We start from the raw sequence: 119,215 nt of genomic DNA on the forward strand, positions 1-119,215 counted from the left end.
CAGGCGTCTCTCTCTGCCTTGAGGAAAGAAAATGAACTCACGATGTTAAAAATAGAGGACTCCTACAAATGTTTCGGCAGGCCAAGTGTCTCAGAGACAAATTACCAGACTCTGAGGAACGAGAGAGATATGATAAGCAATCGAAACAAGGCCCTGCAAAATAGGCTCAGGCAGCTGACGGTGCGACTAACCAAAGAAGAAGCCTTGACCAGGAGGATTCAAGAGCTGGAAACACAAAAGGAGTTTCTGAAACGAGACAATCTGTCTGTGCTTCACCAGATTCGGGAGATGCACAGCAGGCTCCAAGGTCTCAAAGTCTGTGTCCCGGTTTACAAGTTGGAGAAGCTCCTTAAAGACATCGCCAGTCGCAAAAACGACTTTCTTCACACTGAGCTGAGGAAGCAGAAGAAAAAAATTCAAAAAGTTAAAGCGCTGCAGGAAAAAGCTGCAGCGCTGAAGGCAGAGAAGGAAGATCTGCTTAGACGACAAGAGGCCTGGACGGAAATACGAGGGCTTTAAAAACTCATATTATGTTAGTTTTGCCATCTTGCCATCAACCTCTTCTAAACAGTAACTCGTCCTGGTTGTAGGAAATCATACATATGAATAAGGACATTTGCAAGTGAGACCTCAGAGCAATTAACATCGACTCTCAAATGCGGGGAGACCCGAGCTGACGATCACACCAGCAGGAAACACGCCATTTTAGCAGGGAGACTGGCAAGCGAGGAGCAAAGAGAGACCAGATGGGAGGAAAACTGGAAACACGGATACCGACGGGTTAAACCCGCCATGCCAGACCCGTTAACAGGCTATCACTGCAGCACATGCGACACACCTTGTTGTTCAAGGATCTGTTTAATCAGCCGCAGCAGATGGTGCAAACCAACACGCACTGACTGACCAACCAAGTCGCAACCCTTCGGCACTTTCCCTCAATAATAACTCATCAGTTGAGTTTAACCCAATCCAACAGACATGATGTTAAAGGCGGATTTTCTGGTGTGTGCAGCCGGAGATAACACGGCTCATGTGGTTCAGGAGTCGGTCTGTTAATTTTGTTACTGGCGTTCTTAGGACATACTGCTAAAAACATTTCAGACCATTTTGCTTACCGCTAAAGCTACGTGCTTCTGGAGTTGAGTTTAAACTCTTGATTTCTATACTCGTCTTGCATTAGATTTCTCCTCCTTTTAAAGTTTTGTACTTTTAAGATCTCCTATTATGTGTTTTCCTGCCGGATGATCTAGATCATTGAGCCATGTTTCATACCGGGGGAATGACTGATTTATTTCAGCTTTGGTTTCCCTCAACAACCAGTCACAGAGTAACAGATTAACATCAAATCTCCCAAAAAATAAAAGCAATCAGGGCATGATAGAAGTTTTTTTTCTTCCCAAAATGTCAGAATCTGTCCTTTCATCATTTCCTAACATAAAAATCAAAAAGACACTCAGAGCAGATGAACACAGAGGCTGACATTTTTTAGAAAAAAAAATGACATAAAAAAAAAAAAAAACAGCTTGAAAAAGTCATCTTCCCATCCTGATCAAAATTGAAAAAAGCACTTTTTCTAAACCAGCTCGAGGTACCCGAGCACTCCAATCTACATTTTTGTAATCATCTCATTTAGAGGTTATTAGTCTCTTGTGAACCGGCTCTACGATGCTCCGTGTAACTGGAATCTAGATTTTACACGGTTTCGATGGGAAGCAGCCGCTGCTCCACTTGCTTTTTTTTTTCTCCTTGTCAGTAAGAGTGTAGATGATTTGAAGTGAGAACCAAAGCTGACTCTCAGGGTTTTTTTCTCTCCTTTTTCCTGCCTTCAATGCAATTCATGTGCATGGAATGTTTAACTCTGGTTCCAGTTACTGTATTTATATTCCACTCTTATATCGCCCCCTAGTGGCAGCTACAAAAAGGGCCGGTAGAATCATACAGTACTTTTAGTCTTTTGAGTCACAAGAATCACATCATTTGCAGATTAGTGTTACTTATTACAACTTATTTGCCAAATGAATTAATTTCAGACAGGATATTGAATGCGGCATGAGACATTTTATTCACCACAAGACTGTATCAAAGTTACGTTAACTGGATGAACAGCAAAAAGACAGACACCAAGAGACCAGACAAAAAAAAGGAGGCTCCAATACAAGCAGTTTTTTGAGGTGTAAAACAAACAATACAGTTTGAAAGTCACATAAAGACAGAATTTCATGGACTTATTTCAACATAGAGAGCAAAATAGGTCAAAAGCACCACGCTGTTATTTGGATATCATCTACAAATCTCATTCATAACAGTCTCAATGTTTTCTGAAATGCTTGACATGTTAGGCAAGAAATGGCAGTTTTAATCCATGCAGGAACAAGATTTTGCACAATTGGAGACAGTGACTATGTAGACCCTTGAAAACATGTAATTTCATGGAAATAAAATTAGGAAAAAAAACAAAAAAAATGACAATGATTAAAGTACTAAACAAACATGTTTTGCATTTCACAACCAGTGGATCCGTATGGCTTTATCCAAGGAACAGCTATATCCATTGTAAACAATCACAAAACTGTTCCGAACATGATTATTTCATATTTGGTCTTTTTTCCCCACTTTTGTTTACAGCACGTCATCCAAACACAAAGTCATATTTACATTTTATCTTACAAAACATGTCCATAAGAAATTGCAGAATTTGATCATTCCTCTGTGTAAAAAAGTTTTTCAAGATGGTAAAGCCTGAAAAATTTAAAATCAGCTTTAAAATTTTCAAGGTTTGTGAAAAACTTTAAAACACAGTAAGTTGTCACAGTAGATACTTAGAATTCACACCATTGATATTTCATGTAGTCTTAAACAAATGATTTATATTTGGGCTTGCAGATATGTATGTGTAATATTGTATGTACACTCTTTAATTAGAGAATTATGATGCTTGAGTTTTGTAAATCAGAGCTCGAAAGGACATGGTAGTGTAGATTTCGCTAAACGATCATGGAAAATGCAATGTTTCGATCGATAGATTGATCTCTCATCATCACTCAGGACAACGACTATGGTCCTTGGTGGTTTAATGTACGATCTGGCTTTTCCATATCTAAGCAGATAATGTAATAATGTGATACAAACCAATTCCAAAATATGTGCTTTGGTTACTCATAATTTTTTCAGTGTCATCAGAGCTCTTAATTCAAAATTGACATAGCTTTGTCATTTCCTTGGATACACAAAAAATGTGTAGGGTAACATAATAAACTAACAAAGATGTAGTCTAAACCATTTCAGACATAATCAGATACAAGATTAGATATCCCTTCAAAAGTCTGATACTTATAATAAGATTATTGTTTTCCTGTTTTTTTCTTGTAACTGCAAAGTCACTTTTGGAGAAATGCAGGGTGTTTTATTTCCACATATCTTTCTGTTGATTGTCAAATTCTATTTACGTGAACTGACCGCTTACATTTCAATGCAATTTTAAGTGAAAGTTTGGTGAAAACTGCTAAAACATAAATAGCAGTTATGAGCAAAAACAGTTGTTGAACTTGAATTTCTCAAAAAAGGGTTTTATCAAGAGCATGATCAGTGTTACATGGACACAGTAATATTGTTTCAGTTTCTACTACCAGGGAGGAGAAAAAAAAAAATCAAAACACAATGTTACATTTGAAATATCAGTATACTGTCCTGACAAAATACAAAGTATCATCAGTGGGATTCCTGTCATAAAGAGTCAATCCTTTCCTCAACTGCTCACCACATGAACCTCTGAGTGGCCGAGCTGTCTGGCCAGTGGAAGGTCTTGGTAATGAAGATGTAAATGGTGGCAGCGTTCACTGCAGTGTACAGCAGGAACTCCTCGATGAGTCTGGGCAGGGAGGGGAGGGGCATGTGCAGCCGAAACATCAGGTATGGAACGATAAAGTACCGGAACTCTAGAAGCTTCTGTGGGACGGTGGCAGCAAAGAGGCACACCAGGAACGCCAAGCTCCAGAAGAGTGAGCGCGACTTGAACGAGTCCAGAAAGTTCCAACCGGCGAACACGTACGCAGGGACGAGAAGGAAGCGCACCGCCTCATGCCTCTGGAAGAGCCTCTTCCACACGTAGAAGGGAAAATGACGGTTGTCTGCCAGGAGGTATTTGTGGACAAATGTGAATTTCCACACGAGCAGCAAACAGACGGCAGTGATGAAGATGAAGAACAACGGCTGTTTTTTCAAAGCTTGCAAGAAGCGAATCACACGGTGATAACACAGTGAGACAGGGAGAGAAAAGAAGAGGGAGAAGGAGAAGAAATAAAAGAGTTGAGGGAAATTGAAGCAGGCTTCGTGGCTCATCCTGTCACCCACCACGATCCCATCATTAAGCACAACAAATGCTAGAAAACCCACCGCGACTGCTGCATAAGGCCAGGACACCAGCAGCACCGCCTTCACCCGGCCGATTGAGGAAAAGAACCCCAAGGTGAAGACCAGTATTTTCTTTGCTCCGCTCAGCGACAGAGGCACCTGTGATGTGGAAGACTTTTCATCTGTCTTTTTAGCTTGCTCCAACCTCCAGGCTTCGTCCATTTTGGCCGCCACCAGAGTACCCGCGCAGAATGCCACCCAGATGATGTTGGTCTGGCGGAAGAAGATCGAGCAGATGCCGAGAAGAGCCGAGGCTTTGTGGCAGCCATACAGTGTCATGAGGTAAGTGAAGAGGATGAAGAATGTAGATCCTGCATCAGTGTAATAGAGGAAGTTGAAGAAGTAGAGTACAGGAAAGGTAGATAGAGAGAGCGCTGACAGGACTCGGCGTGACGTGGTTCGTGTCTGGAGGAGCAGAAAAGAGGCAACATTAGATGGTCTCCTCTCAGCGGGTGGACATGATCTTCTCTGACACTGATCCCTACCTTCTCTCTGATGTGGAGTTTACAGATGAGCAGATAGAGCAGGTAAAGATTGCCACAGTTGAAGAGCAAGTTGACAAAGCGTAGCATGGCTGTGGAGCACACCACCTCGCCTGTCAGGTCAGCGAGCCACACTATGGGCTTGATGACTCCCACGGATATGAGGTAAAGCCCTGGTGGAGTGGTGATCATGGGGTCCCACTGTGGAAAGATGGAGACTGTGTTAGAAAAGGGTTAATTCAACCACAGAGCCTCATTCTTTCATTTTCAAAAGTGAAAATACAGGCTTTAGTAAAGATATGATATGAAGGTAGTTGGTGTGAGAGGAGGATACAGAGAATAGGGTTAGATGGAGAAAGTTTACTCAGTACAGCGGTACAAAAACTGTAATGCATCACACTGAGCTGTGATCATTGTATCCATTATTATGCTGTGGCTGGTCATACACCGTAGAAGACATGAGGGGAGAAATATTTAATACATTAAACCCCGGATTTGATCCTTTCAGCTCCACTTCTCTACAATTTGACGTCTGCCTGGAGCCTGACTGCATTAAAAGCACCAATTCATTCGCATCGCATCGAGGCTCATCTAAATGTCTGATAGAGAGATTAAAAACCTCCACAGGCTGCAGGCACAAAAGCTCCGGCAGCTAATCCCCTCATCGACGGGACAACGCTGAGTTTCGACGTCCGCGGACTCTTTACCTCTCCGAATTTTCCATGGCAGTATTTCCGAGCCTGCGGGACGTGGAAAATCTCGTCCATGTAAGGTTCCCGCTGCTCCCGAGTCACTCTGGAGAAGAGCAGGCAGGATACCAAAAAGTTGGTGCTGCAAAGCGCGGTGAAGATGTAGCTCTCGAATTTCTCCATATTTGATGACGAGACCGAACGAAAAATCCCCCAACCCCAAAGTGCCTCGAAGCTAGCGGTTACATTTGTTTTTAAACCGCATAACGGCGGGATTCTAGTGTTCAAACCGCTCTAACACATTCACACAAAGGGACGACATTTGAACTGTAGTCCGATCAGAAACGGGAGAGTTGTGATGTTTGACAGCTGGAATGTTCCCTCCCGAAATGCGCTCCGGGTAGAAACTGTGACAATAGCTATGGTTCTTAGATTCCTTGGTTCCTAGATAACACATTCCCATCAATACTTGCGGCCGTAATGGTATTTACGTTTAATACTTCAGAACACATAGCCGTTTAATTTTTTTTTTTTTACAAATCCTGAGTTTATCTCAGGACATTTTTCCTCACCTATTTAGTGGAAGCAGCTAGCGGTGTCACTGTATATATGATCCTCCATGTGGCGATTGGTTGTGTTGCATGACGATTACTTGTTGTTTTCTAACATTTAAAATCAAAATGCACAAGACACATGAGCTGGAACTTTTCCCCGGCTGCAGCGTGACATTGATACTATTCAGAGAGGTCAAAAATGCCGCCGAGTTGAGACAAAGTGCCGTAGATGGGAAAATAAATGCTGCTTTGATAAACCCAACGATGGTGAGTTTGTCTGCTGTGTTAGCAACATTGTTAGCTAGTCGTCAATAATACACACGGTTTATCTACGATTATAATGTGTTTACAACTGAGACTGTCGTTCTCATTTTCAGCTGGTCAGCCCTTTCCAAGCGTTGGTAGCTGCGAATAAGGCTGTCCACCTTCAGAAAATTGGCAAAATGAAGACGAGAAGTCTAAACTCAGAAATAATCTTCAACCTGTCTCCTACAAATAATGTAAGCAAACTTACCTCCCAACGTGTATTTCAGTGAAGCATTGAGCTTAACTGGGATAAAGACTAGGCATTATTTGATTAGATAACATCATGCTGGTTTTCAAAAAAGTTGTTCATTAAATTCAGGAAAAATAAACATCAAAAACTAAATAAAAACCAAACCTTACAATGACCAAACATTTACGTGAAAAATATAATTGTATCATATTTCTTAGTGATTCACATTTCATAGATCATACATTTACAGGGTTACACTGGCCTGAAATTTGGATTGCTGAGTCGCCTTTTTAAAATAAGTTACTTAGAACAGGCACATCAAGCTGTTCTTTTACTCATGCCTTTTCACTGTTGTAAGTCTGATACGTCGTATCATTAACACTGGTGTAATTGGTCAGAGAAGTTGTGTGCATTTTAAGACATAAATCCAACCGATTTAAATGAAACTGACTCTTATAATCCAGATCTCCGAGGCCTTCAAACGGTTCGGGATCTCAGATAGAGACGACTCTGTCCTGGTGGTCCTGGTTCATGAGAGCGATGAGTTGCAGCTGCTGTCAGACGTCAAAGAACAGGTGGATGGGCAGCAGGTTCCAGTAGAAGCGATTTCCTCGCTGTCAGACACTGCAAAGATCTTAAAGGTTGTCTATTATGTGTGTGTGTTTGTGCACGTGTGTACAAGTTCACTTCAGGTTACCAGAGGCATTGTACAATGACACAATTAGTCTTGACATGTTGGTAAATTTATGGGCAAAAGAATGAGTCACAAAAGAGTAAAGATTTTGTTATCATCTACTCTATTGAACCAAATACCAAGAGAAATATCTTAAGGTTGCTTTAAAAGCTCAAAAACGGTTCAAACAGCTTTTCAAATTTTGCAGAACTACTGAATAGTGACAGATTCAAAAGGGAATAAAACAAGAAAAAAAATCCGTTTTGTACCTTTTTTTTGTTATATATTTGTTGAATAATTCTGCATCTTCTTTTATTTCATCCAACCTTCTGTTAGTGTGGGGCTGCGTAGACAATTCATTTTTGGTACACTTTTCCATATCTAAGATCCTTAATACTAACTATTCTCTGACATCTCCCTGTCTTTTTTTGTAGCTGTATAAAGTCACCCCTCCAGAGGAGAAGTGTGGAACTCTGCTGGATGCAGTTGTGGGCAGAATGGCCACCAAGGATGTCATGTAGCTACCTCTAAATACATTTTTAAATTAAAAATGTTATTTTCGTAAATAAGAGTCGCTATATTTAATTCTTTGTTTTTTCCGCCTGCACTCCACTTGAACTGAAAGCACTGTCAGCTACAGACACAACTTTTGAAATGATTTGCTGTCAGTTCCTCTGGTTACATTAGTTTATCCAGGTCATCCGATGACAGATGCTGAAAAAGTTCAGGAGTTCCAGGGGAGTTTGCAGTTTTTTTTCCTATTGTTCAGCACATCCTAAATTCCCACAGTGTCTTTTCCTATTTGTCTTTCCTTTTGAAGTCTTTGTTTATGGTTCTTTTTTATCTCTAATGATTGACAGCGAGCTAAGTTTGGAAGGGTTGTACATTTTTAAGCGGGGGGCTCACGCCTGCATAATGAAATCAGTTACACAAAAGTTGTATCCTTGGAGGATAAAACAGCAATGTTCGCATAGCATTTGCCTGCATTGTTTAGTCAAATGTCAACTTCAAAAGATGTAAGCTTGAAGCATAGCGGCTGACAAATATATTCATAAAGTATGACTTCACACTAACACAGACATTATTTATGATAAACTTTGTGTCAAAATGTTTAATTTGACTAAAAAGTGACATTGTTGACATTTATCTTTGCCACGGTCACAGAAATTGTGTTCCAGGTTGACTGTCCCACAATGAGAACATTTTATACCCACAGTGCCAGGTGTTAAAGTCACTGTGGCATCATAATGTTGTGCATAAACCTTTCTCAGGTCATTATTACATTTCAAATGTCTGGACAGACATAAATGTGAAATGCATGTGGTGGGCAGAAGCACAGAAACTTAATCTGCTGTTTCTACACTGTTCAAAAAAATAAAGGGAACACTTAAAAAACACATCCGAGATCTAAATGAATGAAATATTCTTATGAAATACTTTGCTCTTTACACAGTTGAATGTGCTGACAACAAAATCACACAAAAATGGTCAATGGAAATCAAACGTATTAACCCATGGAGGTCTGGATTCGGAATCACACTCAAAATTAAAGTGTAAAAACACACTCCAGGCTGATCCAACTTTGATGTAATGTCCTTAAAACAAGTCAAAATGAATCTGTTGCTTCCTGAGTGGACACTATGATTTCACAGAAGTGTGATTGACTTGGAGTTACATTGTGTTGTTCAAGTGTTCCCTTTATTTTTTTGAGCAGTATAGTTCCTCGTGGTACCAACTTCACTGACAACTCAGACAGTATACGATAAACTTAGGGTCAATTGTAATATTCTACTGGGACAGTAAAAATTTCAATGGAAATGTATATTCCTTTGCTTGAGACTGTGGAAAGGATTTGATCATGAATAATGACGGCAGGTCAATATTTCATCTTAAAATCAGTTATGTCCATATACTGAATCTAAATGTCCACCCAAAGAGCCAAGATTTGTCTGGATTCTGTCACATTCAGTCAGGAAATTGAGCGAGCTCATCTTTGCCAATGTTTCCACCGCTGAGGATGCACACAACGCTCTTCCCCTCCAGCTCGGGGATCTTGTTGTTGACAATGGCGGCGAAGGCTGCAGATCCTGATGGCTCCACAACTAGCCCCGAGGAATACAGCATGGACACCGCCGTCTTGATCTCCTCATCACTTACCAGAACGATCTCTGCCACGTAACGTTGGCAAAGATTATAGGGCAGCGAACCTGAGAGAACAGTCCACATTATCACAGAATGTTCATCATCTAAAGCTGCTGAATGGCTTTCAATGGTAATTATGACAACAAAATTCTTCTTTGGTGGGAGGGGTCTCTCAATTTGGAGCCTTGCTGGATTTATTTTTAGTGAGTTGCTTATTTTTTTCACGATTGCTAGTAGATTTTCACAAGATCTATTTTAAGTAATGTAGTTTCTTAATGGCAGCTTATTACCAATATGTTCATGATGCTTTCACTAGATTTGGAAATATCTGAGTGAATTTTCGTAAGTATTTGCCAAGTTTGTTTCAGTTTTTTATTGGCCCAATATTGCTTGATAATATTTAAGATGTTTTGATATGATGTTCATCCCTACTTGACAGCTACTCTTTGCATCATTCATCCCAAAAGCAACATGCTACATCCTTCACTAATAAAATAGGCAGTATGTAGGCAAGTTAGAATTGCAGTGACACATGACTTAAGACAGTCAACTCCTCGTACCTGCAAAAGGCGGGGCCAGTCCTGAAGCGATGCTGTGAGTGTTCATGCCCACTGGCTTCTTCTCTACGAAGCTCTTATACATTGTGCAGGCTGTGTGGAAACACCAACACAAATCTCTGTTGCAGTGTTTCCCACTATCATTATCTGTCAGGAGTATTACCTCCATCTGGCTCTACACCGTAGATTCTGGTTTTCTTGCAGCCTGACAGTTTGATAGCGGCCGCTACTCCAGCCAGCAGCCCTCCTCCACCACAGCAGACCACCACCACATCAGGTTCAGGCACCACCTCCAGTACCTCCAGCCCCAGACTGCACACACAAACAGACATGCATTATAGCGCCATCAATTATTGGAAAATGTCACAAGTGAACAACAAAATAGTGTCCTAAAAAATCAAAGACAATCTGATGATAGAAGTCACATGAAGTGTATGAAATAGTGAAACAAAAGAAAAGAACAAGAAAAAAGAAGGAAACCACCTTGAAATGGGCCAATGTTTCATTCAAATCAATAGGGAAATTATCTTGAAATTGCAAGAGACTGTCAAAACAAGAAATCATCTCTAACAAGATGTCACGATTAAGAATGTAGAAAAACAAGCAAAACATTTTTTTATCAGAAATAAATCAATTACAAAATAATTGCAAAATATTTGAGCATCCGAGCAATTAAATACCCATTTTGTTTAACATTACCTTATTCTTGTGGTGGTCTTGTGTCTCTGGATGATTTATTTTGGGTGTTATGACCTGAGGGTTTGTACAGAATCAGGCTAGAGTACCTGGCATGGCCTGCAATCAGATCCAGGTCGTCGTAGGAGTGCAGGAAGGTCATGTTGTCCACCTCAACACAGCGGTTCACAACATCCATAAGGCAGGAAGTAGGAACTCGCTCAACTTCCACCCCGAAATTCTGAGAATTCAAGTGATTTTAAACAGTTGTTTCAGCCTTTCACTCACAATATTCTATCATTCCTTTTTTTTAAGTCTTTAATAATTTAGCTATTTCATTGTACATATTTCTTTCTTGACTTATTAAACTTAAAACTCAAAAAAATCCAATAAACATTAGGAAAAACACAATCATATCACTATCTGCAAGACATTTCAAACAGTTCACATATAAATTAGATGAATTAACTAAAGATTAGCAAAATACTATTTTAGAAATATACAACATGTTTCCTTAAATAAATGGGCAAATTCATGAAGTCTTATTTAAAATTGCCCAGAAAATTCCAAAGGAATTATCTACAATATACCAAAAAAATCCTAAAACAATCAGTAAAAGTTAATGTGAACAAAAGATTTTTAAACATGTATACTAAAAATTGGAAATTAATTACCCGAGGATCAACAATATTTTGAATACTAATTGGCCAAAAATATCTGACCATTTAACCCTCAAAAATGTTTTAAAGAAAAAAAGACAAAGCCAATTGTTAATGAATGACCAGAAAGTAATAAGCAATATGTATCCTAAATAGATTAAAAATAAATAAGGAAAGCTGACTTTAAAATTATCAGACATTATGTTGGTCAGATTGGGGAGACTGTGGTTTTTGTGTACAGAAAATCAATAATAATTTATTAAAAATGAATAAATAAATTATGTTCTCGTGTACTGGTCCTTTATCTATTTGTATCCTTTGTTGTTGTCTCCATCCTATTCTGCCCTGTGCTACTGTGGCACTTGAATTTCCCCAAGGGGGTCAATCGAGTATTGTCTTATCTTATTGTTGCAGGAATATCTGTTGTTTTGTGGAAAAGGAGAATGAATTTCAGACTTTTGTCCACTACAGGGCCTGTCTTTTTTTTTTTTTTTTTTTTTATTATTTTTTTTTATTTGCTGCCTGCCAGCAGTTGATCTCTGACCTTTATCAGGATGGATCTAGACACTGGTGCAGTTTCTGGCATAACCACTTTGCCCTTGGATCCATAGTATTTTGATGCATAAGCAAAAGACTTCCCATAGTTCCCAGCAGACATGGTGACAAAAGGGCCACCCTTTGGCCTCTGGGCAAACTGATTGGCCACTCCTCTGATTTTAAATGACCCTGTCAATCATAACAAACAGTCTCAGTTCAGTGAATGTTAGTGGACTTTGAGGCTGAATCAGTTGGTTCCTTCTCACCAGTTCTCTGCATGTTCTCCAGTTTGATGTGGATGCTGCAGGCCTGGCTCAGAGGCAGAGTGGTCTGACACCAGGAGATCATGGCAGTGTTGATGACACCCAGGGGGCTGCTCCTCACCCGCTCCCTGGCTTCTATCAGCAGGTCCAGGGTCACACTGTCCGCAGACACCTTGTCCATCTGTCCATCATGGACACATGTGGCCTTATTCTGTTATTACTGTTATTAATAACTACAGAGTGCCTCTGAGGCACTTTTAAAGAATTATTAAAAGAATTATTAAAGAATATTATTATTAAGTATTATTAAGAATTATTAAAATGAGAAATGAAACACTTATTATCCAGTATAACAATTGAAGTGTTGGTCAGATATTGGTATAATATAATCTGCAAGCATTTAAAAGAATAACTGCTACTCTGTCTCATGTATCAGTATACAGGTATACACTAATATACTGTGATAATAGGACATTATGCACTACAATATTTTTATCATATTGTGCATTCTTTAATAACTTTTGATGTGCAATGATTCTTAATGTGCAAAACCCCAATCCAATGATAATACAATGAAATAACAGAACAATATATTTACTTTGGTATTTTTCTTTTTTGTATTGATTTTTATATTGATTCTTATATACATATATAGTACCCTTTGAGTAGCAGCTGCTGATACAATAGATGCATTTTGCCCATTGTCGACTTTTAGTTTTGTAACATTTTCAATTAAGGACTTCGATGTAATCAAAAAGTGACTTTAGGTACTTCATCCACCACTGCCACGATTCTGATTTCTCTGCAAATACAACTCACGAAGAGACAAAGAACACGTAAAAAATGCACCAAAACCCGTTTCAAATAGAAGAACCGATAAACAAAACATGATTTGAAAATATATCCTGCTTTCCATTCGACCTGCTGAACATGTGAGGAGGCACCACAAGCTCCATTGCATGATCATTAAATATCGTAGCTAACCTTACGGAGGATAAAATTAACGAGAAAAATATGTTAAGTGTTTCATCAAGGTGATTTACCGACCTAGTTGTTGGTTAGAACCCTCCGATTATTATTCTCGTTTTGCAAGTTAGAGCCCCGTGTTTGCGGTGTTATGATAACTCGACGCCGAAGGTTCCGGTTTGATTCACGGTTTGTAGTCGGACAACTTTACATGACGGACTACAAACATGGCGGCTAATTTCCAAGGAAATGGAAGAGCAAATGGCTAAATGTATTTAGTTGCCGGAGAAAATAAACGTATAAAGGACAAAAAGTCATTTACAAAATGGGCTTTATAAGGCACGTAGTGTGCGCCATGTCCGGAGGTGTTGATAGCTCCGTGGCGGCGCTGTTACTGAGGAGGAGAGGTGAGATAATCTACTCTTTTTGGCATTTAAACATATTTGAACTGTCATCAAATGTGGCTTGAGTTTGTAATTTTTCTTTTAATCCCAACCGTTCCATCTTTTTGGATCGTTCTCTCTTGAAAAACATGGGTTAAACTCAGAAGAAAGTTTCCAAAGCTAATGACAGCAACTCTTTTCTTGTTAGTAGCCAGACAGTATTTGAAGAAAATCTGCTGCCTCCTTTAGATAAATCCATCCATCCATCTTCTGCCCCTTGTCCTGCACTCAGGGTCGTTCATGCTGTGAGGCTAACCACTGAGCATGCATTTGTGATGCCTCTCACTAGGGGACCGTAAACTCACTGTGCCCATGCAAACTGCACCTGTGTTATTCTTTCATCTATCTATCTATCTATCTATCTATCTATCTATCTATCTATCTATCCTATCTACCTATCCTATCTACCTATCCTATCTACCTATCTATCTATCTATCATCCACCCACATATATTTTCTTCTGTTCAAAGGATATAATGTAACAGGTGTTTTCATGAAGAACTGGGACTCACTGGATGAGAGTGGTGAGTGCACTTCCGAGAAGGACTGTGAGGATGCGTATATGGTGTGCCAGGCATTGGACATCCCTTTCCACAAGGTGTCTTATGTTAAAGAGTACTGGCATGAAGTTTTCAGGTAATCAAATATGTTTGCTGCACACATAGAAAAAAAATGCCATTGATATTATAATGTGGATGTGTTGTGCTTTATGTCTTTACGAACGTGATGTACATTGTTGTTTGTGTCAGCTTTTTATTGGAGAAATATTCAATTGAAAAATATTTCATAATCTATTCTGAGTGCTCAGGCAAGTTGGTAAAAAAAACATCTATCCAGCTTACTAAAATGACTTGTACATATACCCTCAAAAATAGATACACTGACTCCATCCGTCCATCCATCCATCCATTTATCTTCTACTGCTTTGGGATCGGGTTGCAGGGGCAGCAGCCAAAGCAGAGAGGCCGAAAATTCCCTCTCCCCGACCACTTGGTCCAGCTCCTCCAGGGGGATCCCGAGGGGTTCCCGGGCCCGCCTAGAAACATATTCCCTCCAGCATGTCCTGGGTCTTCCCAGGGGCCTCCTTCCGGTTGGCCATGCCCAAAAAAAACTCACCAGGGAGGCATCCTAGAGCCATCCTATCCAAGTGCCCAAGCCAGCTCATCTGACTCCTCTCCACGTGGAGGAGCAGTGACGTCACTCTGAGCACTCCTGGATGGCATAACTCCTCACCCTATCTCTAAGGGAGAGCCTGGACTCTCCGTGGAGAAAGCTCATTTCAGCCACTTGGATCCTTGACCGATGGTCACGACCCATTGCTCGTGACCATAGGTGTGGATAGGAATGTAGATTGACCAGTAAATTGAGAGCTTCGCATTTTGGCTCAGCTCCTTCTTCACCAAGGCATACCGGTGCAGAGTTGGGATCACTGCAGACGCCGCACCAATCTGACTGTCCCTCTCCTGTTCCATTCTTCCTTTAATCGTGAACAAAATGCAGAGATACTTCTCCATTTGAGGCAGGACCTGCTCCCTGACCCGGATTACACACCGCACCAATTTCCGTCTGAGAATTTTGATCTCAGATTTGGAGGTGGCGATCCTAATCCCGGCCACTTCACATTCAGTTTCGAACCGCTCCAGCGAGAGCACTGACTCTACAGTAGCTTAAAGCCATTTTTCAATTCCTATCCATGTTTTTGTTACAATAACTTCCTTCAGACTTTCAGCTAACATCACATTTTTTGCTGCTTTATAGTTAATTTCTTGCAAGTCTAATGGTAAACCTTTGCCTAATTTCAAACAGACTATTTATTCGCTGTGTCACAGCCAAGTGAGTATGTTGGACAAATGAGTGACGGGTTAAGAAATGAACACGGAAATGTAACAGCAACGAAGACATTTTTCCTTTCAGTTCTACACAGCAAAAATGACCCACAGTACAATGCCACAATTAGATGATAACTATGTTTGTTCTGTGTTTTCAGTAATTTGCTGAAGGAATATGAGAAGGGTAGGACTCCAAACCCTGATATTCTATGCAACAAGCACATTAAATTCAAACACTTCCACAAGTATGCTATCACCACTCTGGGTACGTTGTTATAACCTGTTTGATGCCATACTTTTTCTGAATCTATGTATTTCATCTTCAGCTAAAGTGAAATGTGAAGCAGTGATAATTTAATGTTGAACTGAATTGGTTTTATGCGTTGAATTTAACCTGCAATAAGATGTTTGAGTACAGTCAGACTGTTGTTCTTTACAGGTGCCGATGCTCTAGCAACTGGCCACTACGCACGAACATCCCAGGAAGATGAAGAAGTTTTTCAGCAGACACACTCGTCTCCACCCACTACACTCTTCAGAGATCGTTTTGAGATCAGAAATCGTATGTGACTATCTTTCAATTTACAATAAACACAGTGTTGTGACTCTTGATAACGCCTCACTTCTCACTTTACACTTCATACTGAACTACTGGCTATTAAGATATGCAGTAAGCACATAACTCAAAACATTAGAAATTCTTCAGTGATTCTGTCCAAAAATGCAATAACTTATCAATTTGAAAAAGGGTTTCCTCTCATGCTGAAATTAATATTCTTTAAAATATATTTGTAATTATTGATTTTCTTGGAACTGTTGACTAATTTCTTGCTACACTTGTTGCCATTTCATTGCAGAGTTTTTGAAATTTCTTTATTATGAGAGATTATCAGGTAGTTTTCTCTGGTTTACACAGTGCTTCAGTACCGTCTTAAAATAAGCTTTTTTTTTTTCAAATTTTAATGTTCATTTTTAGGTAATTTGAATGCTGGTTCTCAGAAGATTTAACTTTTATTTTGCTGTTGGGTTTTAAGTGATTTTCTGATTTTACTGACTAATTAATTAATAGGTTTTGGTTGATCATGCCTTTGAGTATGTAATACAAAAATGAATGAAAAGTAGAATTAAACCAGTTTATTGCGCTGCCTATTTCATGTCAAAATCCAATATTGGTTTCTTTGAAAATTATATCTTTTTTTCTCTCTATTTCTCCAGCGGTGAGGCTGTACAAAGGAGCGGACCTCTTGAAAGACCAGACTTTCTTCCTCAGTCAGATCGCCCAGGATGCATTGCGGCACACTTTGTTTCCACTGGCAGGACTCACCAAGGATTATGTGAAGAAGATCGCTGCCGAAGCAGGTTTTCACCATGTGTTGAAGAAGAAAGAGGCATGTCCAAAATAGGCATTCTACTGTCTGAAAAAATGTTTTACTTACTCAGAAAAATTCATTAGGTTTATTTAAAAAAAACATGAAAAAATCCCTATTATTAATTTATGAATTACTTCAGCTAAAAATCACTTGAGTTAGAAATGATGTAAAAATTAGCTGTAATGTTTAAGAAATCATTTGAATAATTGTCTTATAATCATCAAAAAATTACTGGAAAAATAAGCTAAAAAATGAAGTAAATCAAGACAAAACTGCCTAAATCCAGAATTAACCAACTTCAAATTAAGCAAGAAATTACCCAACCAGGCTTCTCCAAACTACTGCTCAAGCTGCTCTCATGTCTGCTTATTTAATGATTCAAAAAAAAACAACAAAACACTAAAGAAAGGCCACTATCAACTTCTATTTTATTCACTGTTCATTGTACAGACAACAAACCTGTTGAAAGAAGTTGTTCTCAGCGGGTGCAAGTGACTGTTTCCATGTTCTTTCAGAGCATGGGCATCTGCTTCATCGGGGAGAGAAACTTTGAAAACTTTATTCTAGAGGTGAGAAAGGAAGGTTTTTTTCCAGCATATCTTGAGGTTTGTCCATGTTTTTGTAGAGTAATTTAAACTAATATTTCTGTTTTTTTCTCATTTCCAGTATTTGGAACCCAAACCAGGAAACTTTGTCTCTATAGAGGACGGGACTGTAATGGGGAAACACAAAGGTATGGTTATGGATCCATTATTCTGTACTCTTTTGAAGCCAGAGATAATAATGTGCGTTGTGTCGGTCCAGGCTGGTTCACCATGACGCTCGGCCAGAGGGCGAGGATTGGAGGACAGAGAGATGCTTGGTTCGTGGTGGATAAAGACGTTGCTACTGGAGATGTCTTTGTGGTGAGAAATCCTTTGAAGAACGCTGTCCTTTCCGGTCTGCATTGTTTCCTGGTGTGTGTGTCACCTATTCTGAGAGCAGGCTACCATATTGTGAGGATCTCGTCCAATGTTAATCTATGAGCTGACATTTTGCTCTTCAAACTTTTTCCATCCGTCAAATCCCCTCCCAAAAAAGGTGATGGGCTATGCCCGTTCCTGAGCTAAGATGGTAACGAAATTTCCAAAAAAAAGGTGTTTGTTCCATCCCTATCAGGGTAATTATTTTCTTGACTTTCCTCAGGTGTCGACAACATCTAATCGCTGTCTCTTTTACTCTCTTCTACTCTTTACCTACCTGGTTTCAGGCTCCGACCACCAATCACCCGGCTCTTTTCCGTGACACGGTTCGAACAGACCGCTTCCATTGGATAACTGTCGACCCGCCCGCTGAACTTGCCAACACCAAGATGATGGAGTGTCATTTCCGCTTCATACACCAAATGCCCCTCAGTGAGTTCTGTCCAAACAAAAAAAACAACAAGGAAATACATTCTGGAACTGAAGAAAAAGGTAACTGTTGAAATATTCTGATGTTTTCAGGTCCCTGCACTGTAACCTTGAACATGGACGGCTCAGTGTGGATCTCCCTCCCCAAGCCTGTCAGGGCCTTGACACCCGGACAGGTATGAACCAGCACTCCTTTCTCTCAGAACATCAGTGTAGAAACCAAAGTGGCACAAAAGCTGATTTTAAAAGTCCTGCTCTACGTTCCTCCCAGTTTGCTGTGCTCTACAAGGGCGATGAGTGTCTGGGAAGCGGGAAGATCATCCAGCTGGGGCCCACTGAGCACACACTCCAGCAGGGACGGGAGCGCCTGATATCAGTCGCTCAGAACAAGGAGAAGCAGACGCCCAAACCTGGCAGCTAAGAAGATCTGTCTAGTATCTTCGGCAGAGCACACCTGTGAACATCCAGTGTTTCTCCTGAGAGACATATCTGAGGCGTCTGGTTTCATGAGCGGTCAAAATGTGAGGTTATTTAATCATTACGAAACAAAAGGGAACTTTAATGGTAAAATTTGCCCTTGCTGCTATAAAGACTTTTTTAAAGGTCCAGTTCACATGACCTTCATACAGTGACAAATTACTATATTCACAATGCGTGTGATACAACAAAATCATTTTATTTAAATATCAGGCTCATGGTTTCATAAAGTCGTCAGTGTTTGTCGATTCATGTCATGGTGTGTTCGACATTTTGGTCTGTTATTTTGTTGACTGCAATAACAACCATCCAGACAACCTGAAGCTTCTTTTAAACGTCACTCCAGGACTGTTGGGAAATTCACAGTCCTGCTGTGTCTAGTATTGTTGTTAATGGTTCATGCTGTCTGTCTCACAAATCACACTAGAATTGTTATGTCCCTCTTTTTTGTATTTTTTTTAAGTTCTTGGTAAATGTCCTTTTTTTTTAAAAAAAAAAAAGGTTAAACTAGGAGTTAATTGCTTGATAAATTTATGAATATTTACAACTTGCGATACTTTGTGAAATTTTGAGGCAAGAGTACACTTGAAACCGTTTTGAGTTGTAATTACTCAAAATTGTATATGCCTATATACGATTTTGTATTTCATACGGCCTTATATTAATTCTAAATTTAATTATTTTGTTATTTGGGAAAAAGGTGCCTTTTACCTTCGATAGATACACGTTCAACAGCTGATAAGCAATGAGTTGTTTTTGATGGCTCATAAACTGTCCAAAAGTTGGTTACTCTCTTTCTTCTCTTTTCCTTTCGGCTTTTACCTTCTCCATCTAGCCCAATCTCTGTATCCTCCTCTCTCACACCGACTAACTTCATATCCTCTCTCACTACGTCCATATATCTATTTGGTCTTCCTCTAGAACTCCTGCCTGGCAGCTCCAGTTCCAGTATCCGTCTACCAATCAATATATTCACTATCCTTCCTCTGTGAGTGACCCAACCATCTCAGTCTGGCTTCTCTGACCTTCTCTCCAAGACATCTAACACAGGAGTCAGGAACCTTTTTGACTGGGAGAGCCATAAAAGCCAAATATTTCTAAATATATTTCATTGAGAGCCATATAGTATTTTTAATGTATAATAAATTAAATATGTATTACTTTTAGTGCGGCATCTGATGCTGCATGGATTTGTTCGAAGCGTCGCTTTATATTTGACCGTTTCATCTATGCAATTTTATCACCGCATATTAGACATACCGCAGATCCAAATGCAAATTCCTTTGTCCAGGCACTCTGGAATGCACGGTAATCATTGTCTTTTTTTCTTTTCGCCATCTTGTCTGTTACAAGGATAAACTAGTTAGCTATCTTAAAAAATTGATTTCTTCACCTTTACAATGACCCAGACGTGCTCGGAAGCCATTGGTTCCCGACCCGACCAAAGAGTGACCCGTGAAATTTATCTTCAAATTTTATTTCTGTTTACTTGAAAATGACACTCTTCTTCTTTCGGCTTTTCCCGTTAGGGGTCGCCACAGCGAGTCAACTTTCTCCATCTAACCCTATTCTCTGTATCTTCCTCTCTCACACCAGCTACCTTCATATCCTCTCTCACTACGTCCATAAATCTATTTGGTCTTCCTCTAGACCTCCTGCCTGGCAGCTCCAATTCCAGCATTGTATCCTATCACTATCCCTTCTCCTCTATCCTATTACTTTAAAATGACACTATTATGAAGAAATATCACAAGTATTTTAAAATCAGTTCCAAACTGTTTTTTTTTTTCAACTCAAAATTGTCTGGCATCATTGGAAGAGCAATATATGGCACTCTTGATCCTATCCATCTCCGTCACTCCCAAAGAGAACCTCAGCATCTTTATCTCTGCAATCTCCAGCTCTGCCTCGCGTCTTTTCGCCACTGTAACTGTTTCTTGGCCTGTTTTTTCACCACTTTCTTTTCCACCTTTCCTTTCATTCTGGCTGATAGTCTTCTCTAGCAAAGTACCCCTGACACTTTTCTCCACCCCTTCCAACCTGCTAGAACCCGTTTCTTTACCTCTTTTCCGCACTCTCCGTAGCTCCGGACTGTTGACCATAAGTACTTGGGACCCTCCAACTTCTTGATCTCCACTCCCTTTAGCCTCACCGTTTCACCCGGGTTCCTCTCATTCACACACATATATTCTGTTCTGCTGTGATAAACCGTCATTCCTCTTCTTTCCAGAGCATACCTCCACCTTTCTAGATTTTCCTGAACCTGTTCCCTGCTCTCACTACAAATCAATTTAACAAATCTTACTTGGCCCCGTTTGTCCACAGCGGGGAGCTGTTGCACAAGATACACTTCCGGGGGTTTCTACAGTCAATATTGGTGAGAGTAGAAAATGCAAGACTGTAAAATACATATTCTAAATATTTATATTTAACTTCAGCATTTTGTATGAAATTTTCAGAGGAGACTGAGTTTATTTTCAACATTAAAAAATATAGTTTGAATTTAATTTTATAAGTGTATTTTTGTTGTGGAAAATAAATATGTGAAATTACTTGGGTAATATAAGGGCTCGGAAAACAGCAGCACTTCATAAATAAAAAGATTATAAGAAATATTGATTTATTGATCTGCAATTTGCAATTGATCCACATGTTTCACATTCTTCAACGAATAAAAGTTTACTGTACTGCTGGCGATGATGTCGTGATGACTAAATGACTTCTTTTGGATATTGAGCTCAATCCCTATTCAATAAAAATCGGTATATTAAGTGCATAATGATAAAGTTGTCGACTTGCAATCACACGCACGCTCGGCATGTGCACCCTCGCGGACGAATGGATGGTCAGAAGTGAATCAGTGCAGATGTCTTGGCGGCGGAGGGGGGGCGTCCAGTTGCAGGTGTGAGAGTGCGTCTCTCCATGCGCGCTCCTTCCATTTTTGCGCATGAGTTTCCTCTCAACCTCATTGGAATAACAATGCATTTACGCGGATTGGTCACCCGGTCAGGGCCACTTCCTAAATCTCCATGAGAAAAAAAAAAACCTGTGAAAGCGTTCCGGGGTGGGTGGTGGGTGGAGAGGGGAACCAGCAGGTTTATGGTAATAAAGCTTGGAGGAGGAGGAGGTCGTGAAGGAGGAGGAGGAGGAGGAGGAGGAGGCAAGCCACGGAGCCATTTTGTACTCATTTTAAAGTGAGTGCGGGTCAAACGCAGCTGCGGCGCGCCGCTGACACCATGGACGCCGCACGATTTTTTCCGAGATAAAAAAAAAAGTTCATAATGAGGGATAAGAGCAAAGGGCGGACCTGGGAGAGGAAGAGTTAGTGCCTCCGTGGAGGAGTTCTGCTGGAGTCTGGTGGGATCCGGCGGGTCTGGAAGCATGGAGTGGTCGCTGTGTTGGATTTGGGTTTGTGTCCTGCTCTACGCGCCGCGTCTGGGATGTTTGGAGATCCACCTCTCGGAAGCCGTGCAGCCCGGGACCCTCCTCGCGAACTTGTCTCTCGGCCCCGGGTGGACATATAAACTCGATAGGACTTTAACACCGAACTTCATTCAGGGTCTCCTCCGGGTGGAGAAGCGTGGCGGAGCCGTCCGGTTGCTCCGGAGCGCGGAGTGCGCGCTCCCGGCGGGGAACCCCGCGCCTGTTCACCTCAGGACCAGCTCCTCGATGTCCGAGGACGTCATTCTCACGCGTTTGAACGTGTTCGTTCACGGACAGGACTGTTTTATCAAATACAAGAGAAAGGACGCGCCGGGCGCGCCGGACATTCACATTAAACACCTTTTAAATCGGGGCGCAACTTCCTGCTTCCCCGCAGGTGGATTACTGTTCAACCTCACAGAACTCCTGCCTCCTTTGGCAAGGAGCGTCCCCTATCTGGACACTACATGTGCCGGTAAGTGTTTCGACGCGGTGTTCAGACGCGGGGGTTTATACTCGACCCGCAACTTGTGCCCCGAACGTTCCGCGGCGGATGTGCGGTGCGTCCTGCGCAGCCCGCTGGGCGTCCGGCTGAGCGTCCGGCTGGAGCTGTCGTGCGCAAAAGCGCCTCGATCGCCTTCTGAGACCCCGCACGTCAAATCCATCCGGAGAGGGAAGCGTCAGGCAAATACGGCTCCCCAGTTTCAGCTCCCCAACTATCAGGTGTCTGTACCTGAGAACGAGCACGCGGGTACGCGCGTCATCACCCTGAAAGCCAATGACCCGGATGACGGCGAGGCAGGGAGGTTGGAGTATGGCATGGAGGCCTTATTCGACAGCAGGTCCAATGACTTCTTCGCCATCGACTCCCAAAGCGGCGGCATAACGACCATCCAGTCGTTGGACAGAGAGGTAAAAGACACCCACGTCTTCAAGGTCACCGTGACCGACAACGGGACGCCGAAAAGATCGGCCACCTCCTACCTCACCGTCACGGTGAGCGACACCAACGACCACAGCCCCGTGTTCGAGCAGACCGAATATCGGGTGAGCATCCGGGAGAACGTGGAAGTGGGCTACGAGGTGATGACGATCCGGGCCACGGATGGAGACGCGCCCTCTAACGCCAACATGATTTATAAGATCGTGAACGGCGACGGCGTGAACACCGTGTTTGAGATCGACTCGCGGAACGGACTGGTGAGGATCAGAGAACGGCCCGACCGGGAGACCCGGGCCCAGTACCAGCTGATCGTCGAGGCCAACGACCAGGGCAAGGATCCGGGTCCCCGCAGCGCCACTGCCACCGTCCACATCTTGGTGGAGGACGAGAACGACAACTACCCGCAGTTCAGCGAGAAGAGATACGTGGTGCAGGTGCCGGAGAACGTGGCGGTCAACACCAAGGTTATCCAGGTGGAGGCCACGGACAAAGACGAGGGCAACAATGCCAAAGTTCATTACAGCATCATCAGCGGTAACGTCAAAGGACAGTTCTACATCCACTCCCCCACCGGCGTCATCGACGTCATCAATCCTCTGGATTACGAGATGATCCGGGAGTATAACTTGAGAATCAAAGCTCAGGACGGCGGCAGGCCTCCGCTGATCAACGGCACCGGCATGGTGGTGGTGCAAGTGGTGGACGTGAACGACAACGCCCCCATGTTTGTCAGCACACCTTTCCAGGCGACCGTCTTGGAAAACGTGGCCATCGGCTACTCCGTGATCCACATTCAAGCAATCGACGGCGATTCGGGGGAGAACGCGCTTCTGGAATACAGGCTGACCGACACGACCCCCGGTTTTCCTTTCATCATCAATAACAGCACGGGTTGGATAACGGTGAGCGAAGAGCTCGACAGGGAGACCACGGAGTTCTACACGTTTGGTGTGGTGGCGAGAGATCACGGGATCCCGGTGATGTCGTCCTCGGCGAGCGTCAGCATAACAGTGCTGGACGTAAATGACAACGTGCCCACGTTCACGGAGAAAGTCTATGCGCTGAAGATAAACGAAGACGCCGTGGTTGGTACCAGCGTGCTGACTGTGACGGCTCTGGACAGGGATGTCAACAGTGTGGTGACGTATCAGATCTCCAGTGGCAACACCAGGAATCGCTTTGCCATCACCAGCCAGAGCGGCGGCGGCCTCATCACGTTAGCACTCCCGTTGGACTACAAGCAGGAACGCCAGTACGTGTTGACGGTAACTGCCAGCGACGGAACACGCTATGACACCACTCAGGTGTACATTAACGTGACGGACGCCAACACACACAGGCCCGTCTTCCAAAGTGCCAACTATCAGGTGATGCTCAGCGAAGAACGACCGGTGGGCTCCACGGTGGTGGTGATCAGCGCAACCGACGAGGACACGGGAGAAAACGCTCGTATAACGTATGTCATGGAGGACAACGTGCCTCAATTTAAAATTGATCCTGACACCGGTGCCATCACCACCCAAATGGAGATAGACTACGAGGATCAGGCCTCTTACACTTTAGCGATCATTGCCAGGGACAACGGCATCCCGCAGAAATCGGACACAACCTACGTTGAGATTATCATCCTCGACGCAAATGACAACTCTCCTCAGTTCCTCAGGGACATGTATCAAGGGACCGTTTTTGAAGACGCGCCCGTCTACACCAGTGTTCTCCAGATCTCCGCTTCGGACAGAGACTCCGGCTCAAATGGCAGATTGGATTATACTTTTCAGGGCGGCGACGACGGGGATGGAGATTTCATCATCGAGCCGTACTCCGGTATCATCAGGACTGCTCGGAAGTTGGACCGGGAAAATGTTCCTGTTTATAATCTCAAGGCCTTCGCTGTGGACAGAGGCGTCCCTCCTCTCAAAGCAGCTGTTTCTGTTCATGTTGTGGTTCAAGATATAAACGACAATGCTCCGGTGTTTCAGAAAGATGAGCTCTTTATCGACGTGAAGGAAAACAGCGCGGTGGGGTCCGTCGTGGCCCGAATCACTGCATCCGACCCCGATGAGGGCACCAACGCGCAGATCATGTACCAGATTGTCGAAGGGAATATTCCAGAGGTTTTCCAACTGGATATTTTCAACGGTGACCTCACTGCACTCACAGAGCTGGATTATGAGACCAGAACAGAATATGTCATCGTGGTCCAGGCCACCTCCGCACCGCTAGTGAGCCGGGCAACCGTGCATATCCGCCTGGTGGACATGAACGACAACATGCCCGTCCTGCAAGACTTCGAGATCATATTCAACAACTACGTCACCAACAAGTCCAACAGTTTTCCTTCAGGAATAATCGGGAGGGTACCAGCTCATGACCCCGACGTGTCAGATAAGCTACAATACAGATTTGAATCTGGAAATGAGCTCAGTCTTCTGCTGCTAAATGAAAACACAGGGGATCTTAGACTGAGCAAGGACCTGGACAACGACAGGCCGCTGGAAGCACCCATGACCATTTCTGTTTCCGGTAAGAATATGTTTAAAAAAATCCTTTTCTTTTAAATCCCTGTTTTATCTGTCATATACAAGTGTCCGTAAAAGTCGACAGATGTAAAAGGGGAATTTGAGTTGGGGATATAGAGTTTCTTTTTGAGTTTAGAGGCAGGGCCGATCTTGGTTGAGTCTATTCCAGGCCCAGTGCAGAATCCGGTTGTGCTGCTTTTGTGCCATTTGAATGATGAATGTCAGTAGAAGTAGTCATAAAACAGCGCTTACTAGCAGGTTACCTGCATAAGCAGCTCACTCTGTTGAATGCATGAATTCCTGTCGCGAGACGGGAACACGCATGCGATCTGGGTGAGTAAAAGCATCAAGGATCTTCCTCTGGAGCCGAGTAAAGTGTCCCGGAGGAGGACAGCGGCTCTATTTAGTTTCTGAAACAGAGGTTCGAGATGACTCCCTATGTCCATGCTACAAGGTCAGGAAGATTTTTTTTTTTTCCACAAGAGAAGCAGACTTTGTTCTTCAGTTAAAGTTCAGTTAAAGATTAGACAAACATTTGGATATTCTCACCTAACCTGGTGGCAGGGTGGGGGGTTCAGTTACCGGCTAGCGCATATGCTGCTGATCGCATATTAATCAGGCGGTCAGAGAAGCGGGATAAATCTAATATGTTGACAGAATCTCTACCCTGTCATCTGTGGACGTCTGGTTCCTCAATGTCCACGGTCTTCCTTTACGCTTTTCCCCTCGATTTTCTGTAAATTGATTTTATCGAAGTAGATTAAGCCCAGAACCGGGCAAACGGCACAAAACAACAAGATCTCTTCGACTCTCCCAGTCAGGCCCGTCGTCCGGTCGCTTTTCATGGCTAATCGATGGCGATACGTCAAACGTGCTGTAGGAATACAAACGTGCTCATTTGGACCCACACACCAGTCCATTCAGTCTAATTAAACTCATCAATAAGAATGGATCCTTCCTACGTCAGCGGCTACATGATTTCTTTACGGGACAGCAGTTTCTTCCGAACACTGGTTTTATCTGGCGGTGGAAGCCTTTCACCAGATGTCACTCCCCTTTCTAGCAAACAAAAGACAAAGACAAAAGACAGACTGTTCTTCTTTAAGAGCTTTATTGCTGTTGTAGACGACCCACAGAGAGCCGCGGGGTGGGGTAGCGTGGGGTGTATGGTGGGGGTGGGTGGGGGGGCGTGGAGGGCAGCAACTGACCTCAATAGTTACAGGCCTCATATCCCCTTATTCACTGCCTTGCCCCTCTGTTTGTCAATAACAGCTGACAGCTTTTGCAGTATCCCTGACAACAGTGACCTTATGACGGTCCCATTGGGGGCTTATCCCTTTCATTGGTTGTAACCAATGCAGGCGCACACGCTTGCACGCACGCAAGAAAATAGGTAGCATCAGATGCGCACGCTAGCATTGAAAGCCACCCTTTTTTGTTGTCTCGCTCCGCTGTCAAGTGTCAGGCAACCATTACTACTGATGTCTTGACCCTTCACCCCCTTGGCTCACTGGAGAGGAAGGCTTGAGGGGATGGCAAGCCAATAGCATCTTAACAAGCAGTATCAACCATGTCGTAAACTTGAAACCCCGACCCATCACTGTTATTAGTTCACCGCGTTGACCTCTGTTTTATCCCGCTATGTGTTTCATGTGTGTTTCCAAGTGAACATCTAGTATGTCTCCTGATACCTGCATTGTGAGCCTTTGTCCAGAGTCCATTAGCTTTGGTTGACTCCTCGGTCATAGTTGTTGTCTGGTCAATAGGCCATATGGTTGACACAGATGTGAGCGTTTGGTTTCCAAGGGTTGGCACCAAGGTTTTGTATCTGTATGGTGAATTTTCATCCTCAAGGCCAAGTGTACGGTTACTGTTATTTTTGAAAACAGAAGGTCAGGGAATGTACCCCCGAACCGTCTGCTAGAACACCAGAATGTTCTCATATCTCTTGCGAGATACACTAACTTAACACAATCATCAAGCCAGAACTCATTTGGGATCTGTGCACCTTCATGCTCTCTGTGCTTGCATATGTGAGAGGTACAGTATCCCAGTGGTTTGATAGTTAAGGGTCACAGGTAGTCATTGAAGAAGCCATTAGCCATTATCTTGGCTTGTCAAATTTCACTGAAAACCTTCAGTGTTTCCTCTGTTTTCCGAAAGACAGGTTGCCAATTTCTACCGACCGCTTCGAGCGCAGTGCGTTTTTTTGTTGCAAAGCACCTGCTTCTTGCTTTAGTCTAATCCACTTTTACAGATGTAGTTAACATGTCCAACAGCATTGCGCCCCATCAGGTTACTTACAAAATTTTCATTTCTTGCAAAAACTGCAGTGGCATCAATCAGTTTTTATCATTTGTTACTTTAGAAAAGCATAAGAGGACATGCAAAGTGGCGGCGTGGGGCAGGAGGTAGAGCAATCGTCTTTGGAATTGAACATTCCTGGTTTGGTTCCCGCTTCCTCCTAGTGTGTAAAAGTGTTGAGCAAGACACTGAACCCCGAACTGCTCCGCTGGTGGATGACAGCCTACTGCTCATGGTTCATTCACGATGGAATTTTCTGACAGGGATTAATAAAGGGTAAATTATTATTAGTCATGCTACTTGGACATGAGATCCGACAGTGAGATGCACTATCTGGAGTCAAGATGTGTTTGCTTTTTCTGTTGTTCCCACTGCAGGTGATTTGATGATTTGAATTTTTTTTCCCCTCAAAACATGCAATTACTTATCTTGAAATCAATTGGAAATAGGTAACAACAGCTGTTAGTTGAAGGAGATAGAATCCGTTCATGAGATACATACGACGTGCTGTCTGTCGCTGGGTTTGCAATAAGTAAAAGGGGTTGATGTCTGACGTCTTTTAGCGTTTGTGTGCATTTCTGTGTTTTTGTGTGTGTTTTGCATCATCACATGTTGTATCCCCAGGCAGACTGGCCACACCAACCTGTCTTGGTCCTGAGCAAATATCCGTGACATGCATCTAGATAATATTCAGTCACTCTCATAGTAGTTTAGATTAGAAAAGCATATAATGAAACCTGCAAAGACTCATAGGTGATATTCAGCGCAATCACACCACTCGCTGACAGACTATTAAAAGATTAGGAATTATTGGAGATAAATCATCTTTTTCACCCCCCGGCTCCAATCTCTTTTCGTACCCTCAGTGAACGGGGTGGCATGCCGCTGCATGCGCGCAGTCACACACCTGCCTCGCTCCCCCTCCTGCCATGGGGCTTTTGCTCAGCCTCCATGCCTCTGGTTTGTCTCTTAATCTTGCTCTCGTCGCATAGCTCAGCTTTTTAACATTTCTTTCCTCTTCACCCCCCACAACACCCACTTTCTCTCTTTATTTGTCTGCTCTCACTCCTTTAAGTAGATTTCAACTGTGACACAAGGTTTTTTTTCGTTTTTTTGTGTTTTTATTGAAGGCTTTAAGTGGATAAAATGCTGATGAACTCACTGAACTTCCACAGACAGGCAGGGTCAAAACAATCCCGTCAAACCCAGGTTTATTGATTTAAAGGATATACGTCCTTAACTTCATGTAGTTAAAGCTTGGGCCAGATGCCATACTTTATCCAGGAGATACATTTTCATTGGACTCACGTGCCTCTGCTCTTTCACTATCCCTTGTCATTTGTATACCTTGAGTACTACATCATAATATAGCTTAGAATTTATGGGTCAGAAAATACATCACAGGTTCTTTGAGCCAGGGGGGAAAATAACTCTTTTTATACTTTTTCCTGTTAAAGGCTTTGTGACTGATGTTAAGACAAGCGAAATATGACTCCACACTTCAGTGCAGGTGTGGCATTGACACACACACACACACACACACACACACACACACACACACACACACACACTAACACAAGTGACAAGTGGCCTGTTACCTGTAAGATCAAAGCTTGGCATGGGTGAGAAATGACCCTGAACTCTTCTACTCACCTGACCTCTGACCTGAAAAACATACACGGGGCAAGAAGGTCTCCTTAATGGGTAGGTTTGTCAACTAACTTGGAAATACATACATATATATATAATATATATATTTATAGGACTCTAATATGTTGACTCTTATACTCTAAGCTTGCCTCACAATGATCAGTATCATTCACTTACACAAAAAAATGCTACTTTGTCCCTGGAATTTGGTCTGGAAGCTCTGCTGAATGCTACTCCTTGAGACATATGTTGATAGATCACACTTTGTTTTGGCTCACAATTTTACTGCTTGTAATCTACCTTAAAAGGTTACCTTACTTTCGCGTTAATCCCCCAACAACAATGATTAATCTTTTTGATGTAGCTTTCGGAGTCACATTTTTTTTTCAGAAGAGTAACTTCGTGCTGTATGCCATCGGATGTATCATAAATCTCGACCTATGGGCGGAAACAGCACAACCTACTCTGGAATAGACAGGGAGTCTGCAGTAGCACTTTATCTAATGTCCTCCCAGTATTAATTACCAGCACAGGAATGTTAAGTCGCTGCCAGCAAATGCAAAAATTTAAGATCTCTGTATGTAAATTCGACATAGAGGGAGTCCGTATGCGTAAGCCTTGTCTGCAGCAGCTTGTTTTAAATCTTTCTCCTGCAGTATGAGATATGCATCCACCTTTGCGACTGCTGAGTGATTCCATTCATTTAAGATTCGAAACTTTACCCCGCACCTCACTGACAGCGAGAATTCCTCATCCTCTAAAATCTTTGTCTCTTTCTCCCTTCCTTTTTAAAGAATGCACATGTTGTTTGACCATGTGCCGGCACATCCCTGTTTTGCTGTCGCTGCTATATCTGTTCGGAAGCTTATCAGATCACGGTTCTTCTCGCTTTCGCTGTCTTGCCTAACATGCCAGTCTTTCTTCAGTTTGTCTGACAGGAAGCAACCAGTCAGCTTAGCTTTGAAGATGAAACACAAACAGCGAGCTGGGCTGTGTCATTCGACAGATTTGCTCATCAGTACCATTAAAGCTTTATTTATTAATTATAATCAAGGAATATGAATTTTTTCGATCTAAAGCCGCCAAAGATTTTGTATAAATAATCCAGCAGTAGCGACCTCAGTAGTAGCTTGCATATTATTTAATATTACAAACAAACCCTTCTTTGTGCTCGGATAAATTTGATGATTTAATAATCCGCGAGAAGCCTAATGGGCGTCTTTTCTCCTAAGCGACATCTTATATTAAATTTAAAATCAAAAACATACAGACTTTGAAATCATATAAATTTAGATGACTGTCAGCCCTGATAAAATCTGCAAAATAGTGTGAGCCTTCTGTGTCCCGAGGCAAAACAACAGCGTCCACCCCATTGTGTTTGTGATCATGTGCTAAATTAGCCAGAAAAGAATTGCATTCATGCGTAATCTTCTCTGTCCATAGTTGACTTCAATGTTAGGTGTCTGTATATGTGTGTGTGGGTTTGTGTGTGTGTGCGCGCATACATGTGTGGGTGTGTGTCCCCAGGCTTTAGGAGTTTGAAGTGTAAATACCAGGGGATCAGGACCGGTCACTGTTCGACTCCACTGATGTCTGAATGCTCAATTACAGAGAAGAGAAAGGAGGGATGTCCAGGAATCTGAGGCCGCCTGTTGACGCTTTCATCACTTCTGAGTGCAAAAAAGTCCCAAAGTTTCCACGGGAGTGATCAGGTGTTGCACCCGTTTCTGTCCAGGCAAACAGCTGCTTTTACTCTGGCTGTTAGACAATTGCATTGGCTTCTTATAAGGCTGATTGTTTTTTCTATAACCTCAGTGGACTGCGTTTTTTTGTGCCAATGGTTTGTGTTAAATTACAATTGAGTATGTTTTCTGTGCAAAAAAAAATCAAACATCCGCTTATTGTTTAACCCCCAAGTGGATCTGTGTCACTCTCCCGAGATAGGAGTTTTCATCGGGAAGTCTCTGTCGGAGGCTTGAACATAAACCAGAAAGTGAAGTGTCTCCCTATCCTGCGACAGTGTTTGTGTGATGAGGATTTCAAAGAGGTAGTGTTTGTTTGCAAACACCGCTGCCCCAGGGCATTGTCCTACAAGTCGCGGTCATAAAAGACAGAGAGGTCTGCCCTTCGTTTCTGGCTGATTTTGCAGTATTACCTGCTGTTCTTCTCTTCTGTTTTGGTAAATCTGAAATCGGAAATGCATGTGTGTTACAGCTTAACTATATAAACATCAAATTAACATATAGCATTTTATCCGTATAAAAAGTAATGAAAAATGTTTCTTGCTGTCTACTTTCCACTCAGTTTTGCTCAAAAATCTAATTCTGATTACCAATAATAATGATTTTAATATCATGGAGAACGCGATGATTAAAGTGGTAGTCACTGTCAAAAATAACGTTAATATAATAGATATTATATGATAAAATATAAGGGTAAGTACTCAAAGTTGATAATATAATATATTTACTGAAATAATCGTAAAGTACTTACATAAATAGGAATACAGTACATTACCTAGAGTAAGTTATGGCTTAAAAAGTGCAAAATTAAATCATTAATTTAAAGTCAGATAGGTTGAATTGGATGTATTTAAGTTTCCATGAATAGAAATAAAAAAAGAAAAACCTAATCATACTTTTATTATGATTTTTGTCATAGTGAGTAGATCCTTAGCATATATCAAAAATCTGTCCACAGTCTCTCACAGGGATAACATGCGCGCCTATTTGACAAACACACAGGCAGGGTTATCTCTCTTTAACATGATGCTGAACAATAACTTCACCACTCAAATTCCGACAGGTTTTGCCATGCGGACGGGGGCAGGGGGTTGTAACCTAACACACCTGTTTCACTCCGGCCCTTCTTTCCCCTTCATTCTAGCTTAGCCGAAACAATACTTCTCCTTGTGCACCTTGGTGAGGAAGCGTCGCAGCTCGCAGACGCCTCGCCGGTATGACATTACATGCATCAAGCTGTGAGATGACCAGCTGCTGGAATTTTAAGTGCGGGGGGGCTGTTGTGTGTGTGTGTGTGTGGGTGTGGAGAGAGTAGATAGCCATGGATTATGACAAGTGTCATGAGGAGGGCATGGAGGCAAATACAGAGGAGACGATAGAGAGACCTCATCACCTATAGCTGATGAAATTTGGCTTCTTTTTAATTTCCAACTCCAGCAACTTAACATTTACGAGTTTTGTTCTCAGCGAGTTGCAGAATGTCTCTTTGTTTAACAATAACAGGTTGTATCCACAGTCAAAATATCACAGTTTCATGTGGCGCTTTAGGTAAATCATGGGGGCACAGGATGTAGATCAGGGGTCCCCAAACTTTTTCCTGCGAGGGCCAAATAACTTTTCCCTTCTCTGATGGAGGGTCGGGCCAGTTTGTAACAAAAAGTGCGACGATCGCAAAGGTGTCTAAACGTAAACATTTATTGTTTTCCAGAAAGCCGCACATAACAAAAAATTAATCTTTTCTGTGATCTTGATAGGAAAAAAAAACAGAAAATAAATGAAAACATTATTAATGAAAATAGATAACACCATCTATGAAATAAATAATAACCAAATAACCCTTTTCAAGTTTTTCACACAAAAAAGACCATTAACTTTCTTGTAGACGCAGCTGTTTGCAGCTCTCTCATATCAAATTCACTTTGAAAACCAGAAAGCAAGCAGGCTATGAAATATCAACACCTACCAACACAACACATTTCACTTACCAGTATGGTTGTAGAATAGATTTTATCCCAGTAGATTTCATTTTGATTATATTTGTATTATTATTTGCATTATGATTATAAAATCATAATGCATCTCTAGTATAGCTCAGGGGCCAGGCAAAATGTGGAGGCGGGCCGTATCCGGCCCCTGGGCTGTAGTTTGGGGGCCACTGAGGTAGAGCAATCGTCTCTGGAACCGCACATTCCTGTTTCGACTCCTGGCTCCTGCTAGTGTGTCGAAGTGTTGTTGAGCAACACACTGAACCCCTAACTGCTCCTCTGGTGCTGGTGGATGGCAGCCTACTGCTCATGGTACATCCATGAGGGGTAAATTGCAGAGAACAAATTACCTCATTGGGGTTAATAAAGGATACATTATTATCATTATTATTATTATTATTCATCCTGTACATTTATTGTTTGAAAAGAAACCAATTTCTTTCATCTTAAACTGACAGAACTCTGCTACCCATCAAGTTTGCAGACTAACAATTCCACCATTAACCTTTTGACTCGTACTAGCCAGACTTAACCCCGAGGTGACCAAGTTGTTCTGTAGTCTAGACAAAACTACAGGAAACCCATTTTTTTCCCCCATTGTGGTTCCCTGGCATCTATCGGTGTCTTTCATAAAAATAATTGAAATCTATGAAAAACTGCTTTTACTGGTGTTTTTATGTATGAAGATTTTAGCGCATCCCCTTCCTTACTTTACTTCTGTTTTGTAACAACATTCATGTAAACGCAATTTGTGTTTGCATTTGTATTTTATTGGTTCCTGATATTGTATTTCGCTTTATTGTTATTTATTATCTATAACACATGATGAGTTTCTCATTTTCCCTTATAAACATTGTTATAAGCTGAAAATTATTTTATAAGAAAAAAACAGTGATATGTGTTTGTGATCCTACGCCACTGATTTTGTCACCCATTACTTTCATGTCTTAGCCCACTGTTAATATCCTCAATGCTGTTGGCACTGATCCTTGGAGCTGTTAGGGCTTTGTGTTGGTGCTGACAGCACAGGTATCAGATCAAAATGTCAGATGGCTTAAATGGATTGAGTTTACTGGCACAAACAGGCGAATACCTGTCATTCATTTAAATCCTGTGGTTTGATCTCCCACTCAAGGAAGGAACCCCCGATATTCTTAAATTCTTTTTTCTTTTTTAGCAAGATGTTTCTATATGGCCCTCATGTGAATACCGCAATAGGACATTAAAAAAAGATCCTGCACAGAAGACTAATATGTTCTGTTTATGTAATATGCTAAATCATTGCATTGTAGTTCGCTTTTGACAAAAATAACTGACATGTTCTCTTATTTCCTGTTATATGCACTGCGTAAAAAAATTAAATTTAATATTTTAAATGGGGTCAAAGGGATGTTTATAATAAACAGTGGCTAAAACTGAGTGGGAGAATCCCCTTGGTATATTCAGATGGAAGCTGAAACCATCACATAATTGCTTTTTTCCCCCTAAATCTGCTTGATATGGGCTTTAAAACTGATCTTTCGCTAATCTCCGACTCAAGAGAAAAACTTCATGGTAGATTATTTTCACAAAGGTGTCAGTTAAGTCATTTCCCACCATCAGCATGACAGGCAGCTGGCTGACAGGCGTAATCTTGACAGTTTAAGGCCTGCACTGTAGAACTTGTCAAGTCATGCTTGGCTGTCAGAGTTCTGTCCCTTGTTTGTCTTTCCGTCTGTCAGAGAGCACTTGACTTTCTTCAAATGTTATCTTTTCATCAAGTAGCTGCAGAGAAAAAGATATTGAGAGCATTGATGTCCCTGTACTTCCTTTGTTCTTCCCTGATGTTCCACTGAAAGGTCTGACCCGTCATGGCGACTTTCAAAATGAAAGCCTTAAATTATAACAAACTATCGATCTCTAGCAATTTTTGCCTTACTTATCACCACTGTGAGTAACTGATGAGGTTTAAATAACCTTTTTTAGATTTGATTGCTTTTATCACATTGATTATTTTACATTAATGGCACTCGTTTCTCTCAACAAAGGTCCACCAAAGAGGGATTAAATGGTACTTCTGTCAGGATGTTGACTACTGCGATGTTTTGAATCCCTCCTCGGGGGAGGGGGGGGGGGTGATCTTGGTTTAAACCAAAGCCTTTTTATCCAGGTGTCAGATACACACAACGTAATTAGTGTAAACTTGGAAAACCCTCCGGTTAGATTTTGGATTGTCTTCCTCCTGCCATAGATTGAAAGGTTTTGGACTTTTTTTTTCAAGTATGTTAAGGGTAAGCGAGAATAAGAAAGGAAGGAACCATCTGTGCATTATAATTTGAAATAAATCTGTTTGATCAGAAACATAGAGGGATGAGGTCAATTCTCGTCAAATGCCGTTACTTAGCCTAAATATTCCAGTTCTCTGCTCAAACAGCACACAAGTCAGGGCTTTACAATCAAAGAACAAATTTCACATTCAAGAAACACAGTAAAAAACAGTCTGATAGTATGTTCAACTTTTTTTATATAATATGATTTAAATCAAACCATTTAGATTACTATATCATATTGTTTTCTTTTCAGTTTTGCTCGGAAATATACGCAAATACTATTTAAAAATCCCACCAACTCCAAAAATATATTAATTTTCTTTTTCTCATCCAAAGTTAATCTCGTGGTCAGAACATGTCTTTTCATTTGTGACATGGAGACCGAAACTTTCCAGATCACTTCACGTTCAAAATGAGACCAGGGTTGGCTGCCCAGAAACGAAAAGCATATTTACAATTTACGCTGTAGTTGTATGAGATGATGAGATGATGAGACGAGAACAACTTTATTTATCCCGAAGAAAATTGTTGTGCCAGAGTTTCAAGTAAAAAACATAACAGTAATAGATAATAGTAGAAAGGAGGAAGAATAAGAAATACAATGAAATACGAATTGTCTTAACTGTTAACTGTAACTACAAAGATTGATTGATTGACATCCTTGTAATGTATTTGCACATTAATCTAAACTGGAAACCAGACAGAGAATCTTTTAATGGGGTTTTTATTGAGGAAAATCACCTCTTTTTCCACAAACACGTTCATATTAAATATTTCCTTTTGAAAGCGCGCTGCCCTCCGTCCCAGACAAGCACGCGTTAGCAGGCAAAGAGCCCGAGATCAATGCTTTGTATGTGTGCTCAGACCCCCGGGCCTGATCTTTTAACAGAGCAAGAGACACAGATGTGTCAGGAATCAGAGCTCCGAGGCGTATTGGGTTTGCCCTTTGATAGGCTGTCATGATGCTTCTTTGAATTGAGAGGTTTTCTTTTTACAATTTGGATGACTCACACACACGCAAACAAAAAGATACGCACAACTCTCCCTAACACGGATGCAGATACCCCTAAGTGATACGAGTGATCTGCATGGTTCGGCAGCTGCGGACCTAGCGGTGCCTTGACCTCTTCCCCTGGAGTATTTAGGCTAAGTTTCACACAAAGATCCTTTCCACCTTTTATACGGCAAAACAAAACGTGTCTCACCCTCCCGAAAGCTGTCTTCAGTTACAAGTACGTCAAGGTGGCAGTGGCTTCACCTTCGGGTGCAGTTTTTTTACTTTACACGCAGTGAGCTTTTCTTTTAGCATTTTTTATGTAGAACAAGATTTGGGTACTTCCTGTTTTGACTGCGCATTCACTCCAGCAATAGATCTGTAATTAAAATGTACATTTGTGCAGACCTAGACCATATTTAGGTTCCAGCGAAGTCGCATTTTTTTGGCTATCTGAAGTGTCAGCTCAACATTTCTTTTGTATTTGTGTCAATCGAAACAATCCTGTGATTTAACACTATTTGGTAAAGCCTTATCTCTGGTAGATGCTCCTGACACCTCTGGTATGAAGCAGAAAGAAACACAACAATGGATCGCTGTGTCTCCCCTTCATCCCATGTGATATTTGCAAATGAGATACATGCTGCTGTCTACCTTCTACGTCTCTTTTTTTTATTAAATTACCTTCTGTTACAGTGAGCTGTCTCTCCATGTCTCACTGCATGGCCTAAGTTTATAAAATACCTCTTGGAAATAATACAAGATCTGTCATGATAGAGCAGGAGTAAAGCTAATTTGAATGAGGGGCATTCTGATAAATTACAAAAATAATGTAATCGTGTCACCTCCTTTGGTGCATTCTGTATAAAGTCCGATGAACCACAAGAAGGTAGCCTGTTTTCCAGCCCTTCCTCTTCTTGTCCGCGTTCCTGAGCCCACGCAAAATGCCATTTCCTAACCCTCCCGAAGAATTATGGCGGCAGTCACTGTCTGACCGCAGACACTCCTGATATCACACTGACAGGCTGCTGAGTGTTTCGCTCAGCTGAACGTCCTCCAACTCCAGAGGATGTCTGCCTCAATCTTTGTTTTGATTTGCAAATAATGCGATTATCAGTGTATCTGGAGACCTTTGATGATGTTTTAATGTCCATAAAAAAAACTACATTGAGATGTAAATACTGGACAAAATTAACCGTCATATTGGGTTTGTGGGCCTCAGACAATTCATAAACAGTAAATAACTTTGTAAAGTAATTCACAGGTTAATTTTAGTCATATAATGTTGAATACTGCCATTACAGTAATTAAATGCAAATATCCTTTTTGCCTGCAATAAATTTAAAATGTCATACTAGTAATACATTTCAAATTGTTTTCATCAAAGCACTGAGAATTCCAGTGTGTCAGTTAATGTCTCTTTTTAATAATAAGATTAAGAACAACTTTATTTATCCTGAAGGAAATTGTTAACCACTCTGTTATTCACGTCCCTGACAGTGAATTACTGAATTCTATTCTTCTTCAAACAATCTCCTTCTTCAAACAGAGCCACACAGATGTAGTTCAGGATTAATATGTGTTTAGATAGTAATGCTTCTTGATACATTTTGGAAGGCCAAGTCAAAGTTAACAATATAAGAAATGTCTGTTCTATGTGCTAGTGGAGTCAAGTTTGGCTGTTGATGGCCAACCAAATCCTATCAATAACCTGAATTGTTAAATGGCCAGAAAAATGTAAATTTGAAAATTTACTTGAACTTTTGATTGATCGTCCAAGGTACACAATGAAACCTCAAGCACCCTGCCATTTCCGGCTTATTCTACAGACTCAGAGATTCTGAAAAAAATAATACACTGTCTTTTACCGTGCCACGACATAAGTGATCTAACACAAGTATGAACTACAATCAGCACAATTTTGTTATATATATGTTAATTATATTAGATCATATATTAAGCTCATAGCACAATGGGCCGAAATCAAGGCTGATTTATGTATTTGGAAATCTTGCTCCTCCCAGATTGCAAAATCACCCAATGAGACAGTGCAGGCCCAGAAGTCATGACCTCTGACTGCAATCAGAGGACCTCTGGCCTGGAGGAGGTCACAGAAACATAGTAGAGGGTCAAGATTGTATTATATGAGGACTCGAGATAGGTCTTATCTCATGCACATGCACTGCAACACTTGAGTGACCTAGAAATTACCCTGAGTACAATGGTCTGTATTATGACAATTAAATACAATTAAATTGAGACGATCTAAAGATACTTTAGAATTTTTGGTCGGCATACTCAAATTGTTCTTGCAATCAAATTCTATTTGTGTTAAAATGCATGTTGTGCTCATTCATGCATCAGAGCGTATATTATCCTTCACTCTTATGGCTAATATGCATTCTGTTCATATGTAAAACCTGGTTAGATAGAGTTATAAACTTTAATCCATAATAAAACGATAACTCGTGTGAGCAAAGGAATAATTCATGCATCCATTCTGTGAAAATGAACTATGGATATACAAAGTAATTTACAACAGATACAATTTGAGATGCAAATGTAGGTAAAGAGTTGTTTCTCTGAATCTACTACAACCTGCCTTAAGACAAACTTAAGTTCACAAAGCTGACAGTCAGTCCTTCGTTTGCATTTCACTTTCCATTTAATACTCTTCTCATTCACATTTTCTCTGTTTGGTGCCACGCAGCTGCCTCACAAATGTAACATCTTTAACATTAAAGGGTCGGGTGAGGAAAAGGGCTTTGTCCACCCCCCTTTTTTAAATGGTGATTTTCCTCTCAGTCTGTTGTGATCCCAGCCAGCGGCCTTGTTCTCTAGGCATGAAGTGATTGTCTCAACGTGTCGAGATTCACACGGGTTATAATGGACACACAGGACAAAGTGCTTTCAATTGGGACCCAACAGTTTCATTGGATGGGAATCATTATCAAAAAGATCCCTGTTAGGGCCGAAACTTTGAGGCATACATACTTGGGACCATTAAAGATCCCTGAAGTTTTAGTTTTGTCAATAGGTTCCCATTGTAACAACGAATGAAGTAAAGTAGTCCATTCCCTGATTTGCATTTTTAGTTGTGGTCTACATGAAACATTATGTGAAGTGTGGAGCCGCCTACGGTTACCTGTAGGTCACAAAGCTTGGGGAGGGTTTTACAGGATCAGGACTTCTGATCTGTGGTGGCTTTTTTAGACCACGGGGGCCCCTGCTCATTTTTTGTGACGTGCACCCAGGGTGTTTCATGACGGCAGTGGTCTGGTTTTCAATGGTTGTTGTTTAGGACCATTTTAAACCCTGCATCACGCACGTCGGAGTTTAAACAACGATACCCTTGGGTCTTGCACGCAGTCCTAACTATGCATGTGCTGTAAGGAATGAGTTGGTCGAGCTCCAAAAGTCAGTACTTACAGTTTCCTTACAAAGGGGCCAGGACGACAGCTGTCTCCTCATGCCAGGCATACTGCTGGTCACTGCTGCTCTCATGCACATTCATCATTGCACATACCCGGCCCTACCCTCCTTCACTTTCTAGAACAGTGGCAGCTATATAGCACTGTGGGAATGTATGCATGCAAGGGTTTACATATTTGGCAGATGAAGCTATTCTGCTTTTTTACTTTTTCATGTTATTGGCCTACAGAGTAGCATGTTGTATAGAAAACAAGTATTTATTCCCAATGTAGCATGTTTTGGCGCTACAGGTGACTGATGATGTAGCCTCCTTTACACTATTATTACATGGTGATTGAAACAAATTTCCTTCTCTCACAGTGTCACAAAATAAATTGCCACCGGCATACTCATGTTCTGGAATGCATATTCACAACCCCATAGCACGCTTATATCTTCTATGTCGAAGCCTCAGTCTTAAGCATACAAACATCTAGAAATAATCTTATTTAGCCATAGTTTATTTATAGGTTGAGCTGTGGCTTCGATAAGATGGTTCTTTATAAGTCTCGCAGCTGGGATACTATACGGAGCAGAATAAAAGAAATGAAGCTGTGAAATTAGCCCTTACCCCTCCCTCCAAAATTCAACTATTAATATGTTTCAACTTGTTATTTTTCCCCCCATGAATAGGTGTTCAAATTACAGTTTTCTTTTAGGTGGATTAGCATTGTATTGAGCCACTCCTCCCTGCTTATAGTGTTTATGCTTAGTCAACAGTCAGTATGGAGCTTCAAGTCTTGTACAAACAGGAGAGAGGTAATGATCATTTTGTCTTAACTCATGCCAAGAGGTCATTGTTTCACCTATTTAGTTCCAAAAATGCTTTCCTGTCTGTGTGAAATTAACATGTTTATCCTTGTAGGCGTGCAGTCCGATCAAATTGGTTGCATGAGCCGTCTGAGGTGTTCCACGGTTTCGCATCGTGTCTCCTTCCCAGTGTCTCTTTGTTCCTCCTTCTACCTCCTTTCTGCAATAAAGACCATCAGAGTTTTTGAAATGCTGATATGCGTTGAGGCCTGTTGGCTTTGTAACATAGTATGAGAAGTGAGCTGTGGTTAGTTGTTGTGGTTTGGCTTCGGGGTAACTTGGTTTACAGATGGGAAGATCTTCCCGCACAAGCACACACAACCACATCCATGCACACACACACACACACACACACACACAAACACTAACACACTCACACATCCAACACATCCACGTATACCTATATACAGAGTTGGGCCTTTTATTCCAACTCATACCTGCCATTGGTAGTCACTCAGTCTGAGGGGTCCACAAAGCTGCGTGGATGATGAAACTGAAATGGCATATTATTACAGAAGCGATGACAGTAGCTTTGAGCACATAGGCATACCTCCGGCATTACGTAGGTCCTACTGTCCTCAGCTGTATGCTATTACTCTTTTTTCATCCTCACATCAATATCTCTCTTTCTCTGTCTGCCTTGCAGCTTTTCTACTCACCTTGCATGCCATTGATCTGCTTTTGGGTTTGATGCAAATGTCAGCTGCATATTTACAATGTGGAATATTCATATTCTCTGAACCTTCAGAATGCATATTTAGTGGTCGCTTGATCTTTGTTTTCAGAATATTCTGAGAGTAAAATTTTCCATACAGATTGTATATATATATATATATATAAATATTTACAGTATATATGGAATGTGTGTGCGTGTGCGTGTGTGTGTGTGTGTGTGTGTGTGTGTGTGTGTGTGTGTGTGTGTGTGTGTGTGTGTATATATGCATGTGTAAAAAAATTACATTTTTTAACTTAATTTTATTTTTTTTCCCACTTTCACTCGGTGTATTTCAAGGTCAACGTTCTAAACGATAAGCCCTCATTCACTGCCGCGCGTCCACCATCATTCCTACAGAAAATGTGGAATAGAAAAAGATTTTTATAAAATGGGAAATTGAAAAACCTGTTTTTTTTTTGTATCCATTATGTTCACAGCACTTTAGGATGTAAGCTAGGTTAGGGCATAACAGCTGGGTTTCATTTCAGTTTGTGGTGCAGATTTTACTGCTTGATCCCCTTTTATAGAGTACGACTGATAAATGAATGGAAAAAAACACAGGATCTTTGTTGATTCCAGTTCATTGAAAAATGAGGAAAGACAACATTATACTCACTTGAGCTTCTAATAAATATGCCATTGAAAATTGTATACCTGTGATTTTCATAGAGAAGTTAAATTAAATCCGGCCACTGAAGGAAACTTTCAATTTGAGTTTTTTAAATCTATCGTCTCAGCAGTGAGGAACCAGAGACTGATGTGAAAGACCTCCTACATGGATTAAATCATACATTATGTGGCTACACAGATATGCATATGACCACACACACACACACACACACACACACACACACACACACACACGCATACCCCATACGCACAGCACTCAACGTTTTTCACATATTTGTTCTGCTTAATAGTCTGAGCCATAGTTTCCACCACAGGAATGAATTCACCTGCAAGCAAAATCAAAAGACATCTAAATAGATGACCTGAAATGAGGCTGTGAATGTATGCACATGTGCAGTCATGCTTCTGTACTCACATTCAGTACCTGCTGAGTTCAGATCTTCAAATTCAACCCCAGACACCAACTTGCAATTGTGAAATGCCCTCAGGTATTCAGTAAGCAGGTGTACATGTGGTTCTACTCACTGAGTTGCACGTTGACTTGCACTATAACTACTTGACCTGTGAAAAGGCATTTCGGAGAATGGGTATAGCAAAATTAACATCGGCGGACTTAAAAAGATTATGAATCAATTCTCATTTTATTTTTTTAGACAATTCTCAAGAGCATCACAAACCTGCCTACCTACCTGCCTAACCTTAGTAAGCCTCATATTCTGAAGGCATTTGAACTTCTGATTGACTGATGAACTGCTCCAAAGCCCCCCAGAGACACTATAAATTTCTCTATTTGTGGGTTGACTGAACCATCGTGTGATGTTGGGGCGTGTACCTGCAAGTTATCCCAAAGTCGTGATTTACTGTTTCCACTCCCTAATAAAGGTCCCTTTAGGGGGCGAGTTGATTAAAGAGAAAACAACTGAAGTATTTTTTACTTTGACAGAATGAAATTTAATTGGAATGGTGATGTTTGCATGCACTGCTGTCGGTGACAAATGTGCCAGGGTCAGGACAAAATGAGTTTGTTGGTATCTCCAGAATATTTATTTTCTTTTTTTTTTCTGAATATCACTCACTTACCAATATTTTTCATTTAATCCTTGCGGTTTTGATATTGCTCTTGGCAACATAAGCTGAACTCCCGCTAGTTATGCAACATCTTTTACCACAGTTCGTAGCAAATCATATTGGGAATTATTTGCAGATGAGATGTGTTGACTGGTTTAGAAATGTCAGAGGTGATGAATGAATGGATGAATGAGTAAAAAAAAAAGAAAGCATTTGACTCATGCTTTATAATTTACACCAACAGAATAATTTTTAGACATAGAAAAATATAGATTTAGAAGATCCCTCAGACTTGGAAGCCCACATTTCACCAGGAAGCCACAGATGCTATTATTAGCCACAGCACGTGTTGACAGTAATTGCTATCTTAATTTAAGTGAGGAATGCTGTCATTTGTCAAGGCTCACAGGAGCTCGAGGGACCACCCGTGTTAAAGAAAAAAAACATTTTTGGCAAATTAGCAACTACAAATTCACTGGCCCACTGCAATAGAAAGACATGTTTTTAAATTCTGGATTGTTTATATTTTTTAAACAAACTGAGCCACCGTTTTGTGTCAGAATGAATGGGATTGTTGCTTTTTAGTGGCAATAACTGCCGCTCCGGGCCGGATCAGAATTCCAGCGGTCGGTTTGTTGTGGGAGAAATGCTTTTTTATTATATTATTAAATTATTTCATTAAAAAATTTTATTAAATTCAAATTATTACATTTTATTTATTAGCAATTATTAAATGACCTCATTTGTGTGGGTGACTTAACAGTTTACGAAAATCTTTGAAATAATGTGTGTGTTAAAATATTTCAATATTTCAATTAATGCCCTCTCACCAATTGTGGATAGGAAATTTTGATTTAATTTTCAAACTTAAAATGAGGCTCGAATTCAGGATAACAATACAGTGCAGGACAACAGTTGCGAACAGTAATTTAAAAAAAAAAAAAATCAATGATAAAAGGTTTGTTCGTCTCCTTCACGATGCAGCTTTGACACTAAACCACAAAGGAGTGAAACTTGTAGGTTGATAGAACCTGATGCGCCTCGTTGCTGCCCTCCTCTTCTTTCCCGTCTGATCATCACGCAGTGTTCTTGTCAGCCGTGTCACTGAGAACAATGCAGTGACACTCAACTGACCCTGCAGAGTGAAGAGGAGGAGGAGGAGGAGGAGGGAGAAAGAGGCACTAAGGTGATGGAAGTTCTGGCCATGATAATAGCTAGAAAGAGGTAGTTAGATCATAAGAAGGAAAGAGCAAAAGCTGCTAAAGTGAGAAATAGGAAAGAGGGTAAAAAAAAGGAAGGAAAGAGGTGGGGGAGGTCTATTTTTACTTGCACATTCCCCCCTTTTCTGACTTCAAAGAATCTCCTGGTGAGAAGGAATTATTCCTCTCCACTCAACCGTACCGCTTTTTTTTTTCTCCTCGCGAGTGCTTTACCTTTTCAACCCCCCACCGCAGCGTTTGCTTATTGCGTCCACAACAGGGCTGCCCGAAGAGCTGCTTTCAGCCCCGCTATTTCACGCCAGGCCACTGCTTCATCCTGGTTATGAGAGTAATGTTTTTCTTTCACTTTTATACTGTTTTGATTTTTTTTTTTTCTTATCCAGTGTGTCCAAAGTGAAAGACGCAGAGCCAGTGTTATATGAGAAAGAGAAAGAGTGTGTGTGTGTGTGTGGGGGGGGACAGTAACGGCCCGGGGCCAGGAGATGATAGAAACATCAAGCGGTCAGCTGGCAGACAGCAGCTCCAGGTGGCCTGGGTGTCCGAGCAGAGATCTGTGTCTGTATCTATGCTGGCCGGTCTGCAGAAAGACGAGATGCATGAATGAATCGATGACTACGACTGCACGAGCTGTGTGACTTAATAACTGAATGGATTTATGAATGACTCATTGATGGAACAATTGTTTGCCCGAGTGACCAAATGACTATTCGAACAGGTGCCAAGTATGCAGACGCCGACGGTTGCTTAAACTATCCGCCTGAACAAATGCACACTATACAAACCAGTTATTTTTAAGTTTCTGAGTTTGCAAGATTATTTTTCTCCAAGGCTTGTCTTTGAATGCGACTTTTCTCCAGTTGCTTTTGGCTTGTTCCACATTGATGTATGAGTTGCACTATTTTATCAGTTGTAAACAATTTTGTCTCATATTAAAAGGCCATTAAATAAGGTAGATAGAATCGAGATAAAGGGTCGAGTTAATGATGTGCTATAAAGGCCCTTTAAGAGAGGTTAGACGCTACATGATGGTCCGAAAAGACATTTTCTATTTAATATTGGAATGCATGTTAGCCAAGGTGCACTGATGTAAAAAAAAGTAATTTTTGTTATATATGCTCAATGTCATGTTACTTACAAATTCATTCAGAAAAGGATAGTAAATTGTGCAAACTGATGTTGAAATTGTTTTGCTTTAAGTTTACATGATTTTTACTGACATTTGACTCCCTCACAATACTAAACCCATACTTTACAATTTTAATTTCATTTCGAATTTTGTTCATTTTAAAACCAATGTCGGAGTTTAATCTAAACTTGTTTTCCATTGTCAAGTAATATTCAATCAATTCAGGCTTTTGAATTCAGTGAACTCAAATATCATGAATGGAGTCTTTTAACATTATGATTTTTAATTTTTAGAAACTAATATCTTGGAAATATTGAAATGTATAAGTAATCAGAGTTCAAGTAAACAAGAACTATCAGATGCAAGCCTGTGGCATTTTGAACAGTTATATTTGGTTAGAAATGTCTTCTATATGATGTTTAAGACGCCAATGCTTCATCTTAACCGGAGACAGGGGTCATATAATTCAATTCTGAAATAACCTTGTTAAACAGGGTTAAGTCAGGAATTAACACGGTGAATCCCAGATTGAAACACAATTTATAATCTCTGGTGGAAACATTACATACTGTACGTCAGTTCCTAGTTCTTATAATGTCTCTCCTTCCAGCCTGAATTGTCCACATTCAACAATAGAAGCGCTGATGTTGACAGCAGGTCTGAAAGGGCCTCCCTTTCTCCCCAGGAGAGAGGAGGGTGATTGTTACCATGCCTAATGTGGAATGAGAAGTACAATCATAGCTTTTTCGGCCTTTTGGAAAAGTTACTTTACTCCTCGCCATTTCATTTTCCCCTTCTCCGCGGCTTGACGGGAGATATAAAGCAAAGAATTGCAGGTATTCCTTTCATCTGGAAACCGCGGAGCTGCACTTGCTGAAGCAAATTTCCTTCGAAATAGTAACATAGGGACTATTTGCATGATTTGATAAAAGATGGACACGGAGCAAGAAGGGAGCAGTATTCAAAAGAATAGCTTTTTTTTCTAGTCTGTCCCCTGCCTGGCTAAGAATATATCTTAAGCTATTATGCTATATACATTTTGCTAATAGTCTCAGAATTATCCAGATCATTGCTTATTTTCATAATGGAAAAATATTTCTTTGTGTGATAAATTTGCTTATTGGTAAAGTTTTTTTTTTCATAGCAAATAAATTAAGTGATATGTAGAAACAAATACTTTGTATTTAAGGCTTTCATGTTCGCGTGAGCTAGGATCACCTTAAGCGCTAAAGAATCTGTTCCCCTTTTCAATCCACAAACTCCACACCGTGCAGAAAATGTCCCATTTTTGCCTCTTTTAGTCTGTGTGTGTGTGTGAGGTGTATATCAATTTTCTACATAATTAACTATCATCTAAATTCTAGCTGTCTTTATTTATCCCTTCATTAGGTTAATCTCTGATAATTCAATCACTTCGATTTGATTAAGCACATTTAAAAGGAACAAATTATCTTTAAGGCAATTATCATTTATAGTTTTGCAGAAATTTAAGAAAAATTATTGAAAAATGAAAAACCGCATATATAGCCCAGTCCTTGTCTAAACAAAATAGTGTTCTAACAATGCCAGTGTTTACCAATTCTCAGTAAGTATAGTTTATACATTTTAGACAACGAATACAGTTGTTAAAAATACTTTGTAAATAAATAACGGCACAATTATGTAGCTTAATTTTGTCCGGTATCCAATCATATCCTTCAAAACGATTCCTGCACTTGTCCATCTCATGTCTCCGTAAGAGCGGCAGTTTGGTCAAGTGCCACACTCATGCCAGCAGGGGAACGATGGGAGTATGACGGGTTACAACCGGGGCATTCAGCCGCCGTCATCGGGGTATTCATCTGTGCTGGGAGGTCAGTGTCTCCCAAGCTTTGTCCTCGCGGCGATTGAAAAAAAAAAAAAAAAAAAGCTCCATGCTACACTGAAACACAGACAAATGCCCCTAAGTTTTGTCCGACTTTCTATTTAAATCATCTGGAGTCTCGTGGTTTCCCAGGGCAACACCCCACCATACACACACACTCCAATACACACACACACACATCTTTCCCTCCCTCCCTCTTTTTTATCCCGCTTTGTTGAAAAGGGCCAGTCGTAGTCGGTAACTAGGCACCCTATTTATCAGTTACCAGCACCAACAATAACTGTAACCTGACACCTCCTGGGAGAGAAAGATGAGGGAAGTAGAGAGACGGTCAGAATGAAAGACGGAGAGAGAAACAGAAAGTCGAGAGCGACGATCTAGACAAATACAAACCTACATATTGCCTATGGATAGCAACGCTGCCATGCTCTATTTTTATTCTCATATTCATTTCAACTGATGCTTTTTATATTTCAATCTTTCTGTCTTTAAAACGTTCATGATTCGAGAAAGAAAGTTTGAATATAATAATAACCTGGTAGAAATAAAGACGCGGAAAGATGTGGAAAAACTGTCGGAAGATCCAAAGACTGCTTCAACTAGTGCCGCAGAATGACGGGATCTGATGTCAGTGTAACGGATACTTTGTCCTATTAGGCCATTCATGGCTGGGTAGCTCCTAAGAGAGCCATGCAGGTTGAACTGCACTGAGACTTTTGATCAGTGTTCCCCTTCCGAACCAGCTATTTGTCCACTTGGAGCTTATCTCTTACCATTGGGAGAGATAGGATGAAGGTAAAGGATGTCCTGCATCCAGGCTCGCCAATATGAGGGTGTTCACATGTCTATGTACATATCTTTATTAAGATCGAAGGCTTTGCAAGTGCGAAAGGCAAGGCTGTTGTGCTATTGTATTGTGTGTGTGTGTATGTGTGTGTGTGTGTGTGTGTGTGTGTGTGTGTGGGTGAGCGTGCATGAGGATTCTTGGTTATAGTTGAGTGATTCCCACCCCTGCAACTGAGAAAAAGAAGAACTATTTGACTCTTCACCTCTCAGTGATCTCTTGAATAAAGATCTAATCCTGCTAATACAAATCAGCCGACCACACACACACACACACACACACACACACACACACATACACACACGACATACATACACATACATAGATACACACAGAAGGAGAAGAGAAAAAGAAAGCCGTCTCTTCTCACCATATTCACACATTAGTGGTCTCGAGCCTGAGGTGTAAGAGCTGAAGTAAATACCTCATTTTCATTGATTTAATCATTTAAAACATGAATTTAATCTAGTTTTGCAAATCGCTGTTTGCGGATTCATATTTTTATGCTCAATTTTCACTCCAGCAGCTTTGCAATAAATGTAAGGAATCAACACATGGCCCATGATATTTACTCGATACTTCCAAAATTACAAACAAATGCCACTGTAATTGAAATAAAGCTATATATTATGCTATACTAATGTTTTCTGCTGCAATTTGATATCTTAATATTTGTTTATCTTATAATTTGGTGTTCTGAACTGAGACAATAACAGGTGAATTTTGTCAGTCACGTGAACACTTGTGTTCTCTTTTTTTATCAAGGTTATATTTTGTCCGTATCAGGCTATGTCATTTTTTGGGTGGGGCTTTTTTTGTATTTAAAAACTTGCATAGGTCTGAAAGCACTGCTCATAATTAGCCAGGATTCGTAGCTCCTCTCTTCAGCATTTCCTTTTTACCTCCCAGCTGTCAGCTCTGGCAGATGACAGATAGTTTTCACTTGATGTCGGCGTCTAATGGCTATCTGCTCGAGACGACGTGTAGGACATGTTTTTGATTCGTGCAGTAGTCAAAATTTGTGTTTTATCTTGCACTCGTTCTTTTGCTTCCAATCTCTTTCGCCTGAAATCATCCCCATTATTCTTTCCATCTGACACCTCAATGCTCTCCGCTGTCCCAGCTGTCTCTCAGCTCTTGTTTCTCCCCCTGCCTCACCGTTCGTCTCGCCGCTCACTACACCTCTCATCCACCCTGTACCCAGCTGAACTTGTCCTACATTTGTTTTTGTCAGTTCCATGCATTAATCAAGGCAACCTGTCTTTATTTTTGTCTGAATGCAATCGACGTCAAACATTTTCTCACAGAGATGCCTGCAGTTATAAAATCACAGATTACAACATTTTGCGGTATATGTCGTGGAGCAAACACAACCAAGGTCATTGAAAGATACTGCCTATTATAGCGATAACTTAAACAGATGATTAAAACATATACTGCTCAAAAAAATAAAGGGAACACTTGAACAACACAATGTAACTCCAAGTCAATCACACTTCTGTGAAATCATAGTGTCCACTCAGGAAGCAACACAGATTCATTTTGACTTGTTTTAAGGACATTACATCAAAGTTGGATCAGCCTGGAGTTTGCTTTTACACTTTAATTTTGAGTGTGATTCCTAATCCAGACCTCCATGGGTTGATACAATTGATTTCCATTGATCATTTTTGTGTGATTTTGTTGTCAGCACATTCAACTGTGTAAAGAGCAAAGTATTTCATAAGAATATTTCATTCATTTAGATCTCGGATGTGTTTTTTAAGTGTCCCCTTTATTTTTTTGAGCAGTGTATGTAAGATAATTAATCAGAAAAATTGTTTGTCAGTTGTTTGGTAAGACAGTGTCTGCTTGGTCTAACTAAACCCTGCCTGAAAGAGGGATGTTTTTCTTTATTCTTATGTGGCGCCGGTCGCATCATCTGGCGAGAAGAGAGCAAGGTGACACCCGGAAGCCCTGGCCTTTGAACCTTAAATAAGAGGAAGTGGAGGGTTTTAATGTGATTAGTTGGTTAAGGGGAGAACCTAGCGGATAAGAGAGGGGGGAAGGGATAAGTCTGTCATGGCTCAAAGATCCCAAGCGGCTGGAGCTCCCAGCTAAGTTTTTCAATATTCATGAATATCCATAATCTTTTCACTCAGATGTCATCGTGCAAATTTTCTTCACCAGTTTGATGTACTGGGAACAGCCTGGGTGAGGGGGGAAGAAAATAAAATACAATTTTAAAATTGGCTGATGTTAATGCATTAATGTTGTTTTTTGCTTTTTTCACAATCACTAGATTTCCATTGTATACAATGTATATTCCATTGTATATTCCATTGTATATTTCCATTGTAGATTTCCATTGTATATTGTATATTCCATTGTATATTCCATTGTATATTCTTATTTGTTTAATTATTCATTCGTTTTATTGCTTATCCAGCACTCAGGGTCACGAGGGGGCTGGAGCCTAATCCAGCTGTCATTGGGCTGGAGGCGAGGTTCACCCTGAAATCAAATCTTTGTGTTTCTTTGCGCGTTTTTTTTCCTCACATGCATCTGGGGGGTTTTATACAGTGGGTTTCAAGAAAAAAAAAAGACAAGAAAAAGTAGAATGAAAAAGTAATTTTGCAATGTATTTTTTGCTTCAAAATCTGACATTGTTATAACGATCTTTTCTTATTTCTATAAAAAACACAAAAACAATAGCAAAAAAAAAATGGGCAAAATTAAAAAGATTGATTTAATAACCAGAATAGCCACCATTATTCTGTATACGTTACACCTCCTCTTATACATGCTACCGATCAATTTTCTAATCAATTCTAGTGGCAAATTTTCCAGCAGTGACAAGAGTTTTTCTTTTATATTATATTACAATTTGTTAAAGGTGTCATCTCATCAGTTCTTTTTTAATATTCATTTTTAATGTTAATTAAAATTCATGCATTTTTTTAGAGGAACAGTTCATTACATATAAAGCATTTTATAATTTACCTGTTTACCTCCTTTACACTAAAACAAAGGAAACACTTTGGACTTAGTGTTACTTCTAGGTAATGATTTTACTGGTCATATGTCTGGGCAGTTTCGAGTCTTCAATGACACGACTGTATGTTTTGGGGGGATTGGGGAAAACTGGAGGGAAGATGTTTATAAACTCAAATAAAAAAAAACTTTGAGTGAACTGGTAGTTAGTCACCTTATAAAAACTAATGGAAATTACCTGGAAGTCTCATCATGAGACTATATAAAAGGCCAACAAAAAAAATAACAGAAATTGTTGAGAATTTTTGGGGGTAAACAGCAAGAAATAATGGTCAGCAGAACAGTGAACAAATATGAAAACATCAGAATTTTAAATTAATAAAAGTCATCAGGAAATGGTCAGAGAGTTTTGATGTTTAGAGGAAACCATTTGTCTCTCATGTTTTTCACTTCCAGCAGCATCTATCATCGAATATCTAACCCGATGCCGTTCATTCCTCTATTTCTGCTTCGGTCCTCAGTTGGTTGATCAAGGACTTTCCACTATCTCTGTCATTAATCACCCTTTTTAGCCACGGTATAACAGTAAAACCGGTCGGCCCTCAGGCAGTCGAACAAGCCAAATGTTCATTTGGGCTCCTTTCGCATTGTCTGGCCTCTTCATCCGGGCGGGTTTCGTATTGTCTGACTTAGAACAGTGCCTCTATTCTTTGCAACCCTCTTCTCCCAGGGATGCTAAAGAGGACATAGATATCCCAGCTAGGTCAGTTGACAGTCTGGCACTAAATGCTCCGGAGCACTCTGCTTAAGTACAGCTGTGAAGGGCACTTGTGGAGGGTTTGTGAATGTCGGTTCAGTTTAAAGGTGAAGGTCCAGGAGAGGTGGAGCAGGCGGGTCGGATCCAACTGCACGCCAAGCGCTGTGTGACGTCTCGTTGTGTGCAGGCTTTGAGCCCTGAAGGCGTTTTCCATCCTGGTGTTGTCTAACGGATTGAATTTTTTTTTTTTGATTCATCTTCGGCTCTATGAACTATTACATCATTGCTTTTGTGATCCATGAGTATCAGTTTTATGAAGCTCAAATTAGGATTTAGTTTTGCCTCTAGGTTGACATTATAATTATCCGGGGAAGTAACTTATTATTCATAAACCATCAGTGAATGGTTATCTATAACACCCTGTGTAGTAAAGCCATCGATTCACACTTTGTATGGAATTAAAAGATCTGGTAATATTTCTCTGTGCGGTTATTCAACCCAGCAATCGTAAACTTGTCGAAAGCGTTATTGATTATCATCTTCATCCAATCAGTATCTGATCTGGTGTCACTTCCTCTCATGATAAATAACAGCTTTCTTTGCCTTTCAGCAAGGCGCTGTCATAGCAGATCATATTGATATTAATGTTCCAAATATTGATCATTACAGTTTACTTTGAAATATGAAAATGATCATTATAATGCTGTTATAATGATCTAACCTGATGTGCAGCGTCCTGGCTTGTGATAAGCCTTTAAGCTCATAGGTATTTACCTCATCTGTCTCACTGGTACCTGAAGCAACATGTCCAAGCTAATGTAGAATGCTGTCAGTTTATTTCCACCCTCAACAAACTCAAATTTGGTCTGCATTGTGTTATCATAGCATTTATCCCTCAAGAAAAGACATTATAGTCTTGGGGATTAATGGTTGTACTTTAAGCTCTTTCTGGAACTCCTCACTGGAGCTTTAAGCGGACAGAAATCCATATTCATGGACCCAAACCTCTTTGCCCAGCATCACTGGTTGAACCGAATGACCCACAGGTCACAATGTGTTAAATTTAACTTTTGCAGACCAAACGAGAGATGCAAATATCACCCTGAGTTTGCCACCACACTGGTGCCAAAGCTCAGTGTCTGGATGGCTGAGGTTCTGGAGGCCTGGGTTCAAATCCCACTTCTGATAGTGCTGTTTTTCCAGTTCACTTTGGAAACTAATTTTCCTTGCTTGATACGTGAGCTCCTCTTTGGCGTCCAAGTGTTGTTGAGCAAGACACTCAACCCCGAACTGTTTCCCGGGCACTTCTACCTTTAAGTGTCCGCCTTGTGTTCACGGTTTATTCATGATTGGTTAATCTGGATTTGCTGTTTGTATGATTGTACAGCAGTAGAAGATCTCACTTCAGCACCATGTTAGTATGTAATCCCACCTGTTTGCTCCCATGTTATCCTTCTGCCAGGCCCAGCACAAACTCCGCTCAACACCCCATATTGCTCACATCTCCCTTTCTCCCCCATCGCTCGACTCTGAAAGGAATCTTTTGTCTGTGGCGGCTACTGTTAACCGTTGCCGAAGACAGAGGTAATCCCTCCAGTGCGATCACTGCTTTGAGAGCAGGACGAAACCAGATGAGAAAGAAGGAGGATGATGGCTAGTTGTTTTTGGCCCCTCAAGAGCTACAGGTGCTCTGGGGAAATTAGGGTGAAACAGCTGTGTATGTGTGTGTGTGTGTGTGTGTACAGGCTGATATATGCTCACACGTGCACATTCAGCTCTCCTACAACAGCTAATGAGAATTCTTTTTAGACACGAGTGACATACTCTTTACACTCTGTCCAGAGTCCCAAATTAACTTGTGTCATCTGTCATCTGTCAGTGAACAACATTTTCTTACAGGTCATAAATGTGTGTAATGCATTATTTCATTGACCTGATTGTAACATCTTAATTATAATTTTAAAGAGACAATTATATACAGCTAGTTTAAGATATACATAACTTTGCATTTTCTTTTTATTATGAGCTTTTTCAGAAAAAAATCTTAACATGAAGATTTCTGCATTTTCTATATTCTAAATTGATAGTTTTGTTTTTTAAATCTCTAAATGAAAAACCTTAACTGACTTTTTTTTCAGTTTATTAAAATTCAATTTATTAAAATGCACCAATGGAACCAGAACATCTTTAGATAGAGATATAAAAAAAATAAAATCAAAATACTTGCAGTCTAAACTAATTATTAGGCAGGTCAATACCCTTCTAAGAATGTAATGTAATATTTCATGGCAGTGAGAGGTGTGTGTAGACTCCATTTTTTTGTCATGCTCACCATGCATCTCAGAAAAAAATGCAAATATCTGCTCTGTAATGTTTCATTGTTTTTGTTTAGGTCTTTGCTTCCTACCAGTAGCATAACGTGAGGAATGTGTCGACTTGTCTCATACAGCATGCAGTTAACTCCCAAGTATCTGGGCGGCCCCGACCTGCTTTTCTTTCACTTTACCGAAAATGCCCCCCTTATCTGAACTCCCAGTTGACTGCATGTCAACTTTATCTATTCGTGTCTGTTTGAGTGTTTAAAGCTTGACCTCGTCTGTCCTCATATCCGTCCAACACTTTGGACAGAGACTTCAGACGGACAAGCGGGCATACCTGAGCGAATATATGGCTGGCAGATGGTGGAAGGAGATGAGAGGAGCTTTTGCAGACTACTTCCAGATATGTGCACATGTACGCACAAAACACACACACACACACAAACAATCAGACGAGAGTAGAGAGAAGCTCTTCAGCACTGAGTGCAAGTTGACAGAATTTGTGGATAAAAATCAGCTCTGTCGATCATTAACAAGCAGAAGTTTAAGCCTTCAAGAAATCTATTTAAAAAAAAGGCTGTGAGTTGTTATTTTTTTTAGTGGTCATAAAATACAATGCAATCATCGCAGAATCCTTCATCGCCTCAGTCGTTGTTATCCTGCTGCTTCTGGCATTTCCGTGGTTAATTATCCAACTCCGGTTAACATGTTTTGTAATTTAAGCTTCACACTGATGGTGGTAGGAAGATGTGAAAGTGTTTTATTGAATGCTTTTTCAAACCTTTCCAAGCCTGCAAACTTTCATCGAAACTGCATTTGGAATACCTCTTTCTTTGGGGGGAGGGATTGAATCTTTGATAATTCACAAGTTTTTGTAAAAAGTCATTCTGATTGTCTTTTTTGCAATTCTGTGGTTTAAAGTGTAAATCAAATGGATCGTCCAGTTAACAGGACATATTGGTAGTGGGTGGCGGATTAATCTGTTTCTCAATCTGAGTGTATTTCGCATAATTATGGTTGTCTTTATCACATATTTTAACACTTCATTTATACGTTGTCCTACAGTCACCATAGATGACAAAAATTACAACTAAAATATACTGCGATAAACTCCCTTGTTTGTGAAAGGTAGCGTTGGCTGGTAAAATCCACGTGTCAGCTGATTTAATATATATTTGTAATGGATTTTGGTTGTTGCCCCTTTAGCTATCGACTCCCCCAAGAGTGACTTCACATGTAATCCGCTTCCCTTAAAATATTTCCTGTCCTCACTGATCTCTTATATTTTTTTTATTCATTCATCCTGCAGAGCTCTCTTCTTCCATCCAGCTTTTTTTTCTTTCTTTTTGATCTTATTATATTGTCCCTCCGTATTTTCTCGACCCCTCTTTGTTCGAAGGATTTCTGCTGGTGTGTCTGCAGGCTGAGTTTTGATCTGATTTCTTTGCCCGTCATCAGGATTGAGGAAGATTAGTTTTCACAACTCGTTTGAGTGCACGGCAGAAATCCGAGTGCAACGTACGCACGATAACATCCAAGTGGAAGCTGATTGGCCGAAGGTGTTCAGGTGTTTCCAGTAAAGAGCAGCTAAGATTTGAGTCTGTGCTCACCGATTGGCCAGAAGCATGCCATGTTTCAGGCTTTGTGTTGATTCAAATATTTGAAACCTTAGGGGAGAAAGAAGATGGGAGGGGAGAGGAAGGGGGAGAAAGTTTTCTGCTGCTTAGAATTTCAAAGTTCCAAGCAGGAGATTTAATTGGCTGCCGTGCTGTAAAACTTTAACTGTGCAGTTAAAGAAATGTTGCTGGGTTGAAAAAGGAAAAAAAAAAAATTGTCGTCAAACTTTTTTTTTTTTTTTTACAACGCCTTGATGTATGAGCTTCCTGCCTTTTTTTAATGGCAGACCTCCCTCGGGGTCGTAATATTTTAAGCTCTCAAATGCTTTTGTCTTTCACGGTAATAAATGTCAGCATGGTGCTGAATATGAGTGACTAGCATCCATGTTGTAGTTTTCCATACCGTTGAAATTGTAAAGGAAAACAGGACCTAATGAAAATGAGGATTGAAAGACATCACCTAGTTTAAGGATTTAATTTTAAAATAACCCTATCTCTCTGGTGGGCTGTCACCTCTGGGAAACCTGCTACAGCTACAAATGTGTTGTTTGTTTTTCGTTGTTTTACAGGCGGTTCCTCTCCTTAACTTACCAAACACTGTTGTTGACTTTACACAGCAGGTTTGACCACCAGAGTTGATAGGCAAGCAAAAAGTAACAGTGCATGTTTGTACTAGTATACATCAATTTTAGCTTTGATCCTTCAAAGTTATTTTCGAAGGATGCTCGAGTAAAACACGTTAAGCCTGAGCATGGTCTGACCTTCATTTGAAGTGAAAAAAAAAAAAATAGATTAAAAGTAACTTCCATGTTTGTCCCATTTAGTGTTAGGTATGCTTGTCACTCGCAGTGACAGCTGGTAGGGACATGTGCGTTGACAGTGTCATTTTATTGTAATGAGTAGACGCTGCAGAAACATTAGTGTGTATGTGCATGTGTGAGAAGCAGAAATATGTACTCCGGCAGGACCCTTGGCATGTGATAAATGGTCATCATGCAGCACGTGTGTGTTTTTGTGTGTGTGGCCATATGCCCCCGTGACCCCACCCCCACCCCAACACAGAGGTGTCATTGCCATGGTGTGCTTGTCAGCTGATTAGTACGTTTTATACAGCCCATAGTTCTCTCGTTCCCCTCCGTGCGGCCTCTTGTCAATAATTGACCAAACACAAATATAGTACCTGACCTACGTGTTTCACACCTTCGATTGCCTTTCATCACACACATACACAATCATCAGTTTTTAAAATGCAATAATATAATATTAATGAGATGTGTGTTTATTGAAGTTTGCAGTTGTGCGATAATGTTAAATCAACCATGCTAATTCATCAGGGCTATTAGAAATAAACTCGGGATATTTGGAGCTATGGGGTTGCTTGCTTATGATATTCAGAGAATCATTTTAAGCTGTGATTCTCCCAACTTTTGTTTTGTTTGGAAAAACTGTGTGGTAATAATTCCTGTTTGCGCAGGTCCGTTGGTAGGTCACGCTGTGTCTGTGCTGACCAACTTGCGCATACATATCTTTCTATAGCGCCTGCCTGTGACACACCCTTTTCCATAGTTCAGCCCATCCTCTGCATGTGTGTGTTATCCCATATTAGCAGGCGGTGGATTCTATTTATAGGGTGTCCCGCCTCTGGGAGCAGGAACAAAACAACAGCTATCTTTTAAACACGCTTTAAACGCTAAAGATCAATTAATTTGTTATTTTTGCCTTTTTTCGTTTGATCCGTGCATCCCATCTGAGCCTGATATTTATATACGAGATATGAAGGGAATCACAGCCTTCTTGCAGAAATATTTTAAAATCCACTACAACTGAAGTTATAAGTAGCATCACATGATTGTACGTCCAATGCAATTTCAGTGGGACTTTCTACACACACTAGCCTTGTTTTTCTTGCTCATAAATCCTTCTTTTCTGTCTGTGATCCGTGATGCACCTCTATTTTCAGAGCCTACTCCTTCCATCCTTGGGAAGGGGAAACCAAATCCGATACAGTTTGTTTAATCTCGGAAGAGCCCAGCTCTTTTCTAGAGTGCTTTAAAATTGATGCGTAACTCAGTTTAGTCAGTCTCATAGCATGTGTGTTTGGGTGTGAGGACCGGTATCACAGCGGATGTATGCGGGATATGAATGTGTGTGTGAGCCGCCGCTTGTGTGTTTAGTTCGGCTCAGCGGTAACAGATCGTTTCAAGACCCACTTGTTTTCATTTGATGTGACTTTTGTGTAACGGGTGTCGTGTTTTGACTTGGCACCGAGCGTGACTGTCCATACATTCGCCCGTGAGGATGTCTGAATGGACAGCATCATGAGCAGGGGGAGAGTTCTTTTCTTTACCCTACCTAAATCGTGATTTTTATCCACCGCGGTAAACATGGTTTTGTCTTCAGCCGGCAGCATGTGAGATAACATTGTATTCGCCGACACGGAGGAAGGGAGAAGGACAGGTGTGGAGATCTGCAGAGAAATAAACACACATTGGCAAGAAAGATCATCCATCTGTTATCTCTGTGTTGAATGAGCGTGTTCGTTCCAGCACATTATAACAGCCCTTAATACCACAGCTGCTACTAGATGTCACTGTCCTGAAGAGATGTATGTGCATTAGAATTTAAACTTTAAAAAGTAAGCAAATTACTAGTTTTTCTGGAAAATCTCCTTTTACTTATTACTGGTTATGTTCAGTCTTTGTTTTACTGATTACTTCACAAATATTTTAGCATTATTTCAATGGGTTAATGGAGCCATTTCTAACACGACATACAGGTGAAATGTCTTGTCTTTTAGAATCAGATTCATTTTTTTATTTACCAGCTTAGCTGCAAATACGACTGGATATCATAAAGATTTAATTTAAATGTAGACTGACTGTGATAGTACTGAAAATTTAAAAAAATAATACAACAAATTAATGTGTGTTTTTTTTTTAAAGGAATATCAGAACAGCGATATTACACTATTTTTTCCATCTAATATCACAAAATTATATTACAATTGTAATACTAGTCAATATTAGTTTAGCTAAATGTTGCCGTTTTGTCTCATTGACATACAGGATATCCTTTTGTAACCGTGAAGCTGCATCAGATAAAGTGCACTGAGCTGCCGACTCACATTGTTTCTCTGTGTATATTATTCAAACTGATGTAGATGTAGGTGACCTCCAATTGACCCGCCTGTCCACACTATCCTCTGATAATTCACTCCCGTATTTGGGTCTGTAGGTCCTGTAAAAAAATGTCCCTCGGTGTGCTCAAAATGATGAGGCACCTGTGCCCAAATCTCACCGTGACTCTTTCACCCCTAAACCCACGCACTCTCATGCACACTGAGGCTCTTAGTGTGCAGCAGCAATCCGACCCACTCCTTCCCTAACAGAATTACCCCCCCACCCCTGTAGATTTCATCTGGCCTCACCACCTGTTGTCAGCTGTATTTCACGCAACTCATGCCCTCTTCAGCCCACAGCCTTGTGTTTCCCTCCATAAGCACCAAAAATTACAGCTGAGCCAGAAGTAGGTATGGGAGCAGCCCCCATGCTCCCCAGGGGAAGAAACGCAAGACTGATCCAATTACTGTTGGCCGGAGCTTGAATCAAACTGAATCTCCAACGGCCGGCAACAACTTGATTCAATCTAGCGGCAGAAGTGTTACACAGTAAACAAGTCAAGCTGTTGAGGTGCAGTTTGGAGGGCAGGAAGGGCGGGGAGGAGTGTGTGAGTTCAGCCTTTTCCAGTCGGAGAATTTAAAAATGTCAAATACAGATCCCTTTGTTTTACTTAATTTTGTAAGTCCAGAACGTCAACGGTGTCACATGCCCTTCAGTGCTTAAGAGGAAAAATATAAGTACAGGAGAGAACAAGGTTAAAGGAGATTCACATCTCTCACATATCCCTTGTGTTTGTGTAATGCGATAGTTATAAAGACATACCCTCATGCCTAAACAGGAGGAACGTTCTCATGGTTGGATTACACGCCTCAAGTGACGCATTTCTTGTGAAACGACATCTAAATTCATTTCACCTTTCATTTTGTATGACTTAAGTGGATTCATATTTATCTTGTGATTTCTTGGATTCCCTTAAGGCTTTTGGTTAGCATCCTTACTGCCAATTCAGGGATCCTAAGTATCCTTGAAGACTTGAAAAAACTGGGGAAAAAAATATACCTCTAGTGCAGTCATGGAAAATAAAAATAAAAATGTACTAATATATTATGTCCTGGACAATTATTTGAATCTGTATTTTATATACAGGAGAATTACCTAGAGACACAATTGGTAAGAAATGACCTGCAAAATAATTTATTTAAAAATTTGTTTCCAGTAACCCGGATATTCGACAAAAATACCTTAGAAACGGATACAAATTTTTATTATTATTTTAATTCGAAAACAAATTAAAAAAAATCAATAGCAGGAGGGGGAGGTTCAAAAATACCAGCTAGATTTTTCCTGATGATATCCTAGAAAGTTTTTGTATTCGAAAACAAATTAAAAAAAATCAATAGCAGGAGGGGGAGGTTCAAAAATACCAGCTAGATTTTTCCTGATGATATCCTAGAAAGTTTTTGTAATCGGTCCTGTATTTACAACTCTGGTGTGTACTATACTATTCATCCCCTCATTTCAACCTTTTGCGCTTGTAAGATCTCGCATCAGAAGTGAATTAAAGTCAAATTTTGCTGTTTTTCACTTTCCAGATGGCATCCACAGCGTAGTGGCCCACTGCACACTGCGCGTTACCATCATCACTGACGACATGCTGACAAACAGCATCACGGTGCGTCTGGAGAACATGTCCCAGGAGCGCTTCCTGTCCCCTCTGCTCAGCCTCTTCATGGAAGGTGTCGCCGCCGTGCTGTCCACCAAACGGGAAGCGGTGTTCGTATTCAACATCCAGAATGACACGGACGTCCAAGGCTCCATCCTGAACGTAACCTTTTCAGCGATGCAGCCAGGGGGTTCCCCGGGTAAAGGGACTTTCTTTCCATCTGAGGAGCTGCAGGAGCAGATCTACCTCAACAGGACTCTGCTCAGGCTGATTTCCTCTCAGGAAGTAAGACACACAGACGCACTTGCAATTTCAATGGGATTCTTTGTCACAATTAAAGCATGTAAACGTAAAGAAAAGTCAACGCAGATCGTCTTCTTTTTAGGTTTTGCCATTTGACGACAACATCTGCCTACGGGAGCCTTGTGAGAACTACATGAAGTGCGTGTCCGTGCTGAAGTTCGACAGCTCCCCTCCGTTCATCGCTTCGAATACCGTTCTGTTTCGGCCCATCCACCCCATCAATGGGCTGCGCTGCCGCTGTCCGGTCGGTTTCACGGGCGATTACTGTGAAACCGAGATCGATCTCTGCTACTCCGGGCCATGCAAGAACAATGGGCGGTGCCGCAGTCGAGAGGGGGGCTACACCTGCGAGTGCCTGGAAGATTTCACCGGTGAGTGCTTATATACTTGAGTGTGTTTGCATATACATCGATACTTCATACCCTGTTAAATATTAAAATTGTGATTGTGGTTACGGCAAGTCTTGATTGGAATACTTTTCTGCAGAACTTAAGAAGACGTAATAACTCATTTTCGCCCTTACAGTGGTGGTAAAGGGGTTGTATAAAACTGAAAGACAGAACTGACAGGTTATAATTTCCATTGTTGAAGCTCGAGGTCAACTCAAGTGCAAGAAGTGAAAACATACCATCTAACAGTCTTTCTGCAATAAGAATGCAAACGAACATGCGCACACACACACACACACACATGCGCAATCACTTACATGCCTGCAGTTCAAGTCAAAACCGCTGACTATACAGGTCAAACAAGATCTGTCTCAAATGCCAATGAGCCTATCAACTTAGTGTACAAATACTGAAATCCCTTTACAAAAGGCAAAGTAATTAAGGCCGGCACGGCACAGGAGGTACAGGAACCGAATATTCCTGGTTTGATTCCCGGCTCCGCCGGTGTGTTCAAGTGTTCTTGAGCAAGACGCTGAACCTCTAACTGCTCCCCCATGCCTACTTCTAATGGTTCATCCATGATGGGATAATGGCAGAGAACGAATTTCCCTACAGGGATTAATAAAGGATTAATTATGTAATATTGGTTTAATTCCCTTTAATTTTTTTAATTTTGATCTGAGGAAAATAAACGTATAACACACTATTTTCAAAAAAATAAGTCAGCCTTTCATGTCAAGATTATTGTGTCAATCCTGGGATGTTACATGTCGTAGAGAATAATCCGCAGCCGATTTTCAATACGTCTTTTTAGTTTTAAACGTACTGTATGTTACCATTTATATGCAAAGTTACACAACTTCCACAAACACCTTAAATGTTATTTTTATTTGTTTTCTGGTTAAGAATATGCCGCATAGTAGAACTTGTTCCAGAGAAAATTAGTTAGTGAAATCTGGATATTTGCGGACAATATTTATTACATTAATGTACAGTAATGGTAGACGGTCAGGTTTTAGCTTTACTGTGTTTGAGGACAAGACAATTCTGTGGACCGAAAACCAATTTTAATTCGGAAGAAACACAACTCTGCCTAGAAGCCATGAGTAACAGCCTGAACGGCGTTTAGATGGCAGGTCATTGATGGGAAGTCTGGGAATCTTTCAGTATTCACACAGAAATCACTTTCTGAAATATTTCCCAGTGGCAGGGATCCACCCCTCATACTTGGTTCATCTGATACCTGCCTCACTGTCTCCGCTCCTCTGTCTCCCTCCTAATAGAGCCTAGAGGATCTCTGACAGCCTTCATCCCCTCTCTCCCAACTCTATGCCATTCCTCTGCCTATGTCTTATCTGATGTAATTACCTTATTATACCTACCTTTGTCACTCACTCGCCCACTTTCGCCTTTTTCCTCCGTTTCCCCATGCCCGTCTCCTTCGCTCAGCCATTGCACTACCACTTATCTCTCAGTGTCCCACCTTTGAAGGTCACAGTGCCACTCCAAAATAGTCAGGACCCATCAGGGGCTTGTAATTGGAGTGATGACAGCATCCTCCTTGGGTTTCTTACATTTCAGGGAAACAGATCCTTATAATTCCCCCCTCGGAAAAAAGGATTATATCGAGGAGAGAAGGGCTATTACCTGGTTCCAGGCTGTAGTGTTAGGGATCAGTGCATGTGTGTGCATGTGTGTACAAAATTCCAAGTCAGGAAAGCAAGATGACACACAGCACTGCCACAAGACATCAGGCATCTAATATTCAGTCAGAAACATCTGCATTAGTGGAGGATTTTTTTTTTTTTTTTTTTGAGCAGAGCCAGGAGCCCGGTCCTAACTCAATGACTCTGAAAGTGTCTTGTGATTATTTGGGAGGAATGTCCTATGTCAAAACCGCTGCAGTGTTCAGCCAGTTAAGGACAACAACTGGCAACATCCAGTGTGTCCTGACTAAATCTGCAGACACAGACACCCTTGTTGATAATGAGCCGGTCCAGAGGCTCCTCGTGAGTGTGAGAACTCCTCATTTTCCTGTCGAATAGTCTAAATCTAAACCTTGTCTCCCTTTGGCCCCCTTTCATCTTTTATTAAACCTTAGTAACACAGTAGTAAACGTTCTAGACACGCTTCTCAGACAGTATTATTTGCTATCAGTAGATTTTGATGGTGTTAAGCTTTTTCAGTTGACATGGTAGTGTTGTTATCCATCAAAAATAGACATTTCTTAAGCAACAGTATGTTAAGATGCATAGCAATGTCATTAAATTAAGTGTTTGAGCTGTAAGGTAAGACTGTAATGTTACCCTGTTTTCATTTTCAGCCGAAATTGTCATTTCAGCTAGATGTAATACTTAAAGCCGAAGGGAATATTCAAATCTTTGTACTTTTTAAGACCTTAAAACACTTGATAGCCTTAACTTTGACACTTTATATTTCATTGTATTTCTTATTCTTATTACTTACTCTCCCTCCTTCCTACTACTATCTATTATTGTTATGTTTTACTTGAAACTCTGGCACAACAGTTTCCTTCGGGATAAATAAAGTTGTTCTTATTCTTATTATTCTCATTCTTAAATGATCATTTGATACCTGTTGTCATGGATTATACAACGATTAAGTAGACTCAAGTTTTATTATTCGTGATCTGTGACATTTTTATGGATGATTCGATAACCCATAATGGATACAGCCCATAAACCCAACCTTAGCCAGACTCCAGATATCGACCTCCTTTGTAAGTAAGTCGGTGTATTTTTATTTCTGTTTTGGACTATTGCCTGTTCATAACACCGAAATCCTTCATTGAAGTAGACACAATATGTCAGCTTCAACTGCTTGGATGACAATATCCACTTTAGATTGTACTTTACACAGGAAAAGTGGTATTTCCTTGACAATAAAAAATAAATCAAACAAGCAATGTAATATAGTACAGGAATGCACGATCCAAGCTAGACTTAACTGATCAGCTATTATCTTATCTGTACACAGTTTTAAAGTATCACAGGATTTAAAACAGGAATGTCAGATGTCTCTCTCCTTACATCACCGCTAAGCCCTCTTTCTTTCATTTTAAGGTTTTTGCCTTTGTCCGACCTTCTTTTTCCCCTCCTAAACCCTCTTTATCACTCATCCCCGCTCTTTTCCTCAAATACGGTCAAAGTTGCTCGTGGCTAAGACTTGTTTTTTCCAAGGAAAGGCCTCTCAACAGGGCTTTGTGATCGCTACGCAAAGTTTTGATAGTCTTTTCTTCAACCCATGTTTTATTTATTTTCGTTTATTTTTGTTGATAGTAGGCCAGAGAAGTTTTATTATATGTTTTTTTTTTGTTTTTTTTTTTTGCTCAGCAGTAGAAACCCCTTTAGTGCCTGTCACCCACCTCACTCACAGAATACTTGTGTAAGGCATTACCAGCAGCTCAATGCATTCTTAGTTTGTCCTGGTCACAATGCCGTACTTAACCTGTGCTCTTCTAAAGTCGAAGTAAGTTTAGTAAGTGTGGTTTACAGGAAATCCAGGGCTTCTGAGATGGGTTCAGAAGAACACTTGATTAAAATATCCGCTCAGACAACAGACAACGTGCTCCACAGAAGTGATGATGAATTGTTTCGATGATTTAGTGACCGCTGACTGATCGTTCAGGTTGCAAATAAATACTAAGTAACATGTATTTTTCCTCTTTACACAGGTGAACACTGTGAGCTGAATGCATCATCTGGTCGGTGTGTGCCAGGTGTGTGCAAGAATGGCGGAGAGTGTGTCAACCGCCTGGCCGGGGGATTCATGTGCCAGTGTCCGCCTGGGGAGTACGAGAAACCCTACTGTGAGATGACCACCCGCAGTTTTCCCGGACAGTCCTTCATCACCTTCAGGGGACTGCGGCAAAGATTCCACTTCACCGTCTCCTTCATGTGAGTGCTTCCTGATTCCCCTTCATGGTTTAGCATTTAGTTCACTGTTTTCTTCCACACTGACATGTGAAGGAAATAAAAGGTAATTTTTGAAGTTGAAAGTTCTTGAAAGTATAAACCAGGGGTGGGCAAACTACGGCCCGCGGGCCGCATCTGGCCCGTTGGTCTTTTTAATCCGGCCCGCCAAAGATTAGTACAGAATTCATGCGTGATGCGAATGATTTAATGATTGGATCGAGGAATGTGGGAGCTCAAACAGGAGATGATTTCATTTTGGGAGCTACATTAGAGCACTTGAGATTTTTCCTGAGCGGAATGACAGTTTTAGCCTTTACTGCGGTCATACCGACACACATGAATGAGATGGACGTGAAGCTACAAGGGAAAAAATGGTTTGTGCATGAAATGCTAGCAAATGTCAGAGCCTTCTAAACCAAGCTGGTTTTATTTTCAAAACAAATGTGAGACGAGTCTGATATGTACTGTTAACAAATGCGTTTTTTTTTTTTAATGTATCTTATCTTGTGCTGACCCGGCCCGTCTGTCGACTTTTAAAAGTCAATGCGGACCCTGAGCCAAAAAGTCTACCCACCCTCGGAATAAACCATAATTTCTGAGCAAGCCATTAGCATTTTCAGAGCACAGTTTACTAGTGAATTGTGAAACTGTGAAATCACAACAACTTAGTTCCAAATAAAGAAAGTTCTGGATTGAAACTTGACGATTTGTAAATTTGTTAGGCCGTGGTTTGTTTGTTAGCCTTTTTCTAAAGAATCTGGCTTCATTCCAAGGGACCGAAACACACAAGTTAGGTAAATTGGAGCTTCTGAAATGCCTGCAGCATGACTATAAATAAGTGTCTGTCTCTGTTTGTCACAGCTGTGATTTACTGATGACCTGTCTGGAGTGTAACCCCACCTGGCCTTTGTCAGCTGGAACTTACTCCAACCCCTCTGTAACCTTGTATAGCCAAAGCAAAAACTTGGAAAAACAAGCAAACAAAGATAGCCATTTTTTTTTAAAGTGTTGGATGCAAGAACGCTAATGTATCAAATATTTCAAATTTGATGGTAATGGTCTATCATACAATATTATCTGCAACCAAGCTATCTGTCCGGCAATCAAGCTAATGTGTATTAGATTCAATTTTTTTTTCAAATTTATTGTCATTACACACGTACGAGTACAGGGCAACAAAATGCAGTTTAGCATTATTCCAGAACTCCAAAAAAAGCAGCAGGTGCAGATATGAAACTATGCATATAATTTAGTTGAAATATACAGATGATAAGTTATGTTACACAAACATACAGGTGAAATAGACATTAAATAGTCCATAAATTAATTTGGACAGAGGCTGCCTTGGGATACCTATTATATTAAGATGTTATTTAACCTTGATTGTTTAAGCCAGAGGTAGTTGATCGCGATTATGATGACGAGGTTGATGACAATAACAACGACACAAAGCGAACAATTGCAACTGGTGTTTCATAGTCATTTTGAAATGTGAACCTCCCAAAAGGGGAGCTACATACAAGCCCTAGAAATACATGTGATTATCTGCTAAACCGAGAATTAAACAAAATGTCCTTGGCAACCATTTGGCAATCTTGATCCGACATGAAGAGGTGGAGGTAAAGATTTTTTTCCTTAAATTCCATCATCAAATCACTGAACTCTTGAATGACCGAAAACGCGTGTTAAGAATGCAAGATGTGAAATAAGACCGTTAAGTACGATTCACAGCACACAGAATCAGGGAGATTCAGGAATTCTTGGTCAGGAGAGGAAGATAAGTTGAAACGGGCTATTTTTACATAATGTAACCACAGCAATGAATGTAACCTAAGTATTGTTGTCCTGGTTGGGTTCGGAGAAAATAGCTGTGGTTGTTGTAGTTTGTTATTAGTGAATAATTAAACAATTCTCTGTCAGTTTCTCATACCCCAGCCTTTTCTCCATGCAAATACAACTTTCTTTTCAGTATCAGTATCATGTGTGAAAATGAGATTACAAAAACGTTGGTAAAATATTTACCGTTAAAGAGTAATTTGGAGATCGTACCATTCTTCTTTTAAAAAAGCATCAGTGTTTGGGCTGAACACCTTTTCATTGTATGAACTAAACAAGTACATGACCATTGTGCAGTAAATGTGCGTAGTAAACTGTAATTTAGGGAGTGTGAGGATCTTCAAAGTGGGTGCGCCAAGACAAGTCCACACTTTCCGTTGTATATATATGCGTCTCTCAGTATGCACATGTACACGCACATAAAACACTAAGGGCGTCACCTGAATATGGAACATTGCGAGGTATTCCTATAAACACCAGTGGTGTTGGAGGAAATAGGGTTCAGAAAGGCTAATACACCTAGCAAATATTATGTTGGACAAATTCTTTATTACCTGGTTGGCTGGTCAACAAGCGATTAGCAAAATAGTGGTGAAAAAGGTTTGGAATGAGGTGAAAACAGGAAAGGCTTTGTGGTGTGTATCCCTTATCAGTGTTTGGCTACAGCCATCCTGACTTCCTGCCTCGCTGGCATCTGCCGGCTGACTCCTCTGCCCTCACCTTACTCTAGCAACACACACACACACGCACACACACATACAGGCGGACTTTGCACTCTTACACATAGGTTAAGCAGGTCTCTATCACATGATTACATTCATGCATCGTCTGGGGCATAGGGGCTTTTTCCTGTCCATCCCCAGCCAGGTTCACACATCCTGTGCTTTCTTTCCAAATTACTTTTCCTCAAAAGTGTCTTGGGCCTTTCATCAAAAGAAAAAAAAAAAAAAGTGATGTTTTCCACCTTTTTAGTCCTACTTGGTCAAACCTAGTTTGAGCTGAGAAATTTGATAGGAAACATGGGGAAAAAAAGCCCATTGTAGGATAATCATGAATGCCCATCTTCTTAAGACCCCCTTTAGAATGAAAAGGGAAAATGTTATGGAGCCGAAATGAAACTTCCTGACCCTGATGCAATCACGATATCAATTTCTGTCCTTGGAGTATGGTCAATATATACTTATTTTTACTTTTACAATACATACAAAACAATTCACTAACTTGTCAACCTGGAAGATTATTAAGTGTGACATTATTTTTGCAAGGGAGACCAGGCCCTGACTGAATACCAGTTACAGTAAAAAGGAAATGGGAACAAAGAAGGCCAAGACCAACAATTCAGTCACTGTAGAGACTATTAAGAAGCTCAAATAAAGTAGTTGCACTTGTCTCTTCTATGCGCTCTCAAAACCCATTTTAAAAATCTTTTGTGCAGGTTTGCCACCAGGGAGAGGAACGCTCTGCTCCTGTACAATGGCAGGTTCAACGAGAAGCACGACTTCATCGCCCTGGAAATCATCAACGAGCAGATTCAACTTACCTTTTCTGGAGGTTAGACATCATGTCACGTGTTTGTGTGCACGAATGTATGTGAGGTGACCACTTATATTAATTATTTGAAGATTAGCCCCACTCTTAACTTATTAGACATGTGTGTTATATCTCAAATAACTCCCTAAAAGCCTTCTAAATAATCTTATCCACACTGCTTTCTTTTGTTAAGGTGCAGGCACGTATCCAAATGCACCACTTGTGTGTAGGTGTATGTGTGTGTAGGTGTGTGTGTGTGTGGGTAAGAAATATGGGTGTGTTTTACTGTTTTGAAAGTGTCTGCTTCATCCGAGAGCTGTGAAGCTGATGAATGATGACATGGATATATAAAGAGCAAAGAACTTTGTTCATGCTGTACTAAATGAAGCAAGCACACATACACACAAACTTGCAGACATTTTTTTCAAATAGCGACGCAAGACTCATAAGAGCTTGCGTGACTTTTTTTTTTTTTTTTTTTAATTCGAGCCCGAGTCTCAATGTTCTTTGAACAAGAACCCGCCTGGAAAGTAAAAGGTCGTCCACTTGACTGATAAACCGCGACTGTTAAGCCCCAATCTGAGTTATTCCACTGTATCTTATCTCATTTCTAAATGTACAGATTTAACACGTGGCCTTTTTTTTTTTTTTTTACATTTGTGCTCAAACAAACGCAACTTCACCGCAGGTGCACACAAACGCACACCCACAATCATACAAACAACTAACTGTCAGATCCCAGATCAAACACATATTTGGACTGTTGTTTTCAGAGTCAGTCCACTTTCCCATGGTACCACGTGGGGGGGAAAGAGGGGGGGGTGTTTGGGAGCAAAGCCAAGTCGATGTAGCCTACTCCAAATCTGAAATATGACTAATGTTGAGCATGTGAATCATCTAATTACATACTAAGGATTATGACGCAGTGTATGAGGAAAATCTTAGATTTTGCTCATGTTATTTTCTCGTCCCTTTTTAGCAATAGGCGCCGGTCCAAACAGCAAATATATAAGCAAAGTAGTCACATGCGTAGTCAAAAACGAACATCACTTATTAACATAGACTCTGATACGAAGTAACGCAACACCTCATCAGTGGTGGGGTTCTGTTTACTGATTTGCAGAGCGGTAGATTCCTGCATAGGCCGCTCCTGCCTTTGTCAAACACAGTAAGCCATCTGTAGAGCTGGCCTCTTTGTGCTCTGCAATCTTACCCTTCAGAGCCATTGATACCGCAGACCAACATAGGATTTCCCTACACGTGATTTATGATCATGGTGTGTGTGCGTGTGTGTGTGTGTGTGTGTGTGTGTGTTAGATTAGGATCAATGAAAAAACGGTGAAGTAGCCCAAGTTTTCAAGCCCAGAGTTTTCCTAAAAATACCAATTAATGACTTAAAAGCAAGAAAAATACAGTTGTTCATTTATAAGGTTTTGAACAAAATAGCCTGAAAAGTATTGAAGAATTTGAAAATATTTTTTAACAATTCTTTAACAATTTTAACAATTTTTAACAATTTTTAATAATTTTTAACAATTTTTAACAATTTTTTAACAATACGTTTCTTTGTTTTTTTTGTTTTTTTGTATTTTATTTTTAAAAGATCATTTCTTTTCTTTTTTTGAAAATAAAATAACATTGACTTCTCCCTACTCTGTGAACACAATTATATATAATTTGCATCTGACATCTGTTCTATGTACTTATGCTATAGAAGACTTGGCTTCATTGAAGCATTATAGAAAAAGTGTGGTGCAACTAACTTCACCAGAAATGTTTGCAAGATTTAATTCCCAGATTCAGTGTATGGGAAAAATGTTCTTCTTCTGCTTTGATTACCAAGTTGGAGCACAAGAGTTGAGGGTTAATGGTTAACCAGGAGTATTATTTGTTCATGCAACATTGCGTCAATTAATCCTTCATTAGAACTATATAAACAGTGATCTCTCAGACTAAATGACTCATATGTAATTCACTATTTACTGTTTGATTAGCTGTTCTTTCATCTCTTACACGGTCTAAAAGTGAGCTTTAAATATTTTAGGTTAATACGGGTGAATTTGCTTTCTCGATCATATTTCAATGTATCAAGCCAAAAGGGGGGTCTTTTTGTCCAAAAAGTGAAGAATTAGTCATTCAATACTTCTGCTGGTTTTTGCCCAAAGTCTTCCTTTTTATGTTTCTGGATCAGTAATGACCATGTGGACAATTATTTCAATCATAACATACTCATCATCCCTTTTTATCCTCTCCTCTTCCCTGCTCTTCCGTACTGACCATCTCCTTTTCCGCTATCATTTCACTTCTTATCCGGTCACACCCCCCCCACTTCCTCCTTTCCCCTGTGCCTTACACCCCTAACGTTCCATCTCCCATCGCACGTCTTTCCTTCCTCCTTCCCTCATCACCCAGGTGAGACGAAGACCACTGTGACTCCCCACATCCCGGGTGGGGTCAGCGACGGCCAGTGGCATTCCATCCAGCTTCATTACTACAACAAGGTAAGGAGCTTAAATTCTATCTGCGAGGTGCTGTCACACAATGGACATTCGGTTTTGAGGACTTGGCATTCAGTTGAATAAATGTGATTGCCCTGTATTGCAGATGGACTGGACATACATGGCTGTCTCGGATAATTAGAATATTGTGATAAAGTTCTTTATCTTCTGTAATGCAAGTACAAAAACAAAAATGTCATACATTCTGGATTCATTACAAAACAACTGAAATGTTGCAAGCCTTTTATTATTTTAATATTGCTGGTTATGGCTTACATCTTAAGAAAACTCGAAAATCCTATCTCAAAATATTAGAATATCATGAAAAAGTAATTTTTGTTTTTTTAATTGCATTACAGGAGATAAAGAACTTTATCACAATATTCTAATTTTCTGAGATAGTCCTGTATATGTCAAATGGATGGCTTGGAAAGTTTTCTCTTTTTGTCTTTTCTTTGTGGCTCCCAAGACATATGAGCATGACTGCTGATCCTGGGGATTATCTCAATAGTTCATTTCCTGCTGGTGACATTAGCTATGCTCTGTTTACCCCTTTGCTTTAGGGATCAACGCTAGCCCCATCAGCCAATGTAATTGTTTCTTCCATGCTCAATATGTTCATAGCCAGACATTCATCAGCAGCGACTTGTCTGAGAATGCACCTTTCCTATATATGGATCTAAAATTTCTGTCATGATAGTCATAAATCTGACATTAATCGTTGTGCTTAAGGTACTCATTCAAAACATTCCCACGATGATCTAGCCTCTTTGATAAGTCGAATCTCAAAAAAGAGACAGTAATTATTTTTAAATGTAGCTCATGTATCCAGTTTGGCTGTAATATTATATTACAAAGTTTATGTAGCAGTCAATTACCGGTTTTATCTTTCCACAAACTTTCACAGCCCTCAGATATTTTTAAGTGAACATTTAACCATTCAGGAAAGTGATGACACAGCGCTCAGTGAACATGAACCTGCTACACTTTTGTACCCAGGTACACTAAAGATATTTTATAGGGGCTAAAAATATCGTGGTTAAAATCAAAATTGTGGGTTGGAAAAACTCACAGCACATGGAAATAGCACTTTGTCTTTCTCTCTATGTAATTTTATCATGGCGTAGCTAACTGGATAATAACGTTGTTATTATCCAAAATATCAATATTTGCAAATTCTCAAAGCTTTTCATGGCTGAAATGCTAACCTGTTGGCAACGTTATGCACACACTGAAGACAATGATCTATATTGTCTCTCCGCCTCTTTCCTCACCTTTTCCACTGTGTATCCAAAGTTGCAGCATCATTTACAGGACACTGACTCACAGGGGATTGTTTTTCAGGAGCAGTGTTTTATAACTTGTTCAAGGGAGAGGACCCTGCTTTTTGGCCTAATAGCAGCCTTGGACAACTTCTCACATTTCACAAGTTTGTTTCCTCTGTTGTTCCCATCTATAGAGACCATATTATACTTGGAAGCCTTGACAGGAGAGCATTCATCAGATGAATCGGGCCAAAATACCGTTCATTGCTGCAGGCTTGCATTTGTTCCTTTTGTTTGGAGTCTGTTGAGGGTGTACAACCCTGCTTTGGAATGGCAATGACATACAATGGGTCAAACTCTGTGAGTTATGTTAAAGAAGCAGCTAGGCTCCTGACAGCCACGCGTCTTATATGAGGGGTCTTATTCATTTTATTTTATTTTATTTTATTTTATTTTATTTTATTTTATTTTATTTTATTTTATTTTATTAATTTTTTTATGTGAGGTTCTGAAGCATGTATAGTCATGGCACCAGAGGTACTAGCTCAAATTCAGTGTATGATTGTGTGAAGGTGTCATGTGAATAGTTTTTTTCATTTGATGGAAATTGTAATTTTTAAACAGATGCAATTAGATTAAATTAGCAAAAAAAAAGCCACCTTTAAAAATAATCAAAAATTTCACCGCTGGTCTGTTATTCTGCAGATTAATTACATTTCTGCAGAAGTATATTTAATTATCTGCCAGAAGTTGGTAAAAGTTTAAAATGACAATTTCCAGAAAAAATTCTGTTTATTTTGGCAAATTATTTAATAAGTCAGTGGTGTTTCATCAGATACTTTTTACCTGAAATGCTTGTCAGAGACTTCTTGATGCCGCTGATTGCTGAAGGCGGAATTGCATGTTCTGAATTTCTTTCAGACATTCGGTTTATTTGTGTTGCGTCATTAGTATGTGGTGTATTGGTATTTCCACATGTGAGCAGATATATACAAAAAGCCTTCATTTTTTCCTGTATTACCCAGTTGCACTGTTCTTGATAGCAGAGCCCATGACATTGTCCCCATACCCATGAACACAGTAGTTAATATGAGTGTATTCTTGCGTAATTAGCGTCTGCAGCAGAGGGTTGGCCAATACCACAAATGTCAATCTTAATTCCGACCACTGATTTGCAGAGCTGGTGACACATTCCGTTAAATTAGCCCGAGGCTGTCATAGGGTCAGCTATTCTTCATGTGTTGAATGATCAGACGAAATTATGTTGACTGACAGTAATTTAATCCCGCATCAGTTGCCGGAGGGATTAGTGGAAATGTATATGGCAGAAAGCAGTAATATTCCCAAAAAAGATTAGATTTACTGACAAGTGTATGTTCGGAGCAAAATGAGCACACACATATGTCTTCAAAGAGCACGAAAGACTACTCTTCCACATATATGTCTGAACCTAGTTACGCTTGCACAGGCCCTGTGAAAGATGATAGTGCAATCAGCAAGATATGATGTAATCTCAACCCATGTTTGACAAACCCACATGGGAACACATAAATTACACTCCTGCGTAGTTCATATGTTATCATGATGGGAGCATTTAACTGTTTAACCCTTCGTGAACAAAGATATTGTGATCAAGAAAGATAGTAATGATTTCCATGAGAAAAGGTTCATCAATTTTGTCACATTCATACTGAGTTTAGTGAGAATGTCAAAATTTTGTGAGTTAAGATTTATTTATATTCACATTCAAACAAAAAATACAATACAAAAAATTAATAGAGATGAGATGTGTCCCAATACTCAGCAAAGTAGCCGCTATGTCCAACTACTGTGGAGCTACTAATATTAATCTTTGTTTGTAAAACAAGAAAATGTATACATGAATCCTCCAAACTATGAAAAAGAAGCAATTTCAATACGCTTAATTTTTATTATTACCATTTCCAACCCTATAAAAAAGGTAATGAATCATCAACTCGAAAGAATGGACCAAACTGAAAGATTTTTTTGCCACATTGGACTGATGACTACAAGGGGCGGCATTTAATGCGATGTTTAATGTGCAGATTTTGTGGGAGACAGCATAGATTGACCAGCAAAAACAATTGTTTTGATGCAACAAATTAGTTAATTTCCTGGAGTTCAGTTGCCCATGTTGAGACTGAAGTTATAACTAGATGTTAGAAAAAGTAAAATGCAAAATTAGCCTCTCTCTCATGGTTTCATGTGGCATTTGGATCAATTCATTAAGAAATGCATTTCCTTCCAGTAAACGATGAAGTGAGTAATCTATTTATCACACATAAAAAGGGAAACCACAAAAAAAGTACTTTGAAATGTGACTTACATTTCTGTGCAGCATATAGATTTCCTGCTAATCTAAAACTGCGAGAAAATGATACTAAGCCATTTTCCTATGTGTTAATACAACAAGATAAGGAATTGATTGAGCAGCCAAGCATATCATTTTATTGTCAGTCAGATATAAAATACAAAAGATTTATTCGAGAAATTAGACACAAGCACAGGCTTACAAAGACCCGGCACATATGATTGTTGTCAGATTTTTCTCATTTGAGCCCCCACAAGTGTAACGGTACAAGCAACACACTCACGCAACACCGAAGGGCGCATACACGCAAGGAAGGTGATTTACTGGGTCAGATGATGAGACAGTTGAGATTTTTGTTGTGTATAATTGCACCCCCATTTTAAAGCTGCTCCTGCTGCCGTCTTCAGAAGATCCAGGGTGCCTCTCCCTAAAAGCAGGGGCCAAAGGTTGGGGGGAGCGTTGGTATGGCAACAGACACGGGCTCGCCATTGTTGCATTGATCTGAGTCGGTTGGAAAGCTGTGAATGCGTGCGTTTGCAACTGCAGGGCCCAGACAAAATAGAGGACTTGTGGGTGGGTGGGTGGGTGGGTCCCTACTACTATCAGAGGTGTGTACAATCGGCAGGATAGGCATTTTTCGAATTCCTTGCTGCAAGTCTCAAGGCCAGTTGCTTGGGTCAACAATGAAAATGCAAATGGAAGAAAACATGCATTGATAGAAGAAGATGAGTATTCTTGTATCAGCAGGTTTTGATATTGAGTAAGTACAGGAAGAGGTGCAGGAAATGATGTTATAACCTTGACAGGAGGCAGGATGTGAGCGTGGTTAGAGGTGTCTGTCTCATGGTGTGAATTAAGCCCCGAAGGAAGGATGGGTGTCATGATTCAGTGTCCAACGTCATTATTATCATTATAATCCACCAGTAAGCAGATTTCGTGGTGTATTCCATTTGGAAATTAGCAATACATTTCATGAAAAAAATGACACATTTATTTTTAAAATAGCTAGAAATGATTATAATATTAAAATAAAATTACCAAGCAAAAGTGAGAAATAAAATTTCATATTCAAAGGTCCGGATTGCTTAAATTAAAAGTAATTTTATTGTTTTTAACCAAAAGTACCGTCTGAATATTTAGTGTTGAAACTGATTTTATTGCATGTCCAAATCTTCAACAATCTTCTCTTTTGTTTCTCCGCTATTAAGAGTAAAATTAAATTTCTTTTTCTTGTGATGTTAAACTTATCATAACATCTTTTAGTTTTACTTTGGGAGGCGATGAGGCAAAATGTGACCGCAGTCCATATGATTCACATCAACAGCCAAATTCACTGCTTAATTACTGGTTTGCACGGAATCTTTCTCCAATCATCTTTATCCTATTTGTGGTTTTCCCAACCAGCCTATAACAGGAAGAAAGCATGAAAATTGAAAATGAATGAAACACAAAATTATCTGTAAAGCTCAGAAATGAAAACGCTTGTATTTCATGCAGTCCATGTTTTCAAATGTTCACATTTAAGAGCTTTACCACAGCCACAACGCATGCCTATGTGTGCAGTATTTTTATAATGTCACTCTATGCTATACACACACGTGATGTGAGACATGTTAATACTGTTACTGCGGCTTATGTGAGCTGCAATATTTACAGCGAGACAGCGTTCCCAGACAGAGAGGCTGAGACAGCTCTTATCGCCCAGCAAAGTACCAAAGTACTGTCACGGTTCCCAGCTGGCTCTCACCACCGTGCTGTTTACGGGCAGGCATTTAATCATCTGAGCATAAGTGCAAATTACTTCACAGCATAGCTCAAATGGCCAAATATATATTACGTGTATAGATTTGTATTCCAAATCCACTTCTGGCAGAACGGAATACCCGATGCAACTCTTTGAGGCCGGTCAAGCTTCAGGCTACTGACTGTTTAAATTTCAACTACGATCTTTTTTTATGTTTTTTTCCTAAATGGAAACATAACCTAAATTAAAACTACAATGGTTTAAATCTATTAAGTTGTCGGTTACGTTAAACACTGGGCAAATAGTTTTATCTTTACATTAGATGGTTAAATATAAACATAAATATTAGGCCTTGAAATACTTTGAAAAGTATTATAATCTGTGTTCGTTTATCGTTTTCTAAAATTTTCTAAACATTTGAATATTTGATCCAACCATTGGCTATTTCATGAAGATGATTTTGCAATTTATCAATTGTTGTGGATTTTGTGTCACCAACAATTTCGTTAATAACTCGGTCATTATCTCGTTACTGGGATATACTGGGCTTTTTTTTTTTAAATTACTGCCAATTACTTTAGCGTATGGTTTATACTATTTCATACCCTGCCGTATAAACACATCACTGAGGTGAAATAAACAAAGCGCCCCCCCCAACCTGACAAGTGTCAGTAAGATGAACTCTTTTTTTATTGTTATTGTGAGTCTTCTCTGTTTTCTCTACTAACCTGAGCTAATAGTGGCATAACTCTGTACCATGTAAATGTAATGTGATTCTGCCAGACCTGTCTGTCCCTAGGAGATGTAGCTCATTGTGGGATGTGGTCAGAGATTTGTTATTTAAGTGGTGACAGTGGAGGTGCATTGTGTTGACTTTTTGTTATCGTTGGCAATTTGTGAAACAAAAAAAAATTCAACCACAAATGTTGGCAGTGGATTCCTGTCCGTGCAGGCAGGGATATGTGTTTTTTTGTTTTTTTTTTTCGATTCCTTGCCATACAAAGGCAGGTGCTATGGCTGGCTGTGAACGATTACATTTTTTTTTTTTTTTACTGGAGCCGCTCGTACGCTGAGTTTTGGAAAAAAAAAACTCTCAGTGGATTCGAGAAAGCGAAGCCACCAGACGTGACAATGCAACACATTAGTTGCGTGCTGCAGGTCTAATGAGGTGTCTCTCTCTCACGGTGTCTCTCTCCCAGGACGGGGGGAGTCTGGTGGACTCCAGTGGGGTACTGCAGCTCCCGCTCTTAACTGCCTGGCTGGAGCTCTATCAGAAGGAGGTAACCTCTGACCTCTAGCCTAGTCCCCACTGGTGCTTTTCTTTCCCCCCCTCCCGGTGTTGTCTCACTTTGTTCCCGCTTTGCTTCATGTCCAGTCAGTTACTGGAGTAACTGTACGAGACATGTCCGTCCCCCCCCCCCAATACGTTCGCAGACTACGCAACCTTTGGGCATCTCTTCTGAGATAGAGAAGAGGCTGCTCGTAGTCGCTGGTGTGGTTTTCCTGTCGGGAAGGTGTGTGTTATTAGTATGACATCACCTAGCTCTCTGCTTTCTCTCTTGTTTGACATTGTGGTGGTTTGGATGTGTGTGCCGATTTTTCCGTTTACAGACACTGGCTCTCACAGTTTAATTGTTTCACACATTTGATGCATGTAAAGGTAGTTTGGCATTTTCTTCTTTAAGCAAAAACTGTGGCGATAACGTAAAAAAGAAAACAAGACAAAATACTTTGTTTTAAGGTGATAGACTTTTACTTTCTTTATCTGTTTGAGTTGAAGCTGTTGAATTATTTATATTTAAAACCAAATTGCCTAGCAGAAATGGCAAACGTCACTGATATCCTTCCTAGGTTTTCTTCAAGTGAACTGATAATGTTTAAGGAGACAAAGTGGTACAGCTCCCGATGAGAATTATTTGTGTTTTCCTTGGCAGCAGAGCAACAGAGGTAGATATTCTGCCAGGAGGGATTAACAATACTCGGAAATTGTATGAGATTGCTCTTGAAATGAACAAAGACAACTTAAATCTCTTGTATTTTGCAATTTGGTTTAGGCTGTAGTTCGGAATTATGTTGTTTGTCATCATGTCTTATTAGAACTATACATACTATCCATACTTATCTATAAAGGTTTTTGAGTTTTACGGAATATCAAGTGGACCAAATGTCTCCATACTTGTGTTCTAACGGCTGCATTGCTTGTTGTGACCAAATTTTTCCTTGTATTTGTTGTTCTTTTAAGCATGTAATAGGTAAACTGACAATTTTTTGGTATGAAGAATATGAGAAACCACTTCATTTCCAAGAATTTAATTAATGTAATCAAATAAGTCTATAGTATTCGGATGGTAATTTTGTATTTTGTTACCACAAATTTAAGTCACCGTACATTAGTTATAATACCGTAACTTCGGGATATGAAGATGTACTCAATAACCTCCTGCAGCACCTCACTTGTCACAGAGATTTCAGTTTTACTCTGAAGAAAATGAAGGTGGTTTGTGTTGCGCTACAGGCCAACTTGCAACTTGAGTCTCCCAAAACAGAATTATAAGTTGATGCATTGTTTCAATTTGAAGTATCTTCTCTCCCTCTCTGAGCTCAAGAGTTTCAATCCAGTACTGTGCTGAATAAGCCCGTGTTACTTAACATCTTGGATCGTAAGTTGCATATTAATGAAGGTCCCCGGTGCAGATGTTGCTGTGACTGGCAGAGCAGCAGGGTATTTTTGTAAGCACTGAATGGGCTGTATCTCTTCGAATGGTGACCGAAGTCTGCACATTATTTATACACAAACATGAGTGATTGTGTCTGGATGTCTGAGCTGTCACACAATAGGAGGCATTACATTACATTACATTACATTACAGTCATTTGGCAGCTGCTTTTATCCAAAGCGACTTACAAACAGAGCAATTCAGTCAATAAAAAATCCGAAGTACCAGTAGTCAGAGGTCAGAAGTGACCACTCAACCAAGGAGCCATCTCGGAACCATATACATGCATACATTCATTTCATCGTTTTGTTTTTTTGTTTTTTTGTTTTTTTCGGGGGGGTTGGGGGCTAAGTACGAATAGCAGGGTAGTGCTTGCTGAAGGGGTATGTTTTCAGCTCATGGCTGAAGATGGGCAGCGACCCCGCAGTTCTGACATTTTTCGGGAGTTCGTTCCACCACTGAGGAGTCAAGACCGTTTTTTTCGGCAGCCAGGGGCTCTGAGCGATGGGGTGGACGGTTGCCGAGAGGTGGCAGAACGGAGGGAACGTGTAGGGACATGTGGCTTGACCATATCCTGGAAATAAGACTGGGCTGTTCCACTCACTGCCCGGTAGGCAAGCACCAGGGACTTGAACTTGATGTGGGCGGCGTCCGGGAGCCAGTGTAGGGACATAAGAAGGGGAGTTGTGTGGGAGAATTTGGGACGGTTGAACACCAGGCGGGCTGTCGCTTTCTGAATAAGCTCCAGAGGCCTGGAGGCTGCGGCAAGGAGGGAGTTGCCGTCGTCCAAACAAGAAACGACAAGAGCCTGGATGAGTATCTGCGCCGTATCCTCCGTGAGGAATCTGCAAATCTTCCTGATGTTGTAGTAGCAAGCTTGTGCCTCATTGTGCTGCAGTCTGAAGTCGGCCTATCCATCATTACCGCCGGCCTTCTTACATGACTGCCTCCCTTGCTGAAGCCCCCTGCAGCATTTTAATCCATTTCACCCTCTATCACCTCTCCTTCATTATATATTGCAAACACGGTCATACCCCACAAACTCACACACAAAATATCCACCCTTGGCCTGCACCCCACCATCTGTAACTGGCTCCTGGACTTCCTGACTGGCAGACCCCAGTCTGTCAGGATAGGTAACAGAACCTCAGCCAGCATCATCATGAACACGGGTACTCCTCAGGGATGTGTCCTCAGCCCCATTCTGTACACCCTGTTCTCCCACGACTGCGTCGCCTCCTATGAAGATCTTGAAGTTTACAGACGACTCCACATTGATAGGTTGCATTACTCGTGGAGATGAAACGGCCTACGGGACGGGGGTGGCCAGTCTGGCGAAGTGGTGTGAGGACCGCAACCTCACCCTCAACACGGACAAGACCAAGGGGATGATTTTGGAAGAAGAGGAGAGCTCATCAGCCACTGTTCCTCCAAGGTCTTGAGGTTGAGAGGGTGAGCAGCTTCAAATACCTGGGTGTCCACATAAGCCAGGACCTCACCTGGGCCCTCAACACCACACAGACGGTCAGTAAGGCTCAACAACAGCTGTACTTCCTGAGGAGCCTGAGGAGGTTCGGCATGTCGCCTAAGATCCTCAGCAACTTCTACAGCTGCATTGGTGAGAGCATCCTGACCAGCGGCATCACCGTTTGGTACGGCAGCACCGCTGCTCTGGACCGCAGACTCCTGCAGCAAGTGGTAATGACTGCAGAAAGAATCACTAGAACCTCGCTACCTTCTCTGCAGAGCATCTACCACTGCAGAGTCCACAGGAGAGCTTGCTTCATTGTCAAGGACCAAACCCACCCTCACCCACGCTGGACTGCTCACGCTCCTACCGTCTAGCCAGAGGTACAGGAGTGTGAAATGTAGAATGACACAACTGAAGAACTCACTGTACCCGACCGCCATCAGAATCCTAAACAGCTGACACTCATTCTTCTTTTTCGCACTTAAAATACAGCATTGCACATGCAACTACTGTCATTTAAACTGAAGTCACCGTTGCACTTGCACTTTGTGAGTTGCACACCAAGCTGCACTCAGTGTTTAAAGCACCACTGACAACACTGTTCATTTTTATAATAATGTTTACCAATACAAATCCAAATGCACTGTGGACAGCAAAGTAAGAGTTTCAGTGTACTGGGAAACACGTTTCCACGCTGCACATATGACAATATACACTTTGAATCTTGAACCTTGAATCATGAAAAGGGACTGACAGTGGAATTTGGGAGGAAGACATAATACCTCCAAGGTTCATGATCGCTTCAACATACTTTTACTGATGTATTTCTCTTTTCTTTGGTCCTGTGCCTCCGGTGTCTTCTGTACATCTTATCTTTTGAGCCACATGAATTCCATTTTTATGATTTCTCTGCTTTTACCGTCAAAGATAAAACACGGCAACCATGAGGCTGAATTGCTTTACTTATGCTTCTATAAAGTTATTTAGATAGCCGTTGTAGATTGTGCAGCTTCATCTGTCTTTAAATGTAATAGCAGTCAGTTGCAGTTTTTACAGATACTTGCTACATTAAAAGAAGAGTCGGACAATTAGGAGGAAAGTGCTTGTGTTTTCTTGCCATGGGTCAGAGGCAGAGGTTGACACTGCTCTTTGTTTGTACACAGTACGCACTTAAGATGGTTATCATCGGTTTCTGCAAAAACATGAGGGGAAAAACAGTGCTCCACATGTTCTTGTGAAGAAAATATTTAAGGGTAAAGCGAGACATAAAGGCTGTTATCATTGTGTAATTTTGTATCAAGTAATTAAATTAAACTGGCCCAAAATTAATATATTGGTTGTATGGTCCACAGTCAAGTGAAATGTGAAGAACAGATATGTTGACAAGCCCCCTTTGCTTTTATACTGAAATCTCAGTTGTAGCCAAGTTAGACTACGGAAGAGCAATCTAGACCTGTTTAAATATGTTATCCTTTTCCCACTCGTTTTAATATCATCCTTAAAACAGTGTTGTTTTTGTAGATTTTGTACAAAGATATAAATGTAATTGTTTTTATCAGGTATTTGTACATAACAGTTGAGACTCCTGAAGTGAATCATTTTAAAATGATATAATCTTGGACTTTCAAAACTGCAAAATGCCATATTGTTGTTAACGTAAAGAATATGATATTGAATTGTGTTTTACCTTGTGATATACACTTCTTCCACTAATAACGCCACACCGGGCCAAATTGAGACAATTTGTGTCTGACATATTAGCCACGTCTTAAACGAACCAGAGTTTACAAGAAAACTGAAGTTAATCACTATAAATGTCAGCTAGATAGTAATCGATATTCGCGAAGCTGTCGAAGGAATTTTCATTACACACAAAATAAGTATTTCGAACCTTTCACTTTGACCATGAGCACATTTTTTTTTCCTACAAGCCAACAAAGGCCACCATCCATCTGTTACATCTGCTGAACAAAGTGTGCCAAGCCAATGGAGACAGCCGTAACGTATAGGCTTGAACATGGGACATTGTCACCTTTTGTAAAGCCCTCGGGAACTGTCTGTCTGTGTGGTTGAATAATTCATACGACTAGGTTTACATAGCCAGGGGGCAGGTGAGGTAATATGGACATGACAGAGTGTTGCTGCTACAGTGTAGTTTGGTCACATTAGCTTGTGCATGACTGACACTACTAAAAATCTACTTTATACACAAACAAATGCATGTTTTTTTCCAGGTCTATTGTTGATGTATTATTTTACTTTTAGTTGTGCACGTGCAATGCGATATATCTGGAGTGCTTGTTTTATTTCTCGACTCCCGTCGAGTGAAATTTTCTTTCAGCTGTTAAAAAAAACAATAACATTTCCCCAGGCGAGCCCAAAAAAAAAAAAAAAAGGCTGTTTGCCCTTCTTCCTTAATTATCTAACTGCATCAGTGGCCGTCTGCAGCGCCGCTCGCCGCTTCCTGCCTTGCGCGCACACAATAATGCCTGATCATTCAACACGCACACGTAAACACATTTCACCAACATCCTTCCTAGACTTCCCGCACACAAACCCGTGGTCGCTAATCTGCTACACCTCTACACACCACCACACACACATTGTTCTTGATTTTAGTAGCTTGGACGAGCTGTCCAACTGCCCATGAAACTCAACCCACTCTATCCTGCAGCAGTTTGTTTGAGCTGTCCTGTCGGCTTGACAGGCCAACTGATTGTTGTAAAGTGATGTACAAAGTGTCTGCGTGCACATGTGTGTGTGTGTGTATGTGTGTGTGTCCACGGGCCCTTGTGCCTAGATGTTTACGTCCGATCGCACTTGTCGAGGTGTTTCGCGGAAGTTTTTGCACGCGCATCCGTGAATGTGTGCGCTCATTCAGTTCGTTTGTGTCCCGTTGCTCTCCTCTTCTTTGTAACTAGCTGTGGGGTTCACATGGGTTGCCATGGCTGCAGTGGGTCTGTCACCGTTGGAAACGGCACCTCAGAGAAAGGGATCCTCAGTGACCCAGACTCAGGCTGTGGGTAAAGAAGAGACTCTCATGGAATCTCTCAAAGTGACAGCCAAGTGCGCTTAAGACGGAGGGGCCAGGAAGAAGCTTGAAACTACACACAGTTCAATTAGCCAGTTAACGCCACTTAAACACACTCCACAAACTGAAGAGCGGTCTTAATAAGGGCATGGCATCCATTGCAGAGCGCTAAAGGAATTAATATTATTTTGGATAGAAAGAATTTCCTGTTGGCTGTCACAGCTTATTTAACTTCACAAATTGTCACATTTTCTCAGTTGCATTGTACTACTTTTGTCTTTTATTTTCAGCTATTGATGTTTGAACACCATTCAGTGGTTATTTCCATTTGTGTCGCTGTGTTTTGTGCAAGGGCTGTGCATACCCGAAGTAAAGCAGGGGTTGGCATACTTGCATATACATTGGCATACCTAATCTTTCCAGTGGTAGAACACAAAATATTAAAAACTCATTTTAGAACCCACAGGTAGTCACCTGGTTTGGACTCAGCAGGTCAAACAAATGCAGAAACATGCACATCCACCCTTTCTGTCAGGCTATATAGTCCATGAATGCGTCTATATCAAGTTTATGGAATGCTCTTCAATATATCATCATCATATCACATTGACACTTGGTGTTGCTGCCCCACTAAATTCGACCATCTGTTTTTAAGTCTTAGCAACCTGCTATTGCCCATCGACAAACATGTCGGTGTAGGTCGGCGTGCAGGGCTCACTTGTGTGTGTAATGTTCTGGAGCGTGGGAGCCATGTACGCCTGTCATGAAGCAACAGCTGCATTAATGCTCCTCTATCCCTTACATATTGCATACACTCATACCCTGAATACACTCAATGTATGTGCTTTCGTGTCAAGTCTATGGATCATCAACATACGCGGCAGCTGCCTCCCCTAAGACTCCCATGATGCTCTTCATCTGGACCCCTCCATGATGTTTTACCTTGCACTTCTTCTTTTCCTGCCCTTATCTTGTCTTTTTCTATTTTGACTGAACTGAAAGGGATGTTCAGATCTTAATCAGCGTGATGACATTTTATCCTGTTAGCAGATGGGCTCACTTTGTAAGACAAATCACCTTTTGTGGCACTGCGCAGCCATTTTAGACTGTGCCCTTTCACTCTCAAACTCAATTTTTCACCAGCTGGAGAACTCTCACTACCTACTTTTACATTACATTGCATTTGGCAGACGCTTTTATCCAAAGCGACTTACAATAGAGGACATAGGGACTGCAAATACACTTGCAAATACACGATGCACAGGAAATATACAGAACAGTAAGCTTGGGTTAGTGAGGTTTTTTTTTTTTTTTTTTTTGGACAGAGACACACAAACGTACACACACACACTGCATAGCCTAACTTGCTGCCAACCTGATCTGGGGCATCAGATCCTGAAAAAAGTCCTGAAAGAGAAACATTTTTACCTGCAGCACAATGCAACTGAGAAAATGTGACAATTTGTGAAGTTAAATAAGCTGTGACATCCAACAGGAAATTCTTTCAATCCAAAAACCTACTTGTACCTACGATGTGTGTCTTTGCAGAAAACTGTATTACGGTGATTATTCGGACTAATATTCTTCGTCTGTAAATGTGGCTATTGGTCCTGCCAGTGACCAATTTTAACTTACTACTCTGGAGTTTATTTGGGAATCTCTCCCGTGTTTGTTGAGGCTGTCTTCATTTTTCTCCAACTGCTGGCCATAGGTGACAATATTTTTCACATCTTCAGGTGCCTGCTTTGCGGCTTTCTTTTACGAAACACAGACCGTCCTGGAGCCTCAGGGGACAATCCTTCATAGTCCACATCAGATTGCCAAAAAAACTTCACTTTAAGAAACACTGTCATGGAAATCTTAAGCAGAAACATGATGATTCTTCTCCCCCTTACTGTCTTACCAAATCCAGCCACAGTTTGACACAGATTCCAACCTCACAACCCGCCACCCTGTTACATAAAGATGCATTAAATTATATTTGACACTCGAGAAGACTCACCTCAGGTACTCTGTCCAAGACTTAAATTATGGCACATTAGCCAATAGTTGGAGGCCCAGACAAGAGTGTGCTGGTTCATGTGTTGGCCACCTGGAAAGTTTGAGCTCTGTACTTACCATTAGGGTTCTAGGTGGTGGGGTTGAGGGGGGGGCGTCATGTTTAATGCAAGTAGGCACCTGTAAATTCTTGCACAGAGTTTTAATGGATTGGTCTCCAGCAATGTGGGTGTGGATTCCTAACAGCCCGATTGCAGTACATGCTTAACGTACAAGATGATTATAGGTTTCTGACGGACAGACATATGCACTACCAGTCGGAAATGGTGAATATGATTTCACTTATTTAGATAAATATTCCTTTGTAACTTTGACACTTAAAAAAAATAAAATAAAAAAAAAAAACAAACAGTAAATCTAGAAGCTCTCAATCTGCATTTTTCCGGTTTTAGAACTTCTCCTCTAAAGATGTGAATATTCTATGCATTTCGTTTCTCTGGAAAAAAAAAAAACAAGAAAACCCTTCGTCAAAGATTTTTCAACTTCTCATTTTAAAATTAATAATCGCTTTAGACGTGCTTCCAACTGATATGGAGCAGATCCAATACCCACGATGCCTTGCTCCTTAACCACACCCTGTACAGCCCGTGTCAACGGTGCAGTCTTTTGTCACGCCTCTGCCGGATAGGCATCAGATTCGCTTGTCGGTGTGTATTTCTGTGTGACATAATTGAACTCGTAAGGAGAATTAAAAGACAGAATGAGATCACACCTGGAGGTGAGAAGAAGATCACTGATCAGCTGGCCTTCCTGTTGCCCTCACGGAAAATGTGTTGGCAAAAGCAGTGAGGCGGGATACTGTGAGTGGTAATGCTAAACTAAAATAAACCCTCTCTGGGCTGGAAACTATTCATACTCACCTGTACTAGAATGGAAGACACTACATCAATTTCCTTGCTTAAATCTTGCCTACCAGTTTGTTTGTTTGTTTTATTTCGCTTTTGCCTCTTATTTCTAGTTTGTCAGTTTCCCTATTTTTGCACCAGCCCCCCTATGTTTGCTCTCTCTTAACGCCGCCAGTATCTCATTACTGTAATCCCATTAATGCAGGAACCCAAATACATCCAGACACATTGTCTCTAATTGTGTGTTTTTTCTCCCTCAAAGTGTCATAATGTAACTGTTGTGAAAGAGTTTTCCCCTTCATTTTTGGACATAGAACTTTTTTTTTCCTCCGGAAAACCTCTGTTATCAGAGCTTAAACTGCCTGGGAAGCTTTACTTGGAAAGAATTTCTATTTCTAAAGTTCTTTTCTATTCTTCTATTCTTTACGTAAACATTACACCTTGATCAGATCTGGGATCTTGTGTGTCTTTGTGTGCCTCAATTCAAGAGATTCGCTTATCTCTTAAGAGATATGATACACCGTAGGCCTCAGACATACAAGAAATCTGAAAACAATGTATCATTTTAAGTAGTGTCTATTGGAATTTTTCGAGTGAAATCTCATGTGTTTAACTTTCATGTCATCATTACAAAGAGTTTTTTTTTCCTAATTGATGGAAACATTTTCTCCTTCCTGTTCCAAGCTCACTATTGTTATGCAAATAGTCCCATGAACTCCACTCTTAGGTTAGATATTAGAAAACTAAAGCGATTTGGTGGCCTGATTTTCTAAGCTGATCCACAATTTCTCAGATCAACGTTAGTCGGCCACAAGCCTTGATGGAGGAATTAACCTACTTTGTAATCGTTAGGTGTGAGCGAACGTACAATGGGTCTTTTTGTCATCATAAACCAAGAGCGGCTCACGCACTTCTACTCTGGGTCAGGGGAAGTTGGCTCTACATTGTTTGAATCGCACCGTTTTTGATTTATTCATCCTGAAACAACTTGTAATGCGACTTTCTAAATTTAACATCGTACTAAATGAAAATGTTTGACTTTGAGACCAACGTGTCGCACGTTTCTCGATTAAATGACAGGTTGTGCTTTTTCTTCTTCCAGCCTAACATCGGGCGTCTCGGCATCCCACATGGACCCTCTGGAGAAAAGGTGGCCGTGGTTGCCGTGGACGACTGTGACATCTCCATGGCGGTACGATTTGGAAAGCAGATTGGCAACTACTCTTGTGCTGCTCAGGGCACACAGACTGGACAAAAGAAGTAAGGATGATAAATCTCTTCACCTCATTCACCCCAATTCATCACACACGTACACAGACACATGCACACAGTACCTTGCAGAGAAACCTTCCTCACTAATAGTCAAATATGTTCCTTAGGGGCTTTGTCAAATTGCTTTCATTACAACAGATTACACAACTCTCATTCTACTGTCCTCCTCCTCCTTTTGTCTTGTAATCTTGCTGTTCATCCTCATGGTCTTTCGGCTGTCAGACGAGGTCTCAGTCAACAAAACACTCTCCTGCGCATGGCTTACATTGCCCCATTGTGCCTTCACCACAGACTAATTAACTTTTAGATTTATAACTTGTATTTTTTCATAAGTCTTTAGAGGATTGAGCATGCTGAGACACATTCGGAGCGCAGGGTGTGGAGAGGGAGAGAAAAAGAGAGCGAAAGAGAGAGAGAGAGCGAGAGAGAAGGGGGGGAGGCATAGAGAAGTTAATGAGGCTACATTCCTTCAGAAACTTGCTGCACAGGTCACAGAAACTGATAAGCATTTAGATATTTTAGCTGTTGAATATACAGATCTTTTATACCGTAACGTACAAGATGGTAAAAGCGACTGTTGAGTTGGCCTTTGAGAAATTAGTAGACTGAGAGTGATCGGAGCAGCGGTTGGACCAAACACGAGTTGTGCGTCTCTCTTAAGTTTATAGTTTAAGTAGGATTTTCAGGCGAGAAACAAGATTTACGAGATAATTATTTATGAGCTTAATCTGCAAAGCAGGAAAATTTATCTTAAAACAGCTCAGAGAATAATATTCAAGAATGAAACACAAAGATCTCTTTGGCAGATCGGTAGCGTTTTGTCGGGAGTGTTTCCAGCCTACTGTGTTAATGTTTTCTGTTATTCTTAGCTTAGAATGAGATCTAGCAATGAGTTGAAGGTAAGTTTATGATTATTTCAGTCTCAACATAAATAGAAATGTATTTCTGTCAGCACTTTTTTGAAAATGAATTCGAATTTTCATGTTGTGACTTAGCTGTGAAATTTAGTCCGTGCTTCCTCAACCTCGACAAGAAAGCTAAAATTAAAATAGTTATCTTGTGCCGTTGATCTCATAATAAGTATGCAGAAATGATCAGGGAAGCGAGCAACACTGCCAAGTATCTGGCATGACTATTGTGTAAGTATATACTGCGGAACATCTCGCATTTACAGCTTTTAAACAGACTTGTTTAAGGAGAGTTGGTGTCACTTTAAATCTGAAACCTATTCTGAGCAGTTATCCATCAGAAGGCGTGCATGACTCTCATTACTGCGATTTCATAGAGCAGTTGTCCATTATATGCTCACACCCTTTTTTTTTTACATTATTTTACATACCAAACTTTTCAGAAAAACTCAAATATGTACCAGCGCTATACTTAATCAACTTTACTTAATTGTAAAGTAGAAGACCACTTCACCAGTTGGCTCTATTCATCAAACTGATAAAACCCAGAAGCCATCATGGATGCACATTTGTTGATTTTAAAATTCACTTTGTACATTTTCTGTCTGCATTGTCTTTAGGTCACTGGATTTAACAGGACCGCTGTTGCTTGGCGGAGTACCCAACTTGCCCGAGGACTTCCCTGTCAGGAATAGAGACTTTGTGGGCTGCATGAGAAATTTGAGTATCGACAGCAGGCCCATAGACATGGCCAGCTACATCGCGAACAATGGCACAACAGCAGGTTAGATACAGATGCAGGGTCACCTCAGTGCAATACAGTCATTGCCATTTTGCACTTTTTTCAATGGATACAAATGGTCCAAAAAGGGCAACTACTGAATGAGTGTTGTCTTTTTACTGTTAAAGAATTTTATTTAATCATTACTTCATTTACATTTTCTAAGGAATTTCAGGAATTATTTAATAATTTAAGAATAATAATGATAACAATTTTTGAAGGGGATATTGTAAAAGTAGTCTTCCCTTATTGCTCCTTCATTCATTATTCTTGCAAAATTTGCATTAGAGAATAGCACTGAACTATAGTCAAATTTTATCATTATAACTGGACGTTACCACACATTTCCAATTAAATAAAATGCATCTTAACAAGTATATTGTATGTCAGTGAATCCCCACTGTGGAACAAATAAAGGCCTATTCTATTCTATTCTATTCTATTCTATTCTATTCTATTCTATTCTATACAGCTTTACACTGATAATTTTTTTGTTGTGTTAATGTTTAGGCTGCCCTGCAAAGAAAAACTTCTGCACACCTAATCTGTGTCAAAATAGAGGGGTGTGTATTAGCAAGTGGAACACCTACAGCTGCGACTGCCCGACTGGCTTTGGTGGCAAGAACTGTGAACAAGGTGAGAAGTTTGTGTGCGTTGGGAATCACAACTCCACAACGATTCTATTTTGTGTATTTCGTAAATAAACATTCACATTCTATGGAGGTGCTACTCTTGTAATGAGCATGCATTGACTTGAATATCTTCCATGCACTTAATGTGGTTAATGGGTGCTTTCTGTGAGTGTGTGCGTGCACCTCAACCAACAGATGTATAGCAAGGCAGTAAACTTCTCTATCTTTTTTTTTTTTTCAAAGAAAATACTTGCCCACGGTGTTGTTATTTACATTCTTTTATGAGCCATCTATTCTCATGTTTTAGTCGGTAAGGAGAGAAGTTTGATATCGCCCTGCAGGGCAAACTTGCAAACAATGTGTGAATACCTCCGTGCCCTCTCATCAATGAGTAAGTCGACTTGTCAGTGCCAGGTCACGGATCCAATATCTGAATTGGGCAAGGGATCACAGCTAGCTGGGAAGAGGTGTTGGCCTCTCTACAACTTGTTGACACATTTAGTTTGAGGCTTTTTACACATAGCTGGAACAGAAGATGCTTAACATTTGTTTTGTGTTTTACACTGTCAAAGTCATTTAAATCCAGTAAAAGACTGGCCAAAATTAGATCTCGAGTAGTAAGATGCAGAGAATAGGAGGATACATCGAGCACTGTTAGATGGGTGAAGATGATTTGCGTGGCGACCCTTGAAAATAGCAGCCAAAAGCATCTAAACTTACAAAACTGGGTGTACAGCTCCATTGGAATGTTAAGATATTATACAGTGGTCATTTATTTACAATGAAATTTCACACATATTAATCAAATCAAGAAATAAAAGTATATATAGTGGTACATGTAAAATTTAAAGTGAATTCAACACTCTCAAAGAACTTTTTTTAGTCATTATACGCAGAAACATACAGCCCGGAGGCATTATCTTGTAGAATATTATGCTTTTCAAAGAAATCAGGCTTAAACCACTGCAGCCAACCAATAGCATGTCAGCTCATGATTTTGCATGTGGTTTCACTTACACATATGTGTGTACATGCATGCAAGCGTTCACATTTGTGTAATTATTAACAACTTAGCTGCACCACATACCTTTGGGAAAGCATACAGAGTTCAGATGATAGATTATAGAGCAAGCAATTAGTTATATGTTGTGCAGACAGATTGACTCTTGTGGTTTACAGGTAGTTACTCATGTGTTTAACAGCTTCCTCTCAGCATGCAAAATATTTGATATCTGACATTATCTGTCACATCTTTTTTGCTTTTTCAATATATCTCTAGATTTTGATGTTTGTTCAATGAATATTCAGATCTGATGGCATCAAGTAGTTGTAACACATAGGACAAAGCATACTTTGAAAGCACTTCCACTTTTATTTTTAGGCAATATTTTAAGATTGATACGCCCGCTTAGAATATACTGTCTTTCTCTAGCTCATTCCGATTGATGTCATACACATGAAAAGTTCCTGTTTTATGTTTTGGTGTATTCAAAATCGGACTGACACACTTTTGCTTCTTAACTGCGACTACTCCCAAGACTTATTGCACAAAGCCCAATTCTGATCCTCACCCCATCTGCTTTCAGTGATGCCCTCTCCTCAGTTCTTTGATGGGCAAGCGCTGGTTTCCTGGAACGAGCCAGATGTTACCGTTGCCATTCCCTGGTACATGGGTCTCATGTTCCGGACTCGACAGCCTGCTGGTACCCTGATGCAAGCAAATGCTGGCCCGTCTTCCACCATCCACCTCATGGTAAGATATAGCATGGACAACACATTGTCATCAGCATAAAGCATAAACACTTGTACCTCTGAGGGCAGTTGTAAAGGGATTATTCCTTTAAAAAAGTAGAAAAAAAAGGGGGAAGTGAAACATCTGTAACTTCTACTTCTAAAATGTTTTCTCCAACCGTCTTTCTTTCCCAGGTGAGTGAGCAACAAATCCGTATGGAGGTGTCACTAAGGCAGAACCTGATGGCATCACTGAGCTTCCCCCAGGTTCGCGTCAATGATGGGGAGTGGCACCACTTGCTGGTGGAGCTGAGAAGCGTGAAAGATGGCAAAGACATTAAATACATGGCTGCTGTTTCCCTGGACTACGGCATGTACCAGGTATGTGGCATGGGAAAAGTTCATCTGGTACAGCAATGCCTTTCTTGTATAAAGTGATCTGACATTACATACCTTGTTTTAAGCAGAAGTCGGTGGAGATTGGTAATGAGCTCCCGGGTTTGAAGCTGCATACTCTACATGTCGGAGGTTTGCCAGGTGATGGTAACCATGTCACCAAAGGGTTCGTTGGCTGCATACAGGTCAGTTTATCTTTAATACTACACAAACCTGCACTTATTTCCAAAGCGACGCAACCTAAATGTGTCCTCTCTCAGGGTGTTCGAATGGGTGAGACGTCCACCAACGTGGCCAATGTGAATATGGCTCAGGGCCTGAAAATCCGCGTGGAGGAAGGCTGTGACCTGGCTGACCCCTGTGACTCCAACATCTGCCCTGATAACAGTCAATGTAGTGATGACTGGAGCACACACACTTGTGCTTGTGATCCAGGTACCATTTACCGGCACACACTTTCACCCCTGAGTTGTATCTTGTGATATCATATTTCTCTCTTTGCATTTCTATGCTCAAATCTTGAAAATAACATCTGATTTAAGCTTGTCCTCTGTTTTGGGTGATTTCACCCAACATAACATAACACAATTAAAGATTGTCAGCGATCAGCACCATTTCAACTATGATTGTCAGTAGTAAAAGAAGGAGATCACAAGTGTTTTGATGTAATTTCTACTTGAATCCATTGCATAGAAGAAATATAAATGGCCACACATCTACATCAAGACAGGGTTCACATTGAGCCAACACAGAATTGTAAACCAGGTTTGAATGCTATAAATGTCCTTCCATAGTTTACCCATATCTCCGGACCTTTTATTATGTGTATTGCAGGTTATTTTGGGAGGGAGTGTGTGGATGCTTGTCACCTCAATCCTTGTGAACATGTTTCCACCTGTGTTCGCAAACCGAGTTCCTCCCATGGCTACACCTGCGAATGCGGACTGAATTACTACGGCCAGTACTGCGAAAGCAAGTAAGGTTTCCTCCTCGGTAGCTTAACTTTGCTGTTTGAGTGGATATGTTTATGTTATTTTAGTTTGAATTTGCAGAGTATTCTACTTCTGATCTAATACTGTTTTATATTGGTTATCTAGAAAAAGTTTTTTTTTTGGTTTGTTTGTTGTCTTTTTTTTAATTAGCTATTAGCTATTTCCAAAGGTGTTTTTTTTTAACTTGCTAATTTTAGCACATTTTAATTATGATTTGAGATAACGTCCCTTTGCGACAAAACCAATGAGATGTATTTTCAAGAGATAAAAGAAAAAAAAACACGTCATCCCTTGGAGCAATTTAATTAGTCATGTGTGTGTGTGTGTGTGTGTGTGCGCGTCAGTATATTAGAGAGAGGGAAGGAGAGAGCGAGAAAGAGAGAAGGATAAAGGAAATAATCGAATTATCAGGAGATATATATCGTTATATGCTATTGTGCAGGCTTCTGCTATCATTACAAATAACACACCTGAAATAGCTGGCCCTGATCATACCCTCACCCCCATGATCCCCCATCACTTTCTACATGAGGCAGGATGTAGGATTCCCCCGTCATGCCTTACTAATCCACTAAAGGTGTTTTGTCTCTGACGCCCACATGCTGATACAGAGGTGGAGATCTAATCTTTCTGAAGTCTGTGCATGTGTGTGTCTGATGTGTCATGTTTGACTCATGGAGTTGAAAAATGCTGAGGAAGTTTATTCTCGAGATAATTAGCTATCAGATTTTCTGAAGGTAAATTGGGCTCTGTTACACATCGAAATGTAATGAACTTTTCTTTGTTTGAAATAATCTACAGTAAAATTCGAAAAGATTTTGAAAACACATCTCCGTGCTCCTTTTTGTGTCTCAGAGGAGAAAAAGTGCAAATAATGAAAAAAAAAAAAGCATTTTGTGTCCAAGATTAGTCTGTTACACATCGAAATGTAATGAACTTTTCTTTGTTTGAAATAATCTACAGTAAAATTCGAAAAGATTTTGAAAACACATCTACGTGCTCCTTTTTGTGTCTCAGAGGAGAAAAAGTGCAAATAATGAAAAAAAAAAAAGCATTTTGTGTCCAAGATTAGTCACAAGAGTCTTGAAAGAGCCCAATTTTTAGCATTTTGAAGGTGCCAGCAACATGTTATTTTATCCATATAAAAGCATATCATTTGCTTTACCATATTTAAACTTGGTCCAATAACAGGGTAGAGAAGCCATGTCCTCAGGGCTGGTGGGGTAGTCCCATGTGTGGACCCTGTAACTGTGATACAAGCAGGGGATTTCATAAAGACTGCAACAAGACAACCGGGGAGTGTCGCTGCAAGGTAAAACACTTCAATTCAAAAGTTGATCGGAGAATACCAGACGGTTTCTTCGGTTGTTGGATTTGACAGTAAATTCCTCTGCGCCCTCCCCTCTTGCTGCAGGAAAACCACTTTCGTCCGGAAGGGGAAGACACTTGCTATCCTTGCGAGTGCTTCTCAATTGGCTCAGAATCTCGAACCTGCGACCCCGTCACCGGGCAATGCCCCTGTAAGGGAGGAGTCATTGGGCGTCAGTGTAACCGCTGTGACAACCCCTTCGCTGAAGTCACTCCCATTGGATGCGAAGGTATGCAGTTTCATTCAAACACAGGACCAAGTACAGTAAGATGACATTAATGAGACTTACATAACTGGATTTTATTTGATTTAATGGTAAAATGTAAGTGAAGCATAATAAATTCACTAGAAATGAACACATTTCTGATGTTGACAACATTGATATTAGTTTGAAAATAATTAATAAAATTAGCCGCATAATCCCTCAAACTGTTACGGATCACAAAGTGGACCCCCGATAAATCAATGGTGTCAAAAAAAGACAAAAGGTGCTGCTCTGGTCTGCTGGTCCTGCAGTTGAGCTAACTAAATGTCTTTGTGGCCAACCAGTCAAGCAAGAGAGGCTGCTCTGGCTAACTTGGCAGTGGGACAAGACGTGCGCACATGCATGCACGCACACACACACAGACACATTTAAACACAATACATAAGTGATGAATAGAAGACTAAACCACATAGTCTCTCACAGAAAACCAATGCCAGTGGGTCAGTGACCTAATATGGATCTCCTCCACCGCTTAGAACATGCACAGACTTTCAATGAATCTCTGGCCTTAACATAATTTTTGAGCAGGATTTTTTTGTGATCTTTTGCACCATAAAATTATTAAAGTGGGAAGAAGAGATCAGGGAAATGTCAAAGAGAGAAGCAAGGGTTTTCTCTGATCATTTCCTAAAGCTTACTGAGACTGGATCTTTATTGTCAAAAAACAGTTGAAAGAAGTTTTAGTTACTTTGTATAAAAGTAATTATAAGTCATTACTTGAAATCTGGGGTTTGCTGTAGCGTGAATCCTCAAACTTCAGAATTATGGACAGGGAGGATTTTTTTTCCCTTTTTTGGTGAGCCTTTTGGTTTCCCTAAAGGTGACCTTTGGCAGGCAACAAACTCAGATCACTGTAAATTCTGGTCAAGTATGAATGCGTAACTTCATGAAATAATTCACCAAGTTAGTGACCATTAGTTTCAAACTCAGGAATGTGGTATTACATGTTAAAGCAATAATGTAGCTCCAAAATCTTCCAAAAAACAGAGGAATTATGAGGTTGTTCTGCTACAACTGATAATTCTACAAAGAGATGCTACATTGGTTGCTTCACAAATGTATGGCCTTTCACAATATAATCCTGATTATGTAGTAATATTGCCAAAACCGGTTCCATAAATTCGTCTTAAAAATATGTTTAATGACTATACCTTGGCCTTTTCCAAGTGTCCGTTTTTATTTACTTACAGTTTCCTTACTGTAAGTGTTGAATGTCTGCTTGAAATGTTGATTGTGTCTCATGGTAAACATTGAACCCTATCCTCCACAGTGGTATATGAAGGCTGCCCCAAGGCATTCGATGCAGGAATTTGGTGGCCTAAAACCAAATTTGGACGTCCAGCTGCCATGAATTGTCCCAAAGGATCTGTTGGTGAGTTCTGTAAAGTTCCTCCAAAGTGCAAACGCAACATTTTGAGAAAATATACAGGAAATAATGTCATTAGTGATAGAGTGCTGCCTCTGCACTGATGTTAAATTGATGCAGAGGTTTATATTAAATGTCATCAAAACATTATATGGGAATCAATATGTTTACAGCATATGTATTATTAGGTTGGGATCGAGAAGACAGTGTAAGAATTAGTTTTTTTTTTTGTTCTCTGTTATCAAAAGTTATGAGAAAACATGAAGCTGCACACATGAGGAATACAAAATATTAAAGAATTAAAACAATCAATTTAGCGCTTATTTTCTGGAGTCTCTGATATGATGTATTTCAAAAACAAAACAAAACAACATTTGACAAGGAATGAGGGGAACAGTTTTACCATCCTATTAATTAAGCAGATATTAGAATGGATTTGAATGATCTAATCTGATCGAACAGGGAAATTATGACATCATTTCACTCCTAATAATCTTAACTTCAGACACAAAAATCTTGGCAATCACCAAATTGCACAAAATTGTTAAAATGGCAGTTGATGCCGCTGCATGGACGGCTCTGACGGCTTTATTTGTGTTCAAGAAAACAACAGGCTCCGATGCCTGAAAACACAGTGTAGGTTCGTTTGATTTTTCATGTCTTATCAGCCACTCACATTCAGAGCTTTTTAATTGGCGTCTCATGAAAATGCCAGGTACAATATCGTACCTTCTCCTGTCTCACTCAGCTGAGCTGGGCTCCAAACACAAGTTCTCTGACCCAGTGCGACACTGTCACCTTCCTGCTTAGCTCTTAGTAGCTGCAGTCACCATGGTGACCCCTTTGTTGTCTCTGCAGACTCACTGGGGAATGTTAGTACTTTGCTCCGCGCCTTCTCTTTTCTCCATGTCCTTAAGCCATTTATCCCTTTGTAACAGTAGCACATAAAGAGACTTTGCATCTGAATTAAGAGTTTTCCCAAATTGCTACTGACAGGAACTACTTGTACAGATCCATTTTCTTCTTTATAATATTTTTTTTCCCTTAATCAGTAGTTTTTTTAACCATAATAAATAAAGAGAACCTCAAGGTGGATACTTGCTTAGCTTTTACATCATTATTCATATTATTTATTCCCCCATATCGATAGTTACTGTATTATATGGGAAGCTACTTGTGAGACTTGACCTCAGGGGACTCACCTCAGCTGCCTCACTGATAAATATATGAAGCAGACATAAATTATTTATGTTTAAGAATGCTCTGATAGATAAATATACAGTCATCATTTTTCTACATTAGTGAAGTATCAAGAAGCAATTCTTCTTTCTATCACTATCAAAATTAAAAGCAGTGATTATGCATGAAATATTTGCATAGATTTTATAAACATGCTTTTATATATGTTTTTAGGTACTGCCATCCGCCACTGTAGCGACGAGAAAGGCTGGTTGTTACCTGAACTCTTCAACTGCACCACTGTCTCCTTCTCACATCTGAAGAAGCTGGTGATTACACACAAATGCTGTCATTTAAATGAACATTTCATTCACATTCCTTACAAGGGAGTAGTTTTTTTTGTTTTGCTGAGATGCAAAGTCTAAAAAAGTTTTAAATCGAATGGGAAGTTTGGAAATGAGGCTGAACAGAGTATCATTTTTTGTCATGATTTCCAAATAGTATTTCTGAGCAGTAAGTTTTCAGACCAGTAGAATAACTTTTGTAATTTAAACCGTCCTGAATTATTTTAAGTAATATCCATAATAGAGTGATTTTCTAAGAAAGTCGGTAAAGCCACGATGTGTCTTCATTACAGTGTAAATTTAATATCCATTCAATGGGAGATTTACACAATGGGCGAAGTAGCCAAAGCCTGAACTCGAAATCCGGCTAATCCTTGGATTGACCAGTTTCCATTATGTTTCCCTGCACCTGCTCAGCTTTCCTTCATCTTGACCTGCTTGGTCTCGCTTTCTTTTCACCCCCAAACTCTTTATTCCTGCAGAACAACGACCTGCGTCGGAACAGCTCGCGGATGGACAGTGAGCGCTCCAAGACGATCGTGCGTTTGCTTCACAGCGCGACCAACAACACGCCGCATTACTATGGCAACGATGTAAAGACAGCCGCCCAGCTGCTGAGCCACGTGCTACAGTACGAGAGCCGACAAGCCGGGTTCGACCTGACTGCTGCCAGGGATGCAGAATTCAATGAGGTAAAAGGAAACATTATCTGTTCATGGATTTTTGTGCTCCGAATTGACTTTTTTTGATCTATAAAACATGCCTGAATATTTTCAATGTATGCGCTGTACTTTGTAAGAACTTGGTGCGAGCTGGAAGTGCTATTTTGGATCCTGACAACAAGGAGCACTGGGACTTGATTCAAAGGACAGAAGGTGGCACAGCACATCTGCTCCACAATTTTGAGGAATACGCGCAGACGCTGGCACAGAATGTACGAAAAACATACCTGAAACCTTTCACCATCATCACCGAGAACATGAGTGAGTAGAAGTCATACGGTTTCTGGTTCAGCTTTCATACATATTTACAAAGTTTTCAACCAACTTTTTTCTGCTTCCAGTACTAACCGTGGATTACCTGGATGTGTCAGACCCGGACAGAACAAGGTTCCCTCGGTTCCAGGACATTCAAGAAGAATATCCAAGAGAGCTTGGATCATCGGTCCGCTTCCCTCAGTTCAACCTCAGAACTCAGGGCCAAAAAGGTTAGGAGCACTTGCTAGAATCAGCGTCTAAATATAACTGTAATCTTCCCAGCCATTATTTCTGTCTCCAGATTTCCTCTAACATCTACCCTTTGCCTAAAACAGCAGAGCCCACTCCAGACCCCGCAGCTCAGACGGATCCCCCGGCGGCAGAGGAGCACACACTGTCTGATAGGAGACGCCGTCACCTTGAGCCAGTTGCCCATCTACCGGTCGCCGTAGTGATAGTGTACAAATCACTGGGAAAGCTGTTGCCGGAAAGATACGACCCCGACCGCAGGAGTCTGAGGTATGTAGATTTAAACGGTGTTAAACCTGCGATAAATCGATGAGCCCTCCTTTTCAGAATCAATATGTACTGGCCTGCACATCTGTGGCTTCTGCTGTCTGCGCTCGAGTGCAGGAGAGTGCCGACCAAATTTCTCATGTACTCCAGGGGGATTAAATTATGGAGTGTAATCCAGTCACACAGTTAAAAGCCCTGCCACTGAGAATGAGGGTTGTTATTTGACAGCGTGGAAATAAGGGAGTACACACTCCATTTGAAATTTTAACAACTCTAACCTAATCTAGAGCAGATATAGTCCATAAAAGATATCACCTAAATGACAAGGTAACTTATTATCTTTATTGCCGATACTATTTTTAAACACTCTGTCAGAGCAGACATAGATTGGAAAAATATTAGTTTGTTGTTTTTTAAATCTCGGTGCACTTCCATGTGTTTATGTATGCTCCTGATGGATTCCAGGCTACCCAACCGCCCAGTAATCAACACGGCCATTGTGAGCGCCACAGTGCACGCTGAGGGGTCGTCCCTTCCTCCCATCTTGGATCCTCCAATCTCTCTGGAGTACACCCTGCTGGAGACAGAAGAGAGGACCAAGCCTGTCTGTGTCTTCTGGAACCACTCCATTGCGTACGTTGGGACACAGATAAGCCTCTGCGCAGACAATGATATCATCGCCGTTGTAGATTGTCTGAAACCGCCCGTGTTTGTGTGTTTAGGATTGGAGGGACTGGCGGCTGGTCCTCCAAAGGCTGCGAAGTGCTCAACAGGAACAGCAGCCACATTAGCTGTCAGTGTAACCACATGACCAGCTTCGCTGTTCTCATGGATATCTCAAAGAGAGAGGTACTGTTGTGACCGATCCTAACCTTCTTTAAAAAAATCAGCAAGTATCGACTTCTGATCCAAGCGTCATGAACTCTGTCGACAGCATGGCGACGTGCTGCCCCTGAAGATTGTCACCTACACCACAGTTTCGGTGTCCCTCTTCCTCCTCCTGCTCACCTTGATTTTGCTGTGCCTCTTGCGCCGACTGAGCTCCAACCTCCACGTCATACATAGGAACCTGGTGGCCGCTCTCTTCTTCTCGGAGCTCGTCTTCCTGCTTGGCATCAATCAGACCGACAACCCGGTGAGACACACTGAGATTGTTGAACACATTGTATCAAAATATATCTATCTACTATCTGCATTTGCAAAATTGTGACAGTTTAAAGATTGGGATACTGGCTTTTGAAAATAGCCTGTTTTTAACATGGATAATACTCATCTAGTTGCTTTATTTGTGTATGCAATTGGTTAACATTGGATCAACATTAACTCAACAGCCAGTTTTTAACCAAAGTCCCAACACTTTTCGCATTTGCATCAGACGTAAATGGGATTTATGGTATTTCCTTTCCGAATCTGCATTTAGGCCCACAATTTTGCCATAAACACATAGTGGAGCTCAAGTCAATGAAAATATCTGTACCTGAAGTAGTAGATTATTAAACTGATGACTTAAAGACAGAATAAAGAAGACCATTCCATGAAGGAAACATCTGCCTCACATTAAACCCATAACATAATCTGATTTTTCATTTTTGCACTATCATTCATAGACAAGTGCTGCTGATGAAATCAACCATTTTTTTAAGAATCCTTTTTTGCATTCAAAGCAACTTAAATTATACGTGTGCATGCAATGTGCTAATACATTAGTATTTTGCTGAAATATGTAGTGCAGTAGAACCTAATGCGCGTTAAATACATTGTTTACTCTGTGAGAAGCTGCCAGGTCTCCTACGGTTTGAGTTTGGCCTGCAGGCAGCTGCCTTAAGGCTGTGTTGACAGGGGTTTTATCAGACGAAATCATCCAAGGCCTGCCTGAATTTGACTGATTGTGTTTTGATACTCGATCTGCAGTGAAGAAAGTACCACTTGGCAAAGCGGTCTCCAAATCTTCATCCGTTAATCCAACGTGCTGAACAGAGAATACCTACTAAGTGTCCTTTTGTTCCTGTTAACCTCATAATATAGAGTCTAAAGTCAATGCAAAATATTTTAACTCCTAATGTAATTTTGGATCTGACTTGATAAAAAATATCATCCAGGAGCAGCTATGTGCACATACAGCGGTACAGTCAACTCAAAAGGTGTAGGATTTCTTTGAAGTCTGCTCACACAGACGTTAGGACACACTTCCCAGGGCCAGTAGTGGAGACATGCCGTGACTGGTACCTGTCTCTAGACGCAGACCTCTGAGTGCTCAACGACTGATGTCCAAATTAACTTCTGAGCGCTCCCAGATTTCACTTGATAAAACCCCTTTTAATTCGGTCTTGCAGAAAACAACATCAATCTGTTTAGCGATAGATAATCCCATTTTTGAGAGGAAGAGCGGTTTGGGAAACCAAGACACATAATAGGTCTCGAGGAAGAATGGGGACAGATTTAAACAAGCTCACACCAGTCCTGTGTTGTAATACTTCCCTGTACCTGAAAAGGGAAATGTGAGTCACTATGCCGTTCTAAGCTGCCTGTTCCAGGCAATGAACTTAACCATCACTGTTGTGTATGAAAGATGTGAAGAAGGAAGAGGGAGGGTGACAGTGTTATTCTAAACTTTTGTAAAACACCAAACACTTCTCTCCTGGAGATAATCTGTCATTCCACTGCTAAGTATATAACTACGTTATTGTTTAATGTTCCTGAAAGCAATTACATCTTAGTTTGATTAGTATTTCCCTGCTTTTCGCAGCAACAATTGTGAGACCATAGCTTTTCTGGTGTGGGTACACTGCTCATAAATGTAAAATGGAAAGAAACCGTGTTTAATTTTCATCAGAACTATTAAAATGTCTTGTATCCTTCCAACTGATGAATGTCAATTGAAACTTTGTGGCCAGAAGTGCAACTGAGTTCAACTGGTTTTGTTACCGTAAAAGTTAGAAACAGATTGACGTGAATGATTCATCACTAATGTTGTTGTCACGGAAGACTAACTTCAAGACTCCAGAGAAATTTCTGTGATAGTTTACCTAATTTGTTGATGAAATGTGATTTGAGGTATTTTAGCATAACTTTGAGCATAAATAGAATCCTGATGTTGCTTTTCGCTTTTTAATCTCTCGCATTTCTTTTGTAACTGTGTGTATGTGTCTATATGTCAGAACTGTGGAATGTGTTAGTTGTGTGGATGCATGCTGTGTGTGTGTGTGTGTGTGTGTGTGTGTGTGTGTGTGTGTGTGTGTGTGTGTGTGTGTATGGTGAGAGCCCCTGGGGCCATTTGCGTGACGATTTATAACCTTGTCAAAGTAGTCGCTCATCCCTCTGATCTCAGTACACGGTATTGCAAAAAAACTATAGTATCGCCACTCCAGGGACATTCCCTGCCACTGCATTCCTCTGTCACAGCAGCAGAAACAGAGATGAAGGAATCATAATGGCAAAAAAAAAGCAAATACTCCAGTAGCTGATGATTACTAAATATGTGCAACTGACTGGAAGAAGGTATTTTTGTTTTACTTGTAGAAATTCTCATTCAGATCGCAACAAATTATTTCATCTGGATTCATTTTCTGCTCTGGCTGTGGCGACTGTTGCACATGCTCAATGAAATTACACTTGTACTTTGCTGTCAATAGATAATAGTAGCAGAAGAGTGATTTGTTATTATTGATAAGTGAGTAAGAGTAAAAACAAGGTCAGAAAAATGGGATGGGAACAAACCTTATCTAATATACCGGTGCTTCCCATTCACAATTTTTCTTCTCCTTGCCTCTTTCTAGTTTGTCTGTACTGTGATCGCCATCCTCCTCCATTACTTCTACATGTGCACCTTTGCCTGGATGTTCGTGGAGGGGCTTCACATCTACCGCATGCTGACAGAGCTGCGTAACATCAACCATGGTCACATGAGGTTCTACTATGCCATGGGTTGGGGCATACCTGCCATTATCACTGGTGAGAAATACACACACACACACACACACACACACACACACACGCATGCAGATTCGTAAACACCAAAACAAACATGCATAGCAAATCTCAGTGCCATAAAAAATGTCCATAATGCTCATACTTGTCTATCTTCTCTATGATGAGATTATTGAACTTAAAACAGCACAATAGAGCTGTGAGTGACAAAAAAAACACTCATGATTTATTTTGATGATAAATATTCTCATAATGAAAATGTCTTTCTCGTAATTTTCTGATACGGTTTTTCTTATCATGTCTGGAACTTAAATTATCTTTCGTGTGTGTCTGTCTGTGTGTGTGTGTGTAGGCTTGGCGGTTGGTCTAGATCCTCAGGGTTACGGGAACCCTGATTTCTGTTGGCTCTCTGTCCATGACACACTCATCTGGAGCTTTGCAGGACCCATATTTGTAGTCGTCTTGGTATGTCAATATCCTTAGACAACAGCTTTGTGTTTGACATTTGCAGCCAAAACAATCTGCACGTCGCTTGCTATCAAATTATTTGGAACTACTGTAGATAGGGTTTTACGTGCATTTCAGGTCCAGCGATGATCCAGCCTTACTGAAAAAAAATTATGGGCCTCCTTCTGCACCACTAGAACATGCATTCTATCCAGAGTGATTTAATTCATGTTCCTGCAGGAAGCAATGATTAAAAATATCATATGTATTGATAAATATCAAATAAAAATTACACTCTTTCCTCTCTTAAGGTGAACATTGTGATCTTTATTCTGGCTGCAAAGGCTTCTTGTGGCCGCAGGCAGAAAGCGGTTGAGAAGTCAGGAGCCATGTAAGTTTCCATAAGTAACACAACACCCAAAATTTTTCGGGTTCTGAAAGACGGCCGACAGTTATTTCGAATGTACCGAGTGTATCTCAACCCTTTTGAACCGATGTGACCGTGTTCATCTCCTCAGTCCTGCCCTCCGAATGGCTTTCCTCCTCCTGCTCCTCATCAGCGCCACCTGGCTGCTCGGTCTCATGGCGGTGAACAGCGACGTGCTGACCTTCCACTACCTGTTCGCTGGCTTCAGCTGTCTACAGGTGAGCCAGGGTTTGTGTTCTTCCGAAGAAAACAACTGGTGAAATACACTGTAATAAAATGAACGTGATAACCATTTGAGAAAAATAGTTATTAATGTAGAAGGACCCGTTTCGAGAAATCTCTTTTTTTTTTTTACAGGGAGTCTTCATCTTCTTCTTCCACGTTGTCTTCAACAAAGAGGTCAGAAAAAACCTCAAGAACATCTTCACTGGAAAGAAGAATATACCGGATGATTCAGCGACAACAAGGGCCTCCTTGCTAACGGTACGTTTTTATGGATTGTTAAATAAAATTTAATTTTGTGATAGTTTTTTTTTTGTGTGTGTGTGTGTGCTGCGTTTGTTTATTTGGGAACCACTGAGCAATCATCACATAATTTTTGTGCTTTGGGTTTTTGTCTTGATGGGTAAGTTTTAAAAGCTATGATGCTTTCACGATTTTGTTCATATTTGATTTACCTCCTCTCTTCCCCTGTCGTCATGACATTTTCAGCGTTCTCTCAATTGTAACAACACCTACACGGAAGATGGCCACCTGTATCGCTCGGGCATCGGCGAGTCCACTGTCTCACTGGACAGCACACTCAGGTCAGCCAAGAGCCGCAGCAGCTACCTGGCTTACACACTCAGGTACAACATGCTTACTGACTGCATGGCTGCTTCGACTAAACAGCCACGTCACAAGTGTGTGTGTGTGTGTGTGTTTTTGTGTATGTGCATTTCTCTTTTAGCTCCTTTTCTTGTTTATCACTCAACCTGCATATCTCCTTATGCATCACACTTCTCACACTGCGTAATAACAAGACTCTGGTGTGTCCGCCTCCCACCGCCACCCCCGTTCCTCATTTTATGCCTCATTTAAGCAAAGTTATTTTCATTTTGTGGCTTTTGGTTTCATTTGGAATCCTTTCCTTCTCTTCAGCATGTGCATGCTGCCGCAGAATGGCACCTGTGTTGCGCAGTAATTGAGCTTGCATGACTGTGCAGAGATTTGCCAGCACATGGCCTGGTTGCAAGACTCCACGCAGATCGCAATGATCAAGGGGACTTAAATCGGGCAAATCGGGGCAAATATGATCTACATGAGACACATCATCTTTATCTCTGAGGTCACACTTGCACGGAATTGTTCAGAGTAATACTTGGACAAAATGTAGACAAACTTTTTAGCCAGTTCTTTGTACCAGGAAGCTTAAGCCAGTGATCATATCTATGTCTTCAATACAAGGCTATCATTATTATTTGTGATGAGATTTACAATTAAAAGGTGAATGTGAGAGAATTATTAGATTGAAATAATCTGGGCGTTATATAAAGGAGATGCCTTATTAAAATCATAAACTCCGGCAAACTTTTTTATAAACTGCAGACTTTTTAATTCCTCTCCCTTCAGCCGCAGAGAATCTCAAAATCTTTGTACTTAAGACCTTAAAACACTTTATTGTCTTGACTTGTTACTTTGACACTTTTTAGTTTTATTTGTATTTCTTATTCTCACCCCTTTTTTATACTGTTTATACAATTTCCTACTATTATTTATTATTGTTATGTTTTACTTAAAACTCTGGCTAAACAATTTCCTTCGGGATAAATAAAGTTGTTCTTATTCTTAAACAGCTAGCACTTCCATCAGATATTTAATGCAAATTTGGTGCAAGAGCTAATTTCAGTATAAGATAATATAATATGTTTTTTTCCATCCCTGAATAGATCTTGAAAAAAACATAAGTAGCATAATGATAAATGAATATTGTCAGTGTATCTCTCACTGTTGCATGTTGATGTGCCACTTCATTTTGGAGTACAGGTGACAAGACATCTGCAGATTGATCTTGAAATATTGTTTGCAAAATACTGTACATCTCCAGCTTATCTTCTCCCTGTATCGTATTCAGTTACGAGTGCAAATGGACATCTTTTCATCACTCCGGAGTGAAGTTACATAGATACAGTTTTAAAAGACATTTTACAGAATTAAGATGAGGTCTGACTTCACGCCGGGTCTCATAAAACTGTCATTTCAGTAATGCGAACTGACAGCGGGGTCAATGAGCGTAAAAACGCCAGGGGGAAAAGCTATGTTGTGTGCTGCCTGGTACAAGAGGCAAAGCGGGGGGAAAAGGGAGGAATGTGAAAGTGAGGAGAGTGAATGGAAAGGAGAGAAAAGAGATGGGACCAACTATGGAAGGGGGAATGTAATACATTCACTTTACTATGGCTTTCGGCAGATGTCAGCTGCTTCCAGAAGCTTGTCTTAGATCAGCCATCAGATAGGTCACTCTCCAGTCACATTTCTCCCCCCCGGCCAGAATCTTGTCCAACATGGAATGAAAAGCAAGAGAGAAAATGAGAGCTCCTTCCTTTTTATGCTTGAAACAGTTTGGAAACTACTTCTGTAGTTTAAAAATGTGGTCTTTATTATAATTTTGTAAATCAAGTGAAAAAGACCTCTTGATTTCATTTTAAATGCACGGAAACCATAATTAAAACAAATTCATGTATAAATATATATTTTTTAAATCATGAAATGGTTAGACTTTCCTTCTTTGTTACTTCAAATAAACATTGAAGGGCGCCAAATGCAACTCCAAAATTAAACTGAATTCACATATAAATATATAGTTTTAATCATGAAATGGTTAGACTTTCCTTCTTTGTTACCTCAAATAAACATTGAAGGGCGCCTAATGCAACTCCAAAATTAAAATGAATTCACGTATAAATATATGTTTTTTTAAGTCATGAAATTGTTAGACTTTCCTTCTTTGTCACCTCAAATAAACATTGAAGGGCGCCAAATGCAACTCCAAAATTTGAATGAAATATATTCAGCGTAATTGATGACATTCACACCTTCAATGACTCAAGTCAAGGATGCTCTTTTTATAACACCGGTATTTGTGTTATACATATATGTATATATCTGTGTATTTATGTATGTACATGTATTTGTGTATATATTTGTGTATATATTTCATTTCACTGGTATAACACCAGTATCGTTTTCATTTTTTGGTCAGAAGAAATTCGTTAAGAAAGTGTTATATTTTTGTCCTGTCTAGGTTTATGGTGTCTGGGAAGACAACAGCTTGTCTGGTGTTTTAGAGGGTTTAACGAACAGTTGTTTTCTCGGCGTGCAAGTTTGAGCTTGTTTAACAGAATACTCCACTTCCACTCCCCGTCTCTTGCTAATCTTTACTTTTAATGTCCCGTTACAATTCCTCTCATGCCTCCCCCACTATCCCGCTCCCTCCGCCTCCATCTTTCTTTCTCTCTCTCTCCAGGGAGGAGTCGGGCCAAAAGCCCAGCGTCTCATTGGGAACAGCTAAAGGTCACACTGATCTCGACGGGCCTCTTTTCCATAGAAATGGCACCAAAGTAGATGGTGAGTTTCACTCTTGTTCGGTCAGAGAATCACTCAAAAGGCAACAATGAGCACTGAATTTTCATCCGTGCCCGCCCTCCTCTCATCGTCCACCTCAGACTCCGATTCGGACAGTGAGCTGTCGGTGGACGAACACAGCTCCTCCTACGCCTCCTCCCACTCGTCTGACAGCGAGGACGACGACATCGACGTCAAGCCAAAATGGAATAATGAGAGACAGCCGGTTCACAGTACACCCAAAGGTAAAGGTGAGGTCCTGATGAGCATCAAACTAAAATCTGCAACAAATTGAGTCATTGTCCATTTCCGAGTCAACGATCTTTTGTAGGCAGAAGAAGAAGCTGATTCAAATTTGTCTATCTCTCCCTAGTGGATTCAGTATCCAATCATGTGAAGCCTTACTGGCCAACCGAGGCCACCACAGCCAGCGACAGCGAGGATCCCGGCGGGGCGGAGCGGCTGAGGGTGGAGACCAAAGTGAACGTGGAGTTGCACCCGGAGAATAAGTTCAATCACATGGTGGAGAGAGACAAGGAGACGCCTCAGGAGAAGGACAAACAGACAGTCGCTAACGCTAAAGACCTGGGTCAGGCCGGACATCCCAACAGCAATAGCAACCACCAACCGGAACAGAGGAAAGGTAAGAGGATGGCTCTTCAAGTTGCACGACGCATATGAATTCACTCAGTTTGTTCTGAAATTATATTGATTGTTTGTTTTAGGAATTCTAAAGAACAAAATAAGCTACCCTCCACCGCTGACAGACAAGAACATGAAGAATCGTCTAAGGGAGAAACTCAGCGACTACAACACCCCCACCATCACGTCCTCGTCCCCGAATAACAATGTGACCACTCCCCCGTCCCCCTCTGTCAACATCATGAACCCTTCATCCCGACGGCCCTCACTGTCCTCCAATGATGGAGGTCGCCCCGGCAACCATGACAACAGCTCATTGATTAAACCTCCAGTGATTCCACGGCAACCGATTCCTGCCGGGCAGCCGCCCGCAGGCGTCTACCGGGACACCAACGGGGGACTGGCCATGCACTTGAAGTCAGGCACTGTGAACGGAGGGAACGAGTCCGACTCAGAGTGAGTAGACTTTTATGAGTTAATGAATGTTTTTTTGCAAACTTTTTAAGCATTTACTAATGCTAATTTTCCAGGACAGTATAAATGTATATAACCCTCATATTATGTTAAGGGTCAATTTGACCCATTTCACCCATTGACCCAATGGGTGAAATTGACCCTTAACATAATATGAGGGTTAATTGCTGCAGTAAAACAGGCTAGTTGAATGTAAGAAGTAAAAATAATGTGTCAAAAATAACAATTTGATTCAATTTCCTGTCTTGCTTGGGCATGTAATGATACGATAAACCACAGATAAATTTTTCATCTTGTGATTTCAAGATCCAAGAAAAAAACAATTTCCCCGCCTAAATAACGTGACGATTGACTGTCAGCCGTCGCACTGCATGTATCCCCCACAAAAACATATTTAAAGGGACAGTTCAACATCTTCCTCTTGATTCCAGTCCTATATCAAAACGTTGAACTCTTCCTTTAAGTCCAGCATGATAACAGTGATCATTCTACCTTAAAACTGCATGATGACCTCCTGCATCCGTGCACCCATTTTTACCTGCATGTTCTTGATCTCCTCTTCAACCATGCACCGTGCACCACCGCCCCCTCCCCACCCGCCATTCATCTCTACAATTAACAGTGGCAGTAACGAGACTTCGATCTGACCTGTTAGGAAAACTCAGACCAGCCTGCCATTGTGAGAGTGGGAGTGAAGAACTCGCCAGGGCGGAGGAAAGAAAAGACAAGCAGAGAGAACGGCAATGAATGACAGGTGACCGGAAGGGAGCAGAAGATCGGTTGATCCCTCCATAAATCCCTTCTCTGTTGTTGCCTTCCACTGGAGAGCAGTATTAATGGCAGACTCGAAGGCTGCCTGAGAAAAGAAAAAGAAAAGATGCAAGAAACGACAAAGGGAATGCAATGTAGGACCTTACTGATGGAGAGGGGATGAAGTGGAGTAATGCGTGCCAAAACCAGAGTCAGAAGATGAAGAATTCTCCCGGAATGTATTGCAACATGACTGTCCTCTGCATTGGGGTCTGAGGTGTTCGTCATGTCACTTTTCCTCTCGTGTCGGGAAAGCAGGACAAGACTTTCAGATAGGTTTTCACTCGGAAAATGTAATAAGGTCACAAACTCATGCCGGTACAGTCAGATTATCGTCCAAAAGGATAGTAATAAATCCCTTTTGCCTGTTAAAAAGTCTGTGTTGGAAGGAAAACTCCAGACAAGCTCACTGACCTCTGGACTCCGCTCGACACCGATGGCACTATCATGCACCAAGTGCTCTATTTCTTTTTTTTTTTTTTTTTTTTTAGCTCAGAGAAAGGCTCTTGCAGCTTGTCAATGCAGTGGATTTAGGTTGTAACTAATGTGTACATAATGCGCAATGTAATGAGTTGAGGATCTGTTCTGTATTTCAGGTGTAGCTAGAAAAGCTTTCACCACTTAAAGTCATTTTCCCCGGTTAAAATGGAAACAGTTTTTGAAAAAAAAAAAAAAAAAAAACTTGGTTAAACTGATTGAGAACAATTCCGTGAGAAATGGTGCCTTCATCCCGGACTGAGGCCTTACACAAATAAACTCACCGGCGGCTCTGTACTGGCCCTCATGGACCTGCAGAAACACATCTTACTCTGTGCAGCGCGCTTGCATAAACTTACTTTCAAAGTGCAGTCGCAAAAGTGTGTGGACACAGAGTACCACAGGATGGACATGAATCATGTGCATTGGGAAGGAATTCCCCTTCTGGTGAACTTGTTTCAGTAGTACTGTATGAACCTGAAGCCTTAGTTTTCATTTGTCCAACCTGCCCGTTTTGTTCAATTCTACACAGTCCTTGTTACCAAAGTCATGATGAACCGATTAGAGTCGGGGTCACTTCAGGTTTAACTCAGGTTATTCCAAAATAGTTTGAGAAGGAAGCTACTACACAGTATGGGGTTTTTATGATGCAAAAGTCAGGAGCGAAATAAGAATTCATCCTGCGATTTAGTCATTTTTATCCAAAATGTGTGCAGCTTAACCCTTTAATATGGATAAAAGTCATTCTTCATTGCTGGAATTCTGAATCATCTGAGTTCAAAGTGAAAATGATGCCAACTCTAATCCATCTTGCAGCTACTGAAAGGCAACTTACAGTAATTTTTGCCAGTCATGGGATGCCTTTGTACCACATATTACACACTGATCTGCCAGCGTTTGCCTTCATGTAATCAATCCTGTTAATAAATGTCCTTGTTTTTTATGATCCAAGACACTGGAAATGTTTTGTAACATAATGTATATTTATTTTTTATGGTTTTATGACACTGGAAACAAAAAGTGATTATAACTGTAAAATTAAACATGACATGATGAATTTTTAACTGTCCTGTGTAGGCCTGTTGTCTTGGTTTGTAAGGATGGGCGGCTGGTTGAATCTGGAGGGAAGATATACACACACTGACGTGTTTTCCAGAATAGATGTGTTTTTTTTATGCTTGATTTTCTATTCAATGGGGATTTTTTACCTACATTTTTTTCTCACTCACCTGAAAATCTCAATTTTTTGGAACAAACCGCCAGCAGAGTTAATGAAATAAAACATTTTAAGGAGAAACATAAAATATGTAAAATATAGGACGATATATGTAAAAGATATGTTACAGTGACTATCTGCCGAAAAACAAAACTACCAACACCAATAAAGTATTTTAAAAAATGATTTTCTTAATATTTTAGGAAATCCTAAATAAATATTAATCGGAGACAAGAATTATTTGTGAATATGCATAATAGAAAATTATCAAAACGTGTAAAAAAATATATCTATATCACAAATTAATTAGTGCACGTTCTCAAATAAAATAGGAAAGCATAAAACTAAACAGCATAAATAATGACATGACTGTAATGAAGAAAAAACAAAAACAAAGAACAAACAAAAACCTGCAGGAATGTGTGTTCTGCTATAATGACCTTCATCATCTCCCGGAGACAGCGGGGACAAGCCTCCTCAGAAGGAACTGAATCATTTTCAGGTTTATGTTGATTTACATTTTAGAGCTAGCTGACATCGCTCCATACCGCCTGTCCTCAGGTGACACTCGCACTACCCATCGCTCTTGGTTTTCTTGGTGTTAGATGGTTACATCCTTTCAAAATCCTATCATAACGTATGGTATTCTGTGGACTGATATGAAGACAGTTAAACATGTGTTAGTCTAGTTGTAAGGGATAGAAGGAAAAAAAACAAAAATAAGAGGAGTGTAAAAATACCAGCGTATAAAACGATGCAGACAGAGGAATTAATATATTATCAATGTTGTCCACACAGGGTCACAGTTTCCCTGTCTGATGGTGCAGATCAGACAATAACTGACTGTACCGACTTTGAATTTCAACGTGGGTGAATCTGTTAGTCTTGGTTAGTCTCCACAGAACAATGACGCCTGCCACTCCTAATCATCAGCTACTCCGAAGGAAACCTCTATAAAAAAGGTATGTTCTGCTCTTCTGGTTGAAGTTCTGGACTGAAAGTGTAGGAGGTCTGCAGCCTGATCACCAAGTGCTGTGTTTTCCTTTTAAAGCTGGATATGTGCAGTTTGTGAGCATTTCCTTATTTGGTTGCGCTTGATATATTTGTCAATGCATATCATATGGGAGCCCTGGAGTTAAACACAATAACATTTCTGAAAGGGAAATGATGCACTTCTAAAATGACATTTCTGCTTTCATGCTGAGCAAACTACAATATGTCTGCCAGTGTTTGCTTTTGAGATCTCAGATTAGAGAAAAAAGCCTGCCAAGTCTGCAGCATGGGGGGAGACGCCAATACATTTACAAATCAGCTTTTGTTTAACTAAATAAGATATGTGCTCACCTTGAGCGGGCTGAATAAAAGCTGTTTCTAAGCCATTGCAGCCGTGATGCCGAGCCTATCTCATCAGACTCCAACATCAGAATTTACTTAAAATATACAAAGGGATTGTTGTCATATTACATTTAGCAAGAATGGAAATACAAGAGTATCTCCTGTGAAATATCATTACAGTTGTATTTTCAATATACCTGTATAATGACTGCTACGACTGTAGACTGTAACACATTTCAAAATACTGTAATTTTACATATTTTCATAAATCATCCCTAAATTTGCTTGTTTTGTTAAAGACATACAGTAACTTCTCCGCCAGTCAATTTATTTCTCCAAGGTGTCTGCTCAAGGTCATGTTATTTTCCAGAAAGTAGTTGGAGATTTCGTGTTGTACGTCCAGTAACTTATTGTTATTGTTTACTATACAATTGGCTGCCATTGAAGCCCCCTGCTTTATTCTTGAATTACTTTGATACCAATTTTCTGAGAAATAACTGGTGGTGGTGGTGGGTAAGAAAGCAAATGATTTAAATTCTACCACTGAAGGGTCCATATAATCTCAAGCAGCAGTAGAAATGTCAATACTCCATCACCACATGCATAATATCCCTCTGTCACAGGGGTGGGAAATTATTTTGGCTGGTGGGCCACATTTCAACTAGGTATCATGTAAATTGAACAAAATTAAAATTGCAATTTAAATATTTACATTTTTTGGCATTTTATTTCAACTTTAGAATCATTAATGATCATATATATGTATTTACATTATTTTGTATGTAATCATCCATACAAAATTAAACAAAAGTGAAAAATAAGGAGTTTCAATATCGATTGAAAATACTTATCAAAATATTCAAAGAAAATAGTTTTGCTGCCCAGGTCTGCTCTATGGTGTTTCTCTGTGTATATTAAGTAGTGCCCTATTTGGAGTTAAGGCTTGGCAGCTGTAAGCCATCGACAGGTTGAGTGAAAGGTGAGACAGCAGAATCTTGTTTCACAAGACTGTTAAATTTTACTGCCACATACGCTCTTCACTCCATAACAAAGACATTTTGCAGAGGAAACAAAAAAATGTGTGCACTGTATATTTTCCCTTTCATTTAAAATGAATGTTGATATTGAAAAAACATCACCAGGAAGGCAATTTTGTTAAATTAATTAAACACAATATCCAAGAGTACAACTGTATCCTAAATGCGAGTGTTGATTTGCTTTTCACTTTAGCTTCCATGATGAGTATTAATCAGAGCAGCTATTCTTCTATGAGCCGGCTGATATTTCAGTTTGGAACCTGAGGAGCTGAGTGGGCCAGGCTAACAACTCAAGAACCTCTGTCAGGGTGACCCCTGCCCTCTTTTTTATCTCAGTAAGGCAAACTAAATAATTTAGACTGTTGAGAGACAAAGTTGGCACACTCCATACTGAGCAAAGCTTACAGAATGAGTTTGACAGAGCCAGTGCGCTATCTACTGTTTGTCTCTTGGAACTGACAGTAAATCAAACTTTTGAGTATTTATGTTGTAAATTGAAATTAAAACAAAAAATACTATATGTGGGATTTTACTGATTGTCAAACACAAGCAACATAACTATCAATCAACGTATGTTGGGTTTCTTGCAGCTACATCCGCAGTTCCTGGTGTTAAATTAACTACATATCCTTTTTGCTTAGCTACAGAACATCGTCTGCAAATTTAAGCAATCGTGCTTGCAAGCGGTTAGGGTCACTAGCAGTAACAGTCACAAACCTTTCCCGCTGTTGTTCATGTTTTGCGGTGGGTTATTGCAAATTTTTCTGAAAGTAACAGTATTTAGCTAAAAATCTTGAACTAAAATCCAATGTATTCTGCCTTACTATCAGGATAACCCTTGTATAAAAGTGCAAATATCGATATGCAAATTCATTCCAAACATATAATGAAAATTCTGATAAAGTAGGTTATGTTTCTTTGTATTTATATTTGGAATTTGCTTACTTTTAAGTATTTTGATAACTGTTGCCAGACTTGATTTAACGTTGTTGTTTGGGTTCGCAGCGCCCTCTTTTGGTTCAAACTATTATGATACTGTCTGAGGAGGTTTTGCATTCTTCCAGGTCAGTGTGTTTGTCTACAAACTTAAAAGACTTCTTGAAATACTTTTTTCTTAAGTAGTTTGGAGATCTTTCTGTATTAGGTTACTTCAAAAAGTTTTCATATCTGCTTCTATGAATCAAGATTAAGCCACGATTTGTAAAAGTGCCGGCAGATTTTTTTTTAATTAATTCAACAAAGGTGTTCTTGATATCTTAATGACATGTTTTTTTTTCATGCTATGCACTTAAATCTCAGCAATTGATCCAGAATAACTGAGTGATAATGAATTTACGAGGCACAAAAAGCAATTAGGGACGCTTGGTTGACTTCTGGATCAGAAATTCAAATTTTGTCATATTATATGAAACCATTAAAAGACGTGTGACATTTCTTACATCAGCCCTTTATCTTGATGATCATGATCAAGTGCCTCATTTCAGACCGTAATGAAGATTTTTTTTTTTTTTCTGACACGACCATCTTCCTCAAATGTTTTGTATCATTGGCTTATTCATCCCTCCTCCTCTTCCTTTCAACTGTTCTATAATTGACTCAGAAGAAGTCTGCCAGTTGCATAAGACGCATTGCTTGTGCAACCCCAGAAAAAAATGGTATAGGATTAAGCTGTGTATTACTAGCTCTCTAAATGAGCACAGAGAGGGGATTTGAGAAATCTCAACAGGAGAGCTTTTACTAGAAGACACCTCAAGATTGTGTGTGTATATGTGTGTGTGTGTGTGTGTGTGTGTTTCCATGCACGTGTGTGTCTGCATAAATGTAATCTTTAATTACAACACAAACCCTCAGCTGTGCATGTTTCTTTCTATCAATTAAGCTGCAAATATCAATTTCTACATTATACAACAAAAATACCGTTAATCTATTTCAATTTGATTTGGGCAAACAGAAACTTGATGTGTACTTATTTTTAATCTCCTGTGAAATTAGTCCTCCGCTAACTTCAGAAAGCTTGCTATGTGAGTCATCGTTCAGTCACAGCTTATATTTTGCTGCAGACTTTCTCTGCTTTCATGTCAATGTGTATTGCGGTTTGTATTCATGCGTGCTCCTTGTAGCCATGGATGTTGTTTCCATAAATTGCAGAGGAGCCTCCTCTCATTCCTGCACTGATCTGTTTGAATATTCAAATATTTCAAAGTCAGTGAAATCAAGTGGGAGTCTCATTGCTCTCTGACACACCTGCCTCGTTTGGTTTGATCTGTTATTTTACCTCAAATGCTCAATTAAAACATGTTTGCAACAGATTTCAGGGAGGCTTGCAGTGCTAAGGACATAGCACTTTCCCCACAATGGGTTGGAGGTTGTATTTGCTCACTAATGACAATCCTTGAAGGTAGATAAACGTCACAGTTCTTTTAATACAATGACACAACTAATGCTTTGGAGGTTCAACCCAATATTTAAAAATGAATCAAAAAAAGGCATTGTGCCAGAAAAAAGGGGGGGAATGTGACACCCGTTTTAGTATTTTCTTTTTCAACAATAAAACAACATAGCACAGGATCTGACAGCCTCAGGGCAGCACTGCCTGGCATCTCCCCAAGCCAGCCTTGGGGGAGGCACAGGGCAGTGTTTCCCTGAGCCCGTCCCAAGCCCGGATAAATGCAAAGGGTTGTGGCAGGAAGGGAATCCGGCATAAAACTTTTGCGAATCAGCCATAATAACCAGATAATACTGGATCTGTCGAGGCGCAGGTTAACAACGACAGACACTGGTACCAATGACCTATAGGGAACCAATGGAAACTTGGCTACTGTTGGTACTGTAGGTCTTCCTCTGGACCACCATCCTAAGCTGTATGGTTACACTCTCACCTACAACTACTTTGCAGTCACTGATCGCTTTCAGGTTACCTTGTCTATACGTGATGTGGTCTACCTGTGTGCTCCTACCTCTGCTCTTACAAGTTACCCTACGTTCTTGTCTTTGCTGGAAAAAAGTGCTCACTTCAGCCATTTCTATACTTTTTTGCAAAGTCTACCACCATCTGTCCCTCTGTTTCCCAATCCTGTATACCAAATCTTCCCATCACTTCTTCATCCCCTCTATTGCTTACACCTACATGCCCATTGACATGCACCAATTACCACTCTCTCATCTCCGGGGATATTTATCTTTATCTTACTCATTCCAGAACTTCTCCTTCTCCTCAAACTCACATCCCACCTGCGGGGCAACAACATTGAGCATCACACCTTCAATTTCCAGTTTCAGACTCATAAGTCTATCTGATATTGAATTTCATCTCCAGAACATTCCTAACAAACTCCTCCTTCAAGATAACTCCTACTCCATTTCTCTTCCTGTCAGTACCATGATAGTACGACTTAAAGCCTGCTCCTAAGCTTCTAGCCTTACTACCCTTCCCCCTGGTCTCCTGGACACACAGTATATCCACCCTCCTTCTCCGTATCGTGTTTACCACCTCTCTACTGTCATAGTCCCAATATTCAAAGTCCCTACTCTCAGTCCCAGACTCTTGCCTTTCCTCTTTTCTCTCTGCTTTCGAACACACCTTCCTCTTCTTCTTCTTTGACCCACAGTTGCCCAATTTCCATTGGTACCCTGTAGGTCATTGGTACCAAAGGTGGTCGTTGTTAACCCGGGCCTTGACCGATCTGGTATGAGGTGATTAGGTTTGATTTGCATGTTTGGTTTTCGCAAAAGTTTTACGCCTTTCCTGACGTAACCCTCTGCATTTATCCGGGCTTGGGACCGGCTCAGGGAGACACTGGCCCGTGACCCCCTGAGGCGGCATTGTGTAATGGTATCATGTCAGGCTGAATTATTACACCAATATAGATTCAAGTCTAAGTGGAGATTGAGAAATGCATTCATTTATGTCCCAAGTCATTCTCTTCACAGTCTTCCTCTGTATCATTTGATTAGGAAATGCAAAGAGTGAGCAGAAGTTACTTGAAACAAGAAGTAGGAACTACAAGTTCTGCTGATGCCACATGAGGAGCAGGACAAATCTGAGGGTAAGGTCATTGCATTCATGAACTTCAGAGTAAGTGAAGAAGTTCATGATCTGCTTCACCGAAAGAAAACCTTTCTGTAAAAACTGTACACTTCAACTAGGAAAACAGTGTTAGAGTGAAAATGTTTGGCATTAAGAAACCAAAGTTAAATAACAGGTATAAAAATGTATATCAAATAAGCATAGTCATATTCTTCAATTATCATTTTTTTATCAATACATCTAGAATACAGAGATTTTTTTTCAGGCCTTCGCAGTTTATTTCTTTGAAATTATGAAGATAACCTCTTTATTTTTTTAAATAATATTCTCATTTTAATTTCCATATTCTATAGTCAAGCCTTGAATTTTCTCGAGCCGAGTACTCTGGCTCAATTCTGATAAGGGGACCTTTGTGTGTGAAGTTTGCATGTTCTCCCCTTGTATGCGTGGGATTTCTCTGGTTTCCTCCCACAGTCCAAAAACATGCAGCAAAAAATTGTCCTGAATGAGTGAGTGAGTGAATAGTTGTCTGTTTACTTATGTGGCTTTGCGATTGACTGGCGACCGGTCTTGGGTAAACCCTCTCTCTCGCCAGAACTACAGCTGGGATAGACTCCAGCATTCCCTGCAACCCTGAGTGCAGGTTAAGAAGCAGATGATGGATGGATGGATACAGATACACATATATGTGTGTATGTATTAATATAATATGTATAATATATATATATTTCTTCTTCTTTTCCTTTCAGCTTTTCCCTTCAGGGGTCGCGACAGTGAATCAACCTTCTCCATCTAACCCTATTCTGACTAACTTAATATCCTCTCTCACTACCTCCATAAATCTTCTCTTTGGTCTTCCTTGAGGCCTCCTGCCTGGCAGCTCCAATTCCAGCATCCGTCTACCAATATATTCACTATCCCTCCTCCGTGCATCTCAATTTGGCTTCTCTGACTTTTTCTCCCAAACTCATTAGGAGTCATTCCTGATCCTTCACTCCAAAAGAGAACCTCAACATCTTCATCTCTGTGACCTCCAGCTCTGCCTCCTGTCTTTTCATCAATGTCACTGTTCCTAAACCATACTGCATTGCTGATCTCACCACTGTCTTGTACACCTTACCTTTCATTATTGCTGATAGTTTACTATCACATAGTCCTACTGACACTTTTCTTCACCCATTCCAACCTGCTTGCATCTATTTCTTTACCTCTTTTTGCGCACTCTCCATTGCTCTGACACTGTTGACCCTAAGTACTGTACTTAGGGTCAAAAATCCGGTGAGGTTCATGGCTGGTGAGGCACTGACATCATCACTACATGTCACTTCCTCATATATGAACGCCGAATGTGAATTTTTTTAGCGATTTTGAAAAAAAAAGTAAAAATGGCGAAGCGACGTGGAAAATAACTTTAATACATAATTGAATAAATGTAACT

General features: G+C 40.5%; 5 protein-coding genes across 6 annotated transcripts; 3 read left to right on the forward strand and 2 right to left on the reverse strand.

Annotated features, from left to right (window-relative positions):
- Positions 1-2,043: 2,043 nt before the first annotated feature.
- alg10 (ALG10 alpha-1,2-mannosyltransferase) lies at positions 2,044-5,965 on the reverse strand. The gene is made up of 3 exons (XM_086146157.1): positions 5,600-5,965; positions 4,896-5,093; positions 2,044-4,815 (listed from the first exon to the last, which is right to left on the reverse strand). Exons 1-3 carry the CDS (start codon positions 5,762-5,764, stop codon positions 3,754-3,756), a joined length of 1,425 nt encoding a protein of 474 aa, XP_086002283.1. The 5' UTR covers positions 5,765-5,965; the 3' UTR covers positions 2,044-3,753.
- A 243-nt stretch (positions 5,966-6,208) lies between these two features.
- tprkb (Tp53rk binding protein) lies at positions 6,209-7,958 on the forward strand. Its single transcript, XM_086146159.1, has 4 exons — positions 6,209-6,402; positions 6,513-6,635; positions 7,096-7,272; positions 7,739-7,958. Exons 1-4 carry the CDS (start codon positions 6,223-6,225, stop codon positions 7,823-7,825), a joined length of 567 nt encoding a protein of 188 aa, XP_086002285.1. The 5' UTR covers positions 6,209-6,222; the 3' UTR covers positions 7,826-7,958.
- Positions 7,959-8,531: 573 nt separating this feature from the next.
- LOC147234183 (uncharacterized) lies at positions 8,532-13,274 on the reverse strand. Its single transcript, XM_086146158.1, has 7 exons — positions 13,185-13,274; positions 12,141-12,318; positions 11,882-12,063; positions 10,789-10,919; positions 10,167-10,315; positions 10,007-10,096; positions 8,532-9,511 (listed from the first exon to the last, which is right to left on the reverse strand). Exons 2-7 carry the CDS (start codon positions 12,316-12,318, stop codon positions 9,270-9,272), a joined length of 972 nt encoding a protein of 323 aa, XP_086002284.1. The 5' UTR covers positions 13,185-13,274; the 3' UTR covers positions 8,532-9,269.
- Positions 13,275-13,325: 51 nt separating this feature from the next.
- On the forward strand, positions 13,326-21,322 carry trmu (tRNA 5-methylaminomethyl-2-thiouridylate methyltransferase). Its single transcript, XM_086146161.1, has 11 exons — positions 13,326-13,510; positions 14,017-14,182; positions 15,534-15,640; positions 15,815-15,937; positions 16,591-16,763; positions 17,261-17,314; positions 17,412-17,478; positions 17,550-17,650; positions 17,995-18,139; positions 18,230-18,312; positions 18,408-21,322. The coding sequence occupies exons 1-11, from the start codon at positions 13,429-13,431 to the stop codon at positions 18,555-18,557; spliced, it is 1,251 nt and encodes a 416-aa protein (XP_086002287.1). The 5' UTR covers positions 13,326-13,428; the 3' UTR covers positions 18,558-21,322.
- A 672-nt stretch (positions 21,323-21,994) lies between these two features.
- celsr1a (cadherin EGF LAG seven-pass G-type receptor 1a) lies at positions 21,995-111,222 on the forward strand. Of its 2 annotated transcripts, none has more exons than XM_086146983.1 (36): positions 21,995-25,502; positions 60,606-60,961; positions 61,062-61,350; positions 65,063-65,285; positions 68,575-68,690; positions 71,082-71,170; positions 87,733-87,890; positions 89,431-89,594; positions 90,102-90,227; positions 91,810-91,976; positions 92,150-92,335; positions 92,422-92,535; positions 92,611-92,785; positions 93,185-93,326; positions 94,534-94,654; positions 94,757-94,940; positions 96,247-96,348; positions 97,756-97,850; positions 98,348-98,557; positions 98,665-98,848; positions 98,929-99,072; positions 99,178-99,361; positions 99,824-99,991; positions 100,081-100,207; positions 100,293-100,493; positions 103,135-103,309; positions 103,638-103,750; positions 104,044-104,123; positions 104,251-104,377; positions 104,517-104,642; positions 104,871-105,007; positions 107,662-107,762; positions 107,861-108,004; positions 108,133-108,402; positions 108,485-108,857; positions 109,498-111,222. In XM_086146983.1, exons 1-36 carry the CDS (start codon positions 21,995-21,997, stop codon positions 109,520-109,522), a joined length of 9,204 nt encoding a protein of 3,067 aa, XP_086003109.1. In that variant the 3' UTR covers positions 109,523-111,222. The 2 variants fall into 2 exon arrangements, with proteins under 2 accessions (XP_086003109.1, XP_086003108.1); XM_086146982.1 differs by having other exon boundaries at positions 109,531-111,222.
- The last annotated feature ends 7,993 nt before the right edge of the window (positions 111,223-119,215 follow it).

Source organism: Fistularia commersonii, chromosome 5, assembly GCF_037954325.1.
Source record: "Fistularia commersonii isolate RoL2024-O1a breed Wild chromosome 5, RoL_Fcom_v1.0, whole genome shotgun sequence".
Taxonomy (NCBI): domain Eukaryota; kingdom Metazoa; phylum Chordata; class Actinopteri; order Syngnathiformes; family Fistulariidae; genus Fistularia; species Fistularia commersonii.

Bases quoted from the DNA above. Each gene is read 5' to 3' on its own strand.
- LOC147234183 (XM_086146158.1), bottom strand. From the start codon at position 12,318: ATGGACAAGGTGTCTGCGGACAGTGTGACCCTGGACCTGCTGATAGAA. The intron at 10,316-10,788 runs GTACTCTAGCCT...TTGTGTGTGCAG, and splicing joins CTGATTGCAGGCCATGCCAG to TCTGGGGCTGGAGGTACTGG. The intron at 10,097-10,166 runs GTAATACTCCTG...GTTTCCACACAG, and splicing joins CGGTGTAGAGCCAGATGGAG to CCTGCACAATGTATAAGAGC.
- trmu (XM_086146161.1), top strand. From the start codon at position 13,429: ATGGGCTTTATAAGGCACGTAGTGTGCGCCATGTCCGGAGGTGTTGAT. The intron at 15,938-16,590 runs GTATGTGACTAT...CTATTTCTCCAG, and splicing joins TCGTTTTGAGATCAGAAATC to CGGTGAGGCTGTACAAAGGA. The intron at 18,140-18,229 runs GTGAGTTCTGTC...TGATGTTTTCAG, and splicing joins CATACACCAAATGCCCCTCA to GTCCCTGCACTGTAACCTTG.
- tprkb (XM_086146159.1), top strand. From the start codon at position 6,223: ATGACGATTACTTGTTGTTTTCTAACATTTAAAATCAAAATGCACAAG. The intron at 6,403-6,512 runs GTGAGTTTGTCT...TCTCATTTTCAG, and splicing joins CTTTGATAAACCCAACGATG to CTGGTCAGCCCTTTCCAAGC. The intron at 6,636-7,095 runs GTAAGCAAACTT...CTTATAATCCAG, and splicing joins ACCTGTCTCCTACAAATAAT to ATCTCCGAGGCCTTCAAACG.
- alg10 (XM_086146157.1), bottom strand. From the start codon at position 5,764: ATGGAGAAATTCGAGAGCTACATCTTCACCGCGCTTTGCAGCACCAAC. The intron at 5,094-5,599 runs GTAAAGAGTCCG...ATCTTTCCACAG, and splicing joins GCCATGGAAAATTCGGAGAG to TGGGACCCCATGATCACCAC. The intron at 4,816-4,895 runs GTAGGGATCAGT...CTGCTCCTCCAG, and splicing joins AACTCCACATCAGAGAGAAG to ACACGAACCACGTCACGCCG.
- celsr1a (XM_086146982.1), top strand. From the start codon at position 21,995: ATGGAGTGGTCGCTGTGTTGGATTTGGGTTTGTGTCCTGCTCTACGCG. The intron at 93,327-94,533 runs GTAAGGTTTCCT...GTCCAATAACAG, and splicing joins GGCCAGTACTGCGAAAGCAA to GGTAGAGAAGCCATGTCCTC. The intron at 104,124-104,250 runs GTAAGTTTCCAT...TCATCTCCTCAG, and splicing joins GTTGAGAAGTCAGGAGCCAT to TCCTGCCCTCCGAATGGCTT.